This window comes from Carettochelys insculpta, chromosome 1 (genome assembly GCF_033958435.1).
Source record: "Carettochelys insculpta isolate YL-2023 chromosome 1, ASM3395843v1, whole genome shotgun sequence".
NCBI classification, from domain to species: Eukaryota; Metazoa; Chordata; order Testudines; family Carettochelyidae; genus Carettochelys; species Carettochelys insculpta.
In genome coordinates, this window is record NC_134137.1 from 233959961 (window position 1) to 234104139 (window position 144179).

At 44.3% G+C, this 144179-nt stretch overlaps 3 protein-coding genes and 1 pseudogene across 4 annotated transcripts; 3 read left to right on the forward strand and 1 right to left on the reverse strand.

The window, feature by feature from the left end:
• Window positions 1-14246: 14246 nt before the first annotated feature.
• Window positions 14247-18264, reverse strand: SYCE3 (synaptonemal complex central element protein 3). Of its 2 annotated transcripts, none has more exons than XM_075002224.1 (3): window positions 18109-18264; window positions 16916-17024; window positions 14247-14477 (listed from the first exon to the last, which is right to left on the reverse strand). In XM_075002224.1, exons 2-3 carry the CDS (start codon window positions 17022-17024, stop codon window positions 14308-14310), a joined length of 279 nt encoding a protein of 92 aa, XP_074858325.1. In that variant the 5' UTR covers window positions 18109-18264; the 3' UTR covers window positions 14247-14307. The 2 variants fall into 2 exon arrangements, with proteins under 2 accessions (XP_074858325.1, XP_074858315.1); XM_075002214.1 differs by having other exon boundaries at window positions 18085-18264.
• Window positions 18265-44681: 26417 nt separating this feature from the next.
• Window positions 44682-76482, forward strand: STYK1 (serine/threonine/tyrosine kinase 1). Its single transcript, XM_075002203.1, has 10 exons — window positions 44682-44875; window positions 52708-52817; window positions 55439-55576; window positions 60031-60297; window positions 60852-61033; window positions 62686-62769; window positions 65490-65698; window positions 65920-65960; window positions 72185-72281; window positions 73268-76482. The coding sequence occupies exons 2-10, from the start codon at window positions 52751-52753 to the stop codon at window positions 73470-73472; spliced, it is 1290 nt and encodes a 429-aa protein (XP_074858304.1). The 5' UTR covers window positions 44682-44875; window positions 52708-52750; the 3' UTR covers window positions 73473-76482.
• Window positions 76483-81999: 5517 nt separating this feature from the next.
• Window positions 82000-100667, forward strand: LOC142007095 (natural killer cells antigen CD94-like). Its single transcript, XM_074983630.1, has 8 exons — window positions 82000-82107; window positions 87013-87108; window positions 93383-93478; window positions 93885-93980; window positions 96762-96929; window positions 98671-98822; window positions 99603-99706; window positions 100337-100667. Exons 2-8 carry the CDS (start codon window positions 87015-87017, stop codon window positions 100452-100454), a joined length of 828 nt encoding a protein of 275 aa, XP_074839731.1. The 5' UTR covers window positions 82000-82107; window positions 87013-87014; the 3' UTR covers window positions 100455-100667.
• Window positions 100668-108816: 8149 nt separating this feature from the next.
• On the forward strand, window positions 108817-124593 carry LOC142007096 (natural killer cells antigen CD94-like; annotated as a pseudogene).
• Window positions 124594-144179: the final 19586 nt, after the last annotated feature.

The following is a 144179-nucleotide window of genomic DNA, read 5'->3' on the forward strand; positions in this document are numbered from 1 at the left end:
ACAGTGGATGCGTCTACACTTGCATTCCTCTTTCGAAAGAGGTATGCAAATGAGGGACATAAAATGCAAATGAGGTGCAAGTGTGCATATTTGGCACCTCATTTGCATATTCTTTTTTCAAAAGAGCTTCTTTCGAAAGAAGAAAACCAGTGTAGACGCTGCTATTTTGAAAGAGAACTCCATCTTCGAAAGAATCCTTCTTCCCTTTATTTATTGGGAAGGATTCTTTCGAAGATGGGGTTTACATTCAAAAGAGCAACATGTACACTGGTTTTCTTCTTTTGAAAGATGCTCTTTCAAAATAAGAATATGCAAATGAGGCACTGTAACCAACCAGGCTTGGGTTCCCCAGAAATGAGGCTGCTCCCAAAAGGCAAGTGCTATATTTGGTTTATTGAAAGCGTGACACCCGCGACGGGAGCCCCGGAAATGCCACAGTCACCAGGGGGGGAAAAAACCTGACGCGTCGGAGTTTCGCTCGGGGGAGAGGCTCTGTAACAGGCCTCCTAACACTAAGTAATAAAGCTTAAACTCATTTACATAAGATTGCTTAAAATTGCCTATGCATTACTCTTACGATCTCTTGTGGCCTACTGCCAGCGTAGCCTTGAAGTTTTGGCAATCGTACTTTGTTTTGCAGCTGTTCGCCTTGCACAAAATTACTTGTTTTGCCGCTTTTCACCTTGCACAGACTGGCCTGTTTGGAATTCTCCTGAGGATTCACAGAGGGGTCGGACTGCACTTTCTTACCGTCACAATGTCTTCTCGCACCCTACAGGCACCAAATAGGCAAATATGCACCTAGTTTGCATTTTTGATTTCCCTCATTTGCATACCTTTTTCGAAAAAGGAATGCAAGTGTAGATGCACCTGGGATGTACTTTGTATCAAGAGCTCCTGTGTTTCAGGGGTGAAAAAAAAAACTTAACAATTGACCTGCTGCTCACAAACAGGTAGGAACAAGTAGGAGAAAAAGAAGTGGGTGGCAACCTGGGCTGCAGCGATCATGCGATGGTGGATTTCAGGATCATGACGAAAGGAAGGGAGGTGAGCAGTAAAATACAGACCCTTGATCTTAGGAGCAGAGACGTTGAAACTCTTAGAGAACTGATGGGCAGGATCACCTGGGAAGCGAATATGAAGGGAAAAGGTGCCCAGGAGAACGGGCAGTATTTTAAAGAAACCTTATTGAAGGCACAGGAACAAACCACCCCGATGCGCAATACGAAAAGCAAATATGGTAGGCAACCAGCCTGGTTTACCAGGGAAATCCTTGGCAAGCTAAAATGCAAAAATGATGAGTATAAGATGTGGAACTTTGGACAGCTGACTAAGGAGAAGTATAAATCTATTGTTCAAGAATGCAAGTGAGTAATCAGGAAGGCAAAAGCACAATTGGAACAGAAGCTAGCAAGGAATGTGAAGGGTAACAAGAAAGGTTTCTACAGGCATGTCAACAATGACAGTGATCAGGGAGAGAGTGGGGCTCTTACTGAATGAGGGAGGTAACCTTGTGACAGATGATATGGGGAAAGCTGAAATACTCAATGCTTTTTTGCCTGTCTTCACCAAAAAGGTTACCTCCCAGACTACTGCACGAGACAATACAGAATGGGAAGGAGGTGGGTACTCCTTGGTGGGGGAAAAAGAAAAGGTAAGTGCTATTAGGAATACTACACATACACATGTCCATGGGTACAGATTTAATGCATCCAAGGGTACTGAGGGAATTGGCTAATGTCATTGCAGAGTCTTTGGCCATTATCTTCGAAAACTTGTGGGGATTGGGAGGGGTCCCAGATGACTGGCAAAAGGCAAATGTAGTGCCCATCTTTAAAAAAGGAAAGAAGGACAATCCAGGGAACTATAGACCCATCAGCCTTACCTCAGTCGTCGGCAAAATTATGAAGCACTTGGAGCAGAAGAAAGTGATCAGGAACGGTCAACATGAATTTGCCAAGGCAAAGTCATGCCTGACCAACCTGATTGCCTCCAATGACAAGACAACTAGATAACTGGTTCTGTGGATATGAAAATGGTGGACATAATATATCTTGACTTTAGCCAAATTTTTGATAGTCTCCCAAAATATTCTTACCAGCAAGTTAAACAAGTATGGATTGAACAAATGGACAAGATTGTTAGGCTCAAAGGGTTGTTATAATTGAATCTGTCTAGTTCTATAATATCTCCAAACAATGTCTAAGTGAAATGAGTGACTGTCATGAATGAATGACTGTAAACAGTTAACCCTTAGAGGGGCTCTGTGGCAGGCAGCCAGGTAAGCCAACAGGAGAAAGAGAAATTCTTTTGAACTGAGAACAACTGCAGTCTGTGGGGTCTTTCTCGGTGTGGCTGATGCAAAGAGGATAAACAAAAAAGGATTGATGCTAAGCAACTTGAATGAATCCAGTAAATATCCTGGCTGTCTCATAAATGTGAACTGGTTATTTTTCATTTTTTTGGATTTAGTGAAGGACTTCTCAGGTGGATGTATTTTTCCCCTGTACACTGCAACGTCTAAGATGAATCCCAGGGAAGTAATTCTCTGTGCTGCAATCAAAATGTTTTGAGTTGTTTTATTATATCCAGCATACAATTATATTTATTTACTTCCTTGGCATTTTCTCATCTTTTGTTTTGCAAATAAATTACTTTTTTCAGGCAGTGATTTGATTTCTGTGTCCTAGAGGAATGTCTTTATGAATGACTGCCTAAAGCCAGGTCAGCTATCAGATTACAGCTATTTATTTTAAAGTTATCTCCTAAGAAAAGGGTAAAGCGTGGTGTTTACCCCATAGGAAGATATCCAAGTGTGTCTTCCTGGGCTTAACGGGCTTTTTCACTTGGTGGTGGCGGCATTACTTATCAAGGAATCTGACCTTGAGGAGTTTTTTTTTATGCAAAGCCTATAAAGGCAAGGATTTTTAAGGTTTTTGCAGACCCCTACTTTCTGCACTCTGAGTGTCCGAGTGGGGAAGCAGCCCTAACAGTGACTGAGCCTTAGTTGGATTTCAAATATCAGTGCACGAGTACATCTAAAATAATAAATGAATCACCATTACAAATGACACAAATTGAACTGCTCAGTAGCCTTAGCAAAGAGGCTAAGAAATGGAGTGACCAGTGAAGCTGGCTTCCTTCTTCTTTCTATGAGTGGCTACAGAGCTGCCTATGGGGTATAAGGAATTGGGGTGACTCTGGGTTCTTTGCTTTGGGGTCCCCAACAGTCTGGTGCACTTAGCCAGTGCAGTCAGTGATGAGTTGGTCCTGGAAGTCATCACTTCCATTCTGGGCCCTGCGTCCTGTAACGCTATCTGTCTAAATTAGAATTTTGCCCGACTGCTGGTCAGTGCTGGAGAGAGAGGCATTGCATTGCAGCATCTACAGCTCTAACTGTTCTGTAGATGGGAACTTTTCCTAAATGTAGCAATAGTTACCATCTTTGGATAACTGACACACATGCTCAAACACACCTTTAGTATAATGCTCACTTCAGCTGAGTGTTAACTCAGTCCATAACCTCAAACTGCCCATTTTCATCTGCCAATTTTTTGCATTTGGCTTCATGTCTCTCCAGAAGTGAGTACTTTGGTTTGCAGAGGTGTCAACCCAGTAATTTTGGTCAGTTAAAATGCCAGTTTATGTATCAGAGAGAGACAACTTCTCTTGCCCATAGAAGTTTGTCCAGTAAAACATATTACCTCATCGAATTTTTCTAGTATCTTGGAATGGATCACAACTACACCACATACAGTTTATGTACCAGTTTATGGGCCCTAGATGGTGCTGTTGCTTCACATCCTGACCACTAAAAAAAAATGCTGTATTTCCACACTGGTTTCCTGCCTGTATATCTGAATTAGGGTTATCTGGTTTCCGCTGCAACACCACACTACCCAGCAAAGTGGAAAATCTACACAAGTGGTGAGATACATGAAAGTAATAAAACACCACAGTTTCCACAAAAAAAACCCAAAAAACAAACACCCCCTCCCGGCCAAGAAGTCCTGTGGCACCTCATAGACTAACAGATATTTGGAGCATAAGCTTTTGTGGGCAAAGATCCACAGCGGGTCTTTGCCCATGAAAGCTTATGCTCCAAAATATCTGTTAGTCTATAAGGTGCCACAGGACCTCTCACTGTTTTTGTGGCTACAGACTAATACGGCTACCCCTCTGATACAGTTTCCACAATAAGCTAGTTTACAATTCTCTCAGTCTATGAAAAGACACAAAATCCCTTTAGTAGAAAAAGAATATCTGAGCTTTTTGCTACTAAGGATTATATGAAACAAAGGATTTGCTGTATGGACCGTCCCAGCTCTTCAGAATTAAAAACACCAGGGATCCAGAATTGATCTGCCCTGATGTATTAAGTTCTATCATTTGAGTAGTCTGCCTAGTCCAGCTGTGATAACAGCCTGCATTACATCCTGCCTCAGCATAATTGATAATTCAGTATCTTAAAAAGTAAATTAGTACTATTGTAACTTTGGTCCAGAAGAAAAGGGACCTCAAAGCCTGGTACTTCCCATGCTACTGTAAAGGGCTCGTTGATGTTAATTGCTTTTAGTTCCTTTCATGTGACTGCTCAGATTTGACCCTACAGGAACCTCAGGTGGGGAGATCTGAATGGTATTTTTCCTCCTCCCACCAGCTAAGTCAGTACAGTTGTGTTACTTGGAACCAAGACAGAATCAATAGTAGGCTTACAATGGTGCAAAACACATGGGCCGTGTCTACCCTAGCCCCAAACTTCGAAATGGCCATGCAAATGGCCATTTTGAAGTTTACTAATGAAGCGCTGAAATACATATTCAGCGCCTCATTAGCATGCGGGCGGCCGCGGCACTTCGAAATTGACGCGGCTTGCCCAGACGGGGCTCCTTTTCGAAAGGACCCCACCTACTTCAAAGTCCCCTTATTTCTATGAGCAGATAGGAATAAGGGGACTTCGAAGTAGGCGGGGTCCTTTCAAAAAGGAGCCCCGTCGGGACAAGTCGTGCGGCAGGGAGCCGCGTCAATTTCGAAGTGCCGCGGCCGCCCGCATGCTAATAAGGCACTGAATATGTATTTCAGCACTTCATTAGTAAACGTCGAAATGGCCGTTTGCATGGCCATTTCAAAGTTTTTGGCTAGTGTAGACACGGCCAGAGAGAAAAGTCCTTTAAAGGGCCAGTATTGGTTAAAAGTGTGAGAGCATGTAAGGGACCCTGGGCACCAAAAATGACTTCAGCAACAGTACCGGGCAGCTTCCTTTTACTCACACCAATAGTGAAGCCCATGCAAGGACTGCTCATGCCCCCCCCCACCCCCCCGCACCTCAGAGACCTCAATGTACATCACAAGGGCTACGTCTACATGCGCATGCTACATCAAAATAGTCTATTTCGATGAATAACGTCTACACATCCTCCAGGCCTGGCAATGTCGGTGTTCAACTTCAACGTTGGGCAGCACCACATCGAAATAGGCGCTGCAAGGGAATGTCTACACGCCAGAGTAGCACACATCGAAATAAGGGTGCCAGGAACAGCTGCAGACATGGTCACAGGGCGGACTCAACAGCAAGCCGCTCCCTTAAAGGGCCCCTCCCAGACACAGTTGCACTAAACAACACAAGATCCACAGAGCCGACAACTGGTTGCAGACCCTGTGCATGCAGCATGGATCCCCAGCTGGGCTAAGGGCTGCTGCACACGGTGACCATAGAGCCCCGCAGGGGCTGGAGAGAGAGCGTCTCTCAACCCCTCAGCTGATGGCCGCCATGGCGGACCCCACTATTTCGATGTTGCGGGACGCGGATCGGCTACACGTGCCCTACTTCGATGTTCAACTTCGAAGTAGGGCGCTATTCCCATCACCTCATGGGGTTAGCGACTTCGACGTCTCGCCGCCTAATGTCGATTTCAACTTCGAAATAGCGCCCAACACGTGTAGCCGTGACGGGCGCTATTTCGAAGTTGGTGCCGCTACTTCGAAGTAGCGTGCACGTGTAGACACGGCTACGATGATCTGAGGGTGAGGTCAATGCCAGGCACACCACTGTTTGGGACGGATTATACCCCAAGCACTTCCAAATGCAGACTTTTAGTTTTGCCACGCTCGATATCTCAATTTACAGATGAGGAAGCTGAACACGGAGGGGCTGCATGCCTAGAGCTCCATCACCCAAACCCTCCCAGTTACAGATGTGGCAACAGCCACAATGGTTTCCACCACTGATGTCACTCAACTGGTCATACTGGGACCCCTGGGCAGCATATCAACTACAGCATCCCCAGTATCCCAGCATGTCATGGGATCCTAGCCTTCACCCTTTGACTTCATAATAATAAACTGAACACTCCATCTCCACGGAGGGAGAGGAGGATGAAAATGCCACTGTCGTGGGCAGGACAAACAACTCACAAACAACTCCTTGATCACAGAACAAAACACATCACTGGCACTCAAGGACACTATTATACCATCATCACCTAATACACAGGGTGATTTTAAAGCCTCCCAAGAACTCTTTCGGAGGATGATGGACACAATCGACATATCACTATGAGATGTACCTGAGACAAAAACACAAACTTCCTTCATGCCTCACCACAAGCCAGACTGGTAATTCCAATGAATGATGTGCTTAAGGATCCAGCAAAGAAGCTGTGGCAGAAGCCAGCCACAGTTCTACCTACAGGAAACAGGGTCAACTGAAAGTAGTATGCAGCTCCGCAAGGGGAACAATTTTTGGTCTCCCATCTTAATCCAAATTTGCTAGTTGTGGACGTGGCTAACCAGAAGGTCAAACAGCAGGCCACACACAGTACCCACCCATAATGACTGGAAGTGCCTAGACAGTGACAGGCAGAAAGGCTTATTCAGCAGCAAGCCTTCAACTTAAAATTGCCCTTTTGGCAAAAACATCACACTTTTCATCAGTTGTCAAGTTTTACTGAAGATCTTCCAGACAATAGAAGGAGCAATACAAAGCAAACATGAAAGAGGAGGCACACTGATCTGTACGACAGCCCTACAGGCTGAGCTTAATGCAGCAGTGATGGCCTCCAGATCCACAGAGCTGACTGTGTTAATGAGGCACACCTCATAGCTTCAGCAACCGAGCTTCCCAAAAGAAATCCAGGCCATGGTGGAGGATCTCCCATCCAAAGGGTCCAATCTTTTTGCTGAGTCCACCAACTCCTCATTGTACACACTAAAGGACTCCAGGCCTTCACTGAAGATGCTAGGAATAAACATACTAATGAATAGAAAGAGACAAGCAAGACTTTTTACACAGAGATATAGAGCTACATCATTCACCCAACAACCGAGACAACACGATAGTAGACACCGACCAAGACAGAATAGGAACAGACAAACAACTGACCAAACAACCACACATCAATCATCAATATTTTTACAGTCATTCTGTCTGACAGCATCAACATCTCTGAGTCAGCCATCTATACATTATTTGGCAAACAGGCTTAATAGCAAATTATCCAGCCTGGGAAAACATCGCCACAGACAAGTGGGTGCTGGAGATTATCCAGACCAGTTAGTGTATCCCATTCATCACCAACCTCCTTCCCCATCAACTCCCTTCCCTGTGCCTTTTCAGGGACCCATCTCACAAGAATGTGCTTGTGCAGAAAGCTCAACACCTCTTACAACTAGGAACAACAGAAGAGGTCCCAGTAAAGCACAAGAGGCAGGGCTTTCACACCACTTCCTTACCACTAAGAAGTCAGGGTGTTGGAGACTGATTCTGGATCTTTGAAAACTCAACCATTTCATACGTTACCAATGATTCAGGATGGTAACCTTAGACACCATCGTTCCTGTCGTAGAGAAAGAAGACTGGCTGTCTACCCTCGACCTCCAGGATGTATATTTCCACATAACCATATATCCATCCCACAGATGTTTTCTGAGATTCACCTTAAAAGATCAAAATTTTTAATACATGATCCTGCCATTTGGGTTACCAACAGCCCTAAAAGTCTTTTAGAAGATTGTGGCAGTGGTAGCAATCCACCTCAGGAAGGGGGACATAACCATATTCCTGTACCTGCCTTTTAAGAGGTCCAACAGCAAATCCCTGTTCAAATCCCTGGTCCTACAGATAAACAGGGAAAGCTGCTCTCTCACCCCAACACAGAGCACAGACGTTACAGGACCACATCTGGATTGCAACAAAGGCACTGGCATCATTACCACAACACAGTTGTTCAGTGATAAAGGACCTTGTAACCATAATACAAGCCAACCCAACTGTAACAGCAAGGCAGTGTTTACAGCTAATGGGTCACATGGCAGTGGCCACAATCATACCACATGCCCGATTACATATGAGACTAGCACAGGCATGGCTCAGAACACTATACAGACCTTGCACATATCATCTGAACATGTGACTCTGCATGCCAACAAAATAAGGTCCACACTTATATGGTGGACAATACATTGTAATGTGTGCAGCGGGATACACATTCTACAGCCATCCACAACATGAACAAATACCAAAGACGACTCCCTGCTAGGATGGGGAGCTCACCTGGGAGAAGGAGTGGTACAGGGCCAATGGCACAAAGACGAGGCAAATGAACACGTAAACCTCCTCAAACGCAGAGCACTCCACGAGCCTTGTGCCTACTTTCAGCCTGTAATTCAAAACAACACAGTACAGATAGTAATGGACAATACCACGAAGATGTACTACATCAATCGCCAAGCAAGAGAATAATCCTACTGGTTATGCCAGTAAGCAATGAAGGTCTGGGAGTGGTGAATACCAAGAAACATAATACTGTCAGCCCACTATTTCCCAGGCAAGGACAACGTCCTGGCAGACACTCTCCACAGATACTTCACCCACAAACACGAGTGGGAGATCAACCCCAAAACTATACGCTACGTGTTCTGCAAATGGGGAGTTTCTACAATAGATGTATTTGCCACCCACAAACACAAGAAATGCCCGTATTATTGCTCTTCCATGGGCACAGGTCAACGGTCACTAGGAGATGCTTTCCCCATAGGGTGGGAAGCACTGTATGCTTTTCCACCCCTCCCACTCACCCAAGGCACTATCCTAAAAATCAGACAAGACAACGCAAGAGTCATATTGATAGCTCCAAAGTGGCTCAGACAGGCTTGGTACCTTTACCTGTTGCGGATAAGCATCTGTCCACCTTATGCTCTCCCACCACTTTGATCCCTGCTCATGCAACAGGAATGACAGAGACACCACCCAGAACTGAACACACGTCAACTTCACACATGGTTGGTAATTTGGTGATGCAGGCAGAAGTCAATTACCCAGTGGAGGTTCAACAAATCCTCATAAACAATCACAAGCCTGGAACTAGAAGGACATACAGTCAGAAATGGCATTGCTTCACATGATGGTGTTTAGAACAATCTTCAACACCAGCAAAGAGGGGGGCAGCCAATAGGGAGTGTGCCTGGGGAGGAGTCCCATACCGATTGGTCTCTTTCTTACAATTTGTTTCTCTTCTGCCCTTCAAGGCGGCACTAAAAACATCTGAGAGAACTCTCTGAGGAAAGGGAAAAATGGATAGTGACAAGTCAGCTGTTGTGACCTGCACAGCACGTGCCATGTTTGTCTTTCTACCAGAAGATAGAGGAGATTTTGTCTGTACCAAGGGCAAGTGAGTCACCATCTTGGAAGAAAATATTAGAGGCCTTGAGGCCCAAATGTCAACCCTTTGTTCCACCATAGAAGCTGAAGTCTTCCTTGACAGAACGCAGCATTTAGTCCGGCAGGCACAGCAGGCTCAGTAATCACTCAGGGTAGTACAAAACAAGGAAACAAAATGGGAAGCATGTAAACTCCAGTAGAAGAGAGCCAATTCAGGGATCTCCAATTCCAGTGGAGGTACGCAACCACTTTGAGGCTCTTTGCATGGGTGCTACATTGGAAAATGCTGTGACAGAGACCTGTGAAGGAAGGGATCAGAAAACGACCCCACTGACTGGAAGGTATGGGATGTGTGGTCCTATGGATGCGGAGTCTACAACCACAACCCCTAAGAGAACTAGATGGGTGGTGGTGGTTGTGGACTCCCTCCAAAGAGGGACAGACTCATCTGTCGTCTAGACCTGGAATTTCGAGAAGTTTGCTGCTTACCAGGAGCTAGAATCCAGGATGTAACAGAGTCTTCCAAAAATCATCAAACCTGCGGATTATTACCCCTTGCTACTTCTCCATGTAGCAGCTACCAGGGGCTGTGAGCAGCTTGACCTGCTGCTCACAACCATGGAAGAACTAGTACGAGCAACAGAAGTGGCAACCTGGGCTGCAGCAATCATGATGGTGGATTTCAGGATCTTGATGAAAGGAAGGAAGGTGAGCAGTAAAATACAGACCCTTGATTTCAGAAGAGCAGACTACCACTCCCCCAGAGAATTGATGGGCAGGATCCCCTGGGAAGCTAATATGAAAAGAAAAGGAGTCCAGGAGAACTGGCAGTATTTTAAAGAAGCCTTATTGAAAGCCAGGAACAAACTATCCCAATGCACTGTATGAAGGGCAAATATGGTAGGCAACCAGCTTGGTTTAATCAGGAAAATCCTTGGCAAGCTGAATCTCAAAAAGGCTGTATATAAGAAGTGGAAACTTGGACAGATGACTAAGGAGGAGTATAAATATATTGCTGGAGAATGCAGGGGAGTAATCAGGAAGGTAAAAGCACAATTCAAACTGCAGCTAGCAAGGGATGTGAAGGGTAACAAGAAGGGATTTTACAGACATGTTAACAATAAAAAGGTAATCAGGGAGGATGAGGGGCCATTATTGGACGAGGGAGGTAACCTGCTGACAGGTGATATGGGAAAAGCTGAAATAGTCAATGCTTTTTTTGCCTGTCTTCACAGACAAGGTCAGCTACCAGACTATTGCATGAGGCAATGGAGCATGGGAAGGAGCTGGGCAGCCCTCGGTGGGAAAAGAAAGGGTTAAGGGCTATTTAGAAATGCTAGACATACACAAATCCATGGATCCGGATTTAATGCATCCAAGCGTACTGAGGGAACTGACAGATGTCATTACAGAGCCTTTGGCCATCAACTTTGAAAACTTGTGGAGATCAGGAGAGGTCCCGGATGACTGGAAAAAGGCAAATATAGTGCCTGTCTTTAAAAAAGGAAAAACAGACAATCCAGAGAACTATAGACTGGTCAGCCTTATGACAGTCCCCAGAAAAATCATGGAGGGGATCCTCAAGGAATGCATTTTGGAGCACTTGCAAGAAGTGAAAGTGATCAACAGTAATCAACATGGATTCACAAGGGGCAAGTCATGCCTGACCAATTTGATTAGCTTTTATGATGAGGTAACTGGCTCTGTGGACATGGGGAAGTCAATGGATGTGACATACCTTGACTTTAGCAAAGCTTTTGATACAATCTCCCACAATATTTTTGCCCATAAATTAAGGAAGTATGGATTGGATAAATGGACTGCAAGGTGGACAGAAAGACAGTCCAGCCCAACAGGTAGTGATCAATGCCTCAATGTCTGGTTGGCAGTCGGTTTCAAATGGAGTGTGCCAAGGATCAGTTCTAGGGCCGAAGTGTTCAACATCTTGACTAATGACCTGGATGAGGGGATGGCTTGCACTCTCACCAAACTTGCAGATGACACTAAGCGAGGGAGACAGGTAGATACGTTGGAAAGTAGGGATAGGGTCCAGAGTGACCTAAATAAACAGGAGGATTGGACCAAAAGTAACCTGATGAAGTTCAGCAAGGACAAGTGCAGAGTCCTGAACTTAGGATGGAAGAATTACATGCATTGTTACAAGCTGGGGACCGACAGGCTAAGCAGCAGTACAGCAGAAAAGGACTTGGGGATTACAGTGGATGAGAGACTGGATATGAGTAAACACAGTGTGCCCTCATAGCCAAGAAGGCTATTGGCATATGGGATGCATTAGGAGGAGCATTTCCAGCAGATCTAGAGAAGTTATTATTCCCCTCTATTAGGCACGGGTGAGGCCACAGCTGGGGTAGTGTCCAGTTCTGGGCCACCCAGTATAGAAAAGATGTAGATGCACTGGAGCAGGTCCAGCAGAGGCAACAAAAATTATTAGAGGACTGGAGCACATGACCTATGAGGAGAGGATGAGCGATGTGGACTTATATTTTAGTTTGCAGAAGAGAAGAGTGAGCAGCAATTTGATAGCAGCCTTCAACTTCCTGAAAGGGGGCTCTAAAGAGGATGGAGTAAGGCTGTTCTCAGTAGTGATGGATGGCAGAACAAGGAGCAATGGTCTAAAGTTACAGAGGGAGAGGTATAGCTTGCATATGAGAAAAAAAAAACATTTCACTGAGAAGATGGTGGAGCCTTACCTAGAGAGAAGGTGGAATCTTCATCCCTAGAGTTTTTTAAGTCCTGACTTGACAAAGTCTTGGCTGGGCTGATTTAGTTAGGGCTGATTCTGCTTTAGGCAGGGGGCTGGACGCTATGACTTCCTGAGGTCCCTTCCAGCCCTAGGATTCTATGATTAACCAAACAGCATTGGGTGTCTTGGATATTTTGACCTACATGCTACACCTGCACAAGGCAGGACTGTCATTGAGCTCACTCAGTGTACACCTGGCTGCCATAATGGCATTTTACCCTCCAATATTGGGATATTTGGCCTTCACTCACCCGTCTATCAAAAGATTCCTTAAAGGCTTATAGAATATATTTCCACCAAGATGGGATCTGATACCTGCATGGGATCTCATATTAGTCCTAAGAGCTTTTATAGACAAACCTCTCCAACCACTGGTCACTTGCTCCCTTCTACAATTATCTATGAAGGTGGCATTTCTGGTGTCAAGTACCACAGCAAGGAGAGTGGGGGCTATAGCAGCACATGTGTTACAACTACTCTACATGATATTCCAGAAAAAAGTTGCTCTTAAGCAACCACCCAGAATTCACATCTAAAGTACCTACCTCCTTTCACTGCAATGAGCCAATATCTGTCTTCTTCCCCATACTACACAAGGATGACAGGGAAAAGGCACTGCACAGGCTAGATGTCCACAGGGTGATAGCCTTCTACTGACAATGCACTAAAGCATTTCTCAAATCCACACAACTCTTTGTGTCATTGACAAAAAGATTACTGATATCCAAGCAGTGACTATCAAAATGGATATCCACATGCATACGACTAGGTTAAGATACATTCTACAAGAAACTGCCAGCCAACGTAAGGGCTCATTCTATGAGAGCAATGTCAACTACAACCACCCTCCACCAGGGTATTCCAATGGAGAAAATATGCAAGGTTGCGACATGGGCCTCAGCACATACTTTCACACAGTACTACGTGATCCAGGGGTTTGCCAATATAGACATACGCTTTGGGTGAACTATTCTTGCAGTTACTGAGCTGGCAGAACCGAAGTGCCCACCACCAAGCACAGACACTGCTTGCAAGTCACCTAAGGTGGAGGGAGACACTCTTCAAGACACTCCTCGAAGAAGGGATGGTTACTCACCTTTGGTGGCAATTAGAGTTCTTCAAGATGGTTGTCCTCATTGGTGCTCCACCACCCACTCTTTGCCCCTCTGCTTCAGATATAATTACGTCCAGGTCAGAGAAAGAACTGAGGATGCAGCTGGCTGTGTGAGCAGTGGGACAGTTCTAACAGTCATGTGCCAACATTCTGCATGCACACCCAGCTGCAGGGGCACTACTACTAACAATTTGCCAACCATGGATGCTGTGGCACTGGTGCACCTAAGGTGGAGCATCTATGGGGACACTTCTCAATGTAGAACTTTTTTCTTACAAGTTTGCTACACAGTATTTGTCAATCTATTCCACAATCTGAAATTTTTATCTGTTTTTTCAACTGGAGAAATCACTTTGGTTTTTCTTCCTGAGGCTTATTGCTGGTGCATAATAACTACTGTGTTCCACTGCAGAAGCATCTGCTTTTGAGGTAAGTCCAAAGACATCTCCATATCTACGATCTATCATATTGGGATTCTTTAGGGAAAAAGATATTTAAAAAGATCAGTTTTATATGTTATTGCATTAATTATATAAAATATTAATTATTATAATACTTTGGCTAAAATATAGGATAAGAATAGACTAAAACAGGCATAATTATTTTTGGTTTCAATAATATGTGTATTTGGCACAACACTTTTATATATATATACATCAATAATGATTAATAAACTATTTGTAAGACAACTGCAGATAGTTCATAACTGAAATAATGAGTCCAGAGCGATCTTCTAACTGTTGCAATTTCACTAATAGTGTTGAGGGCTATTCATTCTTGTTTTTGTTCAGTGCCTTTAGTTTCCTTCAGCATCTCTTTCCAATTCCTCTCCATTTCCTCTTTGCAGTTCAGGAATGCATCTTCCAGTCGCCTCATATTGTTGGCCAGATCTGGGTTGGTACGCATAACCACCATGTCATATGCCATCCAGGTTGCCTGCACTGCAACAACCCAACTAATAGATATTAGAAATTGAGCAATGTTGGGATGGTAGAGAAACAACTGATACTCAGGGAACAGTAGTGGGAATGAATACCAGTTATAGTCCTTGGCTGAGTGAACCTACAGTGTATTAAGTTGAACTGGGTGTGAACCAATTTCCTTCTGTTCAGAGAAAAAGCTCCAATTTTGAATTTTTCCCATTAAAAATAAAGTGAACTCAGCAAATTAAATTTCTCATAAAATGCAATTATAATTTAAATCAGTCAAAACTTTTAGTTTCTATTTTGATTTTTTCATTTTATGTTTATCAAATTTTTGACACTGAAATGAAATGTCATTTCAAAATAGAAAATCAAACCATTCTGTTCTGAGAAACAAAATTTAATTGAAACCCATGGTTTCTACAAACATTTTGCTTGTGATCCATTGGTATTTTTTGACAGGAAAAAAGTCAGAAAATTCTAACTAGCTCTAATATAAATCAGTGAGCACACTCAGCTTGGTGTTCACAAGTAGCCCTGCGTAACAAATAAGTGTGCACAACCCCATCTTTCATAACCAATTCTATACTACCAAACCAATGTAAATAGATTCCAAGTGTATGAGCAGCCTACACTAACAAGCTATTGTCAGAAATAAGCAGTTAAGCACTTCCCATTAATACCATCATAAATCTGTGCAAACCTCAGAAGCAATCCTACAATAGAAACAATTCACATCCACCAATGCTCATGAGCATATTAATAAAACTTTATAATTACTTTTACACAGACTGTTTCAAAATAAGATGAAGCTAATATGTTGTCAATCACTGCAAGTGTTTCTACACAAATATTTCTACTAGTGCTATAGTCAGAACACAGAAGGAATCTTCTGTAGTTAAAGCCTCAGAATCTGGTGCTGATAGCTATGCTTACAAATATGAAATTCACTTTCCACAAATATTCTTGTCAATTTTCTGATTCAGTAGACATCCCTTTCAATAAACTACTGGAATATATGAAGAATATGGGTACAGTGAATATAAACATACAATGAGCAAATTTGATTATAAATTAAATATTTGCTAAAAGATTTATTAGCAATATTTCTGCAGCTCTAGTAGTTTGTGGAGTCTAAGGCCTGGGCAGTTTGTGACCTTGCTGTTTTGTAGATGTGAAAATAGGAAGCATTCTGTCCATACTGAAAAATCAATAGGTGTGATTTAAGGGAAGCTATACAATAACAAAACAGCTGCCCTGGACTCAATAATAACCTTGTAATAACAAATCAATATTTACATAAGTGACTCTATTAGCAAACCACATAAATACAATAAACATGCACAGGCATATTGGTGGAGGAAACTGACTCATCCCCAGCCCCTCACTGGTAAGTCACTTTCAAGTATCTCACATAAGTTGAAAGAGAGTGACTTTCTGCTAAGACAAACCCAGCTCCAAGTTTGATCCCTGAGTGTGCAGCAGCTCTACTTATTGGTAATGTCCATTCTAGTGCATATTAACAAAGTACTTGCAATTTCTAGAACTGACAATGTAAGCATGGGGGAGCACCTTATCTATGACTGGCTAAAATACTTTACCTTGCATTATTTGAAAAGGAGAAGGTTACAGGGAAATCTAGACTGGAATCATAAAGCTCTGTGAAAAGATTTAACTAAATCCCTCTCTATTATGTATACAGATTAAATTCACAGAAGAATCTTTTATTTTCCCAGTTGGATGATCAGTGTTTGTCATCCACTGAGAACAGCCTCTCTCCATCCTCTTTAGAACTCCCCTTTAGGAAGTGAAGGCTGCTATCAAATTGCCTCTCATTCTTCTCTTCTGCCACCTAAATAAGCCCAGATCCCTCAGTCTGGTAGGTCATGTGCTCTAGTCCCCTAACCATTTTGGTTGCCTTCCACTGGACCTGCTCCAATGCATTCACATCCTTTCTATACTTGTGGGCCCAGACCTGGACACAATACTCCAGATGTGGCCTCACCAGAGCTGAACAGAGGGGCATAATAATGTCTCTAGATCACTGGAAATGCTCCTAATGAATCCCAATATGCCATTAGCCTTCTTGGCTACAAGGGCACAATGTAGACTCTTATCCAGCCTCTTATCCACTGTATATACCAAGGGTCAATAATCTTTCCAAGGTGGAGTATTGAAATTTGATATTTTGACCTCTATGTATGGCCAAGTGCCAATAATACTTTTTTTAAGTCACTAATAGGCCTTTTTACAACAGCTGCATTAATAAATAGAGATACAGAGCTTTACCATTCAGGTGGTGGTTGGTAGCATTAGGTAGTTTTTTGTTAATCCACAGGTGGCATGACTTTGAGCAAGTTCCCAGATGCCTGGGGAAGAGGGGGCAGGGCTGAGCCATCACCTCATGTATCACTCTTGGGACACCTTTTTTTTCCCTTTCCAGAAAAAAGCCGTACCTGATAATTTCTCCATTTCTTCCAGCAGTCTTTCTAAATCCCTGTTCAGGTCCTCCAGCATTTTTACCATGTTGTCATAATTTCTTTCATGAGGTTCAGATTTGGCCATCTACAAGAAGAGCAGAAAGTGAGCAATCTGGGGGAGTAGGGAATTAAGTTTTTCATACTGAGGGGAACATTTTAAATTGTATCTCTAAAAGTAACGTTAAATATATTAATGTCCTAGATTCACTTGCTAAATTCACTTAGCGCTTGGATAATCTCACCAGGTTCTTTGTGCATTGCCTAGCACTTCTCAGTTACTTTGAAATCACTGGAAGTTTTGGACATCTGCAGTGTCAAGCCCATGCCGTCTGTGAACTTTAGAGATCACAGTAGTAAATAAGACCACTAGCAGATCTTTTCTAATTTTCTACTGTCCTGGACTGGGTCCTTCAACCACCTGTTATTGCAGTTGCCAGTACCTGATGCTTCACTCAGTTGTAAAATCCCCCCAAGATACTAAAGACAAATTTGCATGTCAAAAGTTCAGCACCTATATAATGTATTTGGCCACCCACATAAATAACCTGATTTTTAGAGTTGCTGAACCTCCATAATTCAGTGGCCTAAGCAGATGTTGCAGGAGCTCAATAGCTGAAAATGAGCCCTCTTGTTGAGGTGCTAAATTAGAGATTTAGATACCTAACTTCAGGCAATCATTTTACAATGCTGGTCCTAGCCCACCCAGCCCCAGGGACTGACTTTTGTGAAAAGTTCTAGGAGGAAATGGAAAGCCAAAATATTGAGCTAATTTACATTTCTCTGACCATAAGAGCTGTATTTTCTTGGTTTTTTTTCTTCCTGGTAATGTTACATTTGGTAGCCATGTCTTTTTAGCTGTTATTGGGAATAAACATTGTCAATAAAGATGCCCATTTTCCCCCACGTGGTACAAAGCATATTGAAGAGAAGTCAAGACTTCCAGCCTAAGCCCAGACCCCTGGTGCTAACGGAAGCCCGGCCACCAGAGATGCACATTTCATGAGGAAGCCTGGAAATGAACAGATCCTTTGCCTCCAAGAGCGGCTTGTAAGACAGCCTCTGGCCCCGCAGCACGAGGTCACGTCGGCATTGGTTTACAGGCCTGCGCCGCTCTGAAGAGTCGGGAAGACGTTAAAGCATCGCACCCCGGTACTGCAAAGGGGGCGCACCCTGGCGCCCCGACACACGCAGGGGCAATGCGAGGTGGCGCAGCGCGCTGTGCGGTGCAGCACTCCTCCGCTCCGCTCCGCCCTCCCCTCACGCGCCGCGTCACCGCCGCCCGGGCGCTCCGCTGGCCGGAGCCGATCCAACTCGCCAAGCCAGGCCGGACACAGACCCGCGCCGTCCCGACCGGCGCACGCGGCCCCGCCTCCCGGCAGGGCCTCACCCTCTCGCTTTCCCGCCTAAACCAACTGTCGTCCCCTACCCGCCGGGGAGCGCGCGCTTCCGGCACGGCGCACCCGGCGACTAAAACTAGCGCGCGAGGGCGCTTACCGCAAAACGAAAGTTCTCTTTTCAGCGTTTTGTCCCCGGGGCTGAGCCTCGTTTGCCGGACGGTGGGCGCGAGAACCAGCCTCGGGAGGGCGCATACTGGGGCGCTGGGCCAATGGCTGGGACGTTGGGGGGGCGTTCCACGGGGACTGGGATTTGCGCTGGCTCGCCGCGGTATCAGCCGGGCGCGCCCTTAGGCTGGCGTCTGCCCTCGGTGCGGCCTTGCGCCCTTAGGAGCTTATCGGGTCAGTTGGTGCACTAAGTTTGGCGCCTGACTGCTGGGCCTTGTCTACACTAGCACAGATCTTCGAAATGGAGATGCAAATTTATCTGGGCCCCACCCTGAGCCCCCGGGGCCCCACCTTCCCTCCCAGGCCTCCTGACCTCCATCACGACAGCCCCAACTGTGGCCTGGCCCACACCAAATTGGTGGCCCACGGAGCAGTAGCTGTCTGGAGCGGCCACTTTATGGCCATCTGTTACGACCCTCTTCTTCACGGGGAGGGTGCACCGCACCCGGGTGTCCTGGTGTCTCAGGGCGGACGTCAGCCACTGGCAGAGCTTGAGGAAGCTCTGCCACCCCATCCGGAAATTCCGGAGCCACCAGTGTCGTTCCACTCCCCCGTGACCAGTTGTTCCCACCACTCGGAGCTGGTGGGGTAGCTCCAGAGCCGGTGGAGTGCCCGGGGGTGGGGGGCACAGAGGACCCCATGGTCTAGGACATCCCCTTCTACCTTGGGTTGGGGGCCTGCCAGGAGCTGTAGGGCTGCCACCAGTGATGCAGCCAGTAGGGCTCCCACTCCACTGGTGGCAGCTAGCAAGGTTTTCAGCTGCTGCTTGTCCATGCTTGTTCCGGCGGGCACTGTGTCTGCGGGGCTTGTGGAAGCTCTGCAGGCCTCATGCTGTGCAGGCTGAGGGTGTTTGGGAGGTACCCTTTAAAGGAGCAGCTTGCTGCGGCCCCAGAAGGGCTTGGCTGCCCTGCAACCCTGTCCGTGGCGTTTCCTGCCCCGTTCTTTTGAAACAGGATATGGGTGTGTGTGGATGCTCTCTTTCAAAGTCCTGGACATCCCCTTTCAACATGGCACATGGTCCTTTCAAAGGTGCTCATTGACGGCGCCAGACCCAGCCCATGTGGAGATGCCCCACTTAGAAAGGGTGTCTTTCAACCTCTCTCTTTCGAAAGGCACCCTTCCGAAAGAGCACTCCAGGGTAGACGTAGCTATAGAGTGTATGTGGGTATTAGGTAAAGCTCAAGAAGCTAAATACTTGATAGGTGAGCTTGTAGCAAAATCAAAGACTTCTCATAACATTACTGAAACCTTAATCGTACCTCCATGTGAAAAAAATTATAGGTATGATGTTAGGAGCTGTTGCTGCAAAACAGATTGACAAAATTCCATTCTCTGATAATATAGTTAAATGGTGAATTGACGATATGTCAGCTGATATTGAGGAGGTGCAAGAGTAGTTAGCACCTAGTAGGAAGTTTGCTTTGCAAATTGACAAAGACCATTGATACAAGCAGACACTGCCAGCTACTGGCCAATGTTTGGTATGCTGAGGTGGACTCCATTCAGGAATGTCTTTTATTTTGTAAGGAACTACTGAGTCATGCAACTGGTGAGGAAATATTTTGGGTAACAGATACTTGTCTGAAGGAAAACAAACTTATTTGGGCCATGTGCTATAGCATTTGTGCTGACAGAGCAGCCTCCATGACAGGGGCTACGTCTACACGTGCAGCCAACATCGAAATAGTCTATTTCGATGAATAACGTCTACACGTCCTCCAGGGCCGGCAACGTCGATGTTCAACTTCGACGTTGCTCAGCCCAACATCGAAATAGGCTCAGCGAGGGAACGTCTACACGTCAAAGTAGCACACATCGAAATAGGGATGCCAGGCACAGCTGCAGACAGGGTCACAGGGCGGACTCAACAGCCAGCCGCTCCCTTAAAGGGCCCCTCCCAGACACAGTTGCACTAAACAACACAAGATACACAGAGCTGACAACTGGTTGCAGACCCTGTGCCTGCAGCATAGATCCCCAGCTGCCGCAGAAGCAGCCAGAAGCCCTGGGCTAAGGGCTGCTGCCCACGGTGACCATAGAGCCCCGCAGGGGCTGGAGAGAGAGCATCTCTCAACCCCCCAGCTGATGGCCGCCATGGAGGACCCAGCAATTTCGATGTTGCGGGACGCGGATCATCTACACGGTCCCTACTTCGACGTTGAACGTCGAAGTAGGGCGCTATTCCTATCTCCTCATGAGGTTAGCGACTTCGATGTCTCGCCGCCTAACGTCGAAGTTAACTTCGAAATAGCACCTGACGCGTGTAGACGCGACGGGCGCTATTTCGAAGTTGGTGCCGCTACTTCGAAGTAGCGTGCACGTGTAGACGCAGCTAGGGAAAACCAAAGGATTTGTCAGTAAAGTGAAAGAGCAAAATGCCGACATTCATATCAACCATTGTATCCTCCACCGTGAAGCTCTTGTAGCCAAACACTGCCACCAGACTCAGCTGCAGTGTTAGAACAAGCCGTGAAAATCAAGAATTACATAAAATCACAACCATTGAAGTCCTGTTTAGTCACTATTTTGTGTGCAGAGATGGGGGATGAGCATCAGGGTTTCCTGTTACACACCAAGGTGTGCTGGTTATCATGGGGGGAGGGTTCTTTCCCATGTGCATGCACTCCAGAGAGAACTGACAAGTTTTCAACAAAGCATGAACTGCATTATAAAGAATTACTCTCTGATAACTACTGGTGGGCTAACCTTGCATGTCTCACAGACATTTTCAGCAAACTTACTGAGCTGAATACTAAAATGCAGGAGAAGAATGAGATTATCCAGACTGTCACAGATAATCTTCAAGATTTTAGGTCAAAAGTGTGCCTTTGGCAAGAGACAGTGGCAAAGTCAAGACGTGGGGAACTTGGCTTCACATCCCTTCTCATGACATGAAATAAGGCATTCTTCTCCCAAGCAAGTGTTGTACAGAGCATTGGATACAAAGGTAGTCTGTGATGGGGAGTCTTAAATCTCTCCAGTTGAAGCTGTTCCACTTTATGTAACTAAAATATTCATTGGGCCATGTTTTTAACTATGCCTATGAGATAAGACCCACGGGTGAGGAAGGCAGGGAGCTCCTTGTTATAAATCCCACCTGGGCTTAGGTGTGAGTTATGCACTAAGCAATTTGGCAGTATGAAAGTTGATGTGGCTGTATGTATGCCCACTGCCAGAAATTTAAGTGCCTAGTGGCATTTGGTTTCCGGCCACTAGGAGCTGAGAGATTTTGCTGGGGGTGGGGGACAGCATGTGAAGACTCCTCTGCAGCACAGAGAGCTACATGGAGTAGTCTAGGGCTGTTAGCAAGCCTGAAAGCTTGCCTGAGAGCTTGCTGGCTGGGAGCAGGTAAGTGCCAGAGCCTACCTCTGGCTCCCCTTCTGGCCAGACCCTACCTCTAGCACCCCTTCACCTGCATCCCAACACCCTCCCAGACCTTGCACTTCTCCCACAAGCCTCCCCTCCATGCATCCCAATCCCCTGCTCCATGTCACAACCCCCTCCTTCACCCAAACTCTCTCTGACCTCCCACCCTCTTCTGCACCTCAGTCTGCTACCCCAAGCTTCCTTTTTTACCCAACCTCTGTCCCAGACCTCGCAGCCCCCACAGGAAAATGTGGCCCTTGACCACTTACCAAAATCTTGGAGTGGCCCCACCATTAAAAATTACTGCCCCACTAAAATACATAATAATGGCTCTGCTGTCTCAGTCTTTCAGTCAGTGTCTGCTTGTCAAAGGCAACCTTTTATCTATTTTATGCATCTCACCAATGAAGTCAGCAAGACTCCCACTAGCGGATTCATTGCGTTTTCTGTTAAACACTGGCAGATACACACACATCATAGAACTGGAAGGGACCTCTGGAGGTCATGGAGTCCAGTCCCCTGCCCGCTTGGCAGGACCAAGCACCATCCCTTTTTTGTTTTGTTTTTTAATCTATTTGCCCCAGATCCCTAAATGGCCCCCTCAAGGATTGAGCTCACAGCCCTGGGTTGAGTTTGTCATTGTCTGCCTTCCTAATGAAGTGTCTTCCTCGGGACAGTTACTTGATGTGTTGAGACCCCACTGAGCCTGCTTTCACTGACGGCTTGGGCACTCTGTAACACTGTCTTGATGAGTCCAGCTCTTCAACCTGCTTCAGCCAAGACACAGGGACATGGATTGTAATTAGCAGAATGTGAGACCTTTTCCCAGCAATCAAACATGCATCCCTTCCAGTAGCTGTACTCTAGATGCGTCCTTGCTCCGACATTGTTTGGGATCTTCTTCGCACTCCTCCTGAAGCACGCCTTTGGATCTTCAACAGAGGGCATCTTTTTGCACACAAGATCTGATGGGAAACTGTTTAATCTTGCAAGGCTGAAAGCTAAATCTAAGGTGCGGGAACTCCTCATCAGAGATACGCTGTTCACAGATGACGCTGCTGTAGCGTCACACACACAAGACCAGCTTCAGAAACTGCTGGATCAGTTCTCCAAAGCATGCAAGGACTTCAGGCTTTCCATCAGCCTAAAGAAGACGAACATACTTGGTCAGGACGTTGATGAACCTCCATCAATCAGCATTGACAACTATACGGTAGGGGTCATTCACGAGTTCGTTTACCTCGGGTCCACCATCACTGACACCCTGTCATTGGAGACTGAGCTAAATAGGAGGATCGGAAAAGCAGCCACAACTCTGTCCAGACTCAGCAAGAGAGTGTGGAATAACATCAAGTTGTACACCCACACCAAAATGCAAGTCTACAGAGCCTGCATCCTCAGCACCCTCCTTTACGGCAGTGTGTCCTGGACCCTGTACGCCCGCCAGGAAAAGAGGTTGAACATCTTCCACTTGCGCTGCCTCAGGCGCATCCTTGGAATATCCTGGATGGACAGAGTGTCCAACACCGCCATCCTTGAGCAAGCTGGAATCCCAACCATGCACACCCTCCTCAGGCAGCGGCGGCTCTGCTGGCTTGGCCATGTCCACAGGATGAATGATGGAAGGATCCCAAAATACATCCTTTATGGCGAGCTAGCCTCTGGCAAAAGACCTCCCGGATGCCCCCAGTTGCGCTACAAAGATGTTTGCAAGAAGGACCTCAGGTAGGTAGACATCGAGCCGGACAAGTGGGAGGAGCTGGCAGACGATCGCAGCAGATGGAGGCAGAGGCTACACAAGGGCCCTCAGAAGGGTGAGATGAAGATCAGACAGCTAGCAGAGGAGAAGCAAGCCCACAGAAAGCACAGTAAGGACTTGCCAGACACCCATCACACATGCAATGGCTGCAGCAAGGACTGTCACTCTTGTGTGGGCCTTCACAGTCACGGTCGACGCTGCAAATGATGATTCCACATGGAACTACGAAGGGCACGATCGATAGTCAATGTAGACTGAAGGATGCCTACTACTACTACTACTCTAGATACATCCATCTTATACTGTATGGAATTTCATCCAGAGTAAGCTCATTGCAGTTTGCGCTCTTTCTCAATGTAAAGAGAGATACACACAAACTCCTTCCCCTTTTCCACTCCGCCCCAGTAACAAAAGTGATTTTATTACATATCTAAAGTAGGATATAAGTGGTCATAAGAGACAGCACAAAGCACAATGTAGGTTACTAAACAAAATAGAACACACAAACTGTGCTTAATACACTAAAGGAACTGGTTACATGTAAATTCTCCCCACCCTAAGTGTGATTCCAATAACCTGAATAGACTGAATGTGTTTCTAGTCTGGCTTCCAGTGGTGGATTTAGATTAGTGGGGTCCTGTTCTCAACTGCATTTTTAGCTCTCCCCTCCCAATCCAGTCAAATAAAAACATTCTCTCTTATCTCCCCCAACCCCTCAATTTTTTATTCTTTTTTTCTTCATCCTCCTATATTATAAGACAGGAAGTAAATGAAAAAAGTGAACTACCCTGATTTTTTTTGCAATCTAACTTTATTTTTACAAACCACTTGAGAGTATCTGAGGGTTTTGGTGGCCCATTTAATGATCTTTCCAAATGTTGTTTGTACCATTAGCTAACTATTGTAAAGTGTTTTGGATCAGAGCACTTAAAAAAAACCCTGTAATAACCTTTCTTTTTTCTACTTCAATAGAGTTCTTGGACTACTGTTTGAGAACTTATGGTATAGGTAAAAGCTTGTATCTGTATTGTGCTGACTGGAAAAAAGTGCAAAAATAAAAAATATAGATCATGTCCATCAATTATTTTCTTCAGTTTGAAAATCAAAGAAAAATCAAGGAAAATGAGGACAGTGAAATCAGTTTGGCAGAGCAACATTCATGAGAATAGTTTCTGGAAAAATAAACAATTGATCAAAATCACATTCTCTGATCTCTTGCTGGGCCCAAATCCTGTTCCTATTAAAAGCAAAAGGAGTTTTGCTATTGAGTTCAAGGGGAACAGACTTTGACATTTGGGCTGCGTCTACACTAGCAAGCCCTTTCAGAAATCAGGCCCTGTTCCAAAAGAACAAGCAGTACATCCAGAAACAAAATGTACTCTTTAGAATTCCTTTTGAAAGAAAGTGCCACTTCTCCCAGAGGCCTTCTTCCTCTTCCGAATGAGAAAGAACACCTTTTTCCAAAAGATTCGTTAGAAGAAAACCACGTGTAGATGATCTGGGGCCCTTTGTTCAAAAGAGCATTCCTCGTGGTGCTGGATATTTTGATCTTTGGCCTGTTCTTTCGAAAGAGTGGGGGTTGTGTGGATGCTCTCTTTTGAAACAGCAGATTGCTCTTTTGATCCACTTTTTGTGTGTGGATGTGCTCTTGCAATAGAAGATCTTTTGAAAGTTCATTGTAGGGTAGACAGAGCCTTGGAGAGGAAAGAACAAAATCATTTGAGCAAGAACTATGTTGCTTATACTACAGATACCAGAAGTTGCTGACTCATGAGAAAGCCTGCAGCAAGGGAGAAATCAGCAAGCAGAGAAGCTAGAAGAGCTTCTGTACCATATCCAACTCATCCCTCTCTGTAGCTCACTGCCCACCCCACCTCAACCCGTTCGCTGTTTGGAGCTCATTCCCTCTACTAAAGCCCACTCTACCCCTCCCTTCTGTGGGCCCAATGGGAAGCCAGGCTTACCCTGACCCAGGACTGTGCAGTAGTGAAGCTAGAAGGTGAGCCTTTATACGTCCAACAGTGGCTTAAGGATAAATAGTTAATGAGGCCACTCCTGTGTGACACTGCATGATCTATCATCTTTTTTATTTTAAGAACATTTGGTGCTGGAGAGAGTGTCAGTTTACAGCTCGTTCACTCCCCTGAAGGAGTACAGTGCAGGCAGTGAGACTGCAGCCTTCACCCACGCACATCCACTAGTATCAAAACAAAAAAGCAGTCAAGTAGCACTTCAAAGACTAACAAAATAATTTATTAGGCGAGCTTTCGTGGGACAGACCCACTTCTTCAGACTTCTTCATCCCCTAGTAATGTTCCTGAACCCTAACATGGAAGTTTATTTTCCAAAGATCATTTTGTCTGTTGTGTCTTTGCTGAAATAAGATAATTAATTTGTGCAAATTGCAATAATGACAGGATTTATTATTTTTTATTTTAAGGTGGCTATGCTCTCAATTAGGAACTCCTCTAATCACTATCAGTAGATAGCTGGAACCAAGCACCTATAGGAGAAAGACACCACATTCTATTACCAAATCTAATCAAATCCTTCTCATACTAGTTTTGAACAGTATTGGAGGGGTAGCTGTGTTAGTCTGGATCTGTGACAGCAATGAAGGGTCCTGTGGCACCTTCTAGATGAACAGAAAAGTTTTGAGCATGAGCTTTCGTGAGCACAGACTCACTTCATCAGATGCTGGTCTTGGAAATCTGCAGGTCCCTGCAGATTTCCAAGACCAGCATCTGATGAAGTGAGTCTGTGCTCACGAAAGCTCATGCTCAAAACTTTTCTGTTCGTCTATAAGGTGCCACAGGACCCTTCGTTGCTGTTAGTTTTGAACAGTTTCCTGAAAGAGATCAGCTGTTTCAGTAGAGAGGTCATGTTCATGGGTCTCAGCTCGCATTCCAATTACTAGTTGACAAACATCTGCAGCATAACAAAATCACTATCACAATCAGTCCTCAGTTTCAATGGAGAGGTCTGAAAGAGATATAAAGAACTACCTTGTTAGCTCAGGATTGCTCCAGCTGGAGCAGATATAAGGCACTCCAGTAGGGTTATGTATGGGAATGAGAGAGTTCACAAGTAGCTTGCACTGCCACTTTACTCCCCACATTCTTGTAAAACATTAGGGGATTTGAATTTCCAATTGCTTTCAGCCTGTTCCTTCTTACAAGAAGGGAATTGACTTTAAAACTGTTGGTTTAGAAGATTGTCTTTCACATATAGGGATCATCAGTCTAAACATGGAATAATATTCTGGTAGCATACTGTTCTTCTCTCTGCCCCATGATAACCTTCAGGAAATGCAAATATTGGAGATGTTGACATCCATTTTTAGCTTAGCGTGAGGGAGAAATGCATTCCTGAAGTCTTAAAATTCCACCTGCTCTATAGACAGGGAGTCTTATCTTTACAGGAATTTAGGGCTATTAAGTGGAGTTTGTTTTGCAATTCCAGAAATCCCATATAGGAATTTTTAAGTTCCAGGACTGTATCTGATACTAAATGGGAAGAGATTGGGCAAAGGAAATTTCAGACTAGATATCACAACTGAATTAGTTACAAATGGTCTATAGGGATAGGTAAGCATAATGGAAAGTCTTAAGATTTGTGAAAGTCAGAAGTATAATTAGGTTAAAAAAAGAATTAATATGTTCATGGAGGATAGCATTAATGGCAACTAGCCTAGATGGTAAGGGATGCGACCCCATGGTAGGAGTGTTCCTAAATCTCTGAATGCCAGAAATTGCTACTGGACAAAAGAGTAGGCTAACTCGATAATTGCCATGTTCTTTCCTGAACTGGCTGGCACTTGTCCATTAGTCTGACCCCAGATGGCCATTCTTAAGTTTTTATGAATCATTTAACCCCAAACTAGACAGAGCACTAGAGAATACACTGAACCATCTTTCTTTGGCCAATATAGGTAGAGTGCACAAGGTGCATCTTCAAATTTCAAAAAGAAATGTTAATAATTTAAAAATCTTAATAATTTTCAGTTTAGTAACTTTATAGTCTTTTCTTTATCCTCCAAATAATTCTGCTCTGTCTCTTTAGAAATTTCTAGTCGGTAAACGCTGAGAGGGTGAAGTGGAAACAATGGTAACAGCAAAGTTTCCAAGAAAAAAAATCTAAATGTTAAACTACTAATTATACTGTTCTCTTCAACCCGAAAGAAGATTATCTGTGATCATAGATAGATTGCATGAAGGAGGACAATGGCTCAAGGAAATTATGGAAGTGAGAGACTGAGTCTTTCTCTTCTTGGTCATCCATTCTAATTGGAAGGAATGGGTTTCACCTTTAGGACATTGGTTTCCACATAGTTCCACAGTGTGGAGGCTCAGGATGATGAATGAATTGGGTATAAAGTGTTTCAGATGTAGGAGTGAAGGGCTATAGGAGTGGGTCAGGCAATTCATCACCTCTAAATTACTGGTTCCAGTTTGGCTGCACGGGAAATGAATACCTTACTGGGTTTTAGGAATGCAATATAGCTATTTCACTCCCACGGTACTGGTTCCGTTCCAATTCCATGCTGCTAAATACTTTAAATTGTTCCTATCTAATGGTTGTCCACACACTTTTGAAATAAATTTGGAACAGAAGAACGGTTGTATTTGTAATGTGGGCAGTTAGCCATTAAGAACTAGCACTCTTGTTGACAGTCTGCTCAGAGAGGTCCAGGGCTGAAATGATCACAATGACTGAATTACCCTCTCACCTCCATAAGCATATTAGTAGGAAAGTCTGTGTAGTTTGGACTCTCACCTCTTGTGCTGTAGCTGTTCTGAGATCAACAGACAATTTGAGTAAGCAGAGATGTCAATCCAGTCCCTTTCATCAGAGCTAAAATTGTCTACTTAAAATATTTAAACAATGCTGTGTTTTCTTTATGTTTTCTTTCTCCCTTTGTGGAGAGGGAGAATTTTTCTTCTAGCAGAAAATTTTGTTTTTGCACAAGTGAAAATCTGAAAGTGACTGATTCCTGTGCCTTGAACCAGACAGGAAGAGGTGCAAGTGAGTGACACAGAGTGGAGGACCATATCCTGATATCTGAACTCTGAACCTTGCAAATACATCCATCAGTCACTGTGACTCCAGAGCACAGGGAATAAATTTAACAGGGAAAACTCACTAACAGGAGCAGCTGCTCAAGAACAGGCTTAGAATATGAACCTCTCATCCTTTCTCACCATTCATCATAGAATCATAGGTGCTGGAACTAGGGGTGCTAGAGTGCTGCAGAACCCCCTGTCTTGAAGTGGTTTCCATTATATACAAGTTAAATGGCTCTCAGCACCCCCACTATAAAAATTGTTCCAGTCCCCCGTCACGATATGGGAGAAATGGGACTGGAAGGAGGGAAGCAGGTTGTATGTTAATAGAAACAGGAAACTTGAATATGCTCCCCAGGGTCTTCATAAGAAATGTAACCATAGCTGGGTTCTGCACTCCTGGAAGAGGTGGGGCAGAAGGGTGGGGAGGGGCCTAGCCTCTTCCCACCAGTCCTTCAGTGCCAGCCAGAACATGCTGCTGGGAGCTCCAGTGGCAATTTAAAGGTTGGGGGCTGCAGCTGCCACCGCCACTGCTTTGAATAATCCCCTTTCTCCCTCCCACCTTTGGTAGGCCTGAACCGCCTCACAGATCTTGCACCCAGATTACATAGGGATGTAATGTGGGGGAACGGTCTCACGCCCTGACAAACAGGGAAGAGCGACTATTGCTTCTTGGTGGGCAGAACTGGGATATCTGCAGCCATCCTGCTGGAAGCACAGGTTGGGACAGGAAGAAGAAGTGGAAGTGTAAAAGGGCGGCCCTCTTGCTCAGTTGGAGGAGAGCTGTTGGAAGAGTAGGATGTCCCTTCCCCACTGCTGGAGTCTGAACCTGTGAGAGGTTGCTCCTGTGCTGGAGACCCAGAGGGACTGCCAGAACTGCCACATACAAGGAACTATTTGGACTGCTGCTTGCCATTTACCCAAGTAAAGTCAATGGCAATCTGAAGCCCAGGTACAGCTGGACAGAGAGCATAGGAAGGAGCCCAGGGAAGCTGAATAGGGTTTGGCTGTGTAACTATGTGCAAGCCAGCCAGTTTGTTGTGGTCGGACCTTCCTGCTGACCCAACAGTGTACCCCCATTAGAACCACAGCCCCTTCCATCCACCATCAAGGTTGGCTGACTCCTCATTTGGTTGTCAGGAGGCCTGGATGGGTCTTGCACCTGCCTGAATTTGGATGCTGTCTGCTCCCTACCTTTACAGAGCTAAGCTCTCCTGGACCACTACTACTTTGCCTGCCAGCCTGTAGGCCAGAGCCCCTGTAGGCCAGAGCCCTTACTTGAATGCTGCCGTGCCCTGACCAGGCTAATGGTCCACCATTGTTCGGCCTGCCTGAAGGCCTAGCTCATAAACTTCAAGCTAATTTTGCCCTGAACCAAGGTACCCCAGAAGTGTCATAGCAAAGGGGGTAGTCTCCTGCTCTAACAGGTGTAGAGGGAGTCACGCCCATGTTACAAGGGAACAGCCCCTTACGATTCACCTGCTCTTCTTACCACCTTTCACTAGGCAACAGAGTGTACAATGGAGTTCTTGGTATTTTCACAGAAGATATGTCCCTTGGATTCAGCTCATCAGCCCTTGCACCAGTGTAAATAAGAGTGCCTATGGTTTGCACTGTTGGCAGTTATCAAGGCAGATAAGACCTAAGTGGGTCACAGGGAACAAGAGTCATCACAAAAGCAACCTTCCATTTAAACTATTTTGCCCTTGTTGCGAGTCCCACTAAAAAGATTAAGCAATGATGGACCAGAGAACCACGACAGTCTTTCTTACTTCCCACGGGCAGGCTGTTCAGTGAAGGTCAAAGTACAGGGAGCAGGGGAGTTGCTGGGAACACTGCCACCAGCTGTACTGTTTCTCTTCTGTGGATAAATCAACTACCCCATTTTCCAGCATTTATCAATCCACCCTCTTTTCTCACCATTAAAATCTACCCAAAAGAAACTCATAAGCACAACACCCAAGTGTTCAAGCGGAAAAGTTTATGCTGCCCCAAATGTTTGGTTGTGATTGTATCAGCCCGTAAATCTCTCCAGAGCCACCCGCAGCCTGTCAGTGCCTGGAAAATGGACTCTGTCACTACATCAGGTGATATGTAATTTCATGGTGTTATATAATACCACGCACTTTTATTAAACAGCTAAGCAAATAATCCTGTACCCATTGGCATAACTTGATAGCAGTAACATGAAACTCTAATGGAAGGTTTTATAGTGACAACTGAGGTGACTGCTGGAACAAGAATTGTAGTGGGTGCTGCTAATCAGGATTTAGGTCCACTGACGGAGCTAGGTGTGTGACATAGCACTTGGACAGTAGGCGGTGCTTCTAGTCCAGAATGGAAATGACATACATCGGCAGAGCTTTGTGAAGTACTGAAAGAGCTGGATTTTGAGATGAAGAGTTGTGGTACGTTGGGGTGGGGGGCATTGAAAGAGCTGTGTGTGAGCCCGGGACTACAATAGCAGAAGGATTGCATGGTGCGACTGAGGGGACGTGGCAGGGCTATACAGGAAGAAAGCTTGCGTTGCCTCTGTCTTTATGACTGACTAGCCTACCTAATGCTATTAGCTTTTGTCTCCTTCTCTGAGTCACTAATTTACTTATAAAAGGAGGAAAAAAAGTAGAATAAATATTTGGGAAAATATCTGCATATTTTCTCTTGGGATCTGATCTTCTCGAGAAAGATTCCTTGGCATAAATAGAACCTTTATCTTCTGGGGTCCTTTTTGTATGGATTCTTTATTCTGTACACCAAATCACACTTAAAATACCATCAAAGTTTGAAAGTTCTTTCTTTGTTTCTTTTATGTGGTCCCCACCCCAGAAACTTTCTGGCCTTTGCTGTCAAAGCTTCAGGGTTTATTTGTATGTGCAGGAGCCAGGCAGACCTGTTTTACGAGTGTGTCTGTGTGTGTACCAGTCGTAGAAATACAATCACATGATCTCCCTGGGGAGACAGCTGAGAAGACTTTGAGTAGCAAAGAAAGGAAGTTGGGCAGGTTCAGGGATTGAAAACACAGAGGGGAGAAACCAGTCCTGGGAAACACAACATATCCGTAAGCACTGTTATCAGATACCTAAGAAAGAATCACAAGATTGGTGCTTCAGGAAAAAGCTACAGTGTCAGTAGAAGGGGTGTAACTCAGGTAGGCAAGAGAAAACACTGCTAGAGGATTATAGGTGAAGTATATTTAAATCTTTGAAAGAAATGTTACTTGTGCGTCATCGCTTTAACTCCAATATGGCTCTTTAGCTATTCAGCTGTTTGTGAAGCGTATACCTCTCTTTGTAAATGCCAGTGATAATGGTGACACTGCAGTAGCAGGGTGTGGGGAGCAAGGGAAGAAAGGAGCTGTGCAGGGGGGACACCCATCTGAGTTTTATTTAAGTGAAATGACTTCTAGGGGAACTTTTGGGTGAAGATGAAGATTTCTGCACAAAATTGAAGTCTGTCCATCAGAAACGAAAGAACTAACCGCTAACGTAGAGAACTGCTGCACAACTTTGTATGTAACTTCTGTGTTATGTGTGTGTGCTACATATCAGTGAATCTGATTCGGATCTAATTTACGTAAGCTTTATATAACATTCGGTTCAGGGTAGAAAGCATGTCCATTTTATGACAAGCTGGACTGAATCCTGTGAACTCACCTTTCGATGCAGCTTGAGGAGAGCGGAAGTAATGTGCAATGCTAGGGGTGAAATGAAAAGGATTGTACTTCTTGTCCACGTTTAAAATGCCGTAGCGGTGCTGCTGCATGGATGCAGTTGCATTGCTGTAGTGCTTTAGTGAAGACGCTACTTATGTTGATAGCAGGGCTTCTCCTCCCAGCACACAGGCCCCTACGGAAGATTTAGAGGAGGGGGCTTTGTTTTGTAAATGTGGATCACCCCCCCACGCACAGTGAAACTTGCCCTTCTTCCCCTGCCCTTGGCTCTCCAGCTAGCCCTGCTCCCTTGCCCTTGCCAGCTAGCCCTGCCCCCCACATTCCCCTTCCAGCCATCCCTGGTTTGGACCCTTCTACCTCCTGCTTGGCCCAAGGAACCCTACTGCCCCCACTTAGACTAACCCCAACTCACAAGGCCAAACAACACCCCCACCTGAACACAGTTCCCCCGCTTAGCCCAAACACTCCCAAACCCAGTTCATCCCAAAGATTTCCCCCTTCCCCCTCTTCACCCGCTTGGCCTGGGACGGGGAGGATTACATGGTGCAGGTGCTGGGCTGTGGACGGCAGCTGCAGGGGATCACCCTCCTCCCATCGGAGCGCTCTGCCTCAGCCTCCCAGCCTGCTGAACTCCGCTTCACAGTGGCTGGGAGGCCTGCAGCTGCCCGTGGGGCTCAGCAGGGCCGGAGGCAGTGGCAGAACGCTGTGCAGTGAGTGCTGGGTGAGGGAGGCCATGGGGAGGTGATCCCCTTCGGTTGTTGCTGCCATCAGCCACCTGGTCTCTGCTCTGGTAATCCCCAGCCAGGCTGGTTGGGAAGGGAGTCAGGGTGGGACGGAGTGGGGAAGGGTTGGGGCAGCCCACTGGGGGGATGCGTTCACAGCCCTTGCACCCTTCCTGCATATGGGCCTGGCACAGATAATCTACGTCCCTGGGAGGCAGTAGCTATGTTAATGGAAAAAGCCTCCCGTCAATTTATTGCTGTCTACACCAAGAGTTAGGTTGGAATAACTGACTCTCTCAGTGGTGTGGATTTTATATTGATATAAATTGCTAGTCTAGATCAAGCCTGAGTGTGCCAGAGGGACCTTGACCGGAGTTCAGGATCACTCTGGGAAGTTTCAGGATCCAGACAGGGAAGTGAAAATGGTAGCTGGGCTCTCCTGGAGGAAGAGAAGGAATCAGCAGACCGGGGGCCTGTACACCATCTATGTAGCTTTTTAATTAAGCTGTTTAATTAATTAATGTTCTGTGGAAGGGCAGTTTGGCAAGCTTGAGGGCGGAGAGGAGAGTTGTTAGGAATGTGTCCTTTATGGAAATAAGTTTTCTCAGTCATTAATCCCAGTCTGTTACCCCTGTTTATCTGGACAGTTAGCCAGTATTTGGAACCTTGCTGGGTTGTTGCTGTCATGAGGAGGTATGGATGTTAGGCATCAAAAATATATATTTAGTGCAATCCTGCGCATTTACTAGAAGTATACACAGTGCCCATGTGTGTGTTTTGTGGTGTTCAGAAAACCAATAGCCAGCAGTTTCTCTGCCCGGTTTCCCAGCCTGCCTGTCTAGTGTGTTTTTTGCCCAAGGAGATCTGTCTCCCTGCTCCCTTTCAGGGCTCTGGGCATGACCGCTTCTCTGGTTTAGTGAGCTGCCTGACTCTCAGGCACACAGTTTCTTGCCAAACAATCCTTTTGCCCCTGTATTTACAGCAAGTCCCAAAAGAGACCCTCTTAGGTTATATCTACACTACAGAGCTTGTATTGAAGCAACTGTGTCACTGTAAGATCTCCTGTGTAGCTGCTCTGTCCCAATGGGAGAGAGCTCCTTTGATGAAACTAAATCACCCTCAAATATGTCAGCAGGAGAAGCTGTCCATACGAGCACTCACATTGGTGTAACTTATGTCCTCGGTAGTGAGTTTTTTTCCCACACTGCTGAGCGGCATAAGTTACACCAGCACAGTGGTAGTATGGGTATCTTCTTCATGTGGCCCTGTCCTTTGGATGGTAGCTTCTATGGTTGTCACTATGTAATGCTGATTGGCAGAACCTCAGACGCTTAGTGCACAAGCCTCTATTGCTTGAGCCAAAAGGTAGCAGCCTCTCAGCTAAGGCTGTGGAGGAGACTTTTCCTTTCTTTCTGCAAGTGGGGTAAGTGCTACTCCATGGGACACTGAACAACACTCAGTAGGTATTAGGGTTACGACTCCATAAAAGGTGCTTAATGGTTCCTTTCATTTAGGCTGAAGAAAAAGTGCTTAGCACATACATCAGCTTTAACCAGGTCTGTAATCGTCTAATAATTAAACACCATTTGGATGGCAAAACAAGTTGTTTAGAAAATAGTGATCAAGCACAGCTGTGAAAATAGGGACAATGAATGCATATTTCCTTGTACTATTACAGAACCCACAACCTCTTACTTTTTTTCTCCAGCATCATCTGTACAAATATCTCTTGTGCAAGTCTGGCAATATTTTCCTTCTTTCTCTGGAAAACTTCCATCTTTTTTCTTGGACCCTCAGCAAAGAGGGGTTTTTTTTGAGATTTCTGTTCACCTTCCAAAATGTCAGGTTTTAAAAATCTCTTTACACTGACCTCCAGAACAGCTCTTCCATTCTTAATAATTTATTTTCACAATAAGCTATCACCATTGATTCACGTATTATGAAGAATTTTAGGTATGAATGCTAATTATACATTCTTACCATTGCCAGTTCAATAAGAAAGTGCTGTGTAAGAAAGCACTGAAATTTGAAACTTAAGTATCACTTTTATTTTATTTCTTGTTATTCTGAGGGATGAATGCTCTGATTATTTATTATAATTTCTTATTTTCTGTTACACTACCTGCTACTGGGCTATGGCTCTCCCAGGGCAGATATGAGGGCAAGTGAATGGGATTCACAATAGTGGAATAGATAAGAAACCTCACGTTTAGGAATATGGGAAACAAGAAGACCGGTCGTGGGTGTATGCAGACACATAAATAGAGAATTAGACTAAATCTTCCAGGTTGAAGAGAAGACAAGAGCCACCTCTGACAGACAGGACAGGCCCAGGCAGGAGGGCAAGGAATTGAAGCAGGATTACTTCTGACTAGAGAGGGAGATGAGAATGGAGGACAGACAGCCCCAAAGTGCAGTTTTCATTGTGTACAAAAAGGTCCAAGACGAGATGACAGAACAGCTGACCTGATAACTTCCTTGAGACTGCTATAGTTGCCAGTACAACATTTAATCACTGAGTACTATTACAAGTGGGACTGCCCCTTATTTTCCAGCTCCCTCACTTCTATATCCAGGGCATTAACCGTTTACGTAGCAGAGATAAGGTAGATGGAATCCCAGACTTGATCTACACTGCATACTTATGTCGGTATAACTACATCATTCAGGGCAGTGGTGAATACCCACTCCTGAGCAAAGCAGTATCCTGACTGAAATCCTGGTTTCTCCCACCAGCATCGCAACTGCCCCTCCAGGAGTCACTATGACGATGGGGGCAGGTCAGTGAGACACTGCATGAACAATCTGTTGCCTATGTTTGTGTACATTTGCTACACGAGTTTGATGTTGAGTGCTGGTTGGAATATAACAAATTAGACTATTGAGAAAACCTTCACTTGTTGGCTTGTGTCTTTCACTGTTCTCAGATATTGCCAGAACATTGCTGCATCCAACTCAAGAGCTTTATAACAGATTTTTATAAGTGTCTGCGGTCACCTTTCTTACTGAGCAAGGACCAAGAGGCTTGAATTCATTCTAGTCTCTACTTTTGAGGAAAGGATGACAGGCTGGACCTCCCTGGTCTGGTAACGGACTGGTCCCAAACCTAGGAGTTTGTCAGGCTGGTGGACGTCAATGAAGGCCCCTCTGCTGATAGCCTCCAGGGTTCCCCGCAGCTGCCAGGCTCCCCACTCCAGGTTGCCAGCTCTGGCCACTGGGCTCCTCTCCCTACTTCAGCCAGGGTCCTAGACACTGGCCCAGCTCCACGCCCAGTCACTGGGCAGCCCCCCCACCGCTACTGGCCCAGCACCACATCTGACCACCAGACTCCCTGCTGCTAGGTTCTGGGCTCCTCGCCACTGAGGCTTTCTGATCCAGCAACATCTGTGTTTCTCCTGCCAGTTTTTCTCCCTGTGCCCCACTGCCTTGTGGGTTATCCTGGGAAGGAGCAAGGCTAAGGGAGTAAACCCTGACAGAAAATCCGGAGGAGAGTCCTAAGGCGGTTCTGTGCCAACTTCTGGCATTGACCCGGCAACTCCTGCAGCTGAGCTGGTACCAGGCATAGAGGTTATCCTCTCCTTTGGACTACATCAGTAAAGCCGAGAGGGGGACACTGGCATCTGGGCAGCCCAGGGTCCCAAAAAAAAAAAATTGCCCAGGCTCGTGCCTGGAGCGGTACTCCAGCATCGCTTAACAGCGTTGAACCAACACGGGAGGTAACAGATACCGGTTATAAGCTCTTGCTCGACTGGCGTAGAGAATGAGCGCCAGGGGTTGCCTTCGACAGTGGGAGAGATCATTGCATCTCGTTGGACAGCCACTGCCTGCCTCAATCTGGGCAGCCCCCAGCCAGTAGGGTACTGTCCCACCACAGTTCACCTGCCTCACTGGGTGCGTGAGGCTTAAGGTTCCCAAACCTGACAAAATTTAAGAAAGAAAAAGTTTTGATCCATAGTCTACATAGACTGAAGGATGCCCTACTACTACTTTTCTCCCTGAGTGCTCAAACTCTGAGTATGCTGGACCATGGATATTGCCGGACCAGAGAGTTCCAGAGTAGAGCGGTTCAGCCTACAAAGTTAGTAGCACCTGTATCCAGAGTATTAAGGAGCTTCCTTAGAATTAAGAGTGTTTTTCATGGGTAATCACTTTAACTCTGATTTTCTCTCTATTACATATTTGTAAATCTTTATATAAATTCAAAATTTGTATGTTACATGTATAGTGGTATTGTAGTTCAAGAAATACAGGGGGTCCCCATCGTACATCATGGTTACAGACCATGAAGTCGTGATGTAAAGTGCAATGACGTATAAAGAGGATTTTTTTCCCATAAGAATACATGTAAATGGGGGGGATAGGAACCACCCATGCAGTAACGGAACCAAGGTGGCTTACAAAGGGGAGTTTTCAACCATAAGAATACAGGGGGTCCCCTTTACATGTCACCCGGATGCACATTGTTTCACACTCACATCATGGACATATTGAGGACAAAGACATAAAAATTCCCCGCTCTGACGTCATCATGAGGTATGCGCAGTCAAAACAACTCTTCGATTTGAAATTTGCGGCAGCGGAGGCGGCAGGGCGGGGCTGTTTGCTGGGGAGACTGTAAGGGGGGGACACCTGGGGGTAAGTGGAGGCAGGGGGGTGCCTCTGTCACGGCCCCGTTTAAGGCAGCGAGTGAGACCTGTTTCCTGCAGGAGACTGACACCCCCCGCACGCTCGGTGACTGGGCGGGGCTGGGGCTGGGGAGGGTGTGTCCCCACTCAGTCTGTGCTGATAGCTCCAGTGCATGTGAGCTGAAACCCTCTGGTGTGCTCCACGCTGCCATCCTCGCCACCAGTGCAAAAAAGCTGCTTCTCCCATCTACCGAGCTCTTGCCATGGGAGAGGCACTGCTGCAGCCTTGGCACTGTCACTGTTGTCTCGCTGCCTGGCCGCACGACTCCCCACGCTGAGCTACGTTAGAGCACCTTGTGTCTTGCCTGCCTTGGGCTTCCCTTACCTGGCCTTGCCTAATTCTCCTAGACTGCTGCCTACTAAATCAGGGGCCATCCCATTCCTTTAACATATATGTTTGATTCTATGATTTTTTACGTTAAAAATGTTTTACTGTGTACTGTAGGTGGTTCGTTGCTAACAGACATTAAATCAAGAAAACAACTTAAAGGACTCGGTCCCTATCCCAATGTATTTACATGTATTCTTATTGTAGAAAATTTCCCTTCATTAAGCCATCTGGGTGCTGTTACTACATGTGAGGTCTCTATTCCCTTGTACTTATTTACATGAATTCTTATGAAGAAGAATTCCCCTTTATACATTATTTGCTTTACTTTGCAACTTCACAGTCCCTAACCACGACATACAAAGGGGACTCCCTGTACAAGTAAATACACTGGGATACGGACCGAGTCCTTTGTTTTCTTTTTGTAATACGTGTACTATATGAACAGCTGAAACTGTTTGTATTATATCTGTTAGCAACGAACCACGTAGAAAACATCTTAGCGTAAAAAATCATAGACTCAAACATACATCTTAAAGGATTTAACCTTAAAAGCCAGAGGGTCCTGCTTCAAGTCTATCAGTGAACTGTTGCTTCATTTTCTGTTTAAAGAAAAAATCCAGGAGTGTCTGCTTTCCTGCTTTTTGTTTTGCTTTTAATATTTCTTGGTAGCAAGTCACAGATTCTCTAATGCTCCTAGCCACCATTTTTGACTGGTCAAAAAGATTGTCACAGCTTTGCATTCTCTCTATTGCACGTTCAACATGATCAAACATTTCCTTTAGAGACTGAATTGTGAAGACAGCTTTCTGTTCAGAATCACCCTCTTCTTTGTCACTATCAGATGTATTTTCTTCTTCAAAACCACGCACGTCCAACCCTAACAGATCTCCACTGGTGAGAGGCAAACCACGCGACTCCAACAACTCACTGACATCCTCAACTTCCACTTCATGCAAGCCTGCTTCCTTTGCCAGTTTCACTATTATGTCATTAACACCTGATGTGTCATCGAAGCCAAGGAAGGTATGGATTGCAGAGGGACACACTTTTTTCCAAGAAACGTTCATTAGGCAGCTAGAAACTTCATCCCAGGTGGAGCCAATTAACAATACAGAGTCGTAAATGCTGAAATTTTTCCAGAATTCCTGAACTGTGGGTTCTTCCTCACCATCAGTGTCAGCTATGAGTTTGTGGAACATCTTTCTCAAATAGTAGGTCTGGAATGTTGCAGTGGCACGCTGGTCCATAGGCTGTGGCAGAGATATTGTCCTCGGTGGTTTCAAAACAACCTCACCCTCGGGACACAGCTGTTCAAAATCAAGGTCATGGGCCCCAGCATTGTATAATATTAGCAGAATCTTGAATATTAAGTTATTTTTCTTGCTGTATTCTTTCAGTTCAGGGACAAAGTAATCAATGAAGCACTCAAGGAATATTTGCCTTGTAATCCAAGACTTGAGTTGGGGTTTCCAGATACCAGGGAGGTGAGATTTTACTATGTTCTTCTGTGCTAATGGATTTTTGCTACAATAAACTAGCAGTGGCTTTAATTTCATATTGGCATTGGTGTTGTCACCTAAAAGGAGAGTAAGTCTATCTTTTGGGGCTTTGAAACCAGGAGCTATCTTCTCTTTCACAGAACTGTATGTCCGAGAAGGCATTAGTTTCCAGTACAGCCCAGTTTCATCGCCATTAGACACCTGCTTACAATCATACCCATCTTCTTCAATTATTTTTACGAGTTCATCGGGAAACATTTCTGCAGCATCTGCATTGGCACTGGCTGCCTCTCCCTGAATCTTTACATTTTTGAAACTACTTCTTTTTTGAAAATGGTGAAACCATCCTTGGACAGCCTCAAAGGGCTTTTCATTTGAAGTAGATTCCTCTCCCAGCTCCTTTTTTAGATGTTCCTATAAGCTCAAAGCCTTCTCTTGAATGAAGGCTAAGCTGATCGGTGTGTTCTGGTTGTGGAGATTCTCAATCCATAATGCCAGCAAACGTTCCATTCTCCCCATTACTGCACCTCTTAGCCTTGTTATTTTGACCTCCAAATGCTTCAAAATATGCTTACCCTTGCCTTCTATTTCAGAAGCATTGTTCACTATTTTATGAGTGCTTGTTGGAGGCAAGTTAGGAGCATGGGCAATGTCGACTGCACATTCACCCTTTTTACTATGACTTATAACATCCAATTTAATGTTTAATGCAATACTTCTACATTGTTTCTTTACCTTAGCACTTTCACCTGCACTATGCTTGCTGTTCATTGTTAATGGATGGCAGATACAGTATATAACACAATAAAATGGAAAGAACAATGGTAGAGAACATGCATTGAACTGCTACTCACAATGTGAGAGAACACACTGGGCAGGAGAAGTGGCATGGAGGATGCTGGTATGTAATGCTCAGATGGTGGCACTGCTGCAGATTTCAAATCAAAGCATTGTTTTGACTGCACATAAGTCGTGAGGATGTAAGTGCGTGGAATTTTTACATCGTTGTCCTCAATATGTGGACGACGTGAGTGTGAAACAATGTATATCAGGGCGACCTATAAATAGGACCCCCTGTACTCCTATATTATTATTAGAGAGGTACGTCTTAATTATTTTGTCTTTTGAAACACGTGGGAGAACTTGGTGCTGGTGCAAGGTGATAACCCTGTTGGCTGAAGTGTTGTGTTTAGTCATAGACAAGATACGGCATAGGCAGTGGTAATGTAAGGTTCCTTGCTTTGCCTCCACTACTATGCTTTAACTCCAACCTTGGAGGGCCATTTTAGTCTTAAGACACACACATACAGGTCTGTTTGGTCTCACTACTAAGACTGTCAGCAAAAGACCAGTTGATTTGTGTTGTAACTGTGTATTTGTGACATGAACACCTGAAACAACAGGAACTGAACTGAGACCTACCAACTTGTTTCATGCAAACCACCCAAAATTACCTGATGGTAACCACTTTCAGTCAATACTGAGCTGGGTTCACTTCTGCTACTGAAAAATGCACATTTCTACAGTGTGGTAGCAAAGGTGCTAAACCAGCCAGTCCCTCAGGAACTCATTTGCTTAAACTCTTTCTAAAGGCCATGTAAGCTGAGTACTGTACACCTCAGGAGATGGTGTCATGCTTGTTACACAACAAACGATCGACGAATATATTTAGAATGGGACTGGGTATTGGGCAATGTTAAATTCCATATAACCTTCTCTTTTCCCATGGCTGTCAAAAAAGGGAATAATAAATACTTATCTACCACACATGGGGTTTGTGAGCAATTAAAATTCCTGTTGTGCTTCAAAACTGGGATCGCCGCACAGAGGAATTGCTATATTGCAAAGTCAGAAGAGTGGCCCATGTAAATTGCCAAATGTTACTCGAATTAATTTGTGCTTTACATTGGGAATAATGCTGACAGGCATTTCAGATTATTATTATTTTGTTTTGAATGTACCAATGTCCTGGATTTCATGTTCCAATTGGTTCAGTTTTGCTGGAGGGGCTGTTATGTGTACGGGCTTGTTTAAACCGGCTCTTAACTGAAAAAAAGAAATTCTTGCCATTGCTAACAGCAATGTAGCTCCGAGAAAAGGAGCAGCAAGTGGGAGTGCCAGTGCAAATAAAGCAATGGTCGCTGCTGGCTATTATGTCATCAGCTTGTGTAGACCTGCCCTGATTATGGGTTGACAACATAGCAATTAAAACCACACCTTCCTGTATTTACACTGCCACCATAACTATTGCTGATGGAGTGCACCACAGCTGCTGACACTGGGAATTTTCCAGTGAAAGGGTTGTTAGAGATACAACCTTCATATCTAAGAGGCGTGCGTGAATTTGTTTGATGGTGAGCACCTTTGTGACTGTACAAGCTCATCTGCATGTAGATATAAGTCTGTGCGCACACGCACGTCTTGGGATGTTTAAGTGTGAATCTGCAGTTTGCTGTGTGGATCTGCGCTGGTTGTCTGAAGGGAGGACCAAATGCACGCATTTGTGTGAGTTCTTGTGTGCAGCTGGGGATGCAGTTGCCGAAAGTTCTATCTGTTAGTGACTGGGTTGATGTATTTGTCCATATCAGACTGTGCGTATTACATCTCAGTTGGGTTTGCTTGCTTACAAGGTGGGGCTGAAAGGATTGATTTGCTCTTATTTACTTTTCAGTAACAATTGTCCTTCTGGTTTCAGTAATTTGCTCACTTTGGAGCCACGCCCTGACAACAGTTGAATCTGCTGTTGTGCTGAGCAGGAAGAGAATAAAAAATGAATTACAGCTCTGGCTTGGAATTTCCAAACAGCTGCTTATGGACTCAGAGACTTTAGACCAGACGAGACCATTGTGATCATCGTTTTTGATCTCTAGATCTTAAAAGCCACAGCTATCTCCCCTTTGTCTCCTCCCATCTTTTTCTTATGCAAGTATCAAATTCCCATCCGTAACTGTATCCCACAGTCAGCTCTGAGTGTTTTCTGTACCACCGTCGTCGTCATCATCATCATCATCAACAACCATGGGCTCAGCGCCCGTTGGTGTCTAATGCCTCCCTTACTATGTCCTTCCTTCTTTCCCTGTCCAGTGCGGAGTGGCTTAGTGTCTGTAGACTAGCTCCGCACCAACCTACTACACCATCTACCCATTCTCTGAGGGGTCTGCCTCTCCTATTCGAACCATCCATTATGCTGAATACCAGGGTCTTGATTTTTCATTTATCATTCGTTTTGCAGATATGCCCACATAACTGTAACTTCCACTGTATGACCTTCTGCAGTAGGTTCTCTTTCACCTGTATCTTCCTATATAATTCCTCAACTTTCTGCATCCATCCTATTCTCAGGATCTTTCCATAGCAACTCCTCTCAAACACCAATATTCTTCTCTTCAAACCTTTTGTTATCACCCACGTCTCACATCCATACAACTTCTGTACCACCAAGGGTCATAAATTGTATTTGTGTCTGTGAGGACAGAGCACAGCTTTAACAATTGTGTCGAAATACCTCAGTCTTGCACATTCTGTTTAAATCGTGCAAGGACTTGTGGAATCAAGCCTAGCAGCTGTGTAATAGTCTGCATGAAATGACTTAGTGGGTTTTCAGGGTCAGGCTTCTGGGCAGAAGTTTTGTGAACAATGTCGCACTAGTGCAAAACAAGTACAGTGAATGCATTTACTCACTGTCACCATTCACCACAGTAATTCTCTCAGACAATTTAGGTATAAAGGTCTAGATCCTCAGCTGTTGAAAATCAGTGCAACAACATTGTGACTATGCCAGTTTGTACCAGTTGAGACTCTGGTGTGAGTGCCTAGGCCTAGCTACAAAGGGAAGGTGTTGGCATACCTTTTTGTCTCTTATTTGGATAAAATTGAACCAGTATTGGGGCTGTTATCAAGGCTTTCATGAATACCATCCCACTGTGGTGTTTTGGCCCACTCCTAGAGCACTGATTGAATTATTGGTCTGCATTTTAAATTTGCTAGTCATTCTCTCTCTCTCTCTCTCTCTCTCTCTCTCTCTGTCTCCCAACTCCTTGTACCTTCAATCTAAAGAAAGAAAATTTAGAATGGCAACAAGCAACCTTCCAATGCACATATGCATTCTGCCATGAGTGCAGGAAAACATATATTCCTATAAAAAACATTTGCGCTGTCATGAGTTTCCCCTGAATATTGGTGCAATAAATGTTTGCACAAATATTTCCAGTAAGAAAATTAGAACAATTGTGACAGGAACATGGTCTAATTGAAACTTAAGTTATAACTAAATGGAAGCATAGGGTTGGAAGAGACCTCAGGAGGTCATCATGTCCAACCTCCTGCTGAAAGCAGGTCTAATCTCAACTAAATCTACATAATTAGTCCTAAAACGTAACTATTTCTCATGACTGTGATAAAGAAGTATAAGGTACAGTTTTGCAGGAAGCTTTGCAAAGTCAGGTTCAGACACAATAGCTACGTCTACGCTGGGATGCTACATCGAAATAGCTTATTTCGATGTAGCAAAATCGAAATAAGCTATTTCGATGAATAGCGTCTACACATCCTCCAGGGCTGGTGCCGTCGACGTTCACTACATCGAATTAGGTGCTGCAGGGGAGCATCTACACACCAAAGTGGCCCAAATCGAAATAAGGGTGCCAGGAACAGCTGTAGACAGGGTCACAGGGTGGACTAGCACTTCCGGGGCAACAGCAAGCCGCTCCCTTAAAGGGACCCTCCCAGATACACTCAGCCTGCACAGCACGCGGTCTGCAGAGCCACAAGCATGCACACCCCGTCTAAGCAGCATGGACCCCCAGCAGCAGCAGCCAGAGGCCCACACACCCACCCCTGGAGGAGCAGTGGTTGCCCTGCTCAGTGCCATGCAGGAGGCAGCTGACCATCTTTTATTTGAGGAAGATGAGCTGTCCTCGGGGGATGAGGATGCCGCCCCAGACCTTGCTGCCCTCCCAGCCCCGCCCACCCCCCGCCACACACGCTGCTGGCTGTGGAGATACCCCACTAGCACGGACTGGTGGGAGCGGCTGGTGCTCGGCGAGTGGGACAACGACCGCTGGCTCCGGAACTTCCGAATGAGCCTGCAGACATTCCTGGAGCTCTGCCAGTGGCTCACCCCTGCCATACAGCACCAGGACACCTCCATGCGACGTGCCCTCACTGTAGAGAAACAGGTCGGCATCGCTGTCTGGAAGCTGGCCACTCCAGACAGCTACCGATCCGTAGGGCAGCAGTTCGGCGTGGGCAAGGCCACCATCGGGGCTGTCCTCATGGAGGTAAGAGGACCCAGGGGGAGGGGAGGAGCCCGGGGGGGGGAGCCCGGGGGGGAGGGCCAGACACACCCTGCACACCCCTCACTGGTGCTCTCTCATGTCCTTCCCCTGCAGGTCGTCCGCGCAATCAATGCCCTGCTCCTCCACAGGCTCGTGTGGCTTGGGGACCCCGATGCTGCCATCGCGGGGTTTGCCAGCCTGGGCTTCCCAAATTGCTTTGGGGCTCTGGATGGGACCCATATCCCCATCCGTGCCAAGGAGCACACTGGAGGATGCTTCCTCAATAGGAAGGGATACCATTTGGTGGTCCTCCAGGCCTTGGTGGACTGCCGGGGCTGCCTCTTGGACATTTATGTTGGCTGGCCTGGCAGCACCCACGACGCCCGGGTGTTCAGAAATTTGGGTTTGTGCCACCGGCCGGAGGCAGGGACCTACATCCCCCAGCGGGAGATCCCTGTGGGGGACACCACCATGCCCCTCTGTGTCGTCACAGATGCGGCATACCCCCTCTGGCCCTGGCTCATGCATCCTTACACAGGCCATGTCACAGCCAGCCAGGAGCGGTTCAACACCCGCTTGAACCATGCACGCCAGGTGGTCGAGCGCACTTTCGGACGCCTCAAAGGGCGCTGGAGGTGTCTCCTCACCCACCTGGATGCAGGCCTCACCATCATCCCCCAGGTTGTGGGCACGTGCAGCACAGTCCACAACCTGGTGGAGAGCAAGGGAGAGGCCTTCTTCCACGGCTGGGCTGTGGAGGCTGGCAGGGCCGACGTCCAGCCTCCCGCTGCCCCCAGTCGCCAGGTTGACCCTGAGGGGATCCGGGTCCGGGAGGCCCTGCGGGCCCATTTTGACCAGGCTGCGGGGTGAACGCTGGCAGGGCCAGCTGCAGGTGAGCCACCCACTGCACCCCCGCATCCTCCACAACACTCCCTTCCCCCACGCCCACACCACAGAGCACCCGAGAGCACCCCCCCACTTCTGTGCAATAAATGGAATTTTTTTTAAACAAAACCGTGCAACCTTATATTAATTATTAACAGAAGAAGAAGGGGGGAACTATGTACATGGGGGAGCAGGTACAAAACAGGGGTAGAACAAAAACTATTTACAAAGATGGGGGGAATGAGTCCAAAGGAGGGGACCTTGGGGGGCAATGTCCTCGGCCATGCACCCCATTGTCCTGAGCCTGGTGTTGGGGGGCGCGACCCACGTCTCGGCCGGAGGCCCGGTCAAGGCTGTGTGGGGGCCAGGAGAACCGGCAGATAGGGCCGGGCAGAGTCTGGAGGCCCATGGTCCCCCTCGGTGGCAGGCCCCAGGACAGCTGATGGTGGAGGGACGGCAGGCGGAGCAGCGGGGGGGCCAAGTGCCACGCGATGGCATCGAAGGTGCGCGTGAAGGTCCCCAAGCCTCCTGGCATGAGGCCAGCGCTCACTCCTGGAGATGGAGCCGCCGCTCCTCCACTTGCAGGCACCGCTTGGACACCTCCAGCTGAAGCCGGAGAGTGGCGAGCAGCTGGGGGTCCGTGGACGCCCGCAGACGGCTCTGCTGCTGTTGGGCTCGTCCTGTGCCTGGTCCGTGCTCCGCCGAGGGGCTGGCCTGGTGGGATGGCCCCGTTGGGCTCTCCGGGACCACAGACGGTGCGCCGGTGCTCTCTGGGCCCTCCAGTGGTGCAGCTGCAGAACAGATGGGGGAAGAAGAGTAGAGACAGCCGTTAGTCTGGGCCCTGACCCGTGGCCCTTGTCCCCCCACCCCTCTGCTGCTGGTTGCCCATCCCCGTCCTCCAGAGATGCTGCTGCTGATGATGATGGGTGTCCAACCCCCCCCTCAAAAGGGGACCCTAGGTTCCGCTCCCCACATCCCCAGGGATGGGGTATGGCGCTGTCCTGCTGGGGGGCAGGGGCTGATGGACTTTTCTGAGGGACATGCCACTGCTGTCCTCGGGGCCGTGGTCATCTGGGTGTGTGGAGGGCCCTGGTCATGTCTCTTGTCCCCGACCCTTAACCCCGGGGGGCTGCACCAGGGGGGTACATACCTGATGCTCCGCTCCCACGGTTGGGGGACACCCATCAGGCAGACGCCCTGCTGGAGCTGTGGGAGGGGAGGTCGATTTGGAGCCCCCCGTCACTGGAGGCGTCCTCCTCCTCCTCCAGTGTCCCAGGGTGAGCTCCTGGGGGGGCTCCTGGGATGTAGGTCTGGCCTCCGGGGTGGACTCCATCTCTGGGGCCTGCTGGGGCTCGTCGGGGCAATGTGTCAAGGGTGGCTGCGGGGGAGGAGGTTTATGGGGGGTCCAGGATGGCCCTGAGCTCCCTGTAAAAGGGGCAAGTGGCGGGGGCGGCCCCAGATCGGCTGGCCATGTCCGGGGCCCGGGCGTAACCCTGCCGCAGCTCCTTTACCTTACTCCTGACGTGGTCAGGAGTGTGGGCAGGGTGACCCCGGGCAGCCAGGCCCTCGGCCAGCCGAGCGAACGCATCTGCGTTCCGCCTCTTGCTCCCCATTACCTGGAGCACCTCCTCCTCGCCCCAGAGCCCCAGCAGGTCCCGGATCTCGGCCTCTGTCCAGGAGGGGCCCCGCTGCCTCTTCCCCTGCTGGCTGGCAGGCTGGGAGCCCTGGGTCCCCTTGGGGGGGTGCCTTGTGGGTGCTTGGGGGGCTGGCTGGATGCCATGGGGTGCAGGGTGGTGGGTTGGGGCTGCTGAGGGATGTGCAGGCTGGGCATGTGGCTGTGCTGCTGCCTGCATGAGCTCTTAGCTTCCTGCACAGGAAATAAGGGGACGGGGAGCTTTAAGGGGCTGCTGCACGGGGCAACCATCGAGCTCAGGGGCTGGAGAGAGCATCTCTCAACCCCTCAGCTGACGGCCGCCATGGAGGACCCCACTATTTCGATGTTGCGGGACGTGGATCGTCTACACGTGCCCTACTTCGACGTTCAATGTCGAAGTAGGGCGCTATTCCCATCTCCTGATGAGGATAGCGACTTTGACGTCTTGCCGCCTTACATCGATTTCAACTTCGAAATACCACTCGGCACGTGTAGACGCAGCGGGCACTATTTCGAAGCTGGCCTGGCTACTTCGAAATAGCCGGCTAGTGTAGACGCGGCTAATAACTGTTATCAAGTATATCTTATATTGTGCATAACCAATTTGTCCAGCTTTTTACATTTTCCATTCTTTATGATTAGCTGTGCTTTGCAAAAACATGTCTGTGTTTAACTGAGTATTGAAACACAAGAAAGGTGTGTATAGGAAACATAACATCTCACAGGTGCACAGGAAATATTAGCAATAAAGTTGACGTTAATGTTTAACTGGTTAAAACTCATTTTAGACCAACATAAAACTGTGCAGGTAAAAGGTTGTGTTTTTGTGATACTTCATTATTCTGGAAATGTTAGCAAATGTAATATATAAGGCATTAGCAATAAGAGTGACCTGTCAGTTGTTGAAAAGTACCATCATGTCACTTGCCATAAACTGTAATTGTGGGATAAACATCCCATCTGGAAAAGCTCACTGAAATTGTTGTAATCTACGTGAGTGTGGTTGAGCAGACCTGGTACTCCAGAATTGATAAGCTAACCTTTCCTGTTTGTGTCCTTTGATCTTAGCTGTCTAATGTTTGATTAGTAGACCATATTTGGACTCGACCAGTTGATGTTTCTCAATACATAAACAAAAGGACCAATTATTTACAACAGCAGCATTTTTCATTTTCACCCCACTTCATGTGTAGAAATTACAGCCATGCTGTATTGCAAGGTTCATAGCAGCTTATGTCAACTAACTCAGACCTGTATATTTCAGAGCTTGCCAATAAGCTAAAACATACCTCAAAATGTTTACTAATATTGGCATGGAGCTGTTGCAAGTTTGTCAATAAGTAAGAGTTACTGATATAATAGTCACCTCCATGTATTTCACAAATACCTACGCTGTAGCCTGTTACTGGAGTTCATGTGAGACCATTTTAAAGAACAGATAGAATATGAAATATGTATGATAGAAAGAAGATGGCTGCACGGTAGAAAATGCTGGTGTGGCACAGAAGATGCTGAAAAGTTATAGGTATTCTGTCGTATGATTGGGCTTCTTATATTTGTACATGGTTTTATAAAAATGTGGGATGTGCAGACAAACAACTAAGATAAACAGAATTACGGGCATGAAACTGTGCTCCTGCATATTGTACAGAATTGCATCTGTAATCCTTAGCCCTAGATGCTACCCTGCATTATGGACTACACCTGGGCATGGTGCTGTGTGCCTTAAATCCCATCTAACTGGGAGGCTGAGGCAGGTGGATCACTCCAGGGTTTGGTGCTATGCTGACTGAGTTTGACCTCAGACTGTCTGGTCAGCCAGCGGCTGAAGGACTGGCTAGAACATAACAGGTGTATTGTGATCACCGCTTTCTCTGGGAGGCCCAAAGGACCAATCAATCATCATGATTATGGATCAGACCTGCCAGTACTTTCTGGCTAATTTGTGCATCTCCAGTAATGCAAAACTGCTAAATCTGTATTAATGGAATGGTTCTACAGAGTTTACAGCTGCTTTGCAATGCCAGAGTAGCACAAAGAACCCTGTGTGTGTTAATGAGTCTAGTCCTATGTATGCAAAGATGCACACATGGCAGCTAGAGATTTCCACAGGTAAAGGGTATAAAGCATCTCATTGAGGGACTATGCAGCATTACAGGTGTTAATGTGCCTATTTGCATGCTGCATGGTATATCAGGTGTAAGTGTTCTCCCATGGACATTAGAGAGAATTAGAGGTATAATCAATCACAAATATGAAACATTCTTACAGACCTGATTATGTCTGTAAGGAATTAGTATTGGAGATTGTTGTGGGGTTGATACACATTCTCAGGGTGGGGGCTGGATACTCCATGGCTCCATGGTTGGGCTTGGCACCTTACAGCTTAATAGTTTGGGTCTTCCCCCATGGGCCTGGCTACCAGGACAATGTAACTGGGCAGAAGGTGTTCTGCCTCAGGGCAGCACAGTCCAATGGCCAGAGTCAATGGTAAACGCCCTGACTCGCATGGCAGTGCAGTCCCGCAACTAGAATCAATAGCAAAGTGTGCAAAGTGGTGCAGTAGCTGATGAACATGGTGTAGTCAAGGTAGGGGGACATGATCCTGCCCTTTTCACCAGGTGCCAATCCAGGGCCCTCTCCGTGGTGGGTTTACCTGCCACCAGCTCCTCAGGGCTCCCACTAAAATACACTGAGCTGTTCCAGTATGGCTACAATTCCCCACAAAATTTCCCAGGTCATTTCCTACCCGACTCTCCATGCCGCCATATCCCCTCTCCTGGCATTGTCCCAGGCCAGCATGCTGGCCTCAGCCTGCCCTGGCAGGTGTCAGTAGACAGGCCAGCCTCCCCTCCCTCACAACTAGCATGGCACTTCCTTCCTCACTGGCAGTCAGCTGACACTGAGCTACTCTGCAGGCCTTTGTACCTGGCCTCCAGCTGGAGCATGCTCAGCAGAGCTGAAGAGACAGAGCCTCTTTAGCAAGGTGAGCAGGTTAACTCTTGGCACACCAGTACGGAGTGGATATCCCCTGCTCCGCACCCACCCCATGGGTAGTGCAGTATCCCAGGGCTTGGGGAAGCAAGTATTCCCAGCCCTTCACCCCACCTGAGGCCTCACCCCTGGCTGTGGCCAGTGACCTGTGACCAGGCTCCCTCTAACACACACAATGGGGCTGTGGGTCCCCAGCCTGGGATAGAGTAGCCCTGGACCTCCAGGTAGGCAACACAGCTGGAGCCTTCCCGAGCCCCAGAGCTTTGAACAGTGTGGTGCAGCCCCTTGTGGAGCACGGGTGGTACCAGGTGAGGCAGCTTGGCAAGGCATTACCTTTCCCTACCTGCGATACCCACTACCTATGATCCACCCCCTTAGGATGGCATGAGGAAGTGATGTCCCTTCTTCTTCTGCTCCTGCATGGGGAGAAGAAATCCGTACATGCATGGGCCTTTGCAGGCTGATGTGACAACTGGAAGCAGGAGGGCTGGAGAGATAAGCACCAACTGGGACATCACAGGCTCTTAGGTCAGCCTTTCCCTGCGGGGCCTGGAAGATGGCTTCCCAGTCTTTTGACCTCTTGGCCTTCCATGGTGTGGCAAACATGGCAAAGTTGGGTACAGATCAGCAATAATACCCAACCAGCCCCAAGGATTGCTATATCAGGCCTAGAAGGAACATATCTTGTTCAAAGGTAACAGGATAGGCCTCAAGGTTGTCAATGGGTCCCATCTTTGTTATGCATACTGGTAACCCCTCCAGATTACCCCCAGTACTATCTCTGGCTGAGATACGGGAGAAGGTACTAGTTCCTGGTGACTGTTGCTGGGTGACCAGCTCCTGCCAGACTGTTGCTGTTGCTTTTGTTGCTGTGCTGCCTGGTGCTGTTGCTGTGAGGCAGCTACTTGAGTGGCTGAGCTTGCTGCTGTTGCTTGTTGTTCAGCCTGCTGCTGCCGGTTGCTGAATAGCCATTTCAAGAGCTTTTCCAGTTCCATCTTTTGGGCCTGGCTCCTTCTCTCAGGCCCTGATCAATATCTGTGTTCACCACCAGTTGTTGTGGGGTTGATCTGCCTATCTCTCTCAGGATGAGGGTAGGTACTTTTTTACCCATGGTTGGACTTGACAACGTGTGGCTCAATAGTTTGGATCTTCTCTCACAGTCCCAGCTACCAGAACAACTTAGCCAGGCCACCAGTGGTAAAGCCAGTGGTAAAGCCCCTGTGTTGCTGGACAGCAGGACCCAGCAGCCAGAGTCAATACCAAAAGGTTCAGGGTCACCACCTTGGGATGGTGTAGTGGTCAGAGTAGGGAACCTGGACCAGCCCTTTCCACCAGGTCCAGCTGCTCGAGTCGGCCCTGTCAATGGTGGGGTTGCCCACCACCTGTTCAAGGGGGTCCCACTGAAACACGCCAAGCTGTTCCTATATGGCTACCATTCCCCACAAAACTTCCCAGGTCACTTCCTACTTGACTCTCTGTGTTTCTGTTTTTGGCATCTCGCCCCCTCAACTCCCCCACTTTTGGCAGTTTCCCTCTGGCTGGCCCCAGCATCCTGGTGTATAAGCTGTCTTCCCTCCAGAACTGGTGCGGCACTGCCTCTTCTGATCTGCAGGCCTTTATACCTGGGCTCCAGCTGGAGCATGCGCAGAGAAGCTGAAGAGGCGGAGCCCTCTCAGCTGGGTGAGCAGAGATAACTCTTGCTGCCCCTGTGCAAGGTTGATGCACTCCATCTCAGAAACCTTAATTAGAAGACTGCTGTTTCTTACTACAATATATGTTCATGATGCAATAAAATAGTGCAGGAGCTCTGGTCAAGAATCACAGGCAAAATGGTGTGACACGGTATCTTATTCATACGTGCCTGATGTTGTATAGGTCTGGAGATCAAAGACTTGAGTTATTCTGCCATGTGAAATGTGATTTACGCAGATCATTTAAAATATGAGTAAATTAATGGTTTTTGACTTGTGCACATATGCCTCTGAGAATGCGAGATACCTGACTCTCTCACAGAGTACTGCTGAACAAACCTAGGCTTAATAAGAACAAAGATACTTTCTGCTCCTGTTCTGAGATACCATAACCAGAAATGTGTTCTGATTATGCTATATAAGATCATTATCTCCCACATGTCCCTAGTTCTCCAGTCCTCTGATTTTCTGAACTGCTCCCTCCCAGTCCTTTGAGGTTAGATTAGAACCCAATTGACATAGAGGGCAAATACCACAGCTTCTCACCCACTTCCCAGCAACCATTCAGTCCTATAAGTGTATGCATGGTAATTTTCTTCATGTCTGTGCAGTGGAAATACCAGTGGTGAAAGACATGCTGACGCTGAACTGATCATGGCAGGGAACATAAGGAGACTTACGCGCACACTACTGGAATGCAACAGCAGTGACAAGTTATGTGGTAAGATTCAAGGCAACAGTTTTTTTGCTTGTTACTTTTGTTCACTTCTCATAAGCTGAGCAGCAGGACCTGCTCAGTCAACTCTGAGCCCTCAACTCCAGAGGGTGATTTGATTGGGCCTTCCCGGCAGTAAGTCACGGATGCAGGACCTCTTCTTCACACCTGCCCCATCTGTTTTGCCTTTTCAGCTGAGTGTATTGGTTTTGTCACTCAGCATTGTCACTCAGCATGGAGAACAAAGAATATGTTTCCGGCCCTGGTGCACGTGGCTGGATAGGAAGGTAGGGGAATGATGGATGAAGATTTGCTGTTAAATAGGAGGAGCAATGTGCCAGCCTGACCAGGGTTAAGAGGCAGGTATATTAATTCCACTAGGGGCTGAAATTATTGCCACGAGAGCTTTGAGTCAGCCCAGATTAGTATTGTACCACCAGAATACAAGCAATAAGCATCACACAAGCATTCTTGCTGCAGCCTTATCTGTTCTGCTTTAAGCAGGGTTGGTCTTAGACAGCATATGATGGAAGAGTTAGATAGAAGAGTGCCTGAAAATGGTATGGATACCTTTGAAATACCTGAGACAGGCAGACATAGATAGACCCCTAACAGAAACGGAGGTACCACAAAAAATGCGGTGTGTGACTTGTCAGGGGCATCTCTTCCAGCTGAATCACCACTGAAATCAATGCCTCTGCAGAAGATTAGGGAAAATAACCTTTTGGTTGAGATGAGTTCCTGACCACACATGGTATTTAAAGATCCCATAGTGTTTTTCAAGGGACCAGTGTTGTTAGGTGCCAAGTCTCTTCCTTCCCTATTTATTTTATTGGGAGCTGAAGGCACTTGTTGTCACTTTGTCTGAGAATGACAGCATCCCACAGTGCCATGACCTAAGAGAGTAAGAATATTAACCCCAGCATTCTGGCCAAATTCTCAACCAGTCAATGTACATTTCCTCAATAATATACCATCCCCCCCCTTTTGTGTTAATGGGAGAAATTATTCACTTCACCTCAGTTACACTGTTGTGCAGCATTGTTGACATAGAATGACTGCTAGGTTCCATCCTACAGCCAGTGAAATGATCTGTACATTTACTGGCTAATGCTTCCAGTCTTCACACACAAGCATGAGTCTGTGTGTTGGATGGTGGGGGGGGGGGAAGGTTATGCCCTCACTCTCTTGAGGAAAAGGATAATAAACTCTTCTGGGCTCACTCACCTATCTGCAGGACTTGCTGTGCCTTGAGGGGGACGCTTAAGAAGGGAACCCCCGCTCAAGGGTTGGTAACTGAGGAAGGTTACTGTGCCTGAGAGACAGCAGATTAGGGAGATAGGGAAGAGAGAGGCAGTCATTGACTCAGGAGCTCCTAGGAATGCCTGAACTAGATACAGAGACAGATGTTTACCAGACATCAGTGGTCTAGGGAAGGACTCTAACCCAGTGGATCCTAGCCTGGGGTCTGAGGGGATTGCAGGGGGTCTGTGAAAAAAATAAAACATAAATGAAAATGATCATAGAAAGTAAGTTTTCAATAAATTGCCAATTTTCAATCAATTATTATTTTTAAATTAAATATCTTCTGATGTTATTAATCGCTGTCCGAAAATCTACATTGGGATTTCCTGTTTCATTTAATGGAGTGTACATGGCGGCTAGAATTGGCTTTGATGGGCATCCACAAATGGTTTGGGAGATGACTGGGGGTCCATGCTAGTGAAAAGGTTGGGAATCACTGCTCTAACTCAGGCCCGGTGACAGGAACTCTGAGCCCCAGGACAGCACACTCAAAGGGCCCCCAGCCTCCTTGCCTCTGACAGAGCCACAAGCCACCTCCTGCCCTATGAAGCCCTGACTGCCGCCCCTCACTCACAGGACCCCTGGTGTATGACAACCCCACCCCCTCAATCTGCTTGGAGGTGCCCCTCCCACCCTCCTTCCCCTCTCTGCCACTCCCATAAACCCTGACCAGCTCTGTCCCTAGTGGTCCTGTGTCCAGTTCAGTTCCTTCCACTCTCTGTCCCCCCAGCAACCCCCTGACTACTTCTGCCCCCCCCACCGCCTTTTCCCTTCCCAGCCCAATTGCTCTGCCCATCTCATCCCTTGCTCCTGGACGTCCTGTGCCTGGCTCTACCCCAGAACTCTCTTCCTCCTTCTCCTCCCAGCCTGGTTTCCTCATATTTTCCTTTTCTCTATTATTGTCTTCTCTGCCCCTGAGAGCGGGAAAGGTGTAGGCGTGTATGAAGGAAGCTGAGTGTCAGAGGAGGCAAGCAACCCAAACTGTGATTTGAGGGGTGGGGGACTCCAGGAGACCCCACCCACCCTCCACAGTGCACCTCAAAAAGTGGCCTGATATTCAGCGGTGAAGAATTCCTATCAGCTTCGCTGGGAGTCTTAGTCAGCCTCCCTGGAAATCAGGCTAATTGTTGATGAGGGGCTTAGATACTACTGCAGTGAGAACGGCATAGACAGATACAGCTCCTTCGTGGTGAAAGTTCCTAGAACTGATTATTGCTGTGGTGTTGTATAAGACTGTTCAGGGTGGGAGTGTGGTACACACTGTGATTCCACTGAACAATAACAATTGGGCTTTGTTTGTCATTTTCTCTTTCCATGGACAGTTGTGCGTGTGTACCAGACTGAAGTGATCATCATCCCAGTCTTCCTAGTGGGGGTCTTCGTGATCCTGCTTGGTGTGATCCTTTGGCTTCACTATCGAAACTGGAAGTCAAAGCAACAGCTGTTGCCCAGATACCAAGGTAGCAAAGGGAACAGAGCAGGGTTCAACTGCAAGACTCTCCTTACCCATCATTCCCCAAAAGAGCTGTCAGAGGTTAGAAGAACTGAATAGTCAGCATTTGGTATTCAGTGGCCTCATCTACTGTAGGAAACTTGGGACCTCTAGTTCACCAATGGTACAGCTCTACCAATGGCGGAGGCTGTAGCATAAGGGGGACTCAGATACTTAGACCTCTGTGTCATCTAACCCTGCTCTGAGCAGGGTTAGATGACACAGTGGTAAAAAAATCACTTGAGACCTGTTTCGTCTAAATCCTTTGCTGTTGCTACCACATGTAGAATTACATCCATGGAGAATTATGGATCACAGTTTTCCCAGCATGGAGCCAACCAGGGTTCATCACCATCATCAATAACCGTGGGCTCAGCGCCCATTGGTGTCCGATGCCTCCCTCACTACTCCTTTCCATCTTTCCCTGTCCAGTACAGCGTGGCTTAGTTTCTGTAGACTAGCTCCGCACCAATCTACATCATCTACGCATTCTCTGTGGGGTCTGCCTCTCCTATTCGAACCATCCATTACGCTGAATACCAGGGTCAACCAGCGCTGCTGACTGCTTAAAATGATTTTTATGGACAACATAGAAAAAATTATGGAGATTTTTTAGGGGTACATTCTTTCGTAATATAAAGATGGCTCAAAAGGACAAAAGTGAATAATACATCACAGCACCAATGGTATAATGCTAGTTTAACCTACTTACTGACCACATCAGCATCCTCCAGCTTCTCCAGCTTGTGGTCCTTCATTTCAGCAGACACGTTGTCAACCATTGCTTTACCAATTTTGCCAGCCTTTGCCATTTTTGACCATCAGTAACCCTTCCTTGCAACATAGGAGTGAGCAGGTTATTTCTTATATTTAAGGGAGTGCCCGACTGTGACTTACAGGCAGGGAACCTGTTGGAGGCTGGTAGACCAGCCTGCTGTCTACTCCTGCCCTTTGTCAGCCACAGGTATCTACTAAACCTGTGCTGAGGCTAGTGATGCTGAAGAAGAGTTCAAAGGAGAGCAACCCCCTCCAGTCAGCAGCAGGTTGGGAGGGACTCCCACTAGGAGAATTCCCCTCTCTGCTTCTGCTATGGGAAGTGTAGACTCCCTGGATCTGCTATGAGGCATGGAGCTCACTCCCTGGACAAGTGGGAGGGATTCCTCAGCTCCACTCCAAAGATCTGCGTTGTGGTTTTCGTTATGTTTTACAGCTATCTAAATGTTTTTATGGATTTTACGTACAGGTCTAATTTTAGCTCTTTAATATTGGACTGTCTGTGAATTTACTGACAGTGGCAACCCGGGACCCAGAAACCATTAGTTACTTCTCTATGTAACCATGCAGGAGACGTGGGTTCAAGTTGCAACCTCACTTCCTTCAGGGCAAGTAACAGAGATGTACCTGTGTTAGCCTGCATTCTAAGAAAACAAAACCGCAGACATGCGGCACTTTAAAGACTAACAGAATGATTTATACCCCTTCAGGGAAAGTATAGGCAGGGCACAGTGATATCTGGAGGTTAACGTTCTGCACTGCAATGGGCCTAGGCTCAGCTCTCAGTCACGGGTTATGTTTATACAAAAGTGTTATTTCAGAATAAGCTATTCCAGAAGAGATTTTCCAAAATAGCTTATTTCAAACTAGCACATCTAAATGTAAAATGTGTTTCAAAATACTCTGCTCAGTTATTTTGAAATGAGCGTGCACAGACAACAGATCCTTTTTTGAAATAGAGCCCTTGAATGCACTATGGCTTATTTGAAATAGCCCATGTTTCCTGTCTATGCAGCCCCTATTTCAAAATACATATTTCAAAATAGGCACTATTGCTCATACAGTGAGGTATACCAAATTTGAAATTAGCTGTCTGCTATTCTGAAATTATTTAGAAATAGCATTTGCATTATGTAGACCCTTGCAAAGTTATTTCAGAATAGTGGCCATTATTCTGAAATAAGTTTGCTTTTGTATACACACCCTTGGGCTGCACCTACACATGCCCCTCCTTTTCAGAAGGGGCATGCTAATGAGACACTTCGGAACAGGTTAATAAGGCACTGACATGCATATTCACCACCTCATTAGCATAATGACGACCAGTTGCACTTTGAAAGTGCTGCTTTTGAAATGCAGACTAGCTGTGTGGATGCGAGCACTTCGAAATAAGTGCCGCACTTTGAAATTTCCTTATTCCCAAAACAAATTGGGAATAAGGGAATTTCGAAGTCTGGGATTTATTTTGAAGTGCCCATGTCTATACAACAAGTCTGCATTTCAAAAGCAGCACTTTTGAAGCATGACTGGATGCCATTTGCTAATGAGGCACTGAATATGCATACCAGTGCATAATTAACCTGCTCCGAAGTGCCTCATTAACATGCCCCTTCCAAAAGGGAGGGGCAGTGTAGATATGGTCTTGGTGTCCTAAGGCTAGAAGCACTAGGAGGCTGGGTTGGCTGGCATACACTGTGAGTAACACAGATTTGATTCCCAGTTATAATGGACAATTCCCAATCATAATGGCCAATTTCCAGGAGTCTACTCAGTTGTAGCTGGGAACACAATAGAACTGAGATGTATTGCAAAGTGACTAAAGCAAAAAAACACAGATATGAACTTCTTTTAAATCCATGAAGGAAGAGCAGAACAAGTATTTCTAATTTAAATTGAACTGGTATTTATAAGTTGATATATGTTAAGGGATTTAAGAGAGAATAAATGTGTATGTCTCTTCTCTGTAACAATGCACAACAAACAAAATAACTCCTGTTTCTACACACAAGGCCATCCTTAGGATTTTCAGGGCCCAATGCAGTACTATTAAACTTCTGCCCCTATTCCAGATGGCACCTGGGGGGAGGGGAGGGAATGATTTTTTAGAGATGGGAGTTCACAGTCTTCAGCAATACACTAATGAAATATTTTCAAGCAAATTCTAAACTAAGGTCCTGTAGACTAATAGAGTAAATTCAGAAACTGACATTATTTATCTGGGATTGGCAAATGCCTGTAAAATAACTTAATTACCACTTGACTGGTTGTTTCACAGGTTCAGTGTTCTGCTAGGAGGTCTCCAAGCTTTTTCATTTTTAAGCTAACTAGATCCTCTCTGGAAGAAGAAGAGCCACAAGAAAGATACAGTATTAGAGGGGTAGCCATGTTAGCCTGCAGTTTCAAGAACAACAAGAAGTCTTGTGGCACCTTAGAGACAAACAGATATTTTGGAGCATAAGCTTTTGTGAGCAAAGATCCGCTTCATCAGATGCGTGAGTGTGGGGGTAGTTTCAGAGGGGTATTTAAAGAATGGGGTCCCAATGAAAGGGAGGGCCAGAGCTGACAATGATATAGGAAAAGATATAGGAAAAGGTGGATGGACATGAAGACCCAGTGGTGCCCCAAATTTTGGGGTGGCCTATGCAGCTGCATATTCTGCGTATTGGGAAGAATGGTCCTGTCTGTGCAAAAGCAGTCTTCTTAAAAATGTAAAGATGCAGTAACCAGAAAACAAGGGTATTGTTACATGCACCATAGATTTCAGATCTCAATTTCTTCTGTCTCTCAGCCAGGTGGCATTGAGAGTCCTGGGGAAATAAAGTGCTTTGGCCTAGCTGAGACCACATAAAACTTCCCCATTCATAATTATGAAAACCACAGAAAAGCATGGCTATGTCTACACAAGAAGCATCTGTCAACAGAAGTGAGTGTCGGAAGGGATTTCCTGGCAAAACTTCCATCAACAGATTGCATCTACACATTAAAGCAGATCAACAGAGCAAGCCTCTCTGTCGACAGAGAGCAGCCAGACTGCCCAGCTCTTTCTTGACAGAACAGCTGACCAGAAGCTCTGCAAAAAGGGCTGCCCAGTGAACCGGAAGCCCTGTCTGTCAACAAAAAGGCCTCCCGAGCAGCTACATGACTGTTTTCTCAACAGAACACTGTTGAGAGAGGCATTATACTGGAATGGGGAGAAGTATAATGCGGCCAGCAGATGTGCCAGGGTTTGTTGACAAACTGGTGACAAAGCACATTTTGCATGTAGCCACTTTGCATTTTTTACTGACAAAAGCCCAGTTTTTTGGGAAAAGCCTCTCATGGGTTGTGTCTACTCTACAAAAATAACTTTGAAGCTGCCTTGAAGTAAAGTGTCTACACATACCCTACCTTGAAGTTAAACTTTGAAAAGTAGGGCACTACTCCATTCCAGGGAATGCAGTAAGGACTTCGACATAAGGGAAAATGTGTGTAGACTCTGCTGGCTACTTTGATGTAGTGCCTAACTTCAAAGTTAGTTCCTAGGGTAGACACACACATGTAGATGTAGTCCATGAGCCAAAGACAACTGCTTATGGGCAGTGGCAAAATGTAAAAGAGGAATATGTATCCTGCAAATGAATCTCATGTGTCTTTTATTTTTGTAAGCAGATGTTGTCCCTTTGCCAGCAAAGGAGAAGAACCAGCAGGTATCCCATGAGTCAGAGAATGCCTACATCCAACTGAGTGAGACAACTGTGGAGAGTCTACTAAGAGCTGCAGCCTTGAGTCTGAAGGAGCTGGAGATACCACGAGACAGACTTACACCAGGGTCCTTGGAGCTGATATGTTCTGGAAGTTTTGGGGGAATCTATAGGGCAGAACTGAAAGCTGGGAACCTGGACACGACTAAGACAGTCATCCTGAAAGCCTTACAGGGTAACACAGGTGGCAGGAGTGCTCCATTTGTATACCCTTCTGTTACCCACTTTTGTGCATCCTCTAGAAATTCCCCATTCTCTGCTGAATCCCTATTTCTTTCTTGGTGGTTGCACAAGAGGTTGCTCCTTTCTCAGCTCTGAGCTCCACTGCTCTAATATATGTGTCTCCACAGTGATTCCTTTCTGTGTACCTCTCAAGCTCTCTCTCTATGACCTTGTCTTCACTACAGAGTTTGATTACGTTTGAACATTCCTGTAAAAATGTGACATCACAAGATGTTGACCATGAATTTTCTAGACAAGCACAAATTTATCGTCACGTCAGCTAGTCACGGTTAAACTTTGGTCTTAGTGGGGTTTAGTCACAACATGTACTCTATATGCATGTTAAAGGAGGTTGCACAGCATGGTCTAAATAAAACTGCAGGGGACGGGACAAGAGAAACTCTTGTTGTCCCTTCCAGTCCTATGATTCTATTTTTAGAATATTAAATAGGGTCTTTGCTCTTTGTCTCCCTTTGGTGATACTGTTTTTTTCTCTGGTACTTTCAGATAACACCAGGCCCAGGGAGGTGAAGGATTTCCTGGGAAGGATTAAGTTCCATCAGTCCCTTGGTCATCATGATAACATGGTTGAACTGATAGGATGTTGTACAATTCAGACGCCCCTTTATATGATCCTGGAGAATGTGTGCCATGGGAACCTTCTGAAGTTCTTGTGGACTTGCCGCAGGGTAAGTCTGAGGAAGTGAATGTCAGAGCAGTTATCATGTCTATCCCCCGCCTTTGTACGTGTTTATTTGCATGCATTTATTTCGGAAGATGTATATATCAATTGCGTGTGGTTCCTTTAATCCATCTCTCTCTAATGCAGACTTCTCTAATTTGTCAATTCACAGTACAGCTCTTGCTTTTTTATGTATTTATACCAGCAGATTTACCTGGCTTTGCTCAGGTCTTTAATGCAATTAATTTTTTTTTCTAAAAAATAAAGGAGAAATGTACATGTTTTATGTAAATTATTGTATTTTTTCACAATAAATATTTTATGAAGTTAATTTTTATTTTGCACTTGATAAAAAAGGGATTGTTAAAATTTGTTCTAATTTTTTGTACACTTTTTAAATTGGGAATTGCATCAAATCTATTTTCTTCATCTCTATAAACTCTTATTATTCACTATGGTTTAACATAAAATAGTCAGTTTGGTTTCCAATAACATTTACCTTTGGTTTTCATATCTTAAATATTGATTCATCTGTGCCATAGCTGAACACTCTTTCAATTTTTTCCATTTTGTCTCTTTTCCGTAATGTTTATTGAGAAACAGTCATGTTCCAGGTTCTATTTTTCTGGCTCTTCTTGGTTGTCTCTTTCAACATTTGCTCAGTTTTGAGGACTGTACGGCAGTGTCTACATGTGCTACTTCTTCCAGAAGCAGCAATGGTAATGACTTGTCTGGAAGATGCTAATGAGGTGTGGATGTAAATTTCCCGTGCCTCATTAGGATATGGGCATGTGGTTTGGAGTCTGGAAGAAGCTCTTCCGGACTCTAAAATACACGTGCAGTCGTGTGGCCCGTGGGGATCTTCCGGAAACCCTCCTTCCGGAAGACCCTTCTTCTCCAAAATTTTGAGAGCTTCTTCCGGACTCCGAACTGTGTGCCCATATGCTAATGAGGTGCAGGAAATTTACATCCACACCTCATTCGCATCTTCCGGACAGTTCGTTACCATGCCATTTCCAGAGGAAGTGGCATGTGTAGACACAGACTACTTGATTTGGTGATTCTGTCTCTTTTCTGTTTGGTTTTATGAGAAGTAATCCCATTCCAGGCACATCTCATTTGCTTAGCACAGCCAAACACTTACACTGCTTTAAATTATAATACGAGGAATTTGGTGACCCTACCTCTTACTGTTTAGGAGGAAGTCTTGATCAAAGAAACTTTCTGAAATATGTAGCAGATTTCAGCGTAGTCATTCCCCTCCTGTCACATCTCCCTCTTTGCCACTTACCCCCCCATCCCCACCACATAATTCACCTTCCCCACCAGCCTTCTGCTTCGACTCAGCACCTCCCACGTACCAGCACCTGCTCATCAACTGCTTAACTACTCACCTCTTAACGTCTTCCAGGTTTGTGCTTGATGCAATACCTGAGCATTATAAATGCCTGTAAAGAATAACTATCTCAAGCAGGGCCAATAAAATTGATTTGCCATGTGAGGCTTATAATGAGCATGATGCTTGTAGTTAGATGGAAGGATTAGATGGATATGCTGCCATTTGCTAAAAGCAGAATCTCATTAGAAAGAAGCAGGTTTCCTCCTCTTTTCCTCCGCTGTGGCATTTGTTCAATGTGCTTTCTGCTGCTTTTTCTCTAGGATGTAATGACTATGAATGGTATCCCATATGACATCACAGAAAGGCAGGTGTACAGAGTCGGAGAGAATGTTGCAGCTGCCTTGGTAAGTCTGATAGCTGCATTATATATTTCCATCTTGATTTATTTATCACTAGAAGATATACCCAGCATCACTTGGGTCCTTAACTCAAATAATTGTTGTTTTTCTTTGTTTAAATCATTGCTCTGGGCTGGGACTGGAGATGAGGTCCAGTACGCAGGCTGCCCCGGGGAGAGAAGACAACCTTAGCCCGCTCCTACCGCAGCAGCTTCAGGCCAGATGAGAAACACTTCTCCATGGCTCCCGCGGTAGCAACAAGCACAGGTGGGGGAGGGATGCGTGCTCCCCAGCTGGTGGACAGATGGACAGACAGACACACAGACAGACAAAGTTTCTAATGCGTAGTAGATAGCTGCCCCTTCTTCTACCCTACCCCAGCTACCACGGTGGTGTTATAGCTGTTCTGGTCCCCATTTCTGGCTCCTTGCTGTTCAAGTGTAGTTCTTATACCGTGTAACTGTACCTCTCGTTCCGTTTTATGAGAAACAGTCACATTCCAGGCGTTTCCCATTATCCTGGCACAATCAAATTCTTACCCAGGGCTTTTTTTCTAGCAGAATGCACCGGAGCAGCGTTCTGCCACCTCTTTTCCCTAATTTTAGCACTGCAGCGTGCCTCCAGTTGCAGGGTGCCTCCAGCTGCGGCTCACATGCCGTGGGGCACCTTGGGGTTGCAGGGTCTCCCACAACCTAGCCTGGGTTTCTGTGGCTGGGGCTGCCAGTGAGGCCCTACTCCTAGTAGGCTCCCAGCCACACAGTCCCCTGTCCCAAGCTGGAGGTGAGTACTGGCACTTTTTATTTTATTTCATTTTTTTAAGGAAAAAAGCACTACACTTACTTCACTTTAAGTTTTGATTAAGAAAATCTGTATACCAAATTTGGTGGCCTTAGCTCTTACTGCTTGGGAGGAATTCTTGAAAAAACAGCCAGACAGACACACTCATAGACAAACAAACTCTGATATGTACTAAATGGAAGGAGGAACAAAGAAAGAGAACCCCCTTTGAACATTAGAGGCTGACTCAGGGGAACTTTATTCTTTCAAATGTAGAATCCATCAAAAATCGTGAATACTAGATTTAAATAGGAAGCAAAACAGGTTTGAGTTCCTCCTAGATCTGATAAGATGCTGTTACTGCCTGTTTTTATTCATTCTAGAAATAGGCAAAGAATTACAGTCATTCAAGAATCTTTTTTGTTTACCTGCTGTAGTAGCACATGCAGATGTTTAATTTAAAAAAAAAAAACCTGTAGTTTAAAAATAGAAGTGCCTAAGAAACAGAAGCAAAAAAATAGAGGAAAGATGGTATTGTGGTTAAAATATGGGACCAAAGTTCAAAACACCAGCTTTCAATGGCCAGCTTTGTCATCAGTTTAGGTGAGTCACTTAATCTCTATAGCTGGGTCTACACTACAGAGTTCTATAGACAGAAGAGGCCTTCTGTAGACAAAACTAGGGAGCATCCACACCACAAATGCATTCTGTCAAGAATCTGTTGACAGCATGCAGCAGTTTTCCTGGTAGAGTTCTGTTTTGACTGTATGAGGCATAGTGTAGACACTCCAGGGAGTGGGGGCCCTCTGTTGACAGAGAGGGCTTCCAGTTCACTGGGCTGCCCTGTTTGCAGAGCTTCCAGTTGGCTGTTCTGTTGACCGAGGGCGTTGATAGGGGGAGCCTGTATTAGGTGTGGACGTGTTCTGTAGACAGAGGTTCTGTTGGGAAATGTCTGTCAACAGTAACTTCTTTCAACAGAACTCTGTAGCGTAGACACAGCTTGTGTGTCTCAGTCCCCTGTCCATAAAATACAGATAATAGTATTTTCCCATTTAGATTAAGTTCTTTTAGGCTGGGGTGCCTCTTACTATGTGTTTGTGCAGTCCCTAGTCCACTGGAACCTATTTTAGTTGAGGCCTTTGGACACTAGTGGAATACAAATATTTAATTCAACTAGAAAAAGATTTGTGAATCTCACAAATACAATTCGAGAACAACAAGAAGTCTTGTGGCACCTTATAGACTAACAGATATTTTGGAGCATAAGCTTTCGTGGGCAAAGACCCGCTTCATCACATGCATGAGTCGGGGGGGTGGTTTCAGAGGGTATTTAAAGAGTAGGGTCCCAGTAAGAGGGAGGGCCAGACAAAGGCTCACATCCCCCTGTCTGATCTGACTTGTTTTTTCCTCTTTTGATAAGTATTGTTGATACTGGGCCATTTTCACCTTGGTGAATAGACCTTGTCAGCTCTGGCCCTCCCTCTTACTGGGACCCCACTTCAGTAGGAGCAAGGACCTCTATTGGTGGATTCCTCCATCCCCTGATAATGAGTATTTCCCCTGCTGGTGGATATTCACTGTAGCTGTGTCTACACTACAAAGTTTAGTTGACAGAAGAGGCCTTCTGTCAACAGAACTCTATAGGGTAGACACAGCTTATAGATGGCTGTTTTCAGTGGTAGTAAGTGAAGTGGGTTTTCTTAGGAATTTTGCATGAAAGTCCAAAGGGCATGATAGGTATTGGAACTTCTTGGCCTTAACTATTGAGAATATGCCTCTTGTAAAAGTTCCTCAAGTCATTATGTAAGTGTGCCAGGTATGCTTACCTCATGGCTGTCTGCCACAGGCCCATATCACTCTGGTGAGTGCACCATTGGTGGAGCCAAAGGAAAGAAATTCATTGAAATTTTCCCTCAGTTAATCCACGGACACTTTTTCCAACTTGCCAGGATTTTCTCCAGCAGAAGAAGCTGTTCCATGGTGATGTGGCAGCCAGAAATGTCCTGATCCAGTCTGACTTCACTGCCAAACTCTGTGGGCTGGGCCTGGCCTATGAAACCTACACCTATGGCACCAGCGTTGTCACACAGATTGTGCCACTTAAGTGGCAGGCACCAGAACAGCTACTAATGAACCATCCCAGCATCAAGGCAGACATGTATGTTTTGTTCATGTTTGACTTTCATACTTTATCTCATAGAACACAGTGTTCTATTCCCGGGATCACAATTCCACTCTCCCTTCCCCACTCTACTCACCTCCCAGCTCACACTCACATTGTTCTCATATGTTTCAATTACCACCTTGCATTTTTCAGTTGCTCAATCTGAAAATGACAATAAGAACTGCCAGTGAAACTGACGTTGTGTTTTATTGCAGATGGTCCTTTGGAATCTTACTCTATGAGATGATCACATTAGGTAAGGAGAAAAAAAAATCCTAGGGAAAGGAGGGAGCATCGAGGAACAGCTCAGGCCAACAGTCTCAAATTTGTGTGGGTGCAGTTAGGCATTTAAATAAACAGCTTCATTTTTTCCACAGGTGTAGATTATTCACTGCTCCTTTTGGACTTCCTGCCATTGGGATTTACATCAGTAAACCAGGACACTTAGGCCTTTCCTACACTATCGCAGGCCGTTGACCTAAGTTAAGCAATTTCAGCTATGTGAATAACGTAGCTGAAGTTGACATACTTAGGTTTGCTTACTGAGATATCTTCATAGTCATAAGTTGACAGCTGATGCTTTCTGACCAACTCCATTTACTTACCTCATTTTGGCGGGGTACTGAAGTGAACACGACACTGTTGGGTGAGCGATTTATCGCATCTATACCAGATGCGACAATGCCTGCTGGATTGATCACTGCTCCTCAATCCAGTCTGTAGTGAACACATGCCCTTATTTAGGAGTATAAATATGGATTCAGGTTCCTAACCTTTGGCACCTAAGATTGAAATTTTTTACTTGTGGGCCTGAATTACCCTGCAAGTATGGCTACAGAAAAAAGATTGGCTACATTCTAATGCTACTAAATGCACCATCAGAATCAAGACTGTGTGAGAAGTGGCTATGGTGTCTTTGTTATATGGTCACCTCTCTTTGCTAGGAAATGGACGGAGTCCCCTACAACTCACTTTACAGAGGCAACAGAATAGCCTCCGGAGGAGAATATCTTTCTGCATCTACTCACTTAGTGTCAGGAAACATAAAAGAAAGGCTCTGTACCCATTCCACAATATACCTGAGCTATCCAGACCCCCTACTTAGCCTGGAAACATTGTTCTAGAAATGAAAGTTCTATATCCCATTGTTTAAATGATGTGCTCTCGTACCCCTACATTTTCCATTTCTGATATTAAGCACATTGTTAGAGGGGCTTCTCAAGCAGTTATTTTCAGATTCTTGTATTTCATTGATACGGATGCAACTAATGCCTAGTTGAAATATGTGGCTCTTTTTCTGGACTGATGAACATGGAAAGAAAAAGGTAGGAAAGACCAAAAAAGACTATAAAAATTAATAGTAACAGAGAGGGAGCCGTGCTAGTCTATATACTATCAAAACAAAAGAGCAGTCAAGTAGCACTTTAAAGACTAACAAAATAATTTATTAGGTGAGCTTTCGTGAGACAGACCCATTTCTTCAGACCATAGCTATACCAGAACAGACTCAATATTTAAGGCACAGAGAACTAAAAACAGTAATCAAGGAGGACAAATCAGAAAAAAATGATCAAGGTGAGCAAATCAGAGAACAGAGAGGTATAAGGGGCGGGGGAAGGTCAAGAATTAGATTAAGCCAAGTATGCAAATGAGCCCTGATAGTGACTCAGAAAATTCCCATCCCGGTTCAAACCATGTGTTAATGTGCCGAATTTGTCAACATTTTAATGGAGTGGGCCATTCTGTTAATGACTTAAGAGTTTGCGTGTTACTGAAGAAAAATTTTCGCACCATTATTCAAAGGGAGACAGCTGAGCTGTCTTTTATATTCAAATTCGACACATTAACACGTGGTTTGAACCGGGATGGAAATTTTCTGAGTCACTATAGGGGCTCGTTTGCATACCTGGCTTAATCTAATTCTTGACCTTCCCCCACTTCTACCCCTCTACTCTCTGATTTGCTCACCTTGATCATTTTTTTCTGATTTGTGCTCCTTGATTACTATTTTTGGTTCTCTGTGCCTTAAATATTTGGTCTGAAGAAGTCGGTCTGTCCCACAAAAGCTCACCTAATAAATTATTTTGTTAGTCTTTAAAGTGCTACTTGACTGCTTTTTTGTTTTTATACAATTTAAGTGCTTAAAAGACTATAGTTCCTGTGTGTGGCCACAGAGTGTCACCCTTATTCCTGGTGAAGTGGGTCTTACCCACAAAAGCTCATTACCTTATAAATAAAATTGATAGTCTTTAAGGTGCTATAGCCTGGGTGGCCAACCTGCAGCTCTCAAGATGCGCGCGTCTCTTTGAGCTGTTAAATGTGGCTTCCCCTTGGTGCCACGTGCTAGGAGTGATGGCTCTGGCTCTGCACGCACACCCCAGCACTTGGTGGTAGAAGTGCCCCCTCTGAGACTTCTTTTCTCCACTCCCTCTGGCCACTGACCAGGGGTGTCATTTCAGGTGTTGGTGAGGAGGGGGCAGTGGGACTGAGAGCCATGCTGGGCCCCAAGGCACGGTGGGAGAACGCCTGCAGCCATACCCCCGGAAAGAGGCTGAGGGCAAAAGGGATGAGGCTAAGGGCAGTCAGGCCCTTTCCCATGCTGGAGGTGTGGCAGAGAGGCACAGCTCCGCTTCAGCACCCATGAGCTACTCTTTGGGGCAGTTCAAAGGGGTCAGGAGATCCCAGCCACCCTGGAAGGCCTGGCCCAGGGGCAATTTCCTCTCTTGACCATCACTGTCATGTGTGTGTGGCTGGCATCCCCCCTTCCCTCTGGGGGGCTGCATGTGTGTGTTTGTGTGTGTGTGTGTGGCTGGCATCCCCCCTTCCCTCTGGGGGACTGCGTGTGTGTGTGTGTGTGTGTGGCTGGCATCCCCACTCCCTCTGGGGGCTGTGTGTGTGTGTGACTGGCATCCCCCCTTTTGGGGGCTCTGTGTGTGTGTGGGGCTGGGCTCCCTATTCCCTCTGGCTGTGTGTGCGTGTGGGCTGGGCTGCCCTTTTCTTCTGGGATGTGTGTGTGGCTGGGCTCTTCCCTTCCTTCTGGGATGTGTGTGCACTCTTACTTTAAAAATGCCTGAGTTAGTACCTGATGGGTGCAGTGCCATGGTGGCACACAGCTGAATAAACACATCTGACCTCAGTATTGGTGCACAAGAAAAAACTCATAGATGAATAATCTTGAACCTGCCCTCACCTGATCCCTCTGCCCTGAACCCCCCGCACTCCGCCCAACATTTACATCTCTTTCAGACACTACTTTATCACAGCATCCTCCCTGAGGGTAAAGGTGGGGAAGAGTGGAGGAGCTGTGATAGTACCCTACCCATAGTACATTTGTTACTTTCACCCCTGGGTATGAATAAAGCCAAAGGGTTGGAAGGAGGTCCCAATCCTAGTGTTCCTCTAAGGATTTGAGAGTATAAACATCACCTTCAAGACATTCACTGAAAGTGCTCAAGCTTGAGAGACTCCTCTACCCTCAGAAATAAGTAAACGGGAGCTAAAATTACTTACCATTTGAAAGAGAAGGAGACACACAGCTATAAAATGGGTGAGTGCTTAGGGTAAAGATTTGTTGTTTCCGCACTGCAACTAGTAGAAAAGGTGTTCTGGGAAAAAGTCCTTACAATTCAAAAGTACATTTGCTACCCTGCTGAACAATCAACATCTGTGTGTAATAGTCTGGGTCCTACTTGGTAATTGGACCCAGCCTAGTTTAAAGGAAAGATTCTCAGACAAGTGCAAAGTGGAACTAAATGGGAGACTAGATTCCCTACCCTGGGGTACTGTCATTCTCCCCAAAATTGGAGAGTTGGAAAAAATAGGAAAGTTTTAAGTGCAATTTACACAAAGTTTTTGGTGTAACAGCTTGTTTGTTTCTTGACAGCAGGGAAAGATCCCAGCAGTTGGTCATTCTTTAGCTCTGCTGCTCTTACAGTGAAGCATTCCTACATGACAGAGCAAAGAATTGTAAGCCCAGAGGGAGCGGGAGGAGAGAGAAGAGTGGACTATCTTTTCAATGAGACATTAGAGGAGTAGCTGAGTTAGTCTGCATCTTCAAAACCAACAAGAAATCCTGTGGCACCTTATAGACTAACAGATATTTTGGAGCATAAGTTTTCATGGGAAAAGACCTGCATCATCAGATGCATGAGCAGGGGGCTCCAGAGGAGGGTTTAAATATATGGGCTTTTGGAAAGGAGGGAGTCCCGGTCAAGGGAAGGCCCAGAGTTGACAAGGTCAGTTCAGTCACAGAGAATGTGCCCATTATCAGCAGCTGATGTGGAGTTGTGAATATCAAGAGAGGAGAAACCAGATCAGGTCAGTCAGGGAGGATGTGGCCCATTATCAGTAGCTAATGTGGAGGTGTGAACATCAAGAGCGGAGAAACTGCTTTTGTAATTGGCCAGCCACTTCCAATCTGTTCAGTCCTTGGTTGATGGTATCAAATTTACAAATGAATTGCAGCTCTGTAGTTTCTCTTTGGAGCCTGTTTTTGAAATGTTTTTTGTTGTAGGATTGCTACTTTTAAATCTGTTACTGAGTGTCCAGGGAGATTGAAGTGTTCTCTGACAGGTTTTTGTGTGTTACCGTTCTTGGTGTCTGATTTATGTCCCTTTATTCTTTTACATAGGGACTGTCCAGTTTGGCCAATGTAAATTGCAGTGGGGCATTGCTGGCACATGATAGCTTATGTTATATTAGTAGATGTGCAGGTGCAAGAGCCCTTGATGGTGTGGTTGATGTGTTTAGGTCCTGTGGTGATATTTCTGGTGTAGATATGTGAGCAGAGTTGGCACTGAGGTTTGTTGCAAGGATTGGTTCCAGGTGTAGAGTTACTGTGTTGTGGCCTATTGCTGCTGGTGAGAATTTGTTTAAGGTTGGCAGGCTGTCCAAAGGCGAGGACAGGCCTGCCTCCCCATGGTCTGTGAGAGTGAAGGATCATTGTAGATCACTGATGATGGGCTGGAGAGATTTTAGCTGGGGGCTGTACGTGATGGCCAGTGGTGTTCTGTTGGTTTCCTTGTTGGGCCTGTCTTGTAGCAGGTAGCTTCTGGGTACATGTCTGGCTCTGTCAGTCTGTTTCTAGACTGCCTTAGGTGGGTATTGTAGTTTCAGAAAAGCTTGGTAAAGGTCTTGTAGGTTTTTGTCTGAGGGATTGGAGCAAATGCGGTGGTACCTTAGTGCTTTGCTGTTCACAATGGATCCTGTGGTGTGCCCTGGATGGGAGCTGGAGGCATGTAGGTAAGCATAGCGGTCTGTGGGTTTCCAGCATAGGGTGGTGTTGATGTAACCATCACTTACTTGCACAATAGTGTCGAGGAAGCATATCTCTCATGTGGACTGGTCCAGGCTGAGGTTGATGGTGGGGTGGAAACTGTTGAAATCATGGTGGAACTCTTCAAGAGCCTCCTTCCCATAGGTCCAGATGATGAAGATGTCATCAATGTGCCAGCAATGCCCCACTGCAATATACATTGGCAAAACTGGACAGTCTCTATATAAAAGAATCAGTGGACACAAATCAGACATCAGGAATGGTAACATACAGAAACCTGTAGGAGAACACTTCAATCTCCCTGGACAGTCAGTAACAGATTTAAAAGTAGCAATCCTACAACAAAAAAACTTCAAAAAGAGACTCCACAGAGAAACTGCAGAGCTGCAATTCATTTGCAAATTTGACACCATCAGCCAAGGCTTGAGCAGATACTGGGAGTGGTTGGCCAATTACAAAAGCAGTTTCTCCGCTGTTGATGTTCACACATCTACATTATCCACTGATAAAGGGTCAAATCCTTCCTGACTGAATTGACCTGGTTTCTCCTCTGATGTTCACAACTCCACATTAACTGCTGATAATGGGCCACATCCTCTGTGACTGAACTGACCATGTCAACTCAGGCCCTCCTCTTGACTGGGACTCCCTCCTGTTCATAAGCCCATATATTTAAACCCTCCCCTGGAACCCACCACTCATGCATCTGATGGTGCGTGGCTTTGCCCACAAAAGCTTATGCTCCAAATATCTGTTAGTCTAGAAGGTACCACAGGAATTCTTTTTGTTTTTCAATGAGTGGCTGGGGGTAGATGGTGGATGGGGAGGTAGGAGCTAAAGCCATGTAGTGGCAGAGTTCTTGCAGGCAGCAGGTGTTCCCTTCCCCCTGCCAAATGATGCTCCTGAACAATGCCAAACAATGGCTTAGGGCTGTCATGTCTAAGGTACAAAAAAAGCTGGGACATCCAAGCCATTTCAGTTGGGACAGTGATCTTAATGAAATGATCTTGGACAAAGGGTCACCATAATCTACCTAAAAATGTTGCCATTACCTTCATCAGCCATCAGGTGTTAACTTTTTATGGCTCCTCACTCAGCATTTCTCTGAGTGGAAAGGAAAGTTGGTCAGCCTTATGTAAGAGATGGAACCTGGATATCATGTTCTTTATGGTTTTAATTTACATTGTTTAATTTTCCTCTTCCAGGGGCTCCACCGTTTCCTCAGGTGCCACCTTCTGGTATCCTACAACACCTTCAGAGGAAGACGGTCATGAAGAGGCCTTCTACCTGCCAGCCAGCTATGTAAGAGGCTTCATCTTCTTATCTGATGTGGATGGTGGAGCTCATTTTCTGATCCTAGCTGAGAGCTTCATGGAGAAGTTCTTGCAATGCTAGTGTGCAAGCTTTTCTAGTCCTACTCCTAGCCTTTGCCGTTCCTGGAATTTGTTGACTCCCCCAGTTACTCATAATCTGAAGTAATCCCTTACTTCTGCGCTGTTGCTGGTGATAGTGCTGCCTTTAGAGCTGGATGCTGGAGAGTGACAACTGCTGGCAGGGGCATTCATATTGTTTATAGCACGGGAGGATGATTTAATTAATCCAGCAGTTCCCACTTGGTTCTGTAAGACTCATGGAATGCCAGTTTCTATGTGCTGTTCCCAGAGAACCTCTGTGCTGCACCTCCCTGCCATTGGGTCATATCCCCAACCCATGTTTGAACCCCACTCTCACATCATTTACAGAATATTCCAGATGTGGGTTCACCAGTGTTGAATAAGAAGGAACAATCACTTCTCTAGATCTGCTGGCAATGGTCCTCCTAACATAGCCCAATTTGCAGTTATCCTTCTTGGCTACAAGGGCACATTTTACCAGAGTCTTCTTTGTGATAACTTCTGTCTTGCCTTCTGGCAATAAGGGAATTCTCCCTTAAAATAACTAATCATCCACAACACCAGGTCTCCTAACGGTATAGTACCTCCTGTTCTGACATCATTCCTGAAGGAAAGAGAGCCTGGATATTCAAGAAGTCCTGGTAGCTCTGTCAATAAGGAAGGCAGTGGTATGACTTAAAGAACTTAATCCATCCTCCTGCATTCACTTCTCACATGTGAATTCTAATGCTAGCAAGTGTGTAGTTTTCAAAAAGCCCTTATGCTAGCTGTTGTATGTATTTGAGGTCAAAGTGTGGTCTCCACAGTTTTCAGTTGGTGGGTGGGGATTCCTTTGTAGCACATTTTTATCTTGCTGCCTCACTCCTGGCTTCTCACCACTCTTCTGTCTTGCAGGTATGGTATCATGGAGTCCTGCTGGCAATGGAGTGTGACAGATCGGCCATCACCTGCAGAGCTGATCCAGCACCTGCAAATAGCAGCCAAGAGCAGCAATGACCAAGTGGTACTCCAGGTGCCTGAGCTGGTGGTGCCTGAACTATATGCTGATGTAGCTGGTGTTGCTTTGGAGAGTCTCGTCAGGGACTACACCACATTCTGAAGCATACCTCTGTGTCGCGGGTAGACTGAACCTCTTGACTTCACCCTTCTTTGGGGATACAAGGGACTGATTCCTTTGGGACTCAGAATGGAGTGTGTGGAGAAGGGTTCCTCATTATTTTTTAAAATAAAGAATATAGTTAAGAGCGTGGGAGGTTCTTAAATAAACACTAGGGTCTATAATGGACTTCCAAATTCCCACCTTGGAACTGAGAAGCACATCCTGCAGCAGTCAAACGCTGCTTTGCATGATGATTGGCTGCATGGAAGGGAGCCAAACAAACAGGAGCAATTGTTCTGAGAGGCCTCAAGGTGGTGCTCAGTTAGGAAGCTGTGCAGGTTTGAGTTAATGAAATCTGTAACAAGGAAGCATTTCAATTCTACCTTAGGGAGAAGGGTAGCGGTGATAAACACTCTTGTCACCCATGACACCCACTCTTTTGTCACTTTGTCCGCTTATACGTGTGAAGAGACATATGGATCTCAGACTTGCAGTTAGTGCAAATTATGGTGGGTGTGGGTACAGGAGACTGAAAGTCATCTACAAGGAATTACAGGGCGTGGACACCATGGATGAAAATAAATTGTTTTTGTTTCAAATCATGTAATTTGCTCCAAATAATATAATCCAAATCAAGAAACTGGATGAAAAAGAATGAAGGGAAATTGAAGATGGACATCAGGAACCATCTCCTGACTGTGAGGGTTTTTGGAAGTTATCCTATCTCCACTCCTCTCCAAGGAAGTGTTATTGCTTGAACATTTTAAAAGCTGGATTGGATGATACCCTGAAGAATATGCTATAGGGCAATCTTGGTGTGGATTTAGTGATAAGAAAGTGGATGGAGTAGATGATACCATATAAGTCTTGTCCATCTCTCTTGACTGAGGGCCCATTCTGTTGAAATGTGACAGTGCTTTTAAGCATTCCATCCCATAGACGGATCTTTTGCGTGCTTTATGCTATAACCAACTTCAGAATAGTGGACACTGTATTCTGGTAGAATGGAATACCCTAAATATTGAGGGATGCAACAGAAATTGCTATATGAATGTACCACATCTTGATGCAGGAAAGTGTCTTGCAATGAGTATGGCTGAGTTGTCAAGGACTTGCTCAAGAGTAAAAGCCCCCGTCCAACCATCTCAGGGAGAAATCCTCATTGAGATCAAACTGTCAGGGAAGGCACCTAATAAACACTTGTGCTGCCCAAGTGACACAGAGCAATTTATTTTCTCGTACATTTATCCTTTTGGTTTTTACCTACTATTCTAACTGTTGTATTTTTAAGTTGTTACATTATCATTGTAAAAGACATCTGATTACTGTAATGAGACAGCTAATATGGAGATTATGTGGACTGGGTAAGAATAAAGGTGATAGAAGAAGCATTGTGAAATTTATATGGTGGTGGTAACAGAGAGAAAGGTGTGCTAGCCTATATACTATCAAAACAAAAAAAGCAGTCAAGTAGCACTTTAAAGACTAACAAAATAATTTAGTAGGTAGTGAGCTTTCGTGGGACAGACCTACTTCTTCAGACCATAGCCATTCCAGAACAGACTCGATATTTAAGGCATAGAGAACGAAAAAAGTAATCAAGGTTGACAAATCAGAAAAATATTATCAAGGTGAGCAAATCAGAGAGTAGAGGGGCAGAAGGGAGTGGGGGGAAGTATGCCAAGTATGCAAAAGAGCCCCTATGATGACCCAGAAAATTCAAATCTCTTTGCAATAATTTGCTGAAGTGTGATATACTGCAGTGATATTCTAACTAGCTCAGTGGAAACACCAGTTTCTTGTAGCCTTTTAGTATTCATAACATTGGAAGTTTGTAGCTGCAAAGATAGTGACCAGAGTTACATGTTAGTGCCAATAGACAAGAAAGACCTCAACCTGTTTATCCCCATTTTACTGAAAGGGACAGGAAACTCCACCACTTTAATTTTGTTACATACCAGAAGGAAAAACTAGCAGAGGGATGATGTGTAACTGCTGAAACTCGTCTCCTGAGACAGAGGCAAGTGAGTGATGTTGGTGATCGGTTTTAAAACTGAAAGTGCCAGGAGCATTTGAACACACTACAGGGATAAGTACATTTCAAAAGCTTAGAAGATAAGATTCATAGCCCAACGCCATTGTGATCATCTGGTCTGGCCTCCTGAATAGCACAAGGCACAGAACTTACCCTCCAATAATTCCTAGAGCAGATCCCTTAGAAAAAGATCCAAGTTTGATTTAAAAATTGACAGTGGAGGAGAGTCTACCACAACCCTGGGTAAGGTCCAAGGGTAGCTATCTGCAAGGGTTAAGTACTCTCACTGGTAAAATTGTATTCCTTGTTTCCAGTCTGAATTTGTCCAGCTTCAAATTCCTGCTATTGGATTGTTACCCCTCTCTCAGAAAACTTGGAGAGCAACATTCTTAAATGTTTGTTTCTCCCTGTAGATACTTATAATCTATGGTCAGATCACCTGAGTAAAATCAGGCATCTTGACTAGTCAGTTTTCGGAGGAAAGAAGTAATTTATAGAAGAAATATTATCTTTGAAGGATCTGGATGTAACCACACAGGAAATCTTAGACCCGTGCTTCTAACCTGATATGTTGGTGCCATCCAAAATGTTCAGAGCAAAGGGGTTGTAAGAAGTTGAGTGATTCTGACAAGGTTACAGGCTCTAAAACGTGACTCGTTTTTTCTCAGTTAACCTAATAAATCATTTAGTAAGTCTTTAAGGTGCTACATGACTGCTGGTTTGTTTTCTTAGAATACAGACTAACACGGCTCCCTCTCTGTTACTACTCACTTTCCTGAATTAAGTTAACTTGTATTGCAGGCTACAGCAGATGCCGGTTAACTGAGCTTTCAAGATATCTAAGTGGCAGTTAACAAGGCTTTCACTGTGACACATTTCTTTTAGAATTCCCTTCACTTTTAAAAATTAGTTATGAAATTCACACACATTTTATGTCATCAATTTTTGTGTACAAACCAGCAAAATAAAAGTGAAAGAAGTAAGCTGCAAATTTTATTCATATAGATATACACACGTGACAGTACACTTGCCTTCCTACCACAGGCATGCAGTGTTCTACACACATACAGCACATGCATGCTCACATTTGTCTACACAGAGACACTTTTTCATGCATTTTTCCAGGGGCTGCTTTAAACCACCCACATGAGGAGCATGGGCTGGAGGGGAAAAGCTAAGGGAAGGGAGAAGAGCTAGAGAGCGAAAGAGGCCAAGGATGGGAGTTAAAGGGGGAAGTGAAGGAAAGAGGAGACAGGGTATGTGGGATGAATGGTGCTGAAGGTTACAGCTACATAAGGATGTGGGGGTGTATAGGGACATCATGGTAATACAGCCATTTATGCAGGTGAATGGGATGCAAGACAGGGTCCCCTCTAAGCTACACACTTGTGCAGCTACTGCAAAGACATTAAAATGTCACCCAGCTGATGATAACAGCATCCATAGCTAGGTTTTGTTTCCACTGGGGGTGCACATTCATACATGCCTCAGTGCATACAACATTTATTCTGTGCTTGGATGGAAAATATTAAAGGGCAGATTGGTGCAATGCAGGGGCGGGGTGTGAGTTTCATAGGGATGGTGGCTCTGGGAGGTGGAGAAGGTAGGTGTGGGAGAGCTGTACGAGATATAAGGTTGAGACTGGTAGGTTGTAGTGCAGGCCAGGATGAGATGGGGGCAGGAAGTAGTGAGAGGTATGGTGGTGAAGGAGCTGGGATAGGGGGATGGGATTAGGGTGTCCACATGTCCAGTGGACTGGACTAAAGAACACAAGGATCTGAAGTTGAGATGACTTTTAGGCTGCGTCTACACTTGCATTCCTCTTTCGAAAGAGGCATGTAAATGAGGGAAATTGAAAATGCAAATGAGGTGCAGATTTACATATCTAGTGCCTCATTTGCATATTATTTCAAAAGAGCTTCTTTTGAAAGAAGAAAAAGTGTAGACACGGCTATGTCAAAAGTAAACCCCATCTTTGAAAGAACCCTTTACTTTTGAAAGAGCTGTGTCTACACTGCTTTTCTTCTTTCAAAAGAAGCTCTTTTGAAAGAAGAATATGCAAATGAGGTGCCACATATGTAAATCTGCACCTCATTTGCATTTTGATTTCCTTCCTTTGCATGCCCTTTTGAAAGAGGAATGCATGTTTAGATGCCTTAATGTACAGAAACTATCTGAAGCCTATGTTCCAATATGGGGAAGACACTGAGGGAACGGGGCTTCTTTAGTCTGAAAAAGAGAAGAATGGGGGTGGGGGGAATTTGACAGTAGCCTTCCCCTACCTGAAAGTGGGAGGTTCCAAAAAGGATGGAGCCAGGCTATTCTCAGTCATGGCTGATGACAGAACAAAGGAGCAATGACTTTACTTGTAGAGAAGGAGGTCTAGGTTGGATATTAGGAAAATCCATTTCACTAGGAGGGTAGTTCATCAGGGGAATTGGTTACCCAGGGAGGCTGTTGAATATGTATTCTTAGAGGTTTTAAGGCCCATCTGAAGAAAGCCCTGGCTGGGAGTATTTAGTTGGGATGGCCTTGCTTTGAATAGGAAGTTGGACTAGATGACCTTCTGAGGTCTGTTCCAATCCTAACTTCTATGATTCTGTGGTAATCAATAATAGACCAGATGTAGTAGAGACAAACCTTGTGGAGAAATTACAAACGTAGGACCTCTTGGATTATCAAATTCAATTACTTCCACAGACAAACCCCACTATCCACTTCCATATAATTCTATTCTTAAATTTCCCAAGCTCCATCTTAAAAGCAGGTAAGTTGTTTACTCCTTCTGCTCCTGTGTGGAGGCTGTTCTAGAGCCTCATATCTCTGTTGGCCAGAAACCTAATTTCCAGCCTAACTTTATTTGTAGTCAGTTAGCTGTAGTAACTGTATAAAAACCGGGGAATACTTTTCACAGAAATTACAGGGAGAAGACAGACCCCACTGAAACATATTATCTTGTTATTCCCATGAGCTGTGAATAATTATGGCTTCTCACATGAATCAGGTAAACTGAGAATCTATAGAAACAACATCAGAACTTATGTTTCTTTTGGTAAAGAGGTTTTCTTTGTTTGGAAGCCATCCATAGAAACACTGATGTAAGAACTTAGTTGGGGAATGAATCTGCCGTGTACCTCCAGCTACAGGAATGGAGACATATAGCCAGCACTTCAGCATCATTATCATCACCATGAAAAGGTGGCACTTAGGTATACCTGCGTTTAAATGATTAACTGGTCGGAGCAGAAGCAGACCTCTGCAGTGGGTGAAGGGCTGCTGCAGCCCTGTGGGGCCCCTGTGGGTCGAGGAACTCCAGCTGATCCAGAGTAGTCTCCATCTGTGGCGGCCCAGGATGGGGGGATGAGGGGGGAGCTGGGAAGAAGGGAGGGGTGGCTGGGGAGGCTGCCCCTGACTGGTTGGGCTGGAGCAGTTCCCTTGCTGTGGACAGGGCCTGTTCCAGTCAGTCTGGAACAACTGTCTCATGGCATGCTGAGGACTGGGGCTGCTTTGGCCTGGCTGGCACACCCCTACCCCATGAACAGGGACTGCTCCATGGTGGAGTGCCCCTGCCTATGGTGCTCACAGGCCAGGCCACTGCAGGAAGAGACTTCTCCGGCTGCCCTGGCTTGTCCCCTGCTGGGCTGGAGCAACCTTGGTCACCAGCATGCCACAAGTGTGGGTGTTTCAGCCTATCCAGAGCAGACCCTGTCCACAGTCGGGGGACCTCCCCAGTTACCCCCACCCATTTAATTGATTAACCAGTTAAAGCTAGCATTTAACCAATAACTAATACACCAGTTTAACTAATAAAATGCACTTTCACATCTCTAGTAGCAAGGCGCCTATTCTTTCTGCATGCTATAGAACACTGTACTAACTGATAATCTTTGATAACATAATTCCAACTGAGCCTCTTATTTGACAATCTTGACCTGTAATTAACTCCGACACAATGCAGTCCATTTGTACACCACTTGCAAATATTTATTCTCTTGATAGGCTCAGCTACCAAGTCTGATTCACCTAGGTCTATTTGTTGTTCATAAGCAAGGATACGATTTAGTCATGGAGATCACGTGTTCTGTGACTTTAGCAAGTATCCAAGACTTCTTTAGCTGCGGCTCCGGCTTTTGTGGAGTGTCTGGAGCTCTCAGCTGCCAAAGCTGCAGCAGGGACTGGAGCTGTTTCTGGCAGCCCATGTAGTAGGAGCTGGAGCCCACTCAGGGCCAGGCGTCATGCTGTCCGTTGTCTCCCACCACAACCCCCCAGCTTTGGCTTTCCTTTCTTTTTCCATTTATTTTTTTAGTAGAAGTCACAGGCAGGATGGAGGCTTCCATAAACTTTTGTTAACTGGCTGTGACTTACGAAACTAGTTTGCATATGTATTGCATAGTATTTCTTATTTGTAGCTTGTTTCAAAATTTGTTCAACTAATTCAGTATCTTGCCTATGGCAGTGGCCAGGTACAGATGCTTCAGAGATAGGTGCAAAAAGCCTGACCCCTTCAGGTAATGCAAGCTTATGCCCTGAAACATGATGATTTTTACGCTTCCAAAAAATATTCCCAATTACTTTTATTACCCATATATAGGTCTAACCCTCTTTTGACTCCTCCACTAAGTATGTATTTGGCACTTTGGACTGGCTTGAATACATATTTAGTTGTCTTAAATGTGCCCAGAAATGACCAAAAATTCACTTTCAAGATTTTATTTCTTGGCTTCTTTAGCCTTAAAAATAGTCCAGCCAAGTGTTGAAGTTCACAGCTTGAGGTAGCTGAGCTGTGGTTTGTATTTTTTACAAGAGATATTTTTCTGCAAGACATAGGGTAGAGATTAGCAGCTTCCGTTAAAAGTATTTGCAGTTGAAACAGCTACAAACTTGAAGGTTCAAGATTCCATTTTCTAGCATGTTCTAGTAAACAAGTGTTTTGATTCTTTGCAAAATAGAAGAAAAATGAGAAGAGCCTAAAACTGCAAGTTCCATTGTGTTAGTGTCTCTTGATTTTCTTGAAGCTATGACTATGACTCTGGTGTAATGCAGTAGCCAGTTCTGATATGACACCATCCCTGGAGGACTGAGCCAAAGATTACTGACATGGATGGAGAGATACTAGTTATTTGCATAAGGGCAGAGTTTGGCCCACTGATTTTCCCCACAGAAAGAGTCTCCAAAGCTCCAAAGATAAGGACTTCCTGCATGTGCTGTATGTCTGAGTAGAGCTCTCTCTCTCTAGATTGTGAGCATGTCAGGGAAGGCATCTTTCTATAGCTGTCTGTGTCTTCTACAGGGCTGTGTGGTTGTATCTACACTATATTCCCCTTTTGGAAGAGGAATGCAAATGTGGCTGGTTGGAAATGTAAATGAGGTGCTGACTTACATATCATGCACCTCATTTACGTATTGGTGGTCACTTGCTGTTTCAGAAGTGCAGTTTTCAGAAAAAAAAACACGCAGTTTAGATGGGGTTCATTCAAAAGGAAACCTCTTTTTGAAAGAACCCTTCTTCCTGAAAAATATGAGGAAGAAGGATGCTTTTGAAAGTCGGAGTTGCTTTTGAATTAACCCCATCCACACCGCTTGTTTTTTTTTCTTCTGAAAACACCACTTCCAGAACAGCGAGTGTCCACCATTATGCAAATGAGGTGTGTGATATGGAAATCAGAGCCTCATTTGCATTTCCAACTGACCACATTTGCATTCCCCTTGCAAAAGGAGAATGTAGTGTAGATGAGCTGGACACTATCAGCACTTCTTACTTTACCAATCATTGCCCCTGTTTCATATGTGAACAGCAGCTTTGAATGGTCTTGCACATTCTCAGAACTGAGAGATGTAGGGGAGACCACAGTCCGTATGTCTAGAAAACCAAAAATGTCATCAATGAAAGCTTCATCCAAAAGTTCTCCCTGTGTCTTTCCCATTCTAAGGGCTGAATAAGTTGAAGGCTGGATTCCTGACCTGATGTCACTAACAGGCATCATATCCCAGAATATGCCCATTCAGCCAAGCTAAATGTTGACTTGATCTTCTCACATTGAGAAGGAAGCTGCTTACTGGGTGGAAGATGCTGCAGCCAGGAGTTCTGATATTGGCTGTGGTGACTCCTGTTCATGCGCCAAATCAAAGACCACAGAAGTCAGTGAGAATCCTTTTGTTGATGTCTATGGCCTCTGGAGAGTGAACATGAAAGGTCCCATCCAAGAGCTACAGCAAAAAAGAGCACGTGTTTGAACTCCAGATGAGTATTTTTTACTAAAAATTACTGAGCTTCAGAATTAGAACACCAGGTAGCCTTTGCAATTAAAACAACTGGTATCGTCAGGGCTGACTTAGTCATCTGAATAGGAAAGTCTTTTTTTTCTGAGTGCTTTTGGACAAGGGCAGCGCTGCTCTAATCAGCGACATGCGCACTTCCTGTGTGGTTTCAGCTGGAACGGCACAGAATAATTAATTATCCCTCTCTTGGCTGGTGCTGTCCCACTTATGACAGGATACTCCAACAGTGATATCACACCGCCCATCTCTCACCCTGTGGGCAAAATCAAGGCAAGTACAAGATTTAGCGCCTGGCTTGTAAACCTTCCAACACAAACAAAGGTAATATCAACTTTTCTCCACAGACTTTCCTTTTTATTAAGACGATTCCAACAGATCGCCTCCCTTACCTATCCTGTGACTCAGGAGGTGAATAGCAGGGGGCAGAATGAAATATAGCTGTGTGTTTGTGTGTGTACATTACAGTTTTTTCCCCCTTGGCTGAAGTTTAATACAAAGTGCTTCGGGAAGTCTTGCACTTGTAGTCTAATATTCATTTAAGATCCGAGGTGACATTTTCCCTCTCTTTTGGACTGATGCTAAATAGTGATAAATGGCATGAGACAAAACGTGGAAATATGCTCAAATATAGTAAGGTGATAAGGTCAGTAGGAATTGAGGGTGCTCAATATGTTGCAGAAGTGGACTTCATAGCTATGATTGTGCAATGTATAATGCATGGGTTAACTGCAGTGCCCTTGCACGGTGCAGCTGAATTCAATGGAGCAACATGTACACACAGCCATCCTTCCATGCATTGTACATGGTTGGAACCAGATATATCTATATATCTGTATCTATAGATATAAGTACTACATGGGATCCTCAGCCAGGAGATGGAGTGTTGTGAAAAGTGTTTTGTTTTTGTTTTGCAAAATTTGAATGTAATTAAAACTTCTTTATGGGCGTGTAAAAATGAGAGAGGGAGAAATGAAAATAATTAAAATCATCATTTGATTAAATTTAATTTATTTTTTTTTAAATTGTGAAAATTTGAGACATTTAGACCAGGTTTTGCGAATCATTGTTCATTAGTTTTCTAGCACCATCAATGTACAGGAAAAATTCCAGAGAGAGAAAGAGAATTCCCTGCTGTGTAGCTCTTATAAGCTTATTACAGAAGAGAGGAGAATTCAAATGGCAGGTTTCTTTTCCTGCATTCCTTTCTTCTATGTTATTGGAAATTTTTTAAGATTTCCCTATTTGTTCCTGTGTTTTTGTGGTGTTTGTAAACCTTGACATTTTGTCTGTTTTTTTTCCCTCTATTCACCATTGCCTACTTTCTTTTTAACTATTTTTATGCCAGTATGGTTTTTTCCCTTTCTTGTCTTCATTTTATATTTATTTTCATTCTACCTCTCATATCATACAGACACTCTCATATTGGCCAAAGTAAGAGACTGGAGGTAACATTTTCCCAAAGGCTCCTATTCTGATATGCTGAAAGAATTCTTAAAGTTTTATTAGACATGATTTTCCTTTGCAGAAGCTGTGCTGTTCAGATCTCTTCAAATAATCATGATTGTTTAAATTATCTTGCCAACCAAGTTACCATGTGCTGGTATAAGGCTTGCTGATCTATATTTTACAGAATCTCCCCCAAAGTCCTTTCCTAATATGGATACAATATTTGCTGCCTTTGGATTCTATGTGTTTGATGAGACAATGCATATTTTAAGTGGCAGCTTCTGAGCTAATACTCATGTGGTCTGCTTCAGAACTGTGGGATGGACCATCTGGGCATGGTGACTTACTGATTTTTAAATAAATTAGGCGGCTCTAGCACCTCTTCTTTCAATAGTTCAATCTCTGTGAACACATCTCTGGTACCAGAAAATGGCAGGTTAGGGTAGGAATCTCCCTAACATCCTTCGTAGTAAAGACCAGTGCAAAGGAATCATTTAATTTCTCAGCAATTTCTCATTCTTAATTACTCCTTTATAACTCCAGACCCACCAATTCTTTTAGAGTTTCTTTTCCAGAGGCTTCTTCTTTCTTCTTATTGCTTGCTGTAATTTAGTATCCTCTTTATTGCCTTCAGTAGGGTAAGATTTCCAAATTTTGAATGAATTCTTTTTGGCTTGGATAGCAGCTAGAATCTCACCGTGTTGGTTTTTTTTCCTGGCCTTTCTGGTTCTTTCTTTTTATTTAAAGGTACACAAATTCTCTGAGACGCTATTAACATTTAAGTAACATTCAGGACATATCTAGGGATTGTGCTTCCTCTCGTTCCTCCATGATGGTAGCTCCTTAGTGATTGTTAAATCACACACAACTTCTATTGACTTCTGCACTTTTCCACAGTTCTTAACTCAAGCCCTTAATCTTTTCTCATCCATCACTTCTTCCACCCCTTAACCAAACCACAATGGTGGAAAACTAAATGCTGTAGATAGGTCAATTAAGATTTGATTAGCTAATTTCCTTTAACTGATGGGTATATTCATGGTTTTAGAGGGCCTCAAATTTATACGAAGTATTTTAAGGGAAAGACACAGAACTTCTAGAGTGCTGGAAGGCTATCCTTTAATTATACAGTACTGTAACTTTTCTTGTTGTGTACACATAACTGTCTTCTTCTGACACAAGTCAAGCGATAAGTAGTTTCTCTAACGTTCCATGAAGAAGAGTAAAATATGGGGATTAAAACATGTAGTTAGTCCTTTTCAATAAAAATAAGAAAGCATTTTAGTTGCTTAGTCTTCAGCATCCTTTTAAAAAGTTTTGGAGTGACTAAAGTATTGTCACGTTTATACAAGAACTTTAAAGTGAGGTTAATGTTGATATCAAAATTATCCAAAACATTAAAATTAAAACTAACCTCAAACAAAACAAACATCACACACTGGAATTCCAGGATATGTAGAAACTTGTGAGAGAATCCAGTGAGTTTCAGAAGGCTTCTCGGATGTTGTTGGTTGCAACAGATTTCATTAGGTCCCCAGGGATGAGGAATGCTGGTTTGATTCCTCTCCCCACCAGTTCCTCCAGAAATCCTTTCCATGTGCATATTCCCTCCCATGTCTTCCACCTGATGGACTTTATACTATCCAGTGCTAAAGTGATGAGTAGAAGGAAAAGACTGGGAAGAACATGGACCTGTGTGGAGAATGGGAATGGGAAGACATTCCCTCACAGAGTCCTTAAGAAGAGGAGACATACCAGGTCTACATCTGCTTGGAAAGTGTTTTTTTTTCATGGAAAGTTTTATTGCCCCCAGTTTTTTGTCTTTGGATGAAATTTTGTGGGTTAGGTTTTCAGTTTTCTTCCCTTCCTAAAAAGGAAAGCAGACACTTTCCTCAAATGTTTCAATTTGATCAAAAACCTGACTTCCCGCAGTAAGAAAGTTGTGGTAGAAAATTTTCAGGTGGCCTAACCAGCAAACTTCAGGCAATTCATAATTTCCCAGTGTGTGAATTGTAGCGGATTCTGCCTCACAATCAATATACATTTCCAAAAATTAGATTTCACTCTGATCTCTCTCTGCAAAGAAATAGGCTAATAACTTGTTTTTTATAACAAGCAGAAATCTCCACTAGTTATTTGATCTCTGGGGAACACAGATGCCAACTTTCAAAAGTGCTGAAGTTGCTGAAACTCCAGCTCTTTCTCCTCCAACTCCATTCAGTCTCTGAAGGCTCCTGCCCACCCCCCTCATCTCATACAACCTCGTTCCACATTCTCCCCTGAACAGGCCATGTTCTCGATCCTCCTCCTACCCCCGCACCTCCTGAACACCACATAACAGCTGATTACAGCAAGCAGGAGGTGCAGGGTGGACAGGGGAGGCACTGACGGGGGCGCCTGCCGGTGCTGGGGAAGGAGGGAGCTGAGGGGGGAGTTCTCAGTGGGTTCCAAGCATCCACAAAATTGTTCTCCATCAGCGCCTATGCGAGGGAGTCTGGAAAGCTACATGCTATTTCTGATTTTTTAATTGTAAGGCTAAAGAAAAATATCTACAAGAAAGTTTGAATTCTAAAGAACAGCACTATTTTCAGGGTAGTAATCTGCCAAACAACTTGTTCCAAATCACTTTGATTTTTACAGAGAAGTTTTATGGAGAACCAAGTTTAATGGAGGACTAAATTTAAGTCAAATATGCCTTTTTTGTGATGTATGTGGCGCCTCAAAATAAAGCTTTGAATGGAAACTAAGTTGCACCAATAAATAGGTAGGGACAGTGTCATTCTATAATCTTTGTGTTATTTTTTATAACTACAGGCAGTTACCAGTATCACAAGAAGGGGAAAGTGTGGCTACTCTATTCTACATATGTTCATATGCCATCTTCATCACGATCAATCTAAGTACTTTTCTGTAGTGCACTAAGGGAAGTGACTAATACCTGTCACATACAATTTGTTCTTCTCCTTGGCCCTGTAAAAAATTGTGTGAAGAGTGTAGCTTTGGGAGGGTTGCTTTGCTTCTAAAATATATGTGATATGCTCTCTGTTATATGTTTATGTTAGCCAAGACAAAGTTTGAGAAGTGTGCCTTGCTCTTGGAGCAGAAGTTGGTGATGTTTGTGGTGGCTCTTAGTTCCAGTGGAAATTTGCTCCACCATCCCAAACTGACCATATAGGAAGTTCTGCCTGCTGTACACATGAGCTTTGTCCTCATGGTACTATTGTGTCAAAGAAGTAGATTTGTTGGTCACATGGCCTGATCCTGGAGCTACTGGCAAACTCTTGGGAATTCTGTTGCTTGGCGTTGAGCTCTGTGAAGACAGGGACTGAGCTCTTTGATTTTCCTGATTGTTCTACAGGGAGCCAGTACAAAGAGTAGAGGACTAGTGTAATGTGTTTGGAGCAGCCTGTGTTGCTGAGGAGATGTACTGCATCATTCTGCACTAGTTGGAGTGTCCTGAGGCTGATGGCTGAAGGCTCAGCTACAGAGCATTGCTAGTCCAAATGAAAGGTGATCTTCATCTGCCTGGATGGGATGGAATGTCCTAGACAGCCAGGAGAGGTAGAATGTATCTCTTGTGGTTTTCTACATGGGAGTTAAGTGTCTGAGAGGAACACAGATTCACTCAAGTAGAGCCATTGATCAGGCTGTCCTGTGACATTGTTCCTGCTCATGTTGATGCTCTTACGGCTCTAACAAGTCATTTCTCTAAAGTAATAACCCCGGTGTTCATCTGCATTCAGTAACCACCTCTGGAATTTCTATCCCATTGCCCACCAGCAATGAGTGAGCAGTCAGTGACTTACATGGACCTCAGATTTCATACTCCAGCAGAGCAGAAGAGAAAGCGAAGACCAAAGCACACCAGGGACACAGGTACTGTGTAGTTGTAATCTAAATTTATGTCTAACATTATCTGTTTCACCCTATTCACAATGCCTTCTTGAGCTTTATCGCATGAAACCTAACAATAAATAACAAGAATCTGTGCTAGAAATTTTCTCAAATGTCAGTAAAAATATATTTTGTTAGTTTTGAGTCATTCTGTGTGATGTGAAAGTGTCTCCAGAAATGCATAGATTTCCAGGTAAGGGACGGACGTAGCTTTGTGCCTACAAAAAAACCCCTGGAACACGGTTATTTGACTGTGAAGAAATAAATCCTTCTATCGTAGGGTGGTACTCACCCTTCAAGAGGAAAGAGATTAGTGCACCTGTGATTCATCAGCTGACCCCAGAAGGGTGTAAGAGAAGGTACCTGGGTGGAAGCAAGCATGTTCCATATTGATTGCCCTGTTCTGATTTTCCAGAATGTCAGTGGCCTGCAGCCTCACCAGAGCCTTTCCTCCAGTTGGCAAAGCTTTGGCGCCATCACTCATCAGTGAGGTGTCTTGGACCTGAGGACAACCATTCACTTAGTTCCAGGCTTAACCACTTCTTTGATGGAGAGGACAGGTTGTTGCTTAGGAAGGCAATGGGGTGCTTCTTGTCCTGCCCAGTTTGCATAAGTACTGCACCCAAACCAGTGTCAGATACATCCATATACAAATCAAAAGTCTTGTCAAAGGCAGGGCTGGTTAGCACAAGCTTTGTAGACAAGAATGCCCTTACTGAATCAAAACCCCTCTGGCATGCCTCTGACTAGATTTAATTTTAACAAATAGGGAGGAAATTATTCAGAATTTGAAAGTGGAAGGCAGCTTGGGTGAAAATGATCATGAAATCACAGAGTTCACAATTCTAAGTAAGGGTAGAAGGGAAAACAGTACAATAGAGATAATGGATTTCAGGAAGGCAGATTTTGGTAAACTCAGACAGCTGGTAGGTAAGGTCCCAAGGGAAGCTAAACTGAGGGGAAAAACGGCTGAGGAGAGTTGGCAGTTTTTCAAAGGGACATTATTAAGGTCCCAAAAGCAAGCTATCCTGCTGCGTAGGAAAGATAGAAAACATGGCAAAAGACTGCCTTGGCTTAACCAGGAGATCTGGCATGATCTCAAACTAAAAAAGGAATCATATAAAAAATGGAAACAAGGACAAATTACAAAGGAGGAATATAGGCAAACAACACGAGCATGCAGGAGCAAGATTAGAAAGGCTAGGGCACAAAATGAGCTCAAGCTAGCTACAAGCATAAAGGGAAACAAGAAGGCTTTTTACAAATACATTGGTAACAAGAGGAAGACCAAGGAGAGGGTAGGGCCATTGGTCAGTGACGAGGGAGAAACTGTAACAGGGAATTTGGAAATGGCAGAGATGTTTAATGATTTCTTTGTTTCAGTCTTCACTGAGAAATCTGAAGGAATGCCTGACACAGAGAATGCTAGTGAAAAATGGGTAGGTTTAGAAGTTGAAATACGAAAAGAACAAATTAAGATTTACTTAGAAAAATTAGATGTCTGCAAATCACCAGGGCCTGATGAAATGCATCCTTGAATCCTCAAGAAGCTGATAGAAGAGGTATCTGAGCCTTTAGCAATCATTTTTGAAAATCATGGGAGACGGGAGAGATTCCAGAAGACTGGAAAAGGGCAAATATAGTACCCATTTATAAAAAGGGGAACAAGAATAACCCGGGAAACTACAGGCCAGTCAGCTTAACTTCTGTCCCAGGAAAGATAATGGAGCAGGTCATTAAAGAAATCATCTGCAAGCAATTGGAAGGTGGTAAGGTGATAGGGAACAGCCAGCATGGTTTTGTTAAAAACAGATCATGTCAAACCAATCTAATAACTTTCTTTGATAGAATAATGAGCCTTGTGGATAAGGGAGAAGCGGTGGATGTGATATACCTAGACTTCAGTAAAGCATTTGACACAGTCTCACATAATATACTTATCAATAAACTACTCAAATACAACTTACATGGGGCTACTATAAGGTGGGTGAACAACTGGCTGGATAACCATACCCTGAGAGTAGTTATTAATGGTTTTCAATCCTGTTGGAAAAGTATAACTAGTAGGGTTCCGCAGGGGTCTGTTTTAGGACCGGTTCTGTTCAATATCTTCGGTAACGATTTAGATATTGACATAGAAAGTACACTTATTAAGTTTGCAGATGATACCAAGCTGGGAGGGGTTGCAACTTCTTTGGAGGATAGGGTCATAATTCAAAAGGATCTGGATAAACTGGAGAAATGGGCTGAGGTAAACAGGATGAAGTTTAATAAGGACAAATGCAAAGTGCTCCACTTAGGAAGGAACAATCAGTGTCACACATACAGAATAGGAAAGGACTGTCTAGGAATGAGTGCGGCAGAATGGGATCTAGGGGTTATAGTGGACCACAAGCTAAATACGAGTCAACAGTGTGACGTTGTTGCAAAAAAAGCAAACGTGATTCTAGGATGCATTAACAGGTGTGTTGTGAACAAAACACGAGAAGTCATTCTCCCGCTCTACTCTGTGCTGGTTAGGCCTCAGCTGGAGTATTGTGTCCAGTTCTGGGCACCGCAGTTCAGGAAGGTTGTGGAGAAATTGGAGAGGGTCCAGAGGAGAGCAACAAGAATGATCAAAGGTCTAGAGAACATGACCTATGAAGAACGGCTGAAAGAATTGGGCTTGTTTAGCTTGGAAAAGAGAAGATTGAGGGGGGACATGATAGCAGTTTTCAGGTATCTAAAAGGGTGTCATAAGGCAGAGGGAGGGAACTTGTTGTTGCTTGCCTCTGAGGATAGAACAAGAGGCAATGGACTTAAATTGCAGCAGGGGAGGTTCAGGTTGGACATTAGGAAAAAGTTCCTAACTGTCAGGGTGATCAAACACTGGAACGAATTGCCAAGGGAGGTGGTAGAATCTCCATCACTGGAGATATTTAAGAAGGGGTTAGATAGATGGCTTTCAGGGATGGTCTAGAAAGTGGTTGGTCCTGCCATGAGGGCAGGGGGCTGGACTCGATGGCCTCTCGAGGTCCCTTCCAGTCCTACTCTTCTATGATTCTATGATTCTAATTTGCTTTAGTAGGTTGGTGCTTTTTACATAAATCTGTGATTTTGGCAACTGTGCCCCTAGTTCCTTCCCCCACCAACCACCTGTAATAATTTGTCAAGCCTCTGAAAGATTAGATCTTACTTTTAGTCTGGGGCTCCAGTTACTTGACTGTGGCCTCTACCTTAAGAGGTTAGGGGTGATGTTCTCTCTCTTTTTTCTACCCTTGTGCAGAACAAATGTTGATATGTTGCCAGAGGCTTGTGCCCCACCAAGAGAGACACAAGTATCTGTCTGTGAGCAGCTGTGGGTGCTCTGCCAATCAGATGGGAAGCCCCTGAGTTTCTCCTGGGCAGCTGGTCAGGATCATTTCACTTCTGCAGTGGTCTAGATAAAGGACTTTGGCTGCCCCTATCTTGCACTTAGATGGTTTTATGGTCAAACTAGCCCCTTTGAGCTTTGTCAGCATCACCTGCAGGTGCTCCTTGTGGTCTTCCCAGGTGCTGGTGAATGCACCAATGTCCTCTATACAGGCCCTTCCAAAGCTCTGCAAATCATTTGTCTTCATTGACCAGTCTCTGGGAGGTTGCCCGGGCATTTACCAAACCATAAGGTAGCACCATGAATTCATAGAGCCCTATGGCAGTGATAAACCCAGATTTTTTTCATGCCTCCTCTTCCAGAAGTATCTGCCAGTAAGTTTTAGTTAAATCAAAAGTACTGAGTTAGTTGGACTGGCTCAGCGCACCAGCATGTCATCAGTTCTAGGTATAGGGTTAACAGCATTATGGTAACAGCGCTAAGTGTCCTACAGTCCATACAGAATCTTAAAGGGCCATCCCTCTTGGACACCAAGATCACTGGGGATGTCCATGAGCTGTCAGATTCTTTAATTACTCCCAGGTCCGTCATGTTCTGTATTCCTGCACAGATTTGCTCTTTCACTTTGCCAGTGGCCCTGTAAGGTGTGGAAGGGGGAAGTTGTGTCCCTTTTTTGGGACTTTATCGGACAGTAAGTACATTTTCCCAGGCTTGTTGGAAGATGCTTCACCGTACCTTTGCAACACTGCCAGCACTTTCCCTTTTTGGCTGGTCCTTACAGATTTCCATACTCTCCAGAGGTGACCCATTTTGTCATTCAGCCAACAAATCTGTAAGAAAGCATGCCTCAGTTTCCTCTTCAATGCAGCAGATCATGTCTGTCTCTCTATGGTAATAGTCATTAAGACATTTTACTGGTACCTATTGGGAATAGCATTGTTTTGGGGCCTTCTATCTTGAGGTGTATCCTGATTAGCACTTTCCACCACTTCAAAAGGATCTTCCCAAGAGTTTTGCGTTTTAAATTTTTTTTTGCGGGTTCAGTATTATCATTACATCTCTTGTATCAAAAGCGCACTTAGAAGTATTTCTGTCACACCCCACCTTTTGTCTGGCCTGACAGTCTTGGAGGTTGGTTTTGAAATTTCTATCAGATCTTTCAACTCCCTTCTGAACTTCTGAATACATTAATTTACTGGTTGCTCCCTCACCTCACTGCTCCCCTCCCATGTGTCTTTCATGAGACTCAGAGGTCCCCTCACTTTTCTTCCTCATAGAAGGTCAAACGGGGAGAATCCTTTACATTCTTGGGGTGCCACCCTATAAGCAAACAATACAAAGGGCTAGGATGGGGTGGTGGGGCACCCCAGAGGGCAGGTAAGCAGACTCCTTGGTATTTTCAACACACTGGGTGACAATCTCAAGGGGATCTGTGACCAAACATCACAATCTCACTGTGATTTCCCAGCAGCGACCAAGAATTGCGGTTAACTGTTTCTCCAAGAGATAAAAGTGTGTATTTCATTTACCAACCCACAATCTTCATAAAACAAACTGCAGTTATTCTTCGGGAAAAAGAGTATTAAAGAGAAGACATATTTAAAAACAATAAAAAACTTACATGTTTTCTAGTAGCTTACCTGAGCTCACCCCTAGCTCCACTGCAGGGCTTTCTCAGATTTAGATCCCAAGTTTGTTAGTTTTAAAGTCAGACCCCAACTGGGTCCTTTACTGCTTCTTTACACAGCCCAGGCTTTTGATCTGCAGTTTCTGAGAACAATTAATTTTCAAACAATGGCCCTCTCCTCAGGGTGCAGCTTTGAAAGGTCATGGTTTTTGTGTGTGTGTGTGCGTATACCAGAAAATAATAAGAAACAAATGCTGAACTCACCTTGTGCTTTCTTTCCATTTGCATATTCTAAGGCTGTGTTTACACAGCAGAGCTATATCAGGATACTGAGGTATCCCAAAATAGCTACCCCACGACCATGAAACATGCCCTGTATTTTCAAATATTTCTCAAAACACCAGGCGCATTATTTCGGCATCCCTCTACATGTCGCTGCAGGAGGAGGAAGGGATGCCTTGAAATAGCGCCAAATGCCGAAATAGCCTATTTTGAAATGAACTCAAAATAGGATATGCAATTTGCATAGTGCACAATTGTGTATCTTATTTTGAGTTAAGGGTGCAGTGTACACATAGACTAGCTGGGCCAATACCTAATGTCCTTATTAGGCCATTACTGCATGGAATAATTTTCTCGATTTCAGATTCTAAGTCCTTTCCGTCATCTTAGTTGCAGAATAAGGTACAGCTCAACATGAATCATAAGGGAAAAATCGGCCCTTAGAGAATTGACGGCCCTTAGTTCTATTCATGAGTTATCTGACAAAAGGCTTCAATTAAAAAGGGTTTCTATATGAATTCATCCACTGTGTGATTTACATTCCAGTCTTTGAGTAGGCTGTCAACTATTCGCAGTGGCTACTGCTTCAAGAATTCACTGTTCTTATTTCACTATTGGAGCTACGCGCTTCATCACCTAAATTACACTGTATTGTTTCTGCTTCCCAGGTAATTTCAAGTTGGAAATTTTGAACAAGGTGGGAAATAAACCAGTGGAACAAATTAACAAAGAATGTGATTTCTTTTTCACCATTTGGGACCTTTAAATGAAGATTGACTCTCTCTTTCCAAAAGATATTCCCCAGTTCAACTACAAGTTATTGGTTTTTGAAAGAGGAATTACTCAGTGAGGTGCAATGCCCTGTATTACATCAAGCAAGAACCCAGAGCAATGATCATTATGGTGTATTCTAGCCTTAACATCTATGAAGATATTATTCTACATGCTGTGATGTCAATTTCATAGAGCTCTCTTTCCGTCTTATAAACTTTCAGAATTCAGCGAGCAGGAAGTAACCTACTCTCATCTGAAGTTTCACATTCCTTCAGAACAGCAGAAGCAGCAAACCTCTACAAGTGCAGAGAGCACAGGTATTATGCATTTGAGTTGTTGGACTTCTTTCTTTTATCAAAAAGTTTGTACTCACACGCATTCCTCCTGTTGTAGCTATTGTCTATGGACTTATGTCAGAAACAATACAAAATTAAATTTGTTCGTAGCGTGGTGGGAAATGACATATTCATGGGAACTCACTTAAGACCACACTGAGGCAAGGGTTGGTCTGAAAATGGGATGTGATAATTCTGGTCTTCACCAGGGCTCACTGTTTTCTCAAAGACTCCTCAATTCATGCCAGAGTTATTGAGCTCAAGTTCAATAGCTATTCTTAGTCTGGGGATGATTCTGGCTTTGGTAAACTGGTTTGGCTGAGAGCTCTGATCTAATTCTAGATAACTGCCATGTTTGCTCTCATTTTCTCTCTCTTGGTTCTATTAGACTATCCTACTCCGACTTCATCATGGCTTGTTACAGTGATTCTGGGGCTCCTCTGCATGGCTTTGCTAGTAACTGCAGGGGTTTTAGGTGCGAAATGTAAGTATTTGCGAAGAAGGCAACAAACCATGATCTGAACAATTATAAGTTACAGAAAATCTCTTCTAAACAGCATTTGACTGATGTGTGTAAATATATATGTGAGGCACTGTCCTAATAGGCCTCATTTTGTGAAAAACAACTTTCGTTTGGTATTCAGAGCAAATTTAAAAACAGATTCATAGAATCATAGAACACTAGGGCTACGTCTACACGTGCAGCCAACATCGAAATAGCTTATTTCGATGTTGCGACATCGAAATAGGCTATTTCGATGAATAACGTCTACACGTCCTCCAGGGCCGGCAACGTCGATGTTCAACTTCGACGTTGCTCAGCCCAACATCGAAATAGGCGCAGCGAGGGAACGTCTACACGTCAAAGTAGCACACATCGAAATAGGGATGCCAGGCACAGCTGCAGACAGGGTCACAGGGCGGACTCAACAGCAAGCCGCTCCCTTAAAGGGCCCCTCCCAGACACAGTTGCACTAAACAACACAAGATACACAGAGCTGACAACTGGTTGCAGACCCTGTGCCTGCAGCATAGATCCCCAGCTGCCGCAGAAGCAGCCAGAAGCCCTGGGCTAAGGGCTGCTGCCCACGGTGACCATAGAGCCCCGCAGGGGCTGGAGAGAGAGCATCTCTCAACCCCCCAGCTGATGGCCGCCATGGAGGACCCAGCAATTTCGACGTTGCGGGACGCGGATCGTCTACACGGTCCCTACTTCGACGTTGAACGTCGAAGTAGGGCGCTATTCCTATCTCCTCATGAGGTTAGCGACTTCGACGTCTCGCCGCCTAATGTCGAAGTTAACTTCGAAATAGCACCCGACGCGTGTAGACGCGACGGGCGCTATTTCGAAGTTGGTGCCGCTACTTCGAAGTAGCGTGCACGTGTAGACGCAGCTTAGGACTGGAAGGGACCTTGAGAGGCCATCGAGTCCAGCCCCCTGCCCTAATGGCAGGACCAAGTACTGTCTAAACCATTCCTGATAGACATTTATCTAACCTGTTCTTAAGTATCTCCAGTGATAGAGATTCCACAACCTCCCTGAGCAATTTGTTCCACTGTTTGATCACCCTGACTGTTAGGAACTTTTTCCTAATGTCCAACCTAAACCTCCCTTGCTGCAGTTTAAGTCCATTGCCTCTTGTTCGATCCTCAGAGGCTAAAAAGTACAAGTTTTCTCCCTCCTCCTTGTGACACCCTTTTAGATACCTGTAAACCGCTATCATGTCCCCTCTCAGTCTTCTCTTTTCCAAACTCAACAAGCCCAATTCTTTCAGCCTTTCTTCATAGGTCACATTCTCTAGACCTTTAACCATTTTTGTCGCTCTTTTCTGGACCCTCTGTAATTTCTCCACATCTTGCTTGAACTGCGGTGCCCAGAACTGGACACAATACTCCAGGTGAGGCCTAAGCAGCGCTGAGTAGAGTGGAAGAATGACTTCTTGTGTCTTGTTCATAACACACCTGTCAGTGCATCCCAGAATCATGTTTGCTTTTTTTGCAACAGCATCACACTGTTGACTCATATTTAGCTTGTGGTCCACTATAACCTCTAGACCCCTTTCTGCTGTAGTCATTCCAAGACAGTGTCTTCTCATTCTGTATGTGTGAAACTGATTGCTCCTTCCCACATGGAGCACTTTGCATTTGTCCTTATTAAACTCCGTCCTGTTTACCTCAAACCATTTCTCCAGTTTATCCAGATCATTTTGAATTATGACCCTATCCTTCAGAGCAGATTCCATAGCGAAATCTGTGAATTGGAGTTCATATTCAAATTAGACCCATTAACACTTGGTAGAACAAAGACAACAATTACCTCATATATTACAAGGACAGCTTCCCTTCCTTTGATGCTTGTAATTATCTCAGGCAAGACACTTAGCATCCCCCAACCCGTCAGCCCCCTCCTTCAGTTCTATGTACTTGATTTGTCAGGGTTTTTTTGCAATTTTTCTTTTTTTTGACGTCTGTACTTATAGATGTCAGGCTGCACTGGAAATGCCAATGACCTGATGAAGAGGGTCTCTCCCACGAAAGCTCATCTCTGAATAAATCATTTTGTTAATCTTTAAAGTCCTACATTTCTGCTGTTTTGTTTTTAAGCCTATTGCTGTTAGCACCCTTATAATGCAAAATGAACCTGCTTTATAAAAGTATATTGAATTTTGTTTTAACTGACTTCCTGGAATATGAATTTTAAGTTCTTCAGGTTTCCCATCAAGTGAGAGGACAGAATGAGGAATTAATTCAGAAACAAGCTATTCTGAGAATCTTCACCCAGTTGCAGGAAACCCTGAAAAACTTTGGATATCTCTATGATACAGACGCTATACCAGCTTAGCCAAATTGCCATAGCATAACCGCAAAGTGAACATGTGACCTACTACAATGAAAAGAGCTTTTCTGCTGAACTGGAAACACCACCTTCCCAAATGATGGTAGCTACATAGAATTATGTCATTTACACTTCTGTGCTTATTTGGGTTAGGTTGGTGAATTTAAATTACTAGAGTGATTTTTCTTTCCACATCTCGGTTTACTTGAGCTCTGTTGACATATTTTTCAAGGGAAGACCAGGCCTTTAACTCAAGCTGTAGGACCTCACACTTTTAGCTCTGGAGGTCTCCATTTCAATCCCCATTATGTAAGCCTTGAGGGCCACTATCACTATTGCTATTAGCATCCTTATAATGCAAAAGAAAACTGCTTTATACAAGTGTGTTGAATTTTGCTTTAACTGATTTCTTGGAATATGAATTTTAAGTTCTCCAGCTTTCCCATCGAGTGAGAAGACAGAATGAGGAACTTATTGAGAAACAAGCCATTCTGGGAAACTTCACCCAACTACAGGAAACCCTGAAAAACTGCACAAATCAAAGAGATGATCTCCAAGCCCAGAAAGCAAACTTCTCAAAAGTTGTGAGCAGGAAAGGTATCAATCAGAGCTCACTCCTCTTCTGTTAGCTGCTTCATGGTAATACTGTTGCTTAATCAGACGCTAGCTCATCTTGTCCTATTTAACAAGAAAAAGTACAGATTGTACCTTCCTTGTCCAGCATAGCTGGGATGTGATGGGTTCCAGTCATGAGAATTTGTCAGATCAGGGGAGGTCCAAGGCTTCTGTCCAACGACAGCCCTGTGCTCCTGGGACTTCTGTAGCCTCAAGCTCCCTGGGGCTGCCACAGGGCTCCAGCCCCTGCAGCTGGTTGGCACATGTCGGCCAGGGGGCTCTAGCACATACTTCTGTGGGGCAGCCAGGGGACTCTGGTCTGTCCCTTGGCCCCACAGGACAGGCAAGGCTCTAGCTCCCAGCCCCTGCCCTGTCCTGGAACATCTGCAGTTCTGCCACACCATGGATTGCCAGGCGAGAGAGTACCACATCTAAGAAGTGCAATGTGTACTTCTGTCTCTGTGCACATAGTGTACCATGGGGTCACCTAAAACATAAAACCAGAAACAAATACCAACAAAACCTTAATAGTCGACATTATCCTGATCCTTAGCTCACCAGCTTCAAAGCAGCTCCTTCCCAACTCATGCCTCTACATAGTACAAGATATAAACACTGAGAAGCAGAAGGATTTTGACTACTGCAACACCAAATAGGCTGTGGTACAGAGAGACCAGCGTACACTTCCCTCCCACAGTGCTGACATTGTTTTTGAGGTTATCCCAATCAACATGCTCACTGCCCTCCATTTGCAACCCGGCCATGATGATGACTCACCTGCAATGGGAGCAAGTTGTACAGAAGGTAGCAACAGTGAGATGCCTTTCTGAACAAGGGCTTCTTATGAGGAGCAGATGCTGTGAGGGTTGTTCTTCTGTGAGGATTGCTCACTGTCGCCACTAGTGCTCCCATTACCTTGGTTGTTGAGTGGGTCTCACAAGCATTTCTGAGAGTTCAAAATTTTCCCCTTTTGCACTGGAATAAACAGAGACTTTTCAAAGTTTTCCATGAAAAAATCAGACACATCCCAGAGGAGTCAATCGCCTGGTGCTGAGAGGCCTCATGCAGCAGACCCGGAGTTAAGTCCTCTGCTTGGTTAAGAATGGGGCCTGGAACCAAGTATTCCATATCTGAGGTTAGGGTCCTTAACACCAGGTTATTCTGGTGGCAAACACAACAGCTTGATCTGTGCTGAGAAACCTAACACTACATTTCCATGCGTGTTGACTAGTAGCAGAGGTAGGCAGCCGTGTTAGTCTGTATTCTAACAGAACAAACCAGCAGTCATGTAGCGCTTTAAAGACAAACAAAAAGTTGTATTAGGTGATGAGCTTTCATGGGACAAACCCACTTCTTCAGTTCTAAAACATTTCCAGTCCAGACTCAGTTATATAGCACAGAGGACCTGGACACATAAGCCTTATTCCCTTCGTCTCTCCTATATGACTGAGTCTGGACTGGAAATGTTATAGATCTGAAAAAGTTGGTCTGTCCCACGAAAGCTCATCACCTAATACATCATTTTGTTAGTCTTTAAAGTGCTACATGACTGCTGGTTTGTTTTACTACGTTCCCACTGAGACATGCACACACTACTAGATAGTCCACAGTGACATCCAGTGATGTCAAGCTGCATCACACCATGAGTGCAGAGATATATTTAATTATGTAAAATTAATTTATTAATATATATTCAGTGCAGTCTATATTGCTCTTTTTCAAGGAGAAAAATGCAGCCTTTGCTCTGAGGGCTGGATAGAGCATGGAGGAAAGTGTTACCATTTTAGTGAGGAACGGAGAACCTGGAAGAAGAGTCAAGAATACTGCTCATCTCATAACTCCAGGCTGCTGGTGATAAAGAACAAGGAAGAACTGGTGAGGAATTTAGCCTTAGACTTCTTTTCCTGTATTTGCCAAACTACACCTGCGCAGCATCTCCATGATAGGGAAGTGGGATGGTGGCACAAAATGAAAATAGCACTGGAAGGGAAAAATGACCTTCTAAATTGATTATGTTGTATTCACAGCTGTGTCCCTAAGGGGCACCAGATTTGAGGCACCAGAGGAGGAGTGAATGCAAATTGTTGCACTGACTGTGGGAGTGATTAAAAGGAGTGAGATGCCCAGTTTAGGGATTAATGCTCTGCAGAGCTTGAGGAAGGCAGAAAGTCCTTTCCTAGAGCCTGAATCTGCTCTCTCTCCATTGTGAATCAGGATTGTCTCCACTGAAGTCAATGAAAGGAAACCCATTTGATAAGAAAATCAAACCGTATCTTTCTTTAACAGGCTGAGAATGCTGTTGGGTTAGTATTTCTCCTGCCTGAGAAGAAGTTTCCTCATGTCTCTCATTGGTGATACACCTGGCTGACGTTGACGTTGTGTTGACTTGTTCTCTAGGATATCCTACAGTTTCTGTCAGCCAGGACGGTAGCGATGATGCATCATCCTGTGAGGGAAGGTGCAGATTAAATTGAGCAAAAAGCTCCATAAAATCTATGGCAGATTCTTCTGGAAAAATGGGACATAACTGGCCAATGTGAAGTCATTATGACACACTTGTCTCAACTGGGACACATAAGCTTCATTCCCTTCCCTGGTACCCATTTTCCTTCCAGTGAGGATTGATGTGAACAATTTAGTTTTGTTCTCAAATAGGATTTCATAAACAGACTGGTGTGTTTTCACTGGATTGGACTATCCCGTGGGGGAGCTGCTACAGCCATGAAGTGGGAGGATGGCACAGCTCACTCCACTGACCTGTAAGTCTCTGGCATTTCTAGAAGATATACACTTGAATTTCACATCCTTGTGCATTTCTCACAGAATTTGCACTCTGTTGCAGGGCTTAAAGATCACTGAACTTGGAGAATTATCATGTATTTTTGACTTTTACAAATTCTCACAGGAAGCAGTGATGCTATTTGGATACTGTAGGTCGAAATGAACATGTCTAATAAAACAATCAAATAAACAAACATGATGAGGTTACATTATTCCCCTGAAGCACCGATGACAGCTGTAAAGGTAGAGCAAAACTATATATGAAGGTAGTTTTAATGGGAAACTTTTAAGGTGAACTACTGATGCCATCTCTGGATTTAATAAGGAAATTGAGACCCCTTTCCTAACAATGAGCATGGACTTGTTCAAGAATTGTGGTAAATCTAAATCAAAAAGGCCATCTCAGTTATCTTGACAACTTCTCAAAGACAGAAAAAGTTGACATCTCAAAGAAGGGCTTTAGTAGGTCACTTTGCAGGACAGAGACATGAAGTGAAATTGACAGACAAGACAAGTTTATCTCACTATTTACGGAGCCAAATGCAAACACACTGTTCAAGATTTTACAATAATGGCATGGCTGTGTTAATTGTAGCTTTTCACCTTAGGTTCCAAGTAAAGAAGGAAACTCCTGGAGAATCCTGTGTAGCTTTAAATGCAGAAGGAGGTGCCATTCGCAAATGTGCAGAAGAATTTCGCTATATTTGTGAGAAGAAACCTTCTTAGTTGATGGCTAGTGAACAACACAAGAGGATTTTGCAAAGACACAGGGAACTCACAGGCCCTTGAATTTGCAGCGTTAGCATTCAGACTGAGGGGTTGCAGTTGCAGGTGCTCAAGCACACCCCGTATGGAATCTTGTCCCGTAGAGACTCCCACCCCACTGAGTGCCTCCCTTGCCTATGTGGGTTGGTAAGAGTTGATTTTTAGAGTCCTTCAGTGGAAATACTAATAAACACTTTGCAAAATGTGTAGTGGTGTTGGTGCACTGGTTATTTTACAGAAAAAACACAGTTTGTTCTAAGCAGCGTACAGTGTAAACTCAAACCAAACACAGTAAATGAGGCTCATCCCGAGATCAAAGAGGGAAAGGAAGAGGAGCATTTACAGTAGTGAGAATCGCCATGTTGGAGTCTGGGGCTGAAACTGGGGAAGTCCAGCGCTACAGCCCGAGTCAGAGAACTAGCCCCCTGCCTGGCAGCTGTCACACTCACATGGTCTGCGGGTTGGGCACATGGGGTATGTGTCACTCCAAGTCAGTAGTGGGTTATGTACTTTCCTGGGACAGAGAAAGCTTGTCTTTCAAGTCCCAAGCTCACAGTGGTTTGCATCTCAGGCAAGCTTCCATTTTATGGCAACTGCAATGTTGGCTATGACTAAGGAATGAACTGGAGACCTCCAGAACTTAAGTCTGTACAGCTTGATACAAACATGTAGTGTGTAGATTTGGCACTGTTACCCTACTTGGAATGGCTCATGAGTGTGAGTGCCAACCTTAATTCAGACTGTCAAGAAGCAGGGCAGAGACCCCAAAGTAGCTGTGTGTTCTGTAATTAGATTTCGGCAACTGAGCAATATGAGTGAACTCCTAAAATCCCACAGCCTTACTAGGGAGTCACAGACAGTCCCCTCAGGCAGTCAAGTCGACGTAACCACCCAGAAAAAGTTGGTTTACTTGCTATTTGGTTACCTGATCTGAAAATCACAACACTATTGAGGTTACTCCAAATACAAAGGGCCAATCACATACTCAAAGTCAGTTTGTACAGTGAATATCGAGATAAGTGCAACCAAGTTGTGCATGTCTCAGGTTAACATGACTGCCATCCCTGTCTGGAGTGGGAAACAGAGCCATTGTGGCTTAACAACCATGTAAAAGAAGCAGTGAGAGATAAAAAGGCATCTTCTAAAAAGTGGAAGTCCAAGCCTAGTGAGGTAAATAAGAAAGAACATAAACATTGCCAAATTAAGTGTAATAATGTAATAAGAAAGGCCAAAAAAGATTTGGAGGAACAGCTAGCCAAAAACTCAAAAAGTAAGAACAAAATGTTGTTTAAGTACGTTAGAGGCAGGAAGCCCGCCAAACAACCATTGGGACCCCTAGACAATCGAGATACAAAAGGAGCAATCAAGGATGAGAAAGCCATTGTGGAGAGACTAAATGATTTATTTGTTTGAGTCTTCACTGCTGAGGATGTTAGGGAGATCCCCAAACCTGCACTGTCCTTTGTGGGTAATGAATCTGAGGAACTGTCCCAGACTGAAGTATCATTAGAGGAGGTTTTGGAAGAAATAGAAAAACTTGACAGTAACAAATCACTGGGGCCGGATGGCTTTCACCCAAGAGTTCTGAAAGAACTCAAAAGTGAAATTGTGGAATTGTTAACTGTGATTTGTAACCTATCCTTTTAATCAGCTTCTGTACCCAAGGACTGGAAGATGATCAGCATAACACCAATATTTAAAAAGGGCTCTAGAACTGACCCTGGCAATTATAGACCAGTAAGTCTAATATCCCTACCAGACAAATTAGTCAAAACAATAGTAAAGATTAAAATAGCCAGACATGTAGAATGTAATTTGTTGGGCAAAAGTCAACGTGGTTTCTGTAAAGGAAAATCATGTCTTACTAATCTATGCGAATTCTTTGAAGGGGTTAACAAACATGGAGACAAGGGGTAATCTAGTAGATATAGTATACTTAGATTTCCAGAACGCCTTTGACAAAGTCCCTCACCAAAGGCTCTTGTGTAAATTAGATTGTCATGGGATAAGAGGGAAGACCCTTTCATGGACTGAGAACTGGTTAAAAGACAGGAAACAAAGGGTAGAAACAAATGGTATATTTTCTGAATGGAGAAGGGAAACAAGTGGTGTTCCCTAATGGTCAGTCATAGGACCAATCCTGTTCAACTTATTCATAAATGATCTAGAAAAGGGGTAAGTAGTGAGGTGGTAAAGTTTGCGGACGATACTAACCTGTTCAATATAGTCAAGATGAAAGCAGACTGTGAAGAACTTCAAAATGATCTCACCAAACTGAGTGATTGGGCAACAAAATGGCAAATGAAAGGTAATGTGGATAAGTGTAAGGTAAGGCACACTGGAAAATATAACCCCAAGTATAGATTCAATATGATGGGGACTAATTTAGCTACAACTAAGCAGGAAAGGTCTTGGGATTATCGTGGATAGTTCTCTCAAAACATCCAAGCAGTGTGCGGGAGCAGACAAAAAAGCAAATAGGATGTTAAGAATGATTAAAAAAGGGATAGAAAATAGACAAAGAATATTTTACTGCCCTTTTGTAAAACTATGATACGCCCACATCTTGAACACTGTGTACACATGTGGTCTCCTCACGTCAAAAAAGATATTTTGGCATTAGAAAAGGTTCAGAAAAGGTCGACTAAAATGATTAGGGTTTGGAATGGGTTGCAGATGAGGAGACGTTAAAGAGACTTGGAATTTTCAGTTTAGAAAAGAGGAGACTGAGAGGGGATATGAGAGAGGTGTGTAAAATCATGAGCGGTGTGGAGAGGATAAATAAAGAAAAGTTATTTACTTGTTCCAATAATATAAGAACTAGAAGACACCAAATGAAATTAATGGGTAACAGGTTTGAAACTAATAAAAGAAAGTTCTTTTTCACACAACGCACAGTCAAACTGTGGAACTCCTAGCCAGAGGAGACTGTGAAGGCTAGGACTGCAAGAGATTTCAAAGAAAAGCTAGATAAATTCATGGAGGTTAGGTCCATAAAAGGCTATTTGCCAGGGGGTAGGAATGGTGTCCCTGGCCTCTGTCTGTCACAGGCTGGAGCTGGATGACAGGAGACAAGTCGCTTGGTCATTGTTTTCAGTCCACCCCCTCTGGGGTACCTGGCACTGGCCACTGTTGGCAGACGGGGTACTGGGCTACATGGACCTTTGGTCTGACCCAATAACGGCCATTCTTATGTTTTTATGTTCTATATCCCAGGAAAACCTCCTCACAGGGTGAGGGAAGGACAGGATCAACCACTCGGAGAGAAAAAACAATAGGGGATCAATGGGAGGAAGAAAGGGAGAAAAAGGGTCTTTACTTCTCCAACCTCTGGCTGGAAGTGGATGGGAGGATTCCAGCAAAAGGGAACACAATAAAACAGAGAACATGGCTCCCAGCATAAGATGATAAGACCAGCTCCTCCATCTGTACTGGGTAAATGGGAGAGGAACTAAAGCCACATGGAGGAAAATGATAGTAGGGGAGATAACTATAGGAAGGAGGGGGAAGCTCAAGCACCACATGAAATGAAAAGGAGGGGCAAGGGCACATGGGCAAGGGGTACCAGTGGAGAGGAAGGACGAGCAACAAGGGACAACCTCCTGCAGAAACGGGGGCTACACAGCTAGGGGAAGAAAGATAAGTGTAATCATGGCTGCTTGAGGAACAGGCCCACAGGAACTGCTGTGAAACCCAGAAGAGCTAAGTGATTGGGACAAGTGGTGGAGCTGAAGAAAGGGAAAAGGCTCCTGCAGTGACTGGGAAGGGAGAGGGAGTAGCACCAATGGTGTTAGCCACAGAAACATGCAATGGGGTGTAACCATACTTGTCCCCAGAGCATCCCACAGCAACAAAGCCACCACCCACGTAAGAACCACAATGAAAAAAAAACCACCACAGAATGATGAATGTGTCCTCTATGGAGCCTGTGCTGAAACCCCGAGAAGAAGCAGAATGTGGGACACTTGCGGTTGCTCTGGGGTACGAAGAGGTGCATCTGGGAAAGTCCCACTTTTGGAAGATGGCGTGGAGGATGTCCAGGTGGCTTGACGGCTCATGGGCTAGTTACCGTGGACTGAGACAGTCAGCCAGCTGCTTCTGGACCCCACAGAGATAGGACACCTCCAGGCGATTGGTGCAGGCTATACAAAGCTTCCACAGGCACAGAGCTTCTGATCCGTATGGGGAGGAACATGTCCCGTTGCATCTGCAGAGTTCTCAGGAATTGCCTCTCACTCTGGCCTAGTTCTCAAAAACCTTTCTTGTCATGCCCACCAACAAATCCACGAGCATGGATGGACTGACCTTTGAGTTCTATTGCATGTTCTGAGATGTCCTCAGTCTGGACCTTGGGCTGGGTCTTTAACAACCAGGCTCTTCCCTTTGTCAAGCAGGTGAATGGTGCTTGCAGGTGAGCAGTGCTCACTGTGCTGCCCAAGATTTCCAGAAATGGTGTCCCATCTCTTTCCTCAGCACAGACTATAAAATTATTGCAAAGGCCATTTCATTGCATGTGTGGTCCATGCTGGTGGACGTGGTCCAGACCAACACTGCAGTGGGCTGCACCATCTTTAACAATCATTATTTGGTCCCAGGTCTCTTAGCGCTCAGGTGTAGAAACTGTCTTTTGTTTGCCCTTTTGTCCTTGAATCAGGAGATGGTGTTTGACTGACTAGACCATAGAGTGTTTGGTCAGGCTCAACTGGGCTCTGACCACACCTCTTAGCTTCGTGTAGGGAATCCATCAAGGCTGTCCACTATCTGGTCGCCTTTGTACTCTGGCCATTGAGTCCTTCCTCCCTCTCCTTCACAAGAGGTTGATGGGGTTCATGCTGAATGAGTCAGAGGTGTGGCGGCTCCTGTCGGTGTACACTGATGACATGCTCCTTGTGGTGGACCCTGGCGACCTGGTGTGTTTGGAGGCCTGACAATCTGTTGACTTGACAGCTTCCTCCACCTGGCTAGATGCCATGCAAGAGTGGAGGGAGGAACCCTTGTCCACCCACTGCTCTTGGTCCTGGTCCACAGACCCTGTGGTGGCAGACATACCATGCCTTCATTCAATCCCCCTCCACTGACCCTCACATCTTGACTCTTGCATCAAGGATACAGCCTGGGAGGTGTAAGGCAGCAGCTTCTATCCAGCTCCTTTGAGCCTACCCCACACTGCTTCATGTATTTCTCCCAGGCAATTAGTACCCCCACTTCACTGGTCAAATCCAACTGCCCTCTGCTTTGCCAAGCAACTTCGTATAACAGGGCTGTCCCACCAATTTGTCCTTTGTCTTCCTATAAGCCTCTCTCTGACTGGATGGGGTTCGGGTAGGCTCCCTCTGACTCTTAACCCCTCCCTTGCCAGAGTGGGGCAGCAGCCCCACTACATCCTGATATACATAGGGGAGGTTATAACCTACTTGGGATTTAGTATTTAGTACATCACTACTTTTGGCATTTGATATGGTTTATAGGGATATTCTCTGATGGTATAATTCACTAGAGACAGTGGGCAGAATTTGGACTTGTAAATGCACATGTGAATTGGGTGCTGCGTGTTTCTAAGCGGAAAGATTCCTCTTAGCTGCACCTTCTGATGCTTAGAGTTGGTACCAAAGGGTTCTTCACGGTTATCAGTGAAACTCACTCAAAAAAGTTCCAAGCTTGATTGAAAAACTGTCAGTGATAGAGTCTACCACAACCCTGTGTAAGTTCCAAGGGTAGCTATCTGTAATTGTTAAGTATTCTCACTGTTGAACATTTACCACTTGTTTCCAGTCTGAATAGCTAAGTCTACACTAGCACTGAAAATCAAAATAATTGGCACTCTTTCAAAAGAGCACTTGGATCGTCAACACACTTATCAAGCTCTTTTGAAATTAAATCGGAGGAATGCTGACAAGGTTTCGATTTTGCTCCTCTGTTCCTGGATTAGGAAGAAAGCCCCCTTTCAATGTGCTCTTTTGAAGGAGAACATGTGCACGGTCCACGTTGTTCCCTTTTGAATCCTCCAGTGGAGGAAGCCTTGGAGGACTGCGGAGACACTCTGCCCTGGTGCTGCATCCGGCTGTGCTTAGAGCACCTTGCTCCCAGACAGCCCTCTTCAGGAAGCTGACAGCATGCTTGCAGCAGCTCAAGCATGAGCTCCAGACACATGCCCGATGTGCAGGCAAAAAAGCAATGGCCAACAACCAGCTCCCAGAGAAGCCAAAGCACCGCCCCCCCCGCCCCAACCCATTTTAAGGCTCCCAGGACTCTGGCCAGCCCCTGAAGGAAAAGGTGCCTTGAAGCTTCTGCCCTGAAATGCGTTGATTTATAGCTGTTCCAAAATATATTCCCAGTTACTTTTATTACCCATATATAGGTCTAATCCTCTTTTGACTCCTCCACTAAGTATGTATTTGGTGCTTTGGACTGGCTTGAATACATATTTAGTTGTTTTAAATATGCCTGGTAATGACCAAAAAGTTCACTTCGAGGGTTTTATTTCTTAGTATCTTTACCCTTAAAAATAGTCCAGCCGTGTTGAAGTTCACAGCTTGATGTAGCTGAGCTGTGGTTTTTATTTTTTACACAAGATATTTTTTTGCAAGACATAGGGTAGATAGAGATTAGCAGCTTCTGTTTTATTGTTAAAACTACTTGCAGTGGAAACAGCTACACTTTTGAAGGTTCAAACTTCCATTGTTTAGCATGTTCTAGGAGGAAAATGTTTGGATTCTTTGCAAAATAGAAGAAAAATGGGACGAGCCTAAAACTACAAGTTCCATAAGGTTAGTGTCTCTTGCTTTTCTTGAAGCTATGACCATGACTCTTGCGTAATGTGGTAACCAGCTCTGATATAACACGGTCCCTGGAGGACTGAGCCAAAGATCGCTGACATGGATGGGGAGATACTACTCAGTCACATGAGGGCAGAATTTGGCTCACTGTTTTCCTCACAGAAAGAGTCTCCAAATCTCCAAAGATAAGGACTTCCTCCCTGCGTGTGCTGTAGGTCAGAGTAGAGGTATCTGTCTCTAGGTTGTGAGCACCTCAGGGGAAGGCTTCTTTCTATAGCTGTCTGCGTCTTCTGTACAGCTGTGATGATGTGTCTACGCTATATTCTCCTTTCAGAAGGGGAATACAAACGCGGCCAATTGTAAATGCAAAGGAGGCTCTGATTTACATATTGTGCACCTCATTTACATAATGGTGGCCACTTTCTGTTCTGGAAGTGCTGTTTTCAGGAAAAATTCAAGCAGTGTAGATGGTTTCATTCAAAAGGAAATCCCATTTTTGAAAGAAACCTTCTTTCTGAAAAATTAGGAAGAAGGTGCTTTGGAAAGTGGGGTTTCCTTTTGAATGAACCCCATCCACATTGCTTGTTTTTTTTTCTCCAAACAGCATTTCTGGAACAGTGAGCGCCCTCCATTTTGCAAATAAGGTGCACAATGTGTAAATCAGCACCTCATTTGCATTTCCTATCAGCCATGTTTGCGTTCCCTTTCCAAAAGGAGAATGTAGTGTAGATGTAGCCTGACATTATCAGCACTTATTACGTTATCAATCATTGCCCCTGTTTCACATGTGAACAGCAGCTTTGAATGGTCTTGCACATTCTCAGAACTGAGATGTAGGGAAGACCACAGTCCATACGTCAAAGAAACTCAAAAATGTCATCAATGAAAGCTTCATCCAAAAGTTCTTCCTGTATCTTTCCCATTCTAAGGGCTGTATAAGTTGAAGGCTGGATTCCTGACCTGATGTCACTAACAGGCATCATATCCCAGAATATGCCCATTCAGCCAAGCTAAATGTTGACTTGATCTTCTCACATTGACAAGGAAGCTGCTTACTGGGTGGAAGATGCTGCAGCCAGGAGTTCTGATATTGGCTGAATATGCCCCAAATCATGCCCCAAATCATGCCCCAATTCATGCCCCAAATCAAAGACCACAGAAGTCAGTGAGAATCCTTTTGTTGATGTCTATGGCCTCTGGAGAGTGAACATGAAAGGTCCCATCCAAGAGCTACAGCAAAAAGGAGCACGTGTTTGAACTCCAGATGAGTATTTTTTACTAAAAATTACTGAGCTTCAGAATTAGAACACCAGGTAGCCTTTGCAATTAAAACAACTGGTATCGTCAGGGCTGGCTTAGTCATCTGAAGAGGAAAGTCTCTTTTTTCTGAGTGCTTTTGGACAAGGGAAGCACCGCTCTAATCAGTAGCATGTGCACTTCCTGTGTGGTTTCAACAGGAACATAGCAGAATAAATAATTATCACTCTCTTGGCTGGCACTGTCCCACTTCTAACAGGATACTCCAACAGTGATATCACACTGCCCATCTCTCACCCTGTGGGGAAAATCAAGACAAGTACAAGATTTAGAGCCTGGCTTGTAAACCTTCCAACACAAATAAAGGTAACATCAACTTTTCTCCACAGACTTTCCTTTTTATGAAAGTAATTCCAACAGATTGCCTCCCTTATCTATCCTGGGACTCAAGGAGATGAATAGCAGAGGGCAGAATGAAATGTATCTATCTGTGTGTACATTACAGTTCTTTCTCTTAGATAAAGTTTAATACAAAGTGCATTGGGAAGTCTTGCAACCATAGTCTAGTATTCATTTAAGAACTGAGGTGACATTTTCCCTCTCTTATGGACTGATGCTAAAGAGCAATAAAATGCACGACACAAAACGTGGAAATATGCTCAAATATAGTAAGGTAATAAGGTCAGTAGGAATTGGGGGTGCTCAATATGTTGCAAAAGTGGACTCTACAGCTATGATTGTGCAATGTACAATGCATGGGTTGACTGCAGTGCCCTTGCACGGTGCAGCTGAATTCAATGGAGCAACATGTACGCAACCAGCCATCCTTCCATGCATCGTACATGGTTGGAACCAGCTCTATAGATATAAGTACTACATGGGATCCTCAACCAGGAGACAGAGTTTTGTGAAAAGTGTTTTGGTTTTGTTTTCCAAAATTTGAATGTAATTAAAACTTTTTTACAGGCATTTAAAAATGAGAGGGAGAAATAAAAAAAAATAAAAATCATCATTTGATTTAATTTTTTTCACATTGTTAAAATTTGAGAATTTTAGACCAGCTTTTGCAAATCACTTTTCATTAGTCTTGTAGCACCATCAATGTACAGGGAAAATTCCAGAGAATGAAAGAGAACTCTCTGCTGTGTAGCTCTTATAAGCTAATTACAGAAGGGGAGAATTCAAATGGCAGGTTTCTTTTCTTGCATTCCTTTCTTCCATAATATTGGTAATTTTTAAAGATTTCCCGATCTGTTCCTGTGTTTTTGTGGTTTTTGTAAACTTTGATGTTTTGTCTGGCTTTCTCTCTATTCACTGTTGCCTACTTTCTTTTTAGTTATTTTTTATTCCAGTATGTTTTTTTTTCTTTCTTGTCTTCATTTTTTATTTATTTTCATTCTACCTCTCATATCATAGAGACAATCTCATATTGGCCAAAGGAATAGACTCAAGGTAACATTTATCCAAAGGCTCCAATTCTGATGAAAGAATTCTTAAAATTTTATTTGACGTGATTTTCCTTTGCAGAATCTGAGCTGTTCAGATCTCTTCAAATCACGATTATTTAAATTATCTTTCCAACCAGTTTACCAAGTGCTGGTATAAGGATCGCTGATCTATATTTTACAGAATCTCCCCCAAAGCCGTTTTCTAGTATGGATGCAATATTTACTAACTTTGGATTTTCTGTGTTTGATGAGAGATGTCATATACCAATTAGCATCTGCTGAGCTAATGTGCATGAGGTCTACTTCAGAATTCTGAGATGGACCATCTGGGCCTGGTGACTTTCCGATTTTTAAATAATTAGATGGCCCCAGCACCTTTTCTCTACACTGTTTAATCTCTGTGAACACAAGTGTGGTATGAGAAAATGGCAGGTTTGGGTAGGAATCTCCCTAACATTCTCTGTAGTGTAGACTAATGCAAAGGAATCATTTAATTTCTCAGCAATGTCTCACTCTTAATTACTCCTTTATAACTCCAGACCTATTGATTCTTTTAGAGGTGCTTTTCCAAAGGCTTCTTCTTTCTTCTTATTTCTTGCTGTAATTTGTGCTACTCTTCTTTGCTTTCAGTAGGGTAAGATTTCCAAATTTTGAATGAACTCTCTTTGGCTTGGATAGTAGCAAGACTCCCACAGTGTATGGTTTATTCCTGGCCTTTCTGTTTCTTTTTCTATTTAACGGTACACATATTCTCTGAGTCGCTATTAGTATTTAAGTAACATTCAGGACATAGCTAGGGATTGTGGTTCTTCTCATTTCTCCATGACAGGAGCTCCTTAGTTAAATGTTCCAGATCAGTCAAATAAGATTTGATTAGAGAATTACCTTTAATTGATGGGTACATTCATGGTTTTAGAGGACCTCAAATTTATATGAAGTATTTTAAGGAAAGACAGAACTTCTAGAGTCCTGGAAGGCTATCCTCTAATTATACTTTTATAACTTTTCTTGTCCTATCCTCATAACTGTCTCTTCCTGTCTTCTTCTGACACAAGTCAAGCTATAAGTAGTTTCTCTAACATTCCATGAAGAAGAGCAAAATATGGGGATTAAAACACTTAGTTTGTCTTTTTCAATAAAAATAAGAAAGAATTTTAGTTGCTTGGTCTTCAACATCCTTTTAAAAAGTCTTGGAGGTGACCAAAGTATATTTATTTTTATACAAGAACTTTAAAGTGAAGTTAATATTGCAGGAACGTGATATCAAAATTATTCAAAACATTAAAATTAAAACTAACCTCAAATAAGACAAACATCACACCCTGGAATTCCAGAATATGCAGAAGCTTGAGAGGGAATCCAATGAGTTTCAGAAGGCTTCTTAGATGTTGCTGGTTGTAACAGATTTCACTAGATCCCCACGGATGAGGAATGCTGGTTTGAGTCCTCTCCCCACCAGTTCTTCCAGAAACCCTTCCTATGTGCATATTCCCTCCCATGTCTTCTACCTGATGGACTTTTTGAGATCCAGTTCTGAAGTGGTGAGTGAAAGGGGAGGATTGGGAGCTATGTGGAGAATGGGGATGGGGAGACTTTCCCGCACAGAGTTCTTCAGAGGAGGAGACATGCCAGGTCTCTGCCTGCTTGGAAAGTAGATTTTTTTTTTCATGGAAAGTTTGATTGCCCCCAATTTTTTGTCATTGGATGAAATTTTGTGGGTTAGGTTTTCAATTTTCTTCCCTTCCTAAAAAGGAAAGCAGACACTTTCCTCAAATGTTTCAATTTGATCAAAAACCCTATTTCCCATATTAAGAAAGTTGTGATAGGAAATTTTCAATTGGCCCAATCAGCAAACTTCAGCCAATTAATAAATTCCCAGTGTGTGAATTGTAGCTGATTCTTCCTCCCAATTGATATACATTTCCACAAGTTAGGTTTCACTCTGATCTCTCTCTGCAAAGAAATATGCTAATAAATTTACATTGTTTACATGACCTGGAACAACACTTTCTCAGTTCTCGTTCCCCAGCGCCCCTCCTCCACCTGTGCTACATTGATGATATCTTCATCATCTGGACCCATGCGAAGGAAGCTCTTGAAGAGTTCTACCTTGATTTCAACCCCACCATCAACCTTAAGCTGGACCAGTCCACACAAGAAATTCATTTCTCAGACACTACTGTGCAGATAAGCGACCTTCACATAAATACCACCCCATACCAAAAACCCCTTGGACCACTATGCTTATCTACACGTCTCCAGCTTCCATCCAGGGCATACTACATAATCCATTGTTTACAGCCAGGTGCTAAGGTACAACTGTATTTGCTCTGATCCATCAGACAGAGACAAACATCTACAAGACCTTTACCAAGCTTTTCTCAAACTACAATACCCACCTAAGGAAGTGAGGAAACAGATTGATAGAGCCAGACGGGTACCCAGAAACCACCTGCTACAAGATAGGTCTCGCAAGGAAAACAAGAGAACACCACTGACAATCACATACAGCCCCCACCTAAGGCCTTTCCAGAGCATCATCAGTGATCTGCAACCCATGCTGAACAATGATCCTTCACTTTCACAGACCTTGGGAGGCAGGTCTGTCCTTGCTTACAGACAGCCTGCCAACCTTAAACAAATCCTCACCAGCCACTACAAATCACTAACCAGTGACTCTAGGCCTGGAACCAGCCCCTGTAACAGTCCTCTCTGCCAACCCTGCTCACATATCAACACCAGTGACATCATCACAGGACCTAACATCAACTATATCATCAGGGGCTCCTTTACCTGCACAGCTACTAATATAATATAAGCCATCATGTGCCAGCAATGCCCCACTACAATTTACATTGGCCAAACTGGACAGTCTCTCCGTAAAAGAATAAGTGGACATAAATCAGACATCAGGAACAGTAATGTACAGAAGCCTGTGGGAGAACATTTCAATCTCCCTGGACACTCAGTGGCAGATTTAAGGGTTGCAGTCCTGAAACAAACAAATTTCAAAAATCAAATGGAGAGAGAAATCTCTCAGCAGCAATTTATTTGCAAATTTGACTCCATTAACCATGGATTAAACAGAGACTGTGAGTGGCTTGCAGCTTACAAAGACAGTTTCTCTGCTCTGGGTGTTGATAGCTCCCCATTTGATGCTGACAATGGCTCACATCCCCCTGTCTGATCTGACTTGTTTTTAGCTCTTTTGATAAGTATTGCTCATACTGGGCCACTTCCTCCTTGCTGAATAGACCTTGTCAGCTCTGGCCCTTCCCCTTTACAGGGACTCCACTCTTTAAATACCCCTCTGAAACCACCCCCCCACTCATGCATCTGATGAAGCGGGTCTTTGCCCATGAAAGCTTATGCTCCAAATATCTGTTAGTCTATAAGGTGGTACAAGACTTTCTGTTGTTCTCAAAGCTACAGACTAACACAGTTACCTCTCTGATACTGATCTCTGTTATATGTTTATGTTAGCCAAGACAAAGTTTGAGAAGTGTGCCTTGCTCTTGGAGCAGAAATTGGTGATGTTTGTGGTGGCTCTTAGTTCCAGTGGAAATTTGCTCCACCATCCCAGACTGGCCATATAGGAAATTCTGCCTGCTGTACACAAGAGCTTTGTCCTCATGGTACTACTGTGTCAAAGAAGTGGATTTGTTAGTCACATGGCCTGATCGTGGAGCTTCTGGCAAACTCTTGGGAATTCTGTTGCTCAGCGTTGAGCTCTGTGAAGACAGGGACTGAGCTCTTTGATTTTCCTGATTGTTCTACAGGGAGCCAGTACAAAGAGTAGAGGACTAGTATAATGTGTTTGGAGCAGTCTGTGCTGCTGAGGAGACGTACTGCATCATTATGCACTAGTTAGAGTGTCCTGAGGCTGATGGCTGCATGCCCAGCTACAGAGCATTGTTAGTCCAAATGAAAGGTGACAAAAGTGTGCATAACTCAGGCTAAATCTTCATCTGCCTGGATGGGATGGAATGTCCTAGACAACCAGGAGAGGTAGAATGTGTCTCTTGTGGTTTTCTACGTGAGAGTTAAGTGTCTGAGAGGAACACAGTATCACTCGTATAGAGCCATTGATCAGGCTGTCCTGTGACATTGTTCCTGCTCATGTTGATGCTCTTACGGCTCTAACAAGTCATTTCACTAAAGTAAAAATCCCAATGTTCATCTGCATTCAGTAACCACCTCTGGAATTTCTATCCCATTGCCCACCAGCAATGAGTGAGCGGTCAGTGACCTCTGAGGACCTCAAATTTCATACTCCAGGAAAGCAGAAGAGAAAACGAAGACCAAAGCACACAAGGGACACAGGTACTATGTAGTTTTAATTTCCTAAATCTGTGTCTAACATTATTTGTTTCCCCCTACTCACAACTTCTTGAACTTTATCCCATGATGCCTAACATTATCTTGCAAGAATCTGTGCCAGAATTTTTCTCAAATGTCAGTGAAATTATATATTCTTAGTTTCATGTCAATCTGTTTGAGGTGAAAGTGTCCTCAGAAGTGCATCGTTTCCCAGGTAAGGGAAGGAGGCAGTTTGTGCATACAAAAAAGCCCTAGAACACATTTATTTGGCTATGACCATGAACAAATAAATCTTTCTATTCTAGGGTGGTACTAGCCCTTTAACAGGGAAGAGATTATTGCATCTGTGATTGGTTAGCCGACCCCAGTGGGCTGTAAGAGAAAGTACCTGGGTGGAAGCATGTATGTTCCATCTTGATTGCCCTCTTCTGATTTTCCAGAACTTCAGTGACCTGCATTCCCACCAGTTGGCAAAACTTTGGAGCCATCATCACAAGGAAGGTCTCTTGGACTGGAGGGCAATGATTCACTTAGTTCCAGGCTTAACTACTTCTTTGACAGAGTGGACAGGTTGTTGCTTAGGAAGGCAATGGGGTGCTTCTTGTCCTGCCCAGTTTGCATAAGTACTGCACCCAAACCAGTGTCAGATACACCCATACACAAATCAATAGCCTTGACAAAGGCAGGGCTGGTTAGTACAAGCTTTAGAGACAAGAATGCCCTTACTGAATCAAAACCCTTCTGGCATGCCTCTGACTAAATTACATTAGTAGGTTGGTGCTTTTTATATAAATCTGTGATTTTGGCTACTGTGCCCCTAGTTCCTTCCCCCACCAACCACCTGTAATAATTTGACAAGCCTCTGAAAGATTAGATCTTACTTTTAGTCTGGGGATCTGGTTGCTTGACAATAGCCTTTTCTTTAAGAGGTTGGGGTGATGGTCTCTCTATTTTTTCCATCTACATGCCGAATAAATATGGGTATGTCACCAGAGGCTTGTGCACCACCAATAGAAGCATAAGCATCTGGCTGTGAGCAGCTGTGGGTGCTTTGACAATCAGGAGGGCAGCCCTTGAATTTCTCCTGGGCAGCTGGTCAGGGTCATTTCACTTCCGTGGTGCTCTAGATAAAGGACTTTGGCTGCCCCTATCTTGCATTTAGATGGTTTTATGATCAAACCAACTTCTTTGAGCTTTGTCAACATCACCTGCAGATGCTCCTTGTGGTTTTCCAAGGTTCTGGTGAATATAGCAATGTCCTCTACTCTAGCCCTTCCAAAGATCTGCAAATCATTTATCTTCATTGACCAGCCTCTGGGAGGTTGCCCAAGCATTTACTAAACTATAAGGTAGCACTGTGAACTCATAGAGCCCTATGGCAGTGATAAACCCAGATTTTTGTTTTGCCTCCTTTTCCAGAAGTATCTGCCAGTAAGTCCTTATTAAACCAAAAGTACTGAGGTACTTGGACTGGCTCAGCACATCCAGCATGACATCAGATCTAGGTATAGGGTTAACAGAATTATGGTAACAGCATTATGTATCCTACAGTCCATACAGAATCTCACAGGGCCATCCCTCTTGGAGACCAAGACCACCGGGAATGCTCATGAGTGGTCAGATTGTTTGATTACTGCCAGGTCCAACATGTTCTGTATTTCTGCACAAATTTGCTCTTTCACCTTTCCAGTGGTCCTGTAAGGTGTGGAAGGGGGAAGTTGTGTCCCTTTTTTGGGATTTTATGGGACAGTAAGTGCATTTTCCCAAGCTTGTTGGAAGATGTCTCACTGTACTTTAGCAACACTGCCAGCACTTCCCCTTTTTGGCTGATGTCCTTACAGATTTCCAGACTCTCCAGAGGTGACCCATTTTGTCATTCAGCCAACAAATCTGTAAGAGAGCATGCCTCAGTTTCCCCTTCAACACAGCAGATCATGTCTGTCTCTCTATGGTAATAGTCATTAAGACATTTCACAGGTATCATTTGGAAAATAACTTTGTTTTGAGGCCTTCTAACGAGGTGTGTCTTGATTTACACAGGGTGGTGGGGCGCCTCAGAGGGCAGGTAAGCAGGCTCCTTGGTATTTTAAATATGCTAGGTAATAGTCTCAAGGGGCTCTGTGACCAAACTTGTCACAGTCTCACTGTGATTTTCCAGTAGGGACCAGGAACTGCAGTTAACTGTTTCTGCAAGAGACGAAAGAGTGCATTCCATTTACCAACCCACAATCTTCACAAAACAAACTACAGTTATTCTTTGGGAAAATAGCATTAAAGACAAAACATATTTAAAAACAATAAAAACCCTACATGTTTTCTAGTAGCTTACCTGAGGTCATCCCTAGTTCCACTGCAGGGCCCGCTCAGATTTAGGTCCCAAGTTTGTCAGTTTTAAAGTCAGACCCCAACTGGGTCCTTTACTGCTTCTTTACACAGCCCAGGCCTTTGATCTGAAGTTTCTGAGAACAAGTAATCTCCAATCCATGGCCCTCTCCTCAGGGCACAGCTTTAAAAGGTCGTGTTTTGTGTGTGTGTGTGTGTGTGTGTGTACCAGAAAGTAATAAGAAACAAATGCTGAACTCACCTTGTGCTTTCTTTCCATTTGCATATTCTAAGGCTGTGTTTACATGGCAGATCTATAACAGGATACTGAGGTATCCCAAAATAGCTACCCCACCTCTATGAAACATGCCCAGTATTTTGAAATATTTCTCAAAATACCAGGCACACTATTTCGGCATCCTTGTATACATCACTGCAGGAGGAGGAGGAAGGGATGCCTTGAAATAGTGCCAAATGCCGAAGTAGCCTATTTTGAAATTAACTCAAGATAGGATAAGCAATTTGCATAGTGCAATTGTGAATCTTATTTCAACCTGAGGGTGCAGTGTAAATGCAGCCTAACAGGCCAAAGCCTGTTGTCCTTACTAGGCCACTACTGATGGAATACTTTTTTTCAGGTTCAGATTCTTATTTCTTTCTGTAGTCTTATTCACAGAATAAGGTACTGCTCAACATGAGTCACAGGGAATGAACTGGCTCTCAGAGAAATGACAGCCCTTAGTTCAGTTTGTGAGTTATCGGAGAAGAGGTTTCAGTTAAAAAGGGTTTGTGTATGAAATCATTCACTGTGTGATTTACGTTACAGCCTTTGAGTAGGCTGTCAACTATTTGCAGTGGCTACTGCTTCAAGAATTCGCTGTCCACACTTCAGTATTGGAGCCACACGATTGGTCATTTAGATTACACTGTATTGTTTCTGTGTCCTAAATGGATGAGTTAGATAACTTCAAGTTGGAAATTGGACACACATTTTGAACAAGATGTGCAATTAACCAGTGAAACAGATTGTCAAAGAATGTGATTTTTTTTCACTGTTTGAGATCTGTAAATGAAGATTGACTCTCTCTTTAGAAAATATATTCCCCAATTCAAGTTATTGGTTTTTGAAGCAGGAATTACTGGGTGAGGTGCTATGCCCTGTATTACATTAAGCAGGAACCCAGATCATTGATCATTGTGGTGTACTATAGACTTAAACTTCTAAGAAGTTATTATTCTACATGCTGTGATGACAATTTTATAGAGCTCTCTTTCTATGTTATAACTATCAGAATTCAGTGAGCAGGAAGTAACCTACTCCCATCTGAGGTTTCACACTCCTTCAAAACAGCAGAAGCACCAAACATGAAGTGCAGAAAGCAAAAGTATTGTGCATTTGAGTTGTTGGACTCCTACTTTCTTTTATGAAAGAGTTTATACTTACACATATTCCTCCTGGTGTAGCTATTGTCTAAGGACTCATTTTGGAAACAATATGAAATTAGATTTGTTCCTAGTTTGTCAGGAAATGACACATTCCTGGCAATTCACTTAAGACCACACCAAGACAAGGCATGGTCAGAAATTGGGATGTGATAGTTCCGGTCTTCACCAGGATTGACTGTTTTCTTAAAGACTTCTCAATTCATGCCAGATTTACTGAGCACATATTCAATAGCTATTATTATTAGATTGGGGATGGTTCTGGCTTTGGTGGACTGGTGTGGCTGAGATCTCTGATCTGATCCTAGAGAACTGCCATGCTTGCTTTTATTTTCTCTCTTTTAGTTCCGTTAGAATATCCTACTCCGACTTCATCATGGCTCGTTACAGTGATTCTGGGGCTCCTCTGCATAGCTTTGCTAGTAACTGCAGGGGTTTTTCGTTTTATGTGTAAGTATTTGCCAAGAAGGCAACAATATTGATCTGAATCATGATAAGTTTTAGAAAATCTCTTGTAGCAGCATCTGAGTGATGTGTGTAAATGTATATGTGTGGCACTCTCCTAATATGCCTTATTTTGTGAAAAACAACTTTCATTTCGTATTCGGAGCCCATTGTCTGCCAACCCGTGATTTGAGTTTTACCAGTAAAACGTGTGAGAAGCTAAGATGCTCTTAAGAGTATGTCTACACAGTATTTTGAAGCCTTCCTGCCCATGTTAACAGACTCAGGCTAGCAGGGCTTGCACAAGGCTCTACAAGTAGCTGCATAGACAGTGCTTGGAAGTTACATTTTGTGTGTGGCTACACTAGGAATTAATTTTAAAGTTAACTTCAAAGTTAGGCACTACTTTAAAGTAGCCTGCAGAGCATCTATACATATTTTCCCTTGCTTCAAAGTTAACTTTGAAGTAAGGGAGCCCAACTTTGAAGTCCTTACTGAATTCCCGGGAATGGAGTAGTGCCCTACTTTGAAGTTTAAGTTCAAGGTAACATGTTTGTTGGCACTCGTCTTCGAGGTTGTACTTTCAAGTAAGCACCTTTGAAGGTATTTTTGCAGTGTAGACATGTCCTTTGTGTTCCAATTTCCTTCTTTTTAATTTTATTTTGTCTGCCATTATATCTGAAATTAATATTTTTTTTCATTTTGGGGAGAAAAACTGAAAAATTTTGGTTTAACTTTTTTTCCCAGATTTTGAAGCTCCAAATAAACAACAAATATTCATTCAGCTCCAGTTGTGACAGAGAATGGTATTTGGTTCTGAATAATTTCCTGATTTTGTTTTAAAGTTTGCTCAATTTACTAGTCGAAAAGAGAACAGGTCCCCATTCTATTCTCAATTATATCAGTGTAAATCAGGATCCAAAACATGTAAACAAAAATGCCATTTTGTCCAACGCATATCTTTGGTACACATTCCGTTAATCAGATTTTAAACCCATAGAGATTATTTTGCAAAGAGTGAAGTAATATTACACCAATTCCTTAATTTGTATACAGGTTGAGACTCTCTAATCTGGAACTCTCTCAGCCAGCAAACTCTGTAATCCACATGATTTTAATTAGCTGGTTGACCACTTATCATTCATGTGGCCAAGTTTCCCATGGTCCCATAAAGTTTGTTTAGCAGTTACCAGTTTGTTTGGTGCTGTTATTTAGCTCTAATTTACCCCTATGTGTCTTCTAAGAGCCTAGTAAGCAGTGGAAATGTTGGAAATGTGCTAGAAAATATCTGCCTGTCATCTGGCAAATTCTTTCATCCAGCACCAGTTATGTCCCAAGGATGCTGGGCAAGAGAGATTCAGCATGTAATTTGAGAATAAAATTAAAAAATCTAAATTGTGTAAACTTCTAATGAGCATGTGTTGCAAGTCCCTCAGTAACCCACAGAGGATATGAGTTGTTACAGCAAATAGCAACTAATTTTTCTGTCTTTGGCTGTGTCTATGCTACAGACTATACCAGCTTAGCTAAATTGCCATAGCATAACCCCTGAGTGTACACATGACCTACTACAATGAAAAGAGATTTTCTATTGAAATAGACCAAGCACCTTCCCAAACCAGGGTACCTACATAGAATTATTTCATTTAAACTTCTGTGCTTATTTGGGTTAGGTAAGTGAATTTAAGTTATGAGAGTGATTTTTCTTTCCACACCTCTATTTACTCTACTTATATTGAAATATTTTTCAAGGGTAGACCGGGCCTTTAACTCAAGCTGTAGGACCTCACACTTTTAGCTCTGGAGGTCTCCATTTCAATCCCCATTATGTAAGCCTTGAGGGCCACTATCACTATTGCTATTAGCAACCTTATGCAAAAGAAAACTGCTTTATACAAGTGTGCTGAATTTTGTTTAAACTGATTCCTTGGAATATGAATTTTAAGTTCTCCAGGTTTCCCATCGACTGAGAAGACAGAATGAGCTTATTGAGAAACAAGCCATTCTGGGAAACTTCACCCATCTGCAGGAGACCCTGAAAAACTGCACAAATCAAAGAGATGATCTCCAAGCCCAGAAAGCAAACTTCTCAAAAGTTGTGAGCAGGAAAGGTATCAATCAGAGCTCACTCCTCTTCTGTTAGCTGCTTCATGGTAATACCATCGCTTAGTCAGATGGCAGCTCATTTTGCCCTATTTAACAAGAAAAGGTACAGGTTGTATCTTCCTTGTCCAGCATAGCTGGGATGTGTGGGTCCAAAACATGAGAATTTGTCAGACCAGGGGAGAGCCAAAGCTTTTGTCCCAAGACAGCCCAGTGCTCCTGGGACTGCTGTGGCATCAAGCTCCCTGGGGCTGCCACAGGGCTCCAGCCCCTGCAGCTGGTTGGCACATGTCTGCTAGGGGGCTCTAGCACACACTGCTGTGGGGCAGCCAGGGGACTCTGGTCTGTCCCTTGGCCCCACAGGGCAGGCAGGGCTCTAGCTCCCAGCCCCCACCCTGTCCTGGAACATCTGTAGTCCTGCCAGACCATGGATTGCCAGGCGAGAGAGTACCACATCTAAGAAGTGCAATGTGTACTTCTGTCTCTGTGCACATAGTGTACCATGGGGTCACCTAAAACATAAAACCAGAAACAAATCTTGGCAACAAAACCTTAATAGTGGGCATTATCCTGATCCTTGGCTCACCAGCTTCAAAGCAGAGAAAGTTGGGCAGCTCCTTCCCAGCTCATGCCTCTACATAGTACAAGGTATAAACACTGAGAAGCAGAAGGATTTTGACTACTGCAACACCAAATAGGCTGTGGTACAGAGAGACCAGCATACACTTCCCTCCCACAGTGCTGACATTGTTTTTGAGGTTATCCCAATCAACATGCTCACTGCCCTCCATTTGCAACCCGGCCATGATGATGACTCACCTGCAATGGGAGCAAGTTGTACAGAAGGTAGCAACAGTGAGATGCCTTTCTGAACGAGGGCTTCTTATGAGGAGCAGATGCTGTGAGGGTTGCTCTTCTGTGAGGATTGCTCACTGTCGCCACTAGTGCTCCCATTACCTTGGTTGTTGAGTGGGTCTCACAAGCATTTCTGAGAGTTCAAAATTTTCCCCTTTTGCACTGGAATAAACAGAGACTTTTCAAAGTTTTCCATGAAAAAATCAGACACATCCCAGAGGAGTCAATCGCCTGGTGCTGAGAGGCCTCATGCAGCAGACCCGGAGTTAAGTCCTCTGCTTGGTTAAGAATGGGGCCTGGAACCAAGTATTCCATATCTGAGGTTAGGGTCCTTAACACCGGGTTATTCTGGTGGCAAACACAACAGCTTGATCTGTGCTGAGAAACCTAAAACTACATTTCCATGCGTGTTGACTAGTAGCAGAGGTAGGCAGCCGTGTTAGTCTGTATTCTAACAGAACAAACCAGCAGTCATGTAGCGCTTTAAAGACAAACAAAAAGTTGTATTAGGTGATGAGCTTTCATGGGACAAACCCACTTCTTCAGTTCTAAAACATTTCCAGTCCAGACTCAGTTATATAGCACAGAGGACCTGGACACATAAGCCTTATTCCCTTCGTCTCTGCTATATGACTGAGTCTGGACTGGAAATGTCATAGATCTGAAAAAGTTGGTCTGTCCCACGAAAGCTCATCATGTAATGCATCATTTTGTTAGTCTTTAAAGTGCTACATGACTGCTGGTTTGTTTTACTACGTTCCCACTGAGACATGCACGCACTACTAGATAGTCCACAGTGACATCCAGTGATGTCAAGCTGCATCACACCATGGCTGTGTCTACACGTGCCCCAAACTTCGAAATAGCCATGCAAATGGCCATTTCGAAGTTTACTAATGAAGCGCTGACATGCATATTCAGCGCTTCATTAGCATGCGGGCGGCAGCGGCGCTTCGAAATGAGGAGCCTTGCCGCCGCGCGGCGCGTCCAGACGGGGCTCCTTCTCGAAAGCACGCCATCTTCTTCGAAGTTCCCTTATTCCCATGAGCTCACGGGAATAAGGGGACTTCGAAGTAGGTGGCGTGCTTTCGAAAAGGAGCCCCGTCTGGACGCGCCGCGCGGCGGCAAGGCTCCTCAATTTCGAAGCGCCGCTGCCGCCCGCATGCTAATGAAGCACTGAATATGCATGTCAGCGCTTCATTAGTAAACTTCGAAATGGCCATTTGCATGGCTATTTCGAAGTTTGGGGCACGTGTAGACGTAGCCCATGAGTGCAGAGATATATTTAATTATGTAAAATTAGTTTATTAATATATATTCAGTGCAGTCTATATTGCTCTTTTTCAAGGAGAAAAATACAGCCTTTGCTCTGAGGGCTGGATAGAGCATGGAGGAAAGTGTTACCATTTTAGTGAGGAAGGGCGAACCTGGAAGAAGAGTCAAGAATACTGCTCATCTCATAACTCCAGGCTGTTGGTGATAAAGAACAAGGAAGAACTGGTGAGGAATTCAGCCTTAGCCTTCTTTTCCTGTATTTGCCAAACTACACCTGCTCAGCATCTCCATGATAGGGAAGTGGGATGGGGGCACAAAATGAAAATAGCACTGGAAGGGAAAAATGACCTTCTAAATTGATTATGTTGTATTCACAGCTGTGTCCCTAAGGGGCACCAGATTTGAGGCACCAGGGGAGGAGTGAATGCAAATTCTTGCACTGACTGTGGGAGTGATTAAAAGGAGTGAGATGCCCAGTTTAGGGATTAATGCTCTGCAGAGCTTGAGGAAGGCAGAAAGTCCTTTCCTAGAGCCTGAATCTGCTCTCTCTCCATTGTGAATCAGGATTGTCTCCACTGAAGTCAAGGAAAGGAAACCCATTTGATAAGAAAATCAAACCGTATCTTTCTTTAACAGGCTGAGAATGCTGTTGGGTTAGTATTTCTGCTGCCTGAGAAGAAGTTGCCTCATGTCTCTCATTGGTGATACCCCTGGTTGACGTTGACGTCGTGTTGACTTGTTCTCTAGGATATCCTACAGTTTCTGTCAGCCAGGACGGTAGCGATGATGCATCATCCTGTGAGGGAAGGTGCAGATTAAATTGAGCAAAAAGCTCCATAAAATCTATGGCAGATTCTTCTGGAAAAATGGGACATAACTGGCCAATGTGAAGTCATTATGACACACTTGTCTCAACTGGGACACATAAGCTTCATTCCCTTCCCTGGTACCCATTTTCCTTCCAGTGAGGATTGATGTGAACAATTTAGTTTTGTTCTCAAATAGGATTTCATAAACAGACTGGTGTGTTTTCACTGGATTGGACTATCCCGCAGGGGAACTGCTACAGCCATGAAGTGGGAGGATGGCACAGCTCACTCCACTGACCTGTAAGTATCTGGCGTTTCTAGAAGATATACACTTGAATTTCACATCCTTGTGCATTTCTCACAGAATTTGCACTCTGTTGCAGGGCTTAAAGATCACTGAACTTGGAGAATTATCATGTGTTTTTGACTTTTACAAATTCTCACAGGAAGCAGTGATGCTATTTGGATACTGTAGGTCGAAATGAACATGTCTAATAAAACAATCAAATAAACAAACATGATGAGGTTACATTATTCCCCTGAAGCACTGATGACAGCTGTAAAGATAGAGCAAAACTATATATGAAGGTAGTTCTAATGGGAAACTTTTAAGGTGAACTACTGATGCCATCTCTGGATTTAATAAGGAAATTGAGACCCCTTTCCTAACAATGAACATGGACTTGTTCAAGAATTGTGGTAAACCTAAATCAAAAAGGCCATCTCAGTTATCTTGACAACTTCTCAAAGACAGAAAAAGTTGAAATCTCAAAGAAGGGCTTTAGTAGGTCACTTTGCAGGACAGAGACATGAAGTGAAATTGACAGACAAGGCAAGTTTATCTCACTATTTACGGAGCCAAATGCAAACACACTGTTCAAGATTTTACAACAATGGCATGGCTGTGTTAATTGTAGCTCTTCACCTTAGGTTCCAAGTAAAGAAGGAAACTCCTGGAGAATCCTGTGTAGCTTTAAATGCAGGAGGAGGTGCCATTCACAAATGTGCAAAAGAATTTCGCTATATTTGTGAGAAGAAAGCTGCTTAGTCGATGGCTAGTGAACAACACAAGAGGATTTTGCAAAGACACAGGGAACTCACAGGCCCTTGAATTTGCAGCGTTACCATTCAGACTGAGGGGCTGCAGTCGCAGGTGCTCAAGCACACCCTGTATGGAATCTTGTCCCGTAGCCACGAGACTCCCACCCCACTGAGTGCCTCCCTTGCCTATGTGGGTTGGTAAGAGTTGATTTTTAGAGTCCTTCAGTGGAAATACTAATAAACACTTTGCAAAATGTGTAGTGGTGTTGGTGCACTGGTTATTTTACAGAAAAAACACAGTTTGTTCTAAGCAGCGTACAGTGTAAACTCAAACCAAACACAGTAAATGAGGCTCATCCCGAGATCAAAGAGGGAAAGGAAGAGGAGCATTTACAGTAGTGAGAATCGCCATGTTGGAGTCTGGGGCTGAAACTGGGGAAGTCCAGCGCTACAGCCCGAGTCAGAGAACTAGCCCCCTGCCTGGCAGCTGTCACACTCACATGGTCTGCGGGTTGGGCACATGGGGTATGTGTCACTCCAAGTCAGTAGTGGGTTATGTACTTTCCTGGGACAGAGAAAGCTTGTCTTTCAAGTCCCAGGCTCACAGTGGTTTGCATCTCAGGCAAGCTTCCATTTTATGGCAACTGCAATGTTGGCTATGACTAAGGAATGAACTGGAGACGTCCAGAACTTACTTCATGACTCTGCACAGCTTGAGACTAACAAATAAAGTGTGTAGATTTAGCACTGTTACCCTACCTGGAATGGCTCACAAGTGTGATTGCCAACCTTAGGTCAGACTGTCAAGAAGCAGGGCAGAGACCCCAAAGTAGCTGTGTGTTCTGTAATTAGATTTCGGCAACTGAGCAATGTGTGTGAACTCCTAAAATCCCACAGCCTTACTAGGGTGTCACAGACAGTCCCCTCAGGCAGTCCAGTCTACCTAGCCACCCAGAAAAGCTGGTTTACTTGCTATTTGGTTACCTGATCTGAAAATCACAACACTATTGCGGTTACTCCAAATACAAAGGGCCAATCACATACCCAAGGTCAGTTTGTACAGTAAACGTCGAGATAAATGCAACCAAGTTGTGCGTGTCTCAGGTTAACATGACTGTCACCCCTGTCTGGAGTGGGAAACGGCTTCTGTCAGGTGCAGCACCCTGACTCTTGCTGCCCCTGGCAGGAGCTTTCTGTACAATGTAAAAACTTTATTAATCGGTATATAAATGTGAATACACAGACATAACAACAGTAACAGATTTCAGCATTTTTAATGAGTTGGATGAGCCTCTGTCATCTCATAGGCAAGTAACCTGGCAGCTTTGGTGGTGTCCATTATGGCAGAGGCATACAGGAGAATGGGTTGGGAGGGGATGGCAGGTATATGCTAGGAAAACCACCTCACAGAAACACCTACCATGGGTAGGGAATGACAGGATCAACCACAAGGAGAGAAAAACAGTAGAGGAGGGATGGGAGGAAGGAAGGGAGAAAAAGGGTCACCACTCCTCCAACCTCTGACTGGAAGTGGCTGGGAGGATGCCAGCAAAAGGGAACACAAAAAAATAGGGAATATGGCTACCAGCATAAGACGGTAAGACCAGCTCCTCCAGCTGTACTGGGGAATTGAGGACAGGGGGAACTAAAGCTACATGGAGGAAAGTGAAAGTAGGGGAGATAACTTTAGGCAGGAAGGGAAGCTCAAGCACCAAATGAAAAGAAAAGAAAGGCACATGGGGAGGGGGAACAAATGAAGAGAAAGGGCAACCAGCAGGGGACAACCTGCTCCAAAAATGTGGGCCACCCCACACTGCCAGGGGAAAAAGATAAGTGTAATCATGTCTGCTTGAGGAGCAGGGCCATAGAAGCTGCTGTGATACCCCAAAAAGGAAAGTGTTTGGGACAAGCGGTGGGGCTGAAGAATAGCAAAAGGTTTCTGCAGTGACTGAGGAGGGAGATGGAGTGGCAGTAATGGTGGTAACAGGAGAAACGTGGGGTGGGGAGTAGCCACACTTGTCCCCGCAGCATCCCACAGCATCAAAGCCACCACCCACACAAGGACAACAATGAAAAAAAGACCATGAAATGAGGAAAGTGTCCTCTATGGAGCCTGGGCTGAAGTGCCTAGAAGAAGGGGGACACTTGCGGTTGCTCTGGGATGGAAAGAGGTCCATCTAGGAAGCTCCCACTTTTGGAAGATGGAGTGGAGGATGTCCATGTGGATTGACGACTCGTGGGCTAGTTACCAAGGACTGAGACAGTCGGCCAGATGGTTCTGGACCCCCCTGGAGATAGGACACCTCCAGGTGATTGGCGCAGGCTATACAAAGCTCCCACAGGCACAGAGCTTCTGATCAGTGTGGGGATGAACATGTTTCCCCTTGCCAGTTGATGTAATACATGGCCGTTGTATCTGCAGAGTTCTCAGGAATTGCCTCTCACTCTGGCCTAGTTCTCCAAAACCTTTCCTCTCATGCCCACCAACAAATCCACGAGCATGGATGGACTGACTTTGAGTTCTATGGTGTTCCCTTCCAGGTCCCTTTTTTGACCCTTTGACCTTCACACCTGCCCATTTTTCCTTTTCTTTGTCCCACATAATCACTTAATTTCCTCGGCTCAGTGGATACTCCCCATAGGCTGGGAAAGGGCCCTTTAGCCATGTATGGGCTTACACCCACCCACTTCCCAGTTTCCATTGGAAACATTCTCCTATAGTCCTCTGGCCTGACCCTGTTACACCATGAAGATGAAAATCCTTTTGCTTTGAACATTCTGTGAAGGGGCAGCACGCTTCAAACCAGTTACGTGCAGACTTCCTGTTCAGCTGTAGCCGGAACATCACAGCAAATAATTTTTTCCTTCTTTATTTCATGTTGACTCTTCACTAATGTGACAGACTAACTAATATTTTTTTGCCATACGAAGACATCAACATCTTTATTCCAGGACTCCAGCCAAGGATTTCTGACATCAACACAGGTATTATCACCAAATATCCTACTGATTTTCATTGTTAGACTAGATAACTAATGCAGGTTGTTTTTTTAAACTCTAAGGCTTCTCTTGTCTCTGATAAATTTGGTACAACTGGTTATAAAAATTAGTATTGGATTATTCAGCACTTACATTAGCACTGATCTGGGCCATCCCTGCACTTTGTGAATTTACATTTCTGCTCCTTTTGCCTTCTGTAATGTATCTGGTGGTTTTACTATTAAACACATCAAAAAGGCTAAATAATGTAGGCACTTCAAAAACTTTACCTTAAAACCATAAGATCTTTACCAACCTGGAAAGCTAGTCTGTGGAACAGATTTAGAATATAGAAAACTGTTGTTTCCAAACTTTCACAAAATCCTGTTTGAAAATATAAATTAAAGCTGATTGAGAAATGGCCCTAGTCCTACCAATTGAAAAAAGGATAATGCACCAAAACTAAAGAGTAGTGACAGTCAGTTTATTAGATCAGGAGTAGGTATGATTTTGGGTTGCTGTAGATAAGATTACACTGAACTAGTTGATGTTCTGAAACTATAGATGTCAGAAATACACAAAAGGACCTGGAGAGTTTAGAAGTAAGGCTTGGAAAGGGACAAAAGTACTATCATGCTATGCCGCTTTTCTTAACAGTTTCTTGAGAAGAGTGCTGCTAGACTCTGACCCAGGCATTTTTGCGATAGAGTGCTCAGCTCTGACTCACTCTCATTATTTTGGTGGAACCTGGGTTTGTTGACCTTCAGGACCTGGTGCAAGACTTCTCTTTTTATTCCTAGTTTTCTGAGGATGGAACCTGACAGATAGCTGCTGGTCCAGAGTTGGAGCTGGGATGATGAGTTTGAGTTTTGCTCTCCGTCATAGAATTGAGTATTAGAAATTATGTAGTTCTGCCTATGGATGATAATAATATGTAGAATAATTTAACTGTTGTTTTAAAAAGGTTTGCACAAATACAGTTGATTGGAATTTACTTAGTTCTGTTCCAATGGGTCCCACAGCTCACCAGGGACATCATCAGGCATAGACTTCAGTTCCCACTGAGTTATATTGCCTATACAGGGCATGTGAAAGTGAAGGCAACAGATACATCAAATTCATAAGAGTTTGTAAACACTATTGCTTACAGAGCAAGATTACACTAGGCAATATAATCTAGGCAATATAATAATGTTGTTTACACATCTCCTTGCCTCAGGTTTCTCACCACTTGGGAGAAGAATTTGAGTTTGGGCAAAGCCACTGGGGCATCCACAATCTTTGTCTACTGCAAACAATTTCTCTCTGGAATTGTGGATTCTCACTGCTCTACACTCTCTCTCTTTCTCTATTCCAGGCCACTGGACAGTTTCTTTCTTTATCCTTGGCAGGTGTTGTAGGGAAACAGGATACCCTGCTAGAACTGCAGGACACTTTCTTGTTCTCTCCTGTCCAAATCTAACAGTGCCTTCCTGCTGTGTGAGTCCTGCAAGTTTACATGTCTCACAATCAACACCCGATTCCTTTGTTTTTCTGCTGGGGATATCCCACTCTCCAAACCCAAGTGCCCAGAAAGAAGTTTGAGCAAACTGTCTTTTCCCAGTGTTTTGATAGCCTGTCTGGTCCAAGTCTATTATCTACTTTTAAATAGCCCTTAATGAGTTTCTTTTAAAGACAAACATGTAGGCTCCACTTTCCTGGATCATCACGCTTTGCAAATTTCCATCTGACATGGAGGTAAAAGGAGAAAAGAGAGAGGAACCAGAGCCACATTCCAAATGGAGTTTGCTTCTTGATGCACATACACACAGAAGTCTGAACCTTTCAGATAAAAGTGGTAGATTGGCAGATTCCCAGACTATCAAATTATACTTTTCAGGTGGGGTTTTAAAAGACGCTTAGGAAAATGTGTTTCTTTTCACTTTGAATTTCAGTGGGACTGATGTTTATCTCCATGAGGCCCTCTCTGAAAATTTTGTGCTTCAAATATTTTTAAAAAAAATTAAGTCAAAACCTGACTTTCTAACCTTTGTTTTTATAAGACTTCAACTTTAACATTTTTTTTTGTGTTCTGATTTTTAATTCCATTGTTTAAATTACTGACATGCTCCAATTTGGCATATTTTATTCTCTGGAAATGTAGAGGTCAGACACTAGAAAAACAATTCCCAGAGTTTTGAAAACTGAACTCCCTTTCAATTACTTTTCCATGCTGCGTTAGAAAAGGTGATTAGAAACTCACTCTAGACTACTCTTCTAGTATAGGATTTCTTTTAATCAAAAGTACCTTGAATGGATTTTCTAAAAGATATGTAGCTTGTGGCATTAAATAGAGACTGGTGATTGTTGTTAGAGTTTCACAGATCTGTCACGTCAGTTATTCATCATATTCCACCTCCCATCTCAGTACACTTAATTCTAAACTTTCTGTTCTATAACCCACTAGAAATGAGTGAGCAGGAAGTGACCTACTCAGAACTGACATTTCATAGTCCTAAAGAACAACAAAGCAGACAGAGCATTGAGAAGGTCAAGAATGAAGGTACAGAGCTTTAAAAGCTTCTGATTCTATACATGTTGGTGTTTTACTGTAAAGAAACAAACCTCTTTCTCCAATAAATGTATTGTGTGTTTGCTAATGTCCTGTTACTGGGAGCTGATAACAAATCTGGGCAAAAAAAAGTTTATAGCAGATGGACAGATCTTAACTAGTGCTCATCAGAAGTATTTCATCAAAAAGCTTGTCAATTAAATGGCTTTTTGACCAAATCATTTTGATATTTGTTTTGGTTATGTTTTTCAGTTTTTAATTAAAGTGATTGAAAAGAGAAAAATAGTTTCACTTGAAAAAATTGTTTAAGTTAAAGTTTTGGGTCTTTTATTTTTGGTTATTAGATCCATGTTATGCCTTGTTTTTCCAAAAGAAAGTGGGGGGCGGTGGTGGGGATGGAGATAAGGAGATAAAAGGTAATAGAAAAATTGAGGCAATTCCCCTTCCCCAAAGCAAAACATTGACACTTTTTTTTTTTTAGTTGGAAACTAACTGAAAATTTTTTCATGAAAATAAAAAAGGAAAATTTTTGAATAATAATAATAATAATAATAATAATAATAATAAATGACTCTTCAGTCAGTGCCAGTCACTCATGTACCACTAGGAAAAGAATCCATTTGCTACAATCACTTTGATTAGCTACACAGCTAATTGAATGGAAACTATTCCTGTTGGCTTTGTTTGTTTGCGCATACAGCCTTCCTGTCACAAAGCATATGTAGCCCCTCCTATCACTAGCCCAGTGTGAGATATTCAACATAGGGGAAGCCTTGTGACCTTTTACACAATCTGGGAGACTGGACCCCTGACATTCCTTTAAAAACAACGAGAAGTCATGCGGCACCTTATAGACTAACAGATATTTTGGAGCATAAGCTTTTATGGCAAAAGACCCACTTCATCAGGTTCCTTTGTGTGGTCTGTGATGTGTGTCAGTGCATGTGTACCTCAGAGCAGCTTCATTCGGGCAGAACACCAGCAACAGGCTTTCCTATGTAAAGAACAAAGAAGGAGATTACAGTTCAACAGCCTCTTCTCTGCTTTCAGGCTGTGTTCTACCAGCTTGGACAGCACAGAGTATATTGTGCTGCACAACAACACTTATGAATGCTTTCTAACTCCCACAACAACTAAACCCCCAAACAAACAAGCCCACGTTCTCCCTCTGGGTCCCTGACAAACTTCTCAGGGTATTCTATACAGTTCGGTGGCCTCGTCTCTGCTTGCAGCTTACGAGCTCCCAGCTAAGGCAGAATGTACATCCTGGCAGGAACCACGCAGCTCTCTAAACATGCCACAGTTGGTAGTTCCCAGGGCTACTCCTGAAGCACATTGGACCTTGAATTGCACATAAGTCAACCCCTGACTACCTGAGGTTAGGCAGAAGCTTTTTTTCACAGTGATATTTCTGCATGTTTTCCATTATATGGGTTTTGCACCTTTATCTGAAATATTAGATACTAGTCACTGTTAGGCCGTGTCTACACGTGCCCCAAACTTCGAAATGGCCACGCAAATGGCCACTTCGAAGTTTACTAATGAAGCGCTGAAATGCATATTCAGCGCTTCATTAGAATGCGTGCTGCCGCGGCACTTCGAAATTGACGTGGCTTGCTGCCACGCGTCTCGTCCAGACAGAGCTCCTTTTCGAAAGGACTCCGGCTACTTCGAAGTCCCCTTATTCCTATGAGCTCATGGGAATAAGGGGACTTCGAAGTAGGTGGGGTCCTTTCGAAAAGGAGCCCCGTCTGGACGAGAAGCGCGGCGGCAAGGAGCGTCAATTTCGAAGTGCCGAGGCAGCCCGCATTCTAATGAAGCGCTGAATATGCATTTCAGCGCTTCATTAGTAAACTTCGAAATGGCCATTTATGTGGCCATTTCGAAGTTTGGGGCATGTGTAGACGTAGCCTTAGAGACAGCATGGTAGACTAGATGGACATTTGTCCTGGTCCAGCCTGACAGTCCCTGTGTTCTTATTTTAGTCCTCATGGTCTGGGTTCTGTCCATGTGTCACTGAGGCTGCCTTCAGAAATTTCAGTCTGCTACAAGATTCCGAGGATAGGGCTCACTTTATTTGATTTTCTCCCTTCTCCTTTCTCTTAGGTTCTTCCTCTCTGACTCCACACCTGCCATTCATTTTAGTAATTCTTGGAATCTTCTGCCTGGTTTTGTTGGTAGCAATAGGTGTTCTGAGTGCTAAGGGTAAGTACTTGCAGGAAAGAAAGTAGGCCAAATCATCAACTGGTGTGTATTGGCATAACTCCTTTGTTTTAATATACTTACATGTATATTTGAGAATGGTTCTCTCTACTTGAATAGTAAGAGAGATACCTTCATTTCAAAACAGGCCTTTACCAAAGTAGTCTGTCACGAACAGACTTTATGGGTAGAAGGGACCATCTAATCTGATCTTTAGCACATTGCAGGCTACAGAATCTCACCCATTCCTGAAGTAGACCCCGGACCTTTTGAAATCCTTAGGTCATGGTTTAGAGATTTTAAGTTACAGAGAATTCACCATGCATGCTACTTTAAACCTGTAAGAGAAAGGTGAGAAACCACTAGGGTCTAAAGAGAGCATCCACACACAAAAAAGTGGATGAAAAGAGTGATCTGCTCTTTCAAAAGAGAATGTCCACACAGCCCCTGCTCTTTGGAAAAAATGGGCCAGGGATTAAAATACCATGAGGACTGCTCTTTCAAAAAAGGGGCCCATAGAGTGTCTACACACATTTTCTTTTGAAAGAAAGTGATTTTCCAGAAACAGGAGTGGAAGAGTGCTTTCAAAAGGAGCACCACGTTCTTTTGATTGAATTTCGAAAGAATGCTTTTTGTGTGTAGACACTCCACTGGATATTTCAAAAGAACCCCTTCTTTTGAAACATATTTTGAAAGAACTTGCTAGTGCAGACACAGCCTAAAGATAAAGTTGTTAAACTATGACTACTTGGAAATTTGCATGAAGTATTAATGCACAAAATGCTGTAACACAATGGCACTGGAACAAGATAAATAGGGCAATATCTGCACTAGAAATGGTTTGCCTCTAGAGCTATACCAACAAACTGTCCTAGAGTAGATGCAGTATATACTGGCAAAACAGTGGTTTTTCTAGTATAGCTTATGATGGGTTCCTGAACAAAAAAGTTTTATTTATAATAGCACTTTCTTGCCAGCATAAGCTTTGTTTACCCTAAGGTTTTAGTCACTAAAATAATATTGCAAAAATTACACCGCAAGCTGACATCGCTAAACTGGCAAAATCTCCTAGTGTAGACCTGGCCTATGGAGAGAGATTCACTAATTCAAGAGACAAATAGGCTTCGCTACAGAAAGACTATCAGTCCCACCCCTCTCCACAGCACTCATTGGCAATGTGCTATGTTATTTTCACCCTCAACTCTATCATTTCACAGACAATTTGAAAATTGTGCTATATAGATGTCTCATATATAGAAAAAACCCCACATATTCAGATATAGTAACAGGTTGCATCTTCATATATTTCCCATGGTTAGACTAGATCATTTCTCGCACCCTGTTCTACTCAGATAGGTTCCCTATTCCTTGACTTATTAGTTGCCCACTCTGACTAAAACCAGGGTGTAGCTTCCTTTCAGAAGATTGCAGTGACATGCCTCTTGTAGAAGTGCTTAGTTGTGAGGCAGACAATGCCGTGCAGATAGTTTTCTATGTCCCATTTGTCCCCTCTCATCTGCATGGACTCTATTTTTTTTGAGATGATGCAATTTTGCAGAATCCCAGCTTTTGTTTTTAGTAAGTCAATACATTACTATGGTTGCAAAGAAAACCTTAAAAATAAATTGCAGAGTGATTACTGGACTACTGGAATAATAACTCTGAAAGGGATGACTTTCCCAGTTCCTCCAAGTGACGTGTTAACTCGGATGCCCATTGATGACAATTTAAATGCAAACTTTAGCTACTTAATTCTTCATATAAGAAAGAAAAGGAAGGATCACAAATCAGCACCATCTCCCTTGAAAAACAGCTCATTTTGCAGCCCCACATGGCTGGCATTTTGAAGCTACTATTTTTTAAAATTCCCCTTTGGACAAAAAGGAGACAAAGAAACCACATTGGCATATTCAGACTCCAACGAGGGGGAGTCCAGCAGAGCCAAAATCATAATCATATTCTGAAAACAATCTGATAACTAACATGAAGGAAAACTTATTCTGTGCATTGAGTTTAGGATAGTAGCATTACCCTTTTCCCCAATTTAATCCTTGCAGAGATTAAAAATTAGTGTGCTATATATTATATTATATTATACATTTTTCTTATTCTGTTCTTCCAAGAAGTGTTCTCCTGTCTTGTGATGACCTCAAATACCCAAATAAATGTCAAATAAGCGAACAAATATTTCTCTTAGAGGACCTATAGAGAAAAAGACAATTGGTTTAATAAGGCATACTGCAGTTTGCTTTCATGTGATACAGTTTTTGTTACTTTATTGTTAATTTAAGTTCTCCAGAATGAAAACCCCAATAAACAACATGAATTATTGGAAAACCTCACCCAGCTTCAGAAAACCCTGGAAATCTGTGACCAGCAAAAAAATGATCTCCAATCAAACAACACAGCCCTCATGAATATTGTGAACATCAAAGGTATCAGTTGAAGCTCATTATTCTGTTACAGCCCTTGGAGTAACATTTTTGTTTCATTAGAATCTTTATTCACCTTGTCCTTATCAACAAAAGAGCTTTCTCTGGGTACTCCTGTCATGTTTACAAAATGCTCATGGATCTAAGCTAATTGTTCATATCAAGAAAAGCCACACAAGAATCTTTGTGAGAAGTGTTGAGTAGCTGGCAGATGTCATAGTCAATGGTCCTTGGTTCACAGCACACTCAACTGTTAAACTATGGCCACTGGGGAGTTGCCGGTTGATGTAATACATGGCTGTTGTATTGTGCATCATTACATCTATGTAGCAGGTGTGCAGATGAGGTAGAAATGCCAGACAAGCAAGGCAAATGGCCCAGAGCTCAAGCACGTTGATGTGGAGAGATTTCTCTTCCACTGTTCACAGTGCCTGAGTTGTGAGACATCCCAGGTGAGCACCCCAGCCTAGAGTTGACATGTCTGTGACCAGGGATGTGGTGGGACGAGGAGCATGAAAGGGAATGCCTACAAGGATGTTCTGTAGGCACAACCACTAGCAGAGAGAGTTGGAGACATGATGAGGACTGTACGCCAGCCACACCTGAAGAGGGCGAAGCCAGAGTCTTGTCAATGGCACCCCATGTGTGCAGGCTGCCATGTACCCCAGCAGTTGCAGGGACATGCAGACAGAAGTGATGGCAAGCTATGAGAGGGAGTGGAGAGCTGGATGAGAGCCTGGTAGTGCAGAATGGGGAGGTGTGCCCTGGCCTGTGTGGTATTGAGAACTTCTCTGATGAACTCTATATACTGAGTAGGGGGTCAGTGAGGATTTTGTCGGGTTGAGCAGAAAGCCCAGCCTATCCAGAGTCCATTTGGTGAATGCAACCTGCAACTGCACTGGATTTGTAGACCAGGCCTGGAGGAGCCAATCATCCAGATGGAGGTACACCTGGACCCCATGTCAGCAAAGGAAGGCAGCCACCACTGCTGTGCATTTGGTAAACACCCTGGGGGCTGTAGAGAGTCTGCAGGGAAAGGTTGTGAACTGAAGATGCAGGTGGCCCACTGTCAACCAGAGGTATTGCTGGCAGGAGGGATGGGTGGAAATGAGGAAGTAACATCCTTTAGGTCAAGAGTGGTGTACCAATCCCCAAGATCCAGAGAGGGGATGATGATGGTTCAGAGACACCATCCAAAACTTTTGAGATACCACAAACTTGTTGAGCTCCCAGAGGTCCAGGATGGGTCACAGCCCACCATTTGCCTCGGGAACCAGAAAGTACCAGGAGTAGAATCCCTGCCTCTGTACAGAGGGGGAACATGCTGTACCATCCCCACACTCATAAACAACTCAACTTCTGTGAAGAAGAGCTGTTCATGAGAAGGATCCCTGAAGAGGGACATGTAGAGGAGAGTGGGGAGTAGAGTGGAACGGGATGACATATCCCGATGTTATTGTCTTGAGGACCCAGTGGTCCAACGTGTTGGCCAACCAGACCTGGAGGAATGAACAGAGTCTGTCTAGAAATGGCAGGGCTGGATCCAGTGGTGCAGGTACTCCGGGCACACCATGAAAAAGAGCGCTTGGATGAGGACTTTGATTGTCCGTGGCTAGCCCCAGAGTGCTGACAAGAAGGCTCACGGTGGGAGTAATGTCCCTGGTGTTGGCAGGAGTCTGAGTGCCCACGAGGTTGAAAAGGCTTGTGCTGATGCTGGTGCTGCTGAGGCTGAAGTTCTAATGGTTTCTGCTGTGTAGTCGGAGTGGGCACCCCCAAAAACTTCATAATACTGTGACAGTCCTTGAGGTTGTGGAGGCGGGTGTCAGTGTGTTGAGCAAACAACCCCTGACAGTCAAGAGGGAAGTCCTGGATTGTCTGCTGGATCTCCAGAGAAAGCCCTGGTGGTAAAAGACACGTCACTTGGTGCATGTCTATACCAGGTGCAATAGAGTGGGCTGCAAAGTCACCCATATAGAGAGATGCCTGAAATCAGGTGAGACACCACCTTGCTCTCCTGCATAAAGGCCGAGAACTCCTTCCTCAGGTAAAGCCTTTTTGAACTTGAGGGCCATGTCCCAGGAGTCATAGTTGTAGCAGCTGAGGATGACCCACTGATTAGGCATCTGAAGCACCAGGTCCCCAATTGAATAGACCTTTTGTCTATCTGGCATCTTTGGACTTTGGGGCTGGAGCCTGTTTTCTTGTGTTCTACCCCAGGAGCAGTTGCGGGGATAGAGGCTAGCGTCTGCCCAATAGTAGAGGCAGCTGTCATGATCGTCTTGTCAAAGGGAAGGGCCACATGGGAGGGACTGTCAGAGGCCAAAATGTCACAGATGAGGTCAACAGACTCAGTCACTTCCTGCACTGGAAGATTAAGGCTGGTGGCTACACAGTGGAGAAGCTCCTGGAGCACCCTTTAGTCAATGGGCAGAGGCCCTGAGGCTGATGTACCTGCCACTGTCTTGTCTGGGAAGGAGCTGAAATATGCCAACAGAGGCGCCACCAGTTCCGGGTCCTCCAGCTGATGAGGCAGGGTGCAGGATGCTGCTTCAGATGGGGTAGGACAATGAGAGTCCAGAGGTAGGTGGCTAACAGTAGCCTCAGGGGCTTTTGAGGTAGATGTTGTACGCAACTGAGCAGAGGACAAGGTGTCCAGCTATTTCTGGTATGCCCATGGCATCTAGAAAGGGTACCAAGAAGGAGGCCACCAGGAAGAAGCAGAGTCCTGTACCAGGCCTTGAGGGTCTGACACCACAGAGCCACAGAATGATGCAGGAGAAGGACAACAGGAAGGCCAAGGAAGAGTCTTTCCCAGAGAAGCCACTGGAGGAGTGTAGGCAATACCTGGCCTGGTGGCTGTGGTCTCATGGGACTGATGAGGTGAATGAAAGCAGTGAAGGGTGCCGAGAGCCAGGCTGATGCTGAGAAGAACTACATCATGCAGAGTGGTGCCATGGCAAGACAGGAAAAGGAGTCAACCGGCCCCAGGACAGGCTCAGGCACTGGAAACAAGATTGATGCCCAGACCAGTGCTGAGAGGTATCATGGCTTGGACAACAGGACCTGTGCCAAGAGGGAGAACAGCATCAAGAGCAAGGCCAACATCAGGATTGGGATCAAAGTGGAGAACGAGACTGATGCTGAGATAGGGAACGGCACTGAGAGCGGGACCAGTGCTGGGAACTGAACTGGTGCTGAGACAGAGACCTGTTTCAAAAGCAAGAGCTGTGCAGGGAATGACAGTGAGACAAGACCTTTGGCACCACAGAAGATAGACATTGAGAGCCTGACCCACGACTTGCACTCACGCTAATCCTTCCTTCCTACATTCCTTCCTTCCTTCCAGGCTGTCTGTAAATCATACAATACGTTACGGGATCAGAATTTAGGAGTTTTTTGGGGGCTGACATCCAAGTGCATGCCTGTGACTTCTAAGCATCCCTTTTTCTTGCTATTTCGCTTGAATAGTTGCAACGTAATCCATCCCTCCATCACAACAGTATATCTACTTTTGTTTTCAGTGGAGTCATGATGACAAAAACCCAGAGTAACAAAGTGGTGAATCAGCCCTTAAGACAGGACTGTCTTTCACTCTCCTAAAATATGAACTGCCTCCAACCCAGAAATTAGAAATCAGATTAAACTAACAATTGTTTTTACAACATAAAGCAGATTTTAAATCTACCCAGTGCAATTTTTACTATTTTTGGTAGCTCCTCTACTAACAAAATAACCTGAAAAACTAAATATATCGCTAAGCAGATATAAAACCAAAAGGCAACTTACAAAAACTTTTAACAAAGTTTTACAGTATATGTGAATTTATTGTGAATTTTAGTTCTGCTGGAGAAAAACCTCAACAAGCAACCTGAAACTGTGGATAATATCACCCGACTGCAGAAAACATTGGAAATCTGCCACCAACAAAGAGATGATCTCCAAGCAAAGAACACAAACCTCACAAATATTGTGAAAATGAAAGGTAGTGACTTAAGTTCACTAGTTTGTCATTCACAGAGTAACATTCTTGTTTCATTAGACTCCTGTTCACCTTGTCATTACAGGTTGAACCTCTCTAGTCTGGCACCCTCAGGACCTGACCGATGCCGAGTGAAAGAATTTGTTGGACCATGGGAGGTTAATATTTTCTAGCAGCATTACCAATGCTTCCATTGATTACTGGGCTCTTAGGAGACATAGGGCTTGTCTACACCTGCCCCCAACTTCGAAGGGGGCATAATAATCAGGGTGATAAGAGATTACTAATGAAGTGCTGCGGTGAATATGCAGCACTTCATTAGACTAATACTCCCCTGCCCCAACTTCAAAATGTGAAATTTCGAAGTGCTGGCATGCTGTGTAGCCGTGGGCACTTCAAAATGCTCGTGCATCTTCAAAGTGCCTTTACTTCCCAAAATTTTGTGCATTTGTTTGACACTTCAGAGTTGCCACGGGAGAGAATTTGCCTAATGAAGTGCTGCATAGTCACCTCAGCACTTCATCAGTAATCTCCCATCACCATGATTACCATGCCCCCTTTGAAGCTGAGGGCAAGTTTAAATCCAGCCATATAGGGGTAAATTACAGCTAAATAACAGCACAGAACACGGAGAGCCAGGACTGGTGACTGTAACCAAACTTGATGGGAACACAGGAGACATGGCCATGCCCAGGATAAGTGGTCATCTGTCTAACTAAATTCATGATAGATTACAGATGTTGTTGGATGAGAGGGTGCCAGACTAGAGAGGTTCAACCTGTATTAACATAAAAACTTTCTGCAGGTTCTCCTCTCCCTGTGCACACACTGACCAAGGGCCCAATCTAATTGTTAATTACATGAAAAGCCACAAAACATTCCTTGCAGAAGTGTTGCACATGCTACATGGGTTATATGCAATGACCCTTAACACTTTCACTTCAGAATTAGCAACATGGGCATATCCTTTTTTCAGCTTACGTCACCTGATTACTTCCTATTTCTTTGGGAATGTCAGAAAGTCACCCGCAAACTGACTCATGTCTCATTCTTGTCACCTATGTCATATCTGATGTTTCCTTCCTCTCTGGGTGTTTTCATTTCCTCTCTTGTTCTCTGGGCGTGGCCCACAAATAATTGCAATTTCTATACCTATCGATAATAGCAATTCACGAACGAGACTGGGTCAGCATTTGAATTGCTCTGCACTAAGTCAACACGTAGTGGCCATGCCTACACTTGGCCAGAATTTCAATAGGGCTATGCTAATGGCCAAATCAGAGATTACTAATGAGGCACTGAAACGAATATTCAGTTCCTCATTAGCATACTGCCAGCCACAGCACTTCAAAAGTGCTGGGTTTCAATTGTGCGCAGCTCATCTACACCAGGCCCTTTTCAAAAGGACCCCACAAATGTTGAATTTCCCTTATTCCTCTCAGCTGCAAACACATAGTCCTAGAATGGAAGAACTTGGTCAGGAGTTGGGGGAAATTCTGAGCCATTGTATGCTACATCACACTAGCCGTGTCTACACTTGGCCAAAATTTCAAAAGGGCTGTGCTAATGGCCAAATAAGAGAAGGCTAGTAAGGCGCTGAAATGAATACAGGAATGAAGGGATTTCAATGCTTGCAGGGTCCTTTAGAAAAGGGCCCTGTGTAGACGAGCCATGCGTGATAAAAACCCAGAACTTTTGAAGTGCTGTGGCCAGCAGCATGTTAATGAGGCACTGAATATTCATTTCAGCATCTCATTAGTATTCTCTGATTTGGCCATTAGCTTAGCCCTTTTGAAATTTTGGCCAAATGTAAACATGGTCAGTGTGATGTAGTATACAATGGCTCAGAATTTCCCCCAAACTCCTGATGAAGTTCTTACAGTCCACGACTATGTGTTTGCAGACACATGCTAAAAGGTGAAGAGGAGAGAAATCCTGGTGTCTTTCTTTAAAGACACTTTCTTTCTTTTCTCTTTTGTTTAAGTGGCAGGCCTATGGTCAGTTTTTACTTTTCATTTGAGATGGGAACTCTTTAACGTTCTTGGTAATCTGGGGATGTATCTCACTTGCATCTGCCCATTTGTTGAACATCTGAGCAGACAGTGGGTCTACTATTTAGTGTCTTCTCTGGTACATCGGTTATACATATGTTCTTCATTAGAATATATGGTACCTGGCCCTGTTTGTGTGTCAAAACCATGGAAGGAACCTTCCTTCTCCAGAGGCATTTCCATGCACAGTCCAGACAAAAATCTCAGCCACTGTACCTACGAGTCTAGCACTATTCATGGTAACCGCCTTCTCGAAGTAAATAGGGTCAGGCTATGCTGGACCAGAGATTCTGCACGTTTGTGTTCTAATTGTCCCCAACTGATGACTGCATACATCCCCTGAACCAGAGACCCATAGACTCAGCAGCAGAATTATTACTTTTAGTTTCAAATCATGGACTTGTGCCAATGGAGGAATCCATTCCAGTATAGGAGAAGGATGGTGCAAGCACATGTCAGCTAATACATTATGACCTCTCATTGTGAAACTGAAACACTCTCATCAACACAGAAATGTGATGGATCTATCATGCCTTTTTTTCAAGGAGATAAATGCAGAGCTTGCCCAGAGAGTTGGATACAGCATGGAGAAAAGTGTTACCATTTTTCTAAGGAAAAGAAAACATGGCCCAGCAGTAAAGAATACTGCTCTTCTTGGGGATCCCTACTGCTTAAAATAGAGAGCAAAGAAGAGCTGGTAGGAGTCATACCCTGTTGCTTTGTTTCCTTAAATTCTAAACTACACTTGTCATATATCCTTGTGATGGAGACGTTAAGTTGGTGGGATAATGTGACCTTCTCAACTGCGTTGTGTTGTATCTCATGCTAAATTTCCTAACAGAGGTTCACTAGGCTGTTGGGACCAAAGAAAGGTATGAATAAAAACTCTAAACCTACCAGAACGGCTTTAAAACCTGTGATGACAACAAGCCTAGAGTTTAATGCTTTATGGGTGGGAGTCGGGGTGGGGTAAGAGACTGAAAAAACATATCTAAAATTTCACTAAGAGGCCTAGGAGTTCTCTTAGGCTAGTTCTCTCTGCTCATTGAGAAGAGAGTGTCTCTTCTTCCACAGTGATCCCTCTGGGTAACTGTAGGATTATAGTACCAGGTTCCCTATACACTCCCCATCAGTTTTCCTCCTCCAGTAGAAAAGTAGGCAAGGTGCTGAACCTCAGGGGAAGGGAGGAATTACATTTCAGAAGTATTTTCTATAAAATACTGTCTTCTATAAAAGACCTCAAAGGTCTTTTGGAAGTTGCATTTGGCCACCTGTGGAGGAGCTGTGGATCTCAGCATGCTAGCTCTAACCATGACTCTTTAGCCTCACTCCTAGCCCTTAGATCCATATACTCACACTGGAGGTTGAGCTGATTTGCTCTTGTTTCTACACAGAGTTTCATAAAGTCTCAGGCCTCATTTCAGTGGATTGGATTATCCCGTACAGCAATCGCTCATGACTGGGTGTGGCAGGATGGCACAGTACACTCCACCTCCTTGTAAGTCTCAGGCACACCTAGATAATGGTTCAGTTATTTTTATATCCTTGTGTATAAAGATTATTCAATAGACTGCAGTAGGTCCTACAGCCCTGAAACACCTCTAGAAAGAGGCATTGAGTCAGACAGTCTCATGGGTTTTTGGGGAAAGGGCTGGTTAAGTTCCTCCAAGCCGTTTCAGACTCCAAGACATCAAGTGCAGCTGAGTATAGGTAGTCTCAGAAAGACTATATATATGGGATGAACTCCCTATAAGTAGAGAGTGGGGTGTGCTGATGGAAGCAGGAAAGGGATCTCTGGACACATTTGCTTTGTCCTCTGTATCTTGTTTTGTTTTCGTTTCAGAGCTGAGTTATTTTTGTTACGAGGATTTGTTTTTGTTATTTTATGGATTTAAAACACGAAGACTCAGACTGAGCTATCTCAATCTGTGGTTTCGCAACAGAGACTTTTTAAAGGACAAACACAGAGTTACCACTGATTGAATGTCCAATCCAGTTATTTATTGACTTTCTAACAGTTTTGCTAATGTATGCTCCAAACTGAGGAGGGTTTAAAGGGTCAAAACAATGAAGTCACTTTGTGCATATGCAGGTACATCAAAAGTATTACAGTTGCAAATGCAAGCAGTAGGGAAGTTAGGGAATTCTGGGCTTAAGTTTGACTGTGCAAATTTAATCCAGTTCCCTCATTCACCCTTTCTATCTATCTGATAACTATCCTCAAGATTTAGGCTCATACATTCTGTTTGTGATTTCACCAGTTCTGGTGTGTCTGACAGTAAGATGTTTCTTTTAACAGTTTTCCAGTGAAGATACAAGACCCTGGAGAAAAATGTGCTCTTTTCAAATATGGGGAAGTCTTCACCCAGAACTGTACAGCCCAATACCGTTGTATTTGCGAAAAGAGGGCTACTCACCTAAAGACTACTGAATTGGTGCAAGGCTGCGTATAAGTAGCCATGGCAATTGTAACTGGGTCATTCCAAAAGGAAATATGATTCACCCCTTGAGTTTGTAGAATTGCTATTTTCAGTGAGGAGCAACAGCTTCTCATGGTGAGCCACGTCCCTTTTCAGACTACCAAAAGAGTCATGCATACTGATTTATCAAATGTGACGAGGAGTTACCAAGTTTATTAGCTCAATGAGTTTACTGTGAAGATGAGAAACAGGTTTTGTTATTTTATTGCATTCCATATTCCCCATGTGATAAAGTTCTGTGTTTGTCATTTCATGTTTGTTTTGTTAAATGGTTCTTTTATCTTTTCCTGCAAGATCACCACCAACCAGGGAAAGTAATAGAAGGTACAAGTCCTGATTTTAGCCAAGTGTAAGCTGCACTTAACTTTTGCATTCACACAGATCCCTGGGCTTTATCTAAAATTGGTTTATAATCTCTTTAATTAAGCTTGGGGCGTGAATTATAAGGTCACCTAAAGAGGGAAGTTAAGCACCTAAGTTCAATATTTAGGCAACCTCAGTATTCATTAGTTCCCCTCCCAGTGGCACTTAGCTGTCACCTAACTCAATAGGTGCCTACAGGCCTTGACACCTAGACTTCCACTAGCAAAGTCTTCAAGACACTTGAATTTCGGCAGGTCTGCATGTACAAAGCCACATCATGGACTATTGGGTATTCTGGTTGTTCTCAGTCTCTCCTGTTGGGGCTGCTCCACTTTCTATTAAACAATCAATGGAGAAGAAAGAGAATGACTGTATTTCCCCGTGGTTAGGGCACTCACCTGGGAGAGACAGCTTCAAGTCCTTCAACTGAATCAGGCAGAGTTTGGATTTGAACAAAGGGTACCTAAGTGAGCACGTTGCTCTTAGTCATAAGGTGGCACCACCACTTCCTACTCAGCTTTCCATGAGCAAGGACTGGCCTGCCTGTGCAGATCGG

Excerpts from the sequence above, each read along its gene's own strand:
- SYCE3 (XM_075002224.1), bottom strand. The coding sequence starts at position 17,024 with ATGGCCAAATCTGAACCTCATGAAAGAAATTATGACAACATGGTAAAA. Across the intron at positions 14,478-16,915 it reads AGAAATGGAGAAATTATCAG|TGCAGGCAACCTGGATGGCA; the intron begins GTACGGCTTTTT and ends GGGTTGTTGCAG.
- STYK1 (XM_075002203.1), top strand. The coding sequence starts at position 52,751 with ATGGCAGGGAACATAAGGAGACTTACGCGCACACTACTGGAATGCAAC. Across the intron at positions 60,298-60,851 it reads CATCCTGAAAGCCTTACAGG|ATAACACCAGGCCCAGGGAG; the intron begins GTAACACAGGTG and ends TGGTACTTTCAG. Across the intron at positions 62,770-65,489 it reads AGAATGTTGCAGCTGCCTTG|GATTTTCTCCAGCAGAAGAA; the intron begins GTAAGTCTGATA and ends CCAACTTGCCAG.
- LOC142007095 (XM_074983630.1), top strand. The coding sequence starts at position 87,015 with ATGAGTGAGCAGTCAGTGACTTACATGGACCTCAGATTTCATACTCCA. Across the intron at positions 87,109-93,382 it reads AAAGCACACCAGGGACACAG|AATTCAGCGAGCAGGAAGTA; the intron begins GTACTGTGTAGT and ends ATAAACTTTCAG. Across the intron at positions 98,823-99,602 it reads TAAAGAACAAGGAAGAACTG|GATTTCATAAACAGACTGGT; the intron begins GTGAGGAATTTA and ends GTTCTCAAATAG.